We start from the raw sequence: 144,179 nt of genomic DNA on the forward strand, positions 1-144,179 counted from the left end.
GCAAGGAGGCCCAAAGTCAGAAGCATGCCCTCTATTGTCTCGAGACAGGACAAGATGTCAGCCATCTCCTTTTAAAAATTATAGCATCATGGTGTATTTGTCAGAGAGATAAGACAAAGCATTGGGCTTATCAAGGAGGTTACAATCCTTTGAGTAACTTTCCTGTCTCAATGCAGAGGAAGATGGCGGAGGTGCACTGTAGCTGTGCTTACATGCTCAAAAATAAAAGAACAGGGACTGGAAAGATGGCTCAGCGGGCCAGCTTCACATGCCTTTAATACTAGCACTTGGGAGGCAGAGGCAGGCGGATTTCTGAGTTCGAGGCCAACCTGGTCTACAAAGTGAGTTCCAGGACAGCCAGGGCTATACAGAGAAACCCGGTCAAAAAATGAAAAAAAAAAAAAAAAAAAGATGGCTCAGCGGTTATGAGTATTTATTGTTCCTGAAAAAGGACCTGGATCTGATTTCCAGAACCCATGTGGTGGTTCATTACCATCTGTTGTCCCGAGCTATCGTTCTCGCTGACAAGAACACACTCGGACAACCGGATTCTTCTGCAGCAAAAAGCTTTATTACTTCTTCAAGAGGGAAGACCCCGACCCCGGAAAATGGCGTTGCTTATATAGCCCTCAGCCATGGCGTTTCAGCACCTGATGTGGCATGTCAGCTCCTGATTTGTTGCTCGCCCATCACCCCATTACTACGCCCCGAGATGGGCAGTGACTAAGCGTGAGTTCACTCTTGCACTTGCACACAAGGCTTGTTTACTAGTTAGGCACAGCGGAGGCCAGCACCATCTTATAATGGTGATTGCTCACTGCACGGCTCTCCACAATCTGTAACTCTATTTCCAAGGGTTCCAGTGTCCTAATCCGGCCTCTGTGGGTACTCGGCATGAGTATGGTACACTTACATACTGATTTTGTTAACTATGGAGCATTACTTATGTGTTAAAAGTAACGGTATACTTTACAGTTTTAAATTTTATGGGACACATTATAGTAACTCAGTGCATGCAGAGTTGTTATATACCGTGTGTATGAATCCAATCGGGGCACTACATACATGTTTCTAGCTCTACTCGTTCATCATTTCATGTGATGGGAATTTTTAACTCTTCTAGCTATTTTGAAATACATCATGTAACTATTGAAAATAAGGATGTCCAGATGTTTTTAAAAAAATGCTTTTACAATATTTTTGAAAATGCAGGTTGGTTGGTAACTTTGCTACTTGGTTCTCAAGTAGTAAATTTCAAGTGGTATGATATTAGGTCTCATAAAAATGGCAGTCGACTTTGTTCTTCACTTCAGGGAAGTGGAGGGACTGGAGACTGAAAGCAGAGGTCATTGCTCTGCTACTATTTGAGACTCCTGTTTTATGTCCTTTCTCAAAGCCATGACTTCACAGGCAATAAGCATTATTGCTTATAGCAAAAAGGAATGCATTGTGTATTGATCCAATTGTGTTTCCTTCTTCAAATTTTATATTTTCAAGTCTTAACCTCTAGTCCTCAGAATGTGACTTTACTTAGAAATACGGTCATTGCAGAATTATTATAGACTCAAGGTGGGGTCATAATGTATGTTCCTAACACACTATGACTAGTGTCTTAATACAAAAAGGGATTTGGGACATATGCATTTATACAAGGGAAATACCACATGAGGAATGAAGTTATGCTTCCACTAAATCAAGGACTCACTAACAAGTCCATTCCTTCACTGGAATTAGAATCTCTTTCTTTTGGGATTCTGGTATATACTGAAGGGAAGCTGAGACATCTAAGCTAACAACAACTTGATTCTTGAACTCTCTATTAGTAGGTAGGCATTGTTAGTTTCTCTCTCTCTCTTTCTCTCTCTCTATCTCTCTCTCTCTGTATGTGTGTGTGTGTGTATGTGCACGTGCATTTTCATTTCATAAGTTTTGTTTCTTTAGAGAACCCTGACAAATACACTGGAGTTTATAGACTCAGAAGATTATATTATCTCCTACTTGGAGTCATTGATATCACTTATTTCAGCCTATCTCTTAACTATTAAGTTTTGACTTTTTTTTTTGACCTCTGAAGTTGACCTAACTTTATTAATCTTGATACCTGACTTGTGTCAGCAACAATTATCTAAAATCTTTTGACATATTGGGAGGTAAGCCCATTCACCTAAGACCTTGGAACCTGCCACAGCACAGAGAAGGTTTCCTTTACGTTCATAAGAGCAAGAGGAAAATGTAGACAGACCTTCTGTGGCTCTCATGCTCGCAGACCTGCTGGCCTACTTCCATAACTAATGTGTTGTGAAGCATCTTTTATTACCCTCAAATGAAAGTCACAGATAGTACAAATTATCTCCCCATATAATTCCAAAAACTAATATAACTCAAACCTAATAAAAAAAGAGAACCAAGAATGAAATAATATGTTATAAAATAATGAGTCTTTCAATGAGTAAGTGCCTAGGCATGTCCATACTGGAACACGTAATGATGGAGTCAGATGTGTCTCTGTTTTATACATGAAAAACTCAAATTTAAGGGAAGAAACTGCTTTGTATTAGAAGCACAAGAAAGTGAAAGAGAAGCATGGGTGGAAATAAAAACACCAGCTAGAACTGGGACGTGCAACAACTGATCATACTTATTTGAATGTGGTGAGAGAGAGGAAATGACTGTAATTGAAGCATGGATAATAGCTGAGAGAAATTACAGGGAGCTGAAAAGGGGAAATGAAGAAATACGGGATTTGTGCAAATGAACTTGGGCTTCTTAGTACAATGTAAACTAAGTCCCCTCACGATGAGACTGGAAAAATGAGACAAAAAAGCATTTGCGAAAGATACATCTAGCCTCTCAATATCCTACTACATCGAACATTTGGTCTCTGGAAATATTTTAGATATTAAATCCTTAGTTAGGCTAAGAAGAAGACAGATTGAAAAACAAAACTATCAGAAGAGGGCACCAAGAGGATTATTTGGCAGGTTTCTGAGGACAGAACTGAAATATGGTCTAAAAACTATAGGCCACTAAAATTATGTGATTATATTTCTATAATTTTCATCATAAGCCATTGAAGCATAAATATCATTAACAACATTAAAATACTTTAGTTAGAAATGACCAAATATTTTTAAATGACTCATTGTTAACATTCTCTGCTGCTGAGTCTGTTAGAAGGGAGTCTTGAATTCTCTCAGGGCTATATTTGCATGTCAGAGGAGCGAGAACAGACTGATAAAGAAAGCAAGCTGCAACAGTGATTCAATACCATGAGCCTATTCTGCCAGTCACTGCTGGTGTAATGTTTTTAAGGAACGAACAGTTCTTCCAAACAAAGCAAGGTATACCTGATCCTGTTCACATGGTAGCTCTATCCCTTGAATTCACTGTACATGTAGCCAGGCATACATCATTCTATGTAGGCTGGTGTTTGATGCTAGCCTTGGATAATGGCAAGGAATGTCTTTATCTGTAGGAAAGTTTAATGGTATATTGCAAAGTCAGGTAACTCTCCAAAGGATATATACAAAGTGAGGCTGAAAAGCGTCTTGCTGTGTCCTCTGAGGGCACAGTTCAGGGTCCTCAAACTGACGGGTGTAATGACCTACCTATAATTCCAGCACTTGGGAGTCAGGGACAGGGGTTCTCCAGGGCAAACTGGGCAGCTAGACTAGTTGAATGGGTGAGCTTTGAGTTCTGCAATAGTTATTGCCTCAACAAATAAAGTCCAGAGGGACCTGAAAGCAACCTTCCCCACCACCTCGCACATGCACACACTCCCACATATGAGAACATGCACATACATAAGCATGCACACCACCATTACTACCACCTCCACAGCATCCACAAAAAGATATACAAATGGCAAACAAATATGAAAAGATGCCCAATCTTATTAGCCATCATGGAAATGCAAATCAGACCACAACGGGTCTACTACATCATACCATGTATGATGGCTATCATAAAAAGACAACAATAGGTGCTGCAATGCTTTAAAAATGGAAACCTTCATATACTCCTGGCAGATAGGATAACTTTGAACAGTCACTTTCCCCAAAAATCTTAATTTTAGCATTACCATGTGACCCCAAAATTACATCCCTGGGTATATATCCAGGAAAACCAAGACTATTTGTCCACACAAAATTTCTATACTAATGCTCATCAGCAACCTGAATCAAAATATCCTAAAAATGTAAACAACTTAAGTATCTGTCAGTAGGTGCAAACTAGAGGTATACCAGTAAAATAGCATACTATTCAGACATAAAATGAAGCCCTTCTACGTGACACTACATAGATGAACAGCATTGTGTTAAGCACATATTGGATGATTCTTTTTATGTAAACTCCACATAAGAGACAAACCCATAGCTACAGAAAACAGATATTTGATTGCCTCAAGATAGAAGGAGTTGAAGAAAAGTAGGAATGGGTATGAAAAGGTTTGGGTTTCTCCTTAAATGTCCCAAGATTGGCTATTGTGATGGTTGCTTAACTTAGTATACTAAAAGCCTTTTTGTTAGGAAGGGATGGGGAAAGATTTATATATTGATATAGTTAGAGCTGGAAACAAAAAGTTATCATGTGTGGTGGTTTGAATATGCTTGGCCCATAGGAAGTGGTACTGATAGGAGGTGTGGCCTTGTTGGAGGAAGTGTGTCACTGTGGGATGGGCTTTGAAGTCTCTTCCTATGCTTGGGCTCTACCCATTTCAGAAGAGAGCTTCCTCCTAACTGCTTGAAGATACCAGTCTCTCTCCTGGTTGCCTTCGAATCAAGATGTAGAACTCTCAGCCCCTTCTCCAGCACCATGCCTGCTGGTTTGCTGCCAGGCTTCCTGCTATGATGACAATGAATTAAATCTCTGAACCTGTAAGCCAGCCCAAATTAAATGTTTGCCTTGTTCATGGTGTCTCTTTATAGCAATGGAAACCCTAACTAAGACAGAAGTTGGTACCAGGGATGGGGTATTGCTGTGATAGGCCTGACTATGTTTTTATTTGGAGGAATGTGGATTTGGGGATTTAGGATTTAGAAAGCCATGGAATGCTTTAAGTGGGACTTAACAGCCATCCTAGTAGGAATATGGAAGACATTGGTGCTGAGGGTGATAGGAACTCTGGAGATCATTTTTATGATCTTGGTGAAGAAAGAGATCATTTTTATGATCTTGGTAAAGAAAGTTGCCACTTTTTGCCCTTGTATGAAGAGTCTGCCTGAAGCTAAGGTAAAGAGATTTATATTAATTGCACTGATAAAAGAAGTCTCAAAAAAGTCCAGCATACACTTTGTCCTCTGGTCTACCCTCACGAAGAGTGTTTTTGATCAAGCATGGCAAGCTTAGAAAGGAAAAATACAAAATTTATGGTTCAAAGAGTGAAGGGGCCCCAGGAAGTACAATGGAGCTAAATTCTGTGTTCAAGGACATTAAATGGAATTAAGGGAGTGGTGACCTTGGGGCAAGATCCCACCCAGCTAAACTCAAGCATTTGCAGTTGTACGAGAGAGAATTGTATCATGTTAGGTGTTATTATGACCTGGTTATTGTCTTCATTTGCACATAAGGAGATGCAATCCCGTGTCAAATTGGCAAGGGCTAGATTGTGATGGCTATTCTCGGTTTTCAACTTAAGATCTTTAGTGAAAAGCTTAGGTCCAGGCATGGTGGTACACAGCTTTAATCCCAGGAGACAAAAGCAAGCAGATCTCTGAGTTCAAGGCTAGAGCAAGTTCTAGGTAAAGAAAACCTTAAGTCCAAGCAGAGTGGTGCACACCTTCAATCACAACATTCAAGAGACAGAGTTATGGACATCTCTGAGTTAAATGTGAGTGTACAGAGCAAGTTACAGGATATCTAAGCTTAGGCAGTGAAGGAGTTGGAAAACAGAAAGTTGATGATAATGTAGTAGAACAAGGAGGGCATGTTCCAGTCCTAGCAAGCAGCAGAATTCTGCAGCTTTGGTCACGTGACTCTGGCTTTAGAGTTAAAAACAGAAGGTACCACTGGGATAATTGATGCTGGTTAGTAGGAGCTAAGAAATTAGCAGTGATTAAGAAGAGACCAGCATCACTGAGGTGAAATCTTCTGGGAAACGCTTTTTAAGGTACAAAGAAGCTGTGTTCCAGAGATAGCCAAGGTTGTACCTCATGCTGCAGCCGGACTTAGTAATGTGTAAGAATTACCCAGGTGGTACTGGTTTTGAAAGCATGAAGGGGTCATGGAGAGCAGCTGAGGTTTGGCACTGTGAGAGGCCAGGAAGGCCATCGGTAAAGGTGCAGCCTCAGTTGCAGTTGATGAAGGGGTTATTCAAAGGATTTGAGACTTGCTAATGTGGAGGAAGCCTGTGAGAGGCTATTGGTGAAGCCTAGTTGCATCAAAAGATTCCAGCAAATTGGAGATGTTAGTATTATGGGATGATCACCAAGAAGGGCAGCAGCAGTGGAGTGGAGTCAACAAGAGCCTAGAGTGCTACAAGAGGGCAGAGCTGGAGAAGTGACTCAGTCCTTTGGAGGAGCCTGGAAGACCGTGTGTGATCCCAATCACTGGAACAAAAAGCTGTAAAGTTGGAGTTGACTTGGATACTCCAATATGTTAGAGATATCAGAGCTGTGGGATACCTGCTGAGGGAAGCTGCTAGCAGGGAGTGGAACCAACCCGAGAAAATGAAGTTTGTTATTGTTGAATACCAGATCTGCAACAGCAGTCAACAAGCATGAAAAGAGTTTGCTATCTGAAGAGCACTTTAACATCTGACATGGAGACAAGAAGTTTGGAGTTTGATCAGCTGGTTTTGGTTTTGTTTTGGTCCAGTATTTCCTCACAATCATGTTTTGGAATGGTAATGTGTATCTGGTGCCATGATATGTTGGAAGTATGTGATCTGCTTTTTGATTTTGATCTTATAGGGATTACAGTTAAGAGATTGCATGAAACTCAGAAGAGACTTTGAAGTTTGGACCTGTAAACATTGATGAGACTGTGGTAGACTATTGGAACTTTTTAATTTGGACTAAATGTATTTTGCATTATGCTAAGGTTAGGTGCAGTCCCCATAGACTCCTGTGCTTGAACAAGCCTATGGGGACCAGGGATTGGAAACTTCTGTCTTAGTTAGGGTTTCCATTTCTATGAAGAGACACCATGACCAAGGCAACTCTTTTAAAGACAAACATTTTTTTCCTGTCTTGAAATAATCAAAAAAAAAAAAAAAAAAAAAAAAAAGGAAAAAAAAAGGCCAACATTTAATTGGGGCAGGCTTACAGTTTCAGAGGTTTAGTCTATTATCATCATAGCAAGAAGCCTTGTAGCAAGCAGGCAGGCATGGTGCTGGAGAAGGAGCTGAGAGTTCTGCGTCTTTATTCGAAGGCAACCAGGAGAGAGACTGGTATCATCAGGCAGCTCAGAGGAAGCTCTCTTTTGCAATGGGTAGAGCCTAAGTATAGAAGGAGACCTCCAAAGCCCACCCCATAGTGACACACTTCCTCCAACAAGACCACTCCTCCTAACAGTACCACTTCCTAGGGGCCAAGCATATGCAAACCACCACATGGTGTCATATTGCATAGTGAGATGACTATTAATAATGCATTTTTAAAAAAAAACTGGAAGACAATTAGAGAGGTAAGGGCATTTGCTGCCCAGCCTGATGACCTGAGTTCGATCCCTAGGATCTACATGATGGAAGGAGAGGATCATCTCCCACAGGTTTTCTTCTGCCCTCCATGAGAATACCATGACATGTGTACACCACCAATAAAACAAACAAACAAACCAAATGTAATACTGTGGTGTTTGAGTGAAAATGGCCTCCACAGGCTCAGGGAGTGGCACTAATAGGAGGTGTGGCCTTGCTGGAGGACCTGAGTCACTTTGGGTAGGCTTTGAGGTTACAGATGCTCAGACCAGTCTCAGTGATTCTTTCTCTCACTGCTGCTTGCCAATCCAGACCTAGAATTCTTGGTTCCGTCTCCAGTGCCATGTTTGCCTGCTGGCTGCAGTGCTTCTCGCCCTGACTATAATGACTAACCCTCTGAAACTGTAAGCCAGCCCCAGTTAAATGTTTTCCTTAGTAAGAGTTGCCATGGTCATGGTGTCTCTTCACAACAATGAAACCCTAACTAAACAAATACTCAGTAAAATAGAACATCACAGGTAACAATGAGGGGAAAAAAAAGAAACTTTTTTTGGTTGTTGTTTGTTTTTGAGACAGGGTTTCATGATATATCCCTGGCTGTCCTGGAATGCATTATGTGACCAGGTTGACCTCAGACTCACAGAGATCTGCTTGCTTCTGCCTAGGATTAAAGCCACCATGCCTGGATATTCAACTTAATATTGAAAATCTATTGCCACATTTGGGAGAACTGTAATAGCTATATTAAAACAGCTTGAGGTCAGGCATAGTGATTCCCCCAGAGGTTCTTTTATTGTTGAGAATAGTTTTTGCTATCCTAGGTTTTTTGTTATTCCAGATGAATTTGCAAATTGCCCTTTCTAACTCTGTGAAGAATTGAGTTGGAATTCTGATGGGGATTGCATTGAATCTGTAGATTGCTTTTGGCAGGATAGCCATTTTTACTATATTAATCCTGCCAAATCATAAGCATGGGAGATCTTTCCATCTTCTGAGATCTTCCTTGATCATCAGGAAAATGCAAGTCAAAACAACCCTGAGATTCCACCTCACACCAGTCAGAATGGCTAAGATAAAAAATTCAGGTGACAGCAGATGCTGGCGAGAATGTGGAGAAAGGGGAACACTCCTCCATTGTTGGTGGGATTGCAAGCTTGTACAACCACTCTGGAAATCAGTCTGGTGGTTCCTCAGAAAATTGGACATAGTACCACTGTAGGATCCAGCAATACCTCTACTGGGTATATATCAAGAAGATGTTCCAACTGGTAATAAGAACACATACTACACTATGTTCATAGCAGCCTTATTTATAATAGCCAGAAGCTGGAAAGAACCCAGATGCCCCTCAACAGAGGAATGGATACAGAAAATGTGGTATATTTACACAATGGAGTACTACTCAGCTATCAAAAACAATGAATTTATGAAATTCTTAGGCAAATGGATGGATCTGGAGGGCATCATCTTGAGTGAGGTAACCCAATCACAAAAGAATTTACATGATATGTACTCACTGATAAGTGGATATTAGCCCAGAAACTTAGAATACACAAGATACAATTTGCAAAACACATGAGACTCAAGAAGAAAGAAGACAAAAGTGTGTACACTTTGTCCCTCCTTAGAATGGGGAACGAAATACCTATGTAAGGAGTTACAGAGACAAAGTTTGGAGCTGAGATGGAAGGACGGACCATGTAGATAATGTCCCATATGGGGATCCATACCACAATCAACCACCAAACGCAGACACTACCGCATATGCCGGAAAGATTTTGCTGACAGGACCCTGACATAGCTCTCTCTTGTGAGGCTATGCCAGTGCCTGGCAAATACAGAAGTGGATGCTCACAGTCAGCTATTGGATGGAACACAGGGCCCCCAATGGAGGAGCTAGAGAAAGTACCCAAGGAGCTGAAGGGGTCTCTAACCCTATAAGAGGAACAGCAATATGAACTAACCAGTACCCCCTGAGCTCATGTCTCTAGCTGCGTACGTAGCAGAGGATGGCCTAGTTGGCCATCACTGGGAGGAGAGGCCCTTGGTCTGTGAGGATCATGTGCTCCAGTACAGGGGAACGCCAGGGCCAGGAAGCTGGATTGATTGGTTTGGGGAGCTGGGCAGGGGCAGGGTATAGGGGACTTTCAGGATAGCATTTGAATTTGTAAATGAAGAAAATATCTAATAAAAAAATTGTTAAACAATATGAACTAACCAGTACCCCCAGATCTCGTGTCTCTAGCTGCATATGTATCAGAAGATGGCTTAGTTGGCCATCATTGGAAAGAGAGGCCCCTTGGTCTTGCAAACTTTACATGCCTCAGTACAGGCGAATGCCAGGGCCAAGAAGTGGGAGTGGGTGGGTAGGGGAGTGGGGGGGTATGGGGGACTTTTGGGATAGCATTTGAAATGTAAATGAAGAAAATACCTAATAAAAATTGGAAAAAAATTGTTAAAAAACCCAAAAGAATGGGTCCTTTAACAGTCAGACAAAGATGGAGGACTGATTCAGGGACCAACCCCTCCCAACTGAACTATTTCAAAGAAAGGGCAATTACTTTCAGTTGTGTAAAACAGATGATCTTACTAGGCTCTAATGGATAGTCTCAAAGCATGGCTCTGGGTCAACCAATGGCCACACAATAATACCGGAAGTCATGAATCTGGAAAATGGACTGGGGGTTGACTGGAACAGAACATAAGTGAAAATGTGTGGGAGAGAGTAACCGGAATACGCCATATACATGCACAGAACTGTCAAGAAACTAACATAGTTTAGAAAGAAAGAAAGAAAGAAAGAAAGAAAGAAAGAAAGAAAGAAAGAAAGAAAGAAAGAAAGGAAGGAAGGAAGAAAGAAAAGAAGAAAGAAAGGAAGGAAGAAAGAGAGATAAAAAGAAAGAAGGGAAGAAAGGAAGGGGAAAAGAAAGGAAAATGTAAGTAATAAAAAGAGAGAAAAGGTCATGTCTATGATTTTTATAAACTGTCCAGAGTAGGCAAATCCACAGAGGAAAGAAAGAACAGATTAATAATTTCCAGAGGCTGGAGGAGGAGAAGGGGAGTGACTGCTAGAGAGTATGGGTTTCTTTGGGGAGTAGTTAGCCGTTTCTGTAGTCACATACAATTTAGTAAATGGAGTCAAACTGACTAGATTGTTACCTCAAATGGTAAATTTAGCTGCCAATGATATTGCAATAAAAAGAGATATGAACACAATACACATAGCAAAATGATGCTATATCTAATGTACACTTTTGGATATATATATATATATATATATATATATATATATATATATATATATATATATATATCTTCCTTGCTACATACTCAATTGCTGCTATTTTGATCTTTGCTTGTTAGGTTTCAAACCCAGGACAAATGGCTGAGGCGTCTATTTAACTTATCAGAGTGGCACTAGCATAAGCTTCCTACCTGGTGGCATAATTTCCCCCTTCTCTAAACTTCTCTCCAGCCCAGATGCTGGGCGTCCACTTCCCTTCCCCCAGCCTGATCCCTATATAATCCAGCCATTGGGGCTAAGCCGGTTGCTTGGCCTCTTGGCCTGGGCGGCCTCCTGGGCAGCAGTTCCTCTCTTGCTCTCTCTCCTCAAGGTCTGGTTTAATCTGCTGGCCGCTTTTAGACTGTTCCCTCTGCCTGCTTTCTCCCTTATCTCTACAATAAAAATTTTCTCCACGCTTTAGGAGTAGCCATGTCCTCCTCCTTTTGTTCTTTAAAAAAATTCAGTTTTAAGATGAAAGACATCTTTGCGTGGCCTTCAGGGTTCCCCAGCCTCCTCTCACATCTTGGCTCCTTTGCAGCCGACCCACAGACCCACGGACCCACGGAGACCTTTGCTCCGCCAGAACTGCCTGCATCTCTTCCTGCTTCACTTTGTTTTTCTGTGCTTTTTTGTTCCTTCTTTAAGGACACCTCTCCTGTCTTCCTGGTCAAGGTCAAACCCTCCCTATAACTCTCATCGGTGGCATCTCTTATCACACCACTTAATATATTATGCACATTAAATTTGCATTTTAGTGGTACTGTTTGAACTAATCTCTTCCTTCAACTAGACTATAAACTCCTTGAAGGCTAGAATAACTGTGGTTCTGATGATCCCTGTATACATGACAATATCTGACATCCAGTCCTTAGCTGACACGCAGTAATTTATATTTGCTAAACGGTTAAGTAGTAGATTTTTTTTTTTCCTTTTGTCCCTGCCACATCGTGGTAGTTCAGTTCCAATAACGCCCATTCAGTTGTTCACAAAACGTTCACTGTTCCCTCGGTGCTGTGCCAAGCATGGAAAGATTGCTTGGGAAATGATTATGGGACAATCAGCAAGAAGAGAGAGAGAGAGAGAGAGAGAGAGAGAGAGAGAGAGAGAGAGAGAGAGAGAGAGAGAGAGAGATATCTTACCCTAAGGTCATTTTCACTCCCACCCACCAGCCCTACTCCTCCACCAACATTGTCTCTCTGCTGAAGATTGAATCCAGGACCTTAAGCATGCTGGACTAGATTTCTTCCCTTGATCAACAACATCCCAGCCCTTAGACCCTGGAGACTCTTCAGTATATTATTTTTGACAAGGTTAGTCAACCAATAACGTAGCATAATCTTGAAGCTTTTTTCTAGGTCTTAACCTAATCCTACCGCTAAAATTCCAGCTCAACTGCAAATTTAATTTTGCAGCAAGTCGGACTACTGGTGTACGTAAGGAGACATAATGCCAACAAGTGTTTCCATTTCTTGTCTAGATGTTCTCTGCCCTTCTGAAGCTGCCAAAAGACAGCTATTGCACTTTCGTGATGTTTAGTCTTTTAACAAATGAAGTTAAAGCAAATCAATGTTGATATATATATAAAACATAGAAAAGAGTGGCATATTCATTTAACTCCAAAAGTCTAAGTCGTAATATATTTTTGTTCTAAATAAACATGGTTTTTCAAATTATGTGAATTGGGTTCTTCCAAGCTGATTACTATCATTTTGGCTAAAAGTATCATGGAAGGATATTGCTTTTTCCTTAAAAAAAAAAAAAAAAAAAAAAAAGAAAAAAAAGTTTATGTTAAATCTCAAACACTGGGGCAAATGGATGACGTGCCTAATTAACATGTCAAAGTGAACCCTGCAGTCAGATCTTCCAGTAGTCTCAGCCCCTACCTTTTAAGTGGTCCTCCTGGCTGGCATTCCCTTCCCCCTACCCTGAACTCTCCAGCCAGTAGGCTGCTTTCCCCCCTCCCCCTGTATAATCCAACCCCTTTTTTGGTTACCTGCCCCTGTTTGTACCTGGGGCCTTCCTGGCTGCTGCTGCTCCTGGCTCCCCTCTCTCCCTGCTCCTTTCCTTTCCTTCAATCCTCACACAGCTCAGGGTCACGCCCACTCTGGGCTCTCCCAGATGTGTCTGCCTCTGGCTGTGTTCTCCCTTTTATCTGCCATAGTTTCTCCTCCACCACACCTAGGAGCAGATGTGTCCTTTCCTTTTCTTTCTTTTTCTCACTCAGTTTGGTGCTTTTAATCGGAAAGCAAGTTAACAAAAGCTTGAAAGCATGCATGAAAACAGCAGCTTTGATAAAATTTACAGAGAGACAGCAAGAATCAGAGTCTATAAATTCCGGGAGGTGGAGCTTCCTTCATTGTTTGGAATGTGTAGTCCTCTATGACTGGCATGTAACAGGTGCTCAATAAATATGCTACACAAGTAAATGAAGATGTTTTAATACCATGTCTGTTACATATAGAGGATACACTAACAATGCCCGATTCTACTGTAAGCATTAATAGGTGAAATCATTGGTTTGTGTCCAAGTTTACAGAAGAAACAGCAAATAAAAAAATATTAATTTTGACCTAAAAAGGAGTGTGGGGGGTGTAAATCTGTCCTCTTCGGGAATAGTTTGTGAGACAAGCTTGTTCGGATTTACTGCATTTTTACTTTTGAATTTAGAATCTTGAAAATTTGGATTAAGATTTGGTACCAGTCTGCCCCTTCTATTTTTTCAGAATTCCAGGGTTATAGATAATTCCAATGTCCCCTGGACACCTCCCACCCTTGCCATAACTGCCATCTAGTTTTTATAATAGCGTGTCCAAGATTTCAACTGGAGGGGGACCTCCTATAATAGTCCGCTCATTGGCTAAGCAATTATTTTATCCACGGTTTATCTTTCTAGGCTTCTCAGACCACATCGAGAATATATGCTTAAAATCAACCTGTTTTGTCTTACATTGAACACCCCTCATATGTATTTGAAGTTCTTACTGAATAGGCACTATTCCCCAGTTTTATGTTACAAGTAGAGAATGGTTTCTGGTCTTCCTTTTTCTGAGCTTCCTCTGGGGATTGTATTTCTGTTTATAGTTTTTTAAAAAAAGTGTGTGGCACCCAGCTGGATGTCATTTTGGGTACGGTTTGTATGGAGTCATTATGCATCTGACATACTGGCTTTGTAGAGCCATGGGTCTCCTACATACTTTTTCCCTGACTGTGTAGTAACAGTTTCTACTGACCTCTGCCCCTCTGTCTCTCATGGAAGTATGGGAGTGGCAGTAGTTCAGGTCTCAGAACAAACTACTGAAGAGAGTATAGTATGTATTTCCTTTGTCACGTGCTCAGAGGTCATGTGAAGGTTAAAATAAAGCCTGATAATGGTTTTCCTTTTGCTTATAAGTAGATTATGAACCTAACGTGGCCAGTCTGTAGTCTGGCATAAGAATGAGTCATTAAAGGGTAGTCAGTTTTCTTTGCCTCTTGTTACATCTTTGTATTTTTTTTTCCTGCCTCTTGTTAAGCAGGACAGTTATTCAGGGATGAATTAGTAGGCGATAGCTGATTTCCTGTTGGCGCTCTCTCACTTCCTAGAAAATGGGATATCTTTGTTTTCTTTAAATAAAATCCTGAGACAGCTAGATTAAATACAAAGCAAGATAGGCTTCGAGTATTTTCAGACAGAGCAATCCTGCTTACCAACCTCGACTCCTTTGTCTGCATGTCACTTACATCCTACAGACACACCATTGCGGAGTCATTCCTCTGGCCAGGCTGTGTATTTTAAATGAGGAAGAACAAGATGGGAAGGGTTTCAATGACGTCTTTTCTTACCCTGACTGCATTGTGAGATGATTCTTAGGTTAAGGAGAGATTAAGAAAAGAGAACTAATGTGGGGAATTTTTGAACATTCTTTTGTGTTTGTTTCACTTTTGAAAAGGAAAGAAAGCAACTTTGTTCCTGTTGTAGAAATGAAACCTGGTTACCCAGCGCTCTGACAGCTCTTCCAGCTGTAAGGTCATTAAAAATGCACTGAACATCAAAGCAGTTAGGGTCCAGGTGGAGGCATTAACTTTAGAAAACAGAGTAGCTCTACATATAGGTATCCCCAGCAAGGTGCCAAGAGTCTTTAAGCAGCATTGAAAATAGTGGCGCTGCCCCAACCCTCACAGCTAAGCGTTCCTGGGTGATTTAGTGCTGACTGACAGTGCTAGTTACTTTTGCCTTCAGAAGTTTGACCAAAACACCTGACAGAAACAACTTAATGGAGGAAGGGTTGGTTTTGGCTCCTGGTTTCCTAAGTTCCATTCTGTTCTGGCAAAGAAGGCATGGAAGAGTTTGCAGAGACAGGAACTCAGTGGAGACTTCTTACCGAAGGATGGACCAGGAGGCAGAGTGGCTGAGCCTGGGGCTATGATGTCAAAGGCCTTCACCTTCTGCCAGCCAGGCCCTGCCTTCTAAAGGTTCCAGTTTCTTAAAATATTTGCCACCTATTAGGATATAACACAAGCCTATTGGGGGCATTTCAAATCCAAGTAATATGAATGGCGTAAGACTTGCAAGGATCCGGACAATTGCTTTAAGGGGCTTTCTCCTACCTAGAAGTTACCACACTGCTGCTTCCCTGATCCCCTTATTCAAAACCCTTCACTGATCTCATCTATGACTCTGTAGATGACTTTCAGGTATAAGAACTGCCCTTCTAGCCTCCTGACTTCGTATAAAATATCTTTCTATGCTTTTATTCTAGACCTCTCTGAGATACATCTACATCCATACTTAATTTGAAAAAAGTGGAGCGTTTAATTGGGAAATATTAACTAAAAAAAAATAAAAGATAAAATTCTGGCCATTTTGTAAACCAGTGACAGGGTTTCTCTGTATAGCCCTGGCTGTCCTGGAACTTGCTTTGTAGACCAGGCTGGCCTCGAACTCAGCCCGCCTGCCTCTGCCTCTGCTGGGATTAAAGGTGTGTGCCACCACGCCCGGCTTATAATAGATTTTTAAGTCTTGACTTGACAAGACATACGGACATCTTTTCCAACTATTTGTCAAGGCAGAAAAGGCATCTTCACCACTTTCTAACAAAGATCTCAAATCTGGCAGGTGCATCAAGATGTTAAAAAAAACATTAGAGTGACATGCACGTAAGAGCCAACTGCCTTGTGTTCCACACCTGTGAACGTCAGCTTTGGGAAGAGATCTTGCCCACGAGAAGGGGCAACTGGGAGAATGACCGTTCAAAGCTCAAACACCCTGTGATGATATGGGATACAAACTCGTGCAGTGACTACCTATTCAGCTTGAATCACGGCATTTCTAACTTATGTTTTAGGATGAACTACCCCCTAATTTATAACAACAGCTAAGATTATTAGTCAGGTATCTACAAAACACATCTCGCTAACATAATATTTTCTTGGAAAAAAATAACACATTGTCTTCGTCACCTGTTATTATCTCTTTTCCGATGCAAGTGAGTTGATGACCAGTGCTGTACGTTTTCTTCTCTGCACCTCTCCTGCATGAACAACCTCTTAGGCTCCTTATGTCCCACGGCTTCAATCATCTCTCTTGTTCCCGTGCTATGTGATTATCATGAAAACGTGCTATTTTACTCACTCTCATTTTTAGGCTGGTAGCTTCACAACCATTATATTAGGATCTCTAAGAATAAAGAACCTCCTTGTTTATGGATATATTTATTGGTAGGCTCTAGCACACACACACACAGACACACAGACACAGACACACAGACACAGACACAGACACACAGACACACAGACACACACACACAGACACACAGACACACAAACACACAGACACACACACACAGACACACACACACAGACACACACACAGACACACACACATACAAACACAGACACACACACAGACACAGACACACATGCACAGACACACAGACACACACACAGACACACACACACATACAGACACAGACACACACACAGACACAGACACACAGACACACACACACACAGACACAGACACACAGACACACACACACAGACACACACACACAGACACACAGACACACACACACACAGACACACAGACACACACACACAGACACACACACACAGACACACAGACACACAGACACACACACAGACACACACACACAGACACACAGACACACACACAGACACACAGACACACACACACAGACACACACACACAGACACACACACAGACACACACACATACAGACACAGACACACACACAGACACACATGCACAGACACACAGACACAGACACACACACACAGACACACACACACAGACACACACACAGACACACACACACATACAGACACACACACAGACACAGACACACATGCACAGACACACAGACACACACACAGACACACACACACACACAGACACACAGACACACACACAGACACACACACAGACACACACACAGACACACACACAGACACACACACACAGACATACAGACACACACAGACACACAGACACAGACACACAGACATACACACACAGACACACACACACAGACACACACACACACACACACACAGACACACACACAGACACACACACAGACACACATGCACAGACACACAGACACACACAGACACACACACACATACAGACACAGACACACACACAGACACACACACAGACACACACACAGACACACACACAGACACACATGCACAGACACACAGACACACACAGACACACACACACATACAGACACAGACACACACACAGACACAGACACACATGCACAGACACACACACACACACAGACACACACACACACAGACACAGACACACCGACACAGACACACAGACACACACACACAGACACACAGACACACACACACACAGACACACAGACACACACACACAGACACACACACACACAGACACACAGACACAGACACACATACAGACACACACACACATACAGACACAGACACACACACAGACACAGACACACATGCACAGACACACAGACACACACACAGACACACACACACACACACGCACAGACACACAGACACACACAGACACACACACAGACACACACACACAGACATACAGACACACACAGACACACAGACACAGACACACAGACATACACACACAGACACACACACACAGACACACACACACACACACACGCCAAGTGAGTTTTCGTTTGCTGCAGAGTCTTTGTCTTATGCCTTCTTATATTCTCAGTCTGGCCACGGCATTTGGAATATGACACTTAGTAAGTGTTGATAAAAATGGATTTACTGATAATGACTTAATCCCCATGGTAGAAGTAAACTTTTATAACTTCATATTGTGTGAGTTAGCTGGAGAGCATTTTCGATTTAAGACTTAACAATGATTTCTCACAGTATTACACATTTAATGTAGTCACTGTTCACTCTTTTTTAACTTCTTTGACGTGTATACTTAAGAAAATCTAAGTAGCAACATTACAAGCACTTTAAAAAGAACTTTCTAATATAAAAGCATTATTCTTTCCCAAAAATTACTTAGAAATAACAAAAGTAAAAAAAATAATGATCATGTAGTCGAAAAGGCTGAACGATCCCTTAGAGTAGTGTCCATCAATCTTCGGGACGTTACCCCCACAGGGGTCACATATTAGCTCTCGGGCACATCAGCTATTTACATTACCATTCATAACAGTAGCAAAGTTACAGTTATGAAGTAGCCACTAAATAATTTTTGGTTCTGGGTCACCACACCATGAACAACTGTATTAACGGGTCACAGCATTAGGAAGGTTGAGAACTTCTGCCTGAGAACCAGTGATCAAGATTTACTTTCAAATAGATATCATATTACATCTGCATGTAACAACCTGAAGAAGATCTATCTTCCACTTTATTAAAAATGCTTGAACTCAATCTAGTTATGAAGAAAATCACATGGATCCAAAGTTGTAGCAGGCATGGCAGGGCAGCCTCTATGTAAACGCCAGGGGCTGCACAGCTGGAAAAAAAAAAAAATCTTTGGTAGTAGGACCTAGTTGAGGACTGCCAGAGGGACCAGGGATGGCTGGCTTAGACAATGCCAGCCAATCAGGAACTGAAGTTTAGAAGACGTGCTTTCTTGGGACCAATGGGGCTCGGGTGGGGGGTATTAAAGGAGCTGTAGCAGTGTTCAGAGAGCTTGCTTTTGGTGTTTCTCACCTGCTCCTGGAGTCTGTGTCCTTGACTGTGCTGCCTCACCCCCCACCCCTAAGGGCAGATAGGGTCAGGTGGCAAGTAGTGGGGGGGGGTTGGCAGCACCAAGTGACTTATCCTATAAAACTTCACTTCTTTCAAGTGTCATGAAGACCAAGAAAGGGCAAAGAACTGCTGTAGGTTAAAGGACAGCAGATGTAACAACAGCATGCCCGAGTCAGGCCCCATATTCCATCAAAAGAACAACAGGAATGACAGCAAACCCTGAAAATGACAAGAGACATTGTCGTGATTACCATACAGACTGTAGGTTAAGTAACAGCTCTACATCAATGGTAAGTTTCCTAAATTTGATGATAACGCTGTTACTTATGAGCAAATAACATCCCTTCTTTCAGTAAAGACCCAGGGAAATAAATGATAAGAATACAATCTACTTGACAGGGGTTAGGATGGGGTGGGTGAAAGCTATTGTATTTGAAGTCTCAGTGGGAGGTGTGTAGTGAGGGGTCTATTGTCACTGTGGGTCTAGGTTCTAGTAGACTCTAGATCTTATCTCCAGGGATTCTGGGTCTATGCTGAGGCATAACACTGGCAATGAGACCTTGTGGCAGAGAGTATTCATGGCAGGTTACAGTCCTCAAATGTATGCTTCCAACTGCCAGCATCCCCCAGGTAGGCCACACCTTCTAAAAGTTCTATTTTTCTTTTATTGAAAATCGATTTTTAAAAAAAGATTTATTTATTTATATTATGTATATGTGTACACTGTGGTTGTGAGCCATCATGTGGTTGCTGGGAACTGAACTCAGGAGCACGGCTTGCTCCGGCCCAAAGATGTTATATGTAACTACACCGTAGCTGTCTTCAGACACACCAGAAGAAGGCATCCGATCCCATTGCAGATGGTTGTGAGCTATCATGTGCTTGCTGGGATTTGAACTCAGGACCTTTGGAAGAGCAGTCAGTGCTCTTAACCGCTGAGCCATCTCTCCAGCCCGAAAATAGATTTTTTTTTCATAAAATTTATTCTGATTATGATTTCCCTTCCCCCAACTCTCCCAAGATTCTCTCCGCCTTCTCTTTCATCTGAATTCACCTTTCTTTCTCTTGTTAGAAAACAAACAGGTTATCTAAAGAATAATAATAAAATAAAATAAGAGAAAAAAAAACTGAACAAAGCCAAAACAACAATAACCCCCCAGAAAACAAAAACTCAAAACAAAACACTCTCTGTCCACACTCCCAATAACTAAAAAGCAAGTAAACCATTGAGAGACACAGACGTGGAGACACACATGTTCACAAGAGTCCCATAGAAATTCAAAGCCGGAAGTCATAATACATATGCAAAGAATCTGAATTGTAAAGGGAGGAAAAAGCCCTGACCAAAAATTATGAGATAAAGCTCATCAACAAATGCTATTGAGTTCCTTTTGTGTTGGTCATCTACTTCTGGGCATGGGGCCCGTCCTTAAAAGTTTTCTGTATATAGTGAGCCTGATTTGCCACTTGCAGGCAGTCATCATTTGGAGATAGCTTCTGAGTTAGGGATGTGGGCTTGTTTCCACTTCCCCTATTAGAGCTGGGATCCATCTGGCACAGACCTGTGCAAGCCACGTGCGTGAGTCTGTGTGAGCTCCTATGTGCATTGACCCCGTTGACTTAGAGGGCCTTGTTGGCTTGGTGTCCTTCATCTCTGCTGGCTCCTATACTCTTTCCACCTCCTCTTTGGTGGGGTTCCCTGAGATCTGAGGAGAGGGATTTGTTGGAGACATTTCATTTGGGACTGAGTGTTCCAAGGTCTCTTGCTCGCTGCACGTTGTTTGGCCATGGGTCTCTGTATTTGTTCCTGTCTACTGCAGGAGGACACTTTTTTGATGATGGCTGACCTAGGCGCTGGTCTACAGTGTGTGTCGTGGAATGTCATTAGGAGTCATTTTATGGCAATGTTCCTTTAGCAGAACGGTAGGATTTGGTTTTCCACTTGGTCTGTCTGGTCTCAGATGCTTGGCCATCTCAGCAATGTTAGCGATGGTTTTCACCTCATGGAATGGGCCTTAATTCGAATCAGATAGCGGTGGTTACTCCCATAAACCCTGTGTCGCTATTGTAGTAGTGTATCTTGAAAGTACGTCGTCGCTGTAGGTTGAATAGTTCGTAGCTGGGCTTGTGCTTACTTCAAAAGTAGCCTGTAGCGTACCTTCCAATAGCATGAACAGTGGTTTATCGAGGTGAAGGCTCTCCCCAATCACCAGCTTGACTTCTCTGCGTTCAATGAGTTGTGTAAGGTTAGTGTTCAGCGGTAAGACTTTACTGTCAGTTCTTCATGTGCAACCAATAGACTTGGCAATACTTTTGGTTGTTTTGGGGTTCCCAAGGCACCCCTTGGCCAACAACCTTAGTAGCTGTAACCCATTCCCAGCACTCAGGGCTTTATTTGGTGGCAAGATATTTCCAGATGGGGCTCTATCTTTCCTGTTATTTGACAGTTTCATTTAGGTTGTCTTCATACATGTATATATTTTAGGAAAATCCCACTATATTAGGTTTTCATATAACCCCACAAATGGCCCTTAGTTTTAGCTGTCCCTTCCTGTGTTACCATTCTTGCCCCCCTCTCCCTCAACTCCCTGTCTGATCCTCTTGTTCCCCTCCCAGTCTATCAATATCCCCTCCGTAGGGAGATCTACACCTCTCTCATATTCCCTTCCTTTATACCTATCCTATGTGGTTGTACAGACTGTAGCTTGTTTATTGAAGACATAACAGCTGATATCTACATATAAGCAAATACACACCATATTTGTGTTTTTATGTCTGGATTATCCTCACTCAGGCAAGACTAATTTTTCATTTGCTCTATCCATATCTGTGAATTTCATGATTTCATTTTTTAACAGCTGAGTTATATTCCATAGTGTAAATGTACCACCTTTTAAAAATTTATCTGCTGATGGATATCTAGGTTGTTTTCAGCTTCTGACTATTATGAATAGAGAAGCCATGAACAAGGTTGTGTAAGTGTCTTTGTGGTGGGATGAAGTGTTCTTTGGTCATCTGTCCAACAGTGGGATAGATGAACCTTTAGGTAGATCTATTCCTAGCATCATGTGGAACTGTGGATTTCCGCAGTGGCTGTACAAGTTTGCACTCCCAGTGGCAATGGATGAATGTTTGTTTGTCTTACTCCACATCCTTGCCAGCATGAGCTCATTTGTTGTATTGATCTTGGCTATTCTGACTGGCATCACATGAAGTCTCAGAGTAGTTTTGATTTGTATTTCCCTTATGACTAAGGAGGTGAGGCATTTAAGTGCTTATCATCCATTTTTCTTTCCTCTTTTGAGAATTTTGTTTATATCTGTACCCCATTTTCTAATTGAGTTATTTTCTTGATGTCCAGTTTTTTTGAGTTCTTTATATATTTTGGATATAGCCCTCTATCGTATATGAAATGAGTGAAAAATCTTTTCTTCATTCTGTAGCCTGCCACTTTGAATGATGGTGGGGTTTTTTTGGCCATACAGCTTTTCAACCTCATAATTTCCCATTTATTTATTACTTAAATGCACACACATTGAAAATTGTTAATGGTACAGTCTGGGCAGATACACTCACATAACTAATACCGCTAATCATTTTTTTTTGTCGTCTAAAATTCTCTGTATCCCACTTTAGTTTCCTACCCAGTTTGGCCTTTGCTTTGAGTTCTTCAAAGGCTAAGAAACCCAGTGCATTTGGAGGCTAGAGCATGTGAAGCCGAGGGAATACAAGGTCAGACATCATTTAGACATTGTACTGTAGTGTGTCCTATGGTCTAGCTCTTCTGGGGCTATAGTAACTGATTTCACACAACCCTAAAATTAGTGGAAGTCACTGGAACTCAAGAAAAGTTTCTCACCTGCTTAGAATAACAAACAAACAAATAAACAATCAAACCAACTCCACAAACACCCCAAAATCTTGTGATAGAGATAGAACATCCAAGTTTTACTGCCTCCAAAACAATCGCTGCTTTAAACTAATGCTTCCTGTCAGTATCTACCTTAAATATGTATGCAGTTGGCAGGCAAAAGGGGTTTTGAAGCCAGCCATAATTACAGCATTTGTGAGCCCAAGGCAAGAGGATTGTAAATGGAAGCTGGCCTGGGATACATTCTGAAATCCTGTCTCCCCGCCCCCCCCCCCCAATCGGGCAGTAATAGGCTGCTTTTGGACTGTAGTTGTGTATGTTACGTGGGAAAGTATTGGTGACTGGTGGTTAGCAGACCAGAGAGGTGATTATTTCAGTGGTCTAGAGATGAAGTTCGAGTAAAAAAAAATGATAGTGCATACCTGGATAGGAAACTTACTGTTATAACCAAAAGCTTATAATTCTTTCTAGGTTAGATGTCAGGGATTAGGAGAAGAGAGATCTTGTGTCAGGAATATTGATTGCTTTGCAGCCTTACATTGTTCCTTGGAGTCTGGACTCTGCCTTGGGTGGCTGACTGGATAACAACAGTGTTATTAAAATATGGAAGGGGAAGAACAGGTTTTGGTGAGAAGGTAAATTCAGCTTTGGTTGTGTTTATTCTGAGATGCTTGGGGAAGTCCACATAGTCTGTTTCATGAGCAGTTAGAAACACTGCTTTTTGGCTCCAAGGGCAAGTCTGAGCTGTAGCTAAAATTTTCGGAACCGACAGATTACAGGAAACTTGATGCACAGCCTCTGAACTTGGGATTTAATGCTGACATGGTGTTTATTTGTAAAATGGATAATATCTAACCCAGTATCTTTGTGGGTTCAGCAGGAAAAATGTGAAGTGCTTTGCATAGTGTCTGAATTTGGTGATGAATTTACCATTACATATTATGATGTGCTTGTAAAAAATTCCATTGTAACAATTTTCAATTTGTAAAAAAATTTTGTGAATTTCTTATAAGCATATGATGGATTTTGGTTAAATTTATTTCCCGTTCCCTTCTCTCCATCTCGCTGATAACCCACAACCACTATTTTCTCTCCCAATTTTATGTACATATTTTTAGAACTCCCCTACGTACACTTACTGCTTGCTACCAGTATGTACACAGATGCAGGGTCTGGAGTATGGGTAGTCTTTCAGATCAGGGATCATGCTGATTTAGAGGGTCTTGTCTTCTTGTTCTCCTCCACCCACTACTATTCTTACACTCTTTTCTGCCTCTTCTTCCACCGTGTTCCCTGATCCCTGAAGGGAGGAATTTGATGGAGACATCTATCTCATTTGGGGCTGAGTATTCCAAATCTCTTACTTTCCACATAATGTCTGGCTGTGAGCCTTGGTACTTGATCCCATCTTTTTTTTTTTAAATATTTATTTATTTATTTATTTATTTATTTATTTATTTATTTATTTATTTATTTAATGTAAGCACACTGTAGCTGTCTTCAGACGCACCAGAAGAGGGCATAAGATCTCATTACAGGTGGTTGTGAGCCACCATCTGGTTGCTGGGATTTGAACTTCGGACCTTCGGAAGAGCAGTCGGGTGCTCTTACCCACTGAGCCATCTCACCAGCCCTTGATCCCATCTTCTGCAGGAGGAAGATTCTCTGATGATGGCTGAGCAAGGCACTGATCTGTGAGTATAGGAAAATACCATTAAAAGTCATTTCATAGCTTTTCACTTTTAATTTTCAGAACAGTTGTATTTGGTCTTACCCTAGGTCCCTGGGCCATTTAGTCTCAGGTTCTTGGTCACCGAAGCAGTGTTGGGTATTTGTTTCATCTCATAGAATGGGACTTAAGTCAATTATATATTAGATGATTACTTCCATAAGCTTTCCACTCTTGGGCCAGATTATCACACAGGCAGGACGGCATTTTTGATCAAAGGGACTGTGGCTGAATTTGTGTTTACATTTCTCTTTAAGTAGCATGCAAAGGACTTCCCGTACCAAAGACTAAAACACAGGGGTGAGAGCTCTATGTGGGCACCATCTCTACTTCTCTGTGTTCAATGAGTTGTGTAGAGTTGTCTTCAGCAATGGAGTTTTGCTGTCAGATTGTGCAGAGCAACCAGTAGTCTTGGCAATAGTCTGGGTTGTTTGGTGGTTCCCATGGGAACCCTTTGGCCAACAACTATCACCATAACTGTCTCAATGTGCCAGCTGCCCAAGTAATGACATGAAAACCTTTTACTAATTATGAAAGCTTGGCTTTAGCTGCTTTCTTCCCAACTAGCTCATATAACTATAATCAATCCATTTATCCTAATCTGCATTTTGCCATCACCTGCCATCCTGACTCAGGACATGTTTCTTCCTTCATGGCTGGCTCTGACAAATCTCATCGAATCCTCCTGCCTCTGACTCCTTCCCAGATTTCCTATCTCTGCCTGGATGTCCTGACAATCCTGTCCTGCTTAGCTCTTCAGGTCTTTATTAAACCAACCATAAGGTACCTTAGGCAGGTGAGGAAGGACAGAGACACATCTTCAAACAGTGTACAAAAAGATTATCCCAACATCTCTTGCTAATAAAAGGCTCTTTCTCTAGATCAATAAATTATATACAGTAAGAACAATTATGAGAACTATCAGGTAAAAACTACATTCCCAACATACAGTCCATACAAGTTTGGCAACCTTGGAGAAAGTACTCTACTATCTATCTTTGTGAGTCCAAAGTTCTGTACCTAAATCATTTTCTATCGTATTTTGTGATATCAACCTTTAAAAATCTTTTTAGACCTTAAAACATTTTCTTAGAACCTAAACGACTTAAGCTTAACTGTGAGACTATAAATATCTAGCCAATCAGAGACCTGTGAAGGCTAAATATTACTTGAGTAAACAGGAAGTGTAGAGCAAGCAGCTTCCGAAAGTATAAAAACAACAAAGATCGCTGGCTACCTGGACAGTCACCCAAGATACTTCTGCAATGATGGAGCATCATTTTCAGCCGTTTGGCTCAAAATATCTGACAGACTTATGAAGCAGGAATTATGAAGGACTGCCTATTTTGTATTGGCAAAGTCAAGATGTTGACTTCCCTACATCTTGCTTGTCCATAGCTTGAACAGCATTCTATATGGAGGTTTTTTGATGTTCACCATCTTTGAAGTAATGTGGGGGTGCTACCAGGAAAGACACGTCTCACTGTCAAAAAAGGTCTTTTATTAATAAAATCTTTAAATGCCATATTCCGTAGATCTCTGAGGCTTTTGAAGACCATCTATCTATAGTATATATGAATAGGCAAATGTTCCTAGCTATTTACTATCTGATTAATCTTGAAAACATCTACAGGAGGCCAAATAAGGATTATTTCTGTTATTAACTAAACTAGTACCTAACATTTACCATACTACTAACTTGTATTTGCCTACTAACTTGAATTTTTTACTTATCCTAAACAATTTGTAATAGCAGCTTTCAAAAGGACTAGAATGTCGCATTGCATCTTTGAATGAGTTACATAGGTACAATACCTTATATGAAAACTGAAATATATATACATAGTATGTTGTAACAAAACATAATCCTAAATCTGTATCAATATACAATGTCCATACTGAATGTAAAATATTTTTTACATTTTGTTAATGCTCTTTAGTCTGAAAGTATATTCAATAATCTACCCTTTTATCCTGTTATTCCTATAACCCCCTTTTTTTCTTTTCAACCCCCACTTTCCTTTAGGGCATGTGGTACATTGCTACCAGACAGGCACAAGAACTGGTAAGGTTGAGTGAGCTCAAATCCCAGGAATCTCAGAGATTAGAGAATGGTAGGAGCGGAGCCGATTCCTACCTATATCTGGTCTAGAACTTGTAACCACAACACCCAACCAAAAGGATCACAGGCACTCAGTCATGTGATGTAATACCTGGAGTTCCTTTCTATGCTAATGAGGTGTCTAGATAGCTTTAGCCTTCAACTGATGACCTTCTCTTTCTGGGTATTCTCAGGCCCTTTCCCCAAGAGGTATATAATCCCAGGTTCACCTTGAATGACATATACATGCCCACATCCATTCCTAATAAAGCAATATGAACAAGAAAGAATTCTCTCAGAGAGCTGCTTCTTTAAAGATTACCACGAAAAAGGCCTTCATCTAAAAGAGGCATGCCTAAGACTCCTGAAGAAGGCTTTCTTTTCTCCTTCCTCTCCAGTACTTGGCACTCGCTCCCATTGCTCTCAATTGGACTTGGACCTTGCTCGTCTTGGGCTCTGTTTACCCTTTTCTACCTGGGATGTTCCTGACTTCTACCAGATGGTATACTAGCAGTGCCTGGGTACGCAGAGATGAGCCTGGGAACCACAGCATTCATCCTAGCCCCTGTTGTTTCCCTTCCAGTATGGTGTATAGCGACATCTGAGACTGTCATCTGAGACTGTGAGTCCTTGTTCTGGCCTTTGCTATGCCTCCTCCAGGCCAGTGTGCAGGCCGTGTCTGGATATCCCTGGCAGAGAGGCAGAATGCAGTATGACACTTTCTTCCTGATACTAGGTAGGACGGAGAGATGGATAGAGGAAAGAAAAAGACAAAAAAAAAAAATCTCGGAATCCAACCTCCCTTAAATGGTCCCAAGACCATTATTAACTTGTGACCAACCAACCCCTTAAATGACAACAAACATCTATCACCCACCTATGGACCAAAGCCCACCCACCCCATCTCTTGGGAGTGGAGCTTTGTTTTCTAAAATAGCTTCTGCTGTCTGGGGCTGATGTCTTTTTTGGAGGCCGTAAGAAGATTGTGACATTGGCCAGCCTTAAGAAGGCCAGCTGCAACACTTGCTGTCCAGTCTCTTTGCAATGTGAAAGCGCAAGGCACAACTGAAGTCCTAACTGTAACAGTCTGAGGCTGGAATAAATGGGTCAGCCATTTTGAAGCTGTCCTAGAAGCAAGTTTTGATGAAACAGCTATTGAGGCAGTCTAAGGTTAGATCAAGCACGATGATGGAATAAATACATCTCGTCATCTCAGCATCCTTCTTAGCATCCTTGAAGGTGAATCTTGCTGGGGCTGCTTTAACTTATTGGTATCTGGTTGTGTTTCTCTGTGAACATATAAACTTTCAAAGGTAATTTATGTTTCTGCATTAACACATGTATGGCATGTGTGATGTGCACAGTTCGGCAAAAGATAATTCTCTGTTCTTTGAACAGGTGAGGCATCTGTCTTTCTTCATAAGTTAGTTTGGACTATATAATCAAGCTGTAATATAAATTTTAATCCATGCCATAGGAAAGGATGGCATGATAAGTCCTGAGGACTCTGTAGCCAACAAGATTTCCTTCCTATGCTGAGCTGAAGTCCTGGCTGGAAACATTTATGTCTCATCCAATTTCAGAGCTAGTCCCATGTAAAGGGATCAGGGTATACTTTACCTGTTTTGTAATTCTTGGTTTCTCCCTTTATGTGTGCAACCTAGATCTTCAGTAGGGTTCCCTCAGTCAAATTTATTATTTTTGATGGAATCTATAACTTTTCTTCTTCTGTTGAAACAAAAAACAAAATCTCTTCCCCAACACATTTCCTGCCTTCCATTCTGAAGGTAAGACATCCTTAAAATAGGTAGGATAGGCCATTCTATTTCAGAAGTTTTTTTCTATAATCCAATGTCTCTCAGCAGCTGTTGGTTTTTGTTCATTAGCATTAAAAAAATTAAAAGTCAGTAAAACACTATGTAATCTATCTTTTGGGATTTCTGTAACCCCTTCTTGCTTTTTAAGTATCTCTTTTAATGTACAGTTAGATCTCTCTACAGCTGCTTGTCCTGTAGGACTGTGATTTATGCCAGGAACATGTTTCATGCCATAATGTCTAAAATATCATTGTATTCTAATGGATGCACATGTCAAAGCATCATCAGCTCAATCTGTAAAGGCATTTCCAAGCCACCCATCACCTCTAATAATGTGCGATCTCAGACTCATCCTTTGGAGAATCCAAGGCAGAAGTCCTTTGAGATTCTGACCATGTATATACTCTATGATGTTTTAAAACATGTACATATTTTAAAATTTCAAAATCCACAAAAGGAAACATATATGCCATTGTATAACATTGTTCTAAGGTGACTTCATTAAACAGAATCTGTATTTTTAATTCAGTATATTGCATCTCTATGGGTTGCCATTATAATTTTTCAAGCCTTTGTGAATTTTTCTCATCTGGAACTACTTTTTTGCTGTTGTTATAAGTTCCAGATTCAATTCTTCTGACAAATCTTTATTCTGATTTAAAGAGTAATCTCTGTTCTATGGTCTCCAATCTAGTAATCTATTTCCAGTCCTGTCCTTATCTCTCTTCTTTTGATCTCTCTTATAAACGATATATAAAATTGTAATCATTATTGAAAAAATACTTATTTGTATGATGATAAGAGAAACAAAATCAAATGGAATCCAGATGTGTTGAGTCATTGTTTCTCCCATTTTTAACATAGAAAATACTTTTCTTTTTAAAATCTCTATTCCTTTCCTTCCTCCAGAGACTTTCTCCCTATGATTTTTCTATATTCAGTTCTTTTCTTTAGCATTTAGCATGATTTCAAAGATCCTTATCTGTTCAGAGGCTTTCGTCTGGGCTTGTATTTTTCTGCATGTTGTCTCTGCTGCTCCTTCTGTGCTTCAGCTAAGCACCTGGTGCTGGCAGCTGGTTCTGCCCACTCTTCCTGATCTAGCAGGCTGTCTCACTGGTCCTACCTTCTGCTGGCTCTGGCCAAGCCTCTCCAAACTGTGGAGCTTCTGCTGGCTCCAGGCCTTAACCCTTGGGTACCCAGTGGTAGTCTCAGTTTCAGGTGTCCTGCCATGCTGGACTGGGCCTGCCAGCACCAGACTGGGGATGAAGTGGGAACACATTGGGCAGTGGTGTGAGCTTAGCCTCCTACTGGGCAGCATGCTAGTTTCCTAGAGCAGCTGGGACGTGCTTGCCTGTGGAACTATGCCCTGAGAATCTGGTTCCCACTTTACCTGCTGCTCACAGGCCCACAGGCCATGCTGCACCACGGGGTTGGGGGGTAAGGTGCCTGCACTTCTGCACTGGGCCTCTGTATGGTTTCCTTCCCTGGCCTTTTCTGGCTCCAGGAACCAGCCAGACTTCAGCTTCTCTGTGAGCAGAGCAGCCTGTCTGCCGGCACTGAGCAGCATGCTAAACCGTTTTCCCTGTGGCTTCTTAGGCTCTACCTGGATTCTAAGAGTCCGTATGTTGGGTGCCATTTAAACCTGTGGGCTTTTCCATCCATGTCCCGGATCCTGAATAACTCAGAGGCTTAGAATTATTAATAAATACCTAGGCCATAAGCTAGGTTGGTTCCCTGACTAACTCTAAACGTAACATCCCTTTGAGTCTAACCTGAATTCAGCTACATGGCCTGATTCATCCCCTCAACTTCTCACATCTGTTTCCTCCACATCCAGATTGGAAAAGGCCTCCTTCTGCCTCCCTTTTACCCAACTGGAAGTCCCACCTTCTAATCCTGCCTTGGTTTATTGGCCATTAGCTTTTTATTGACAGTTGATGCTTCCATACAGTACACAGGAGATTTTTCCTACAGAACAGCAATGAACAAGGATGAGCAAGTATCCTCTATAGTAGGATATAGAGTCCTTTGGGTATATACACCAACAGTTTTATACCTGGATCCTGTGGTAAATTTCTAGCATTTTGGGGAACACCCACACTGATTTCCATAATGGCTTCACCAATTTATGCTCCTACCTCTAATGCATAGCATTCCACTTTCTCCATATCAATGGAAGCTTTGTTGTCATTAAAAAAAATTAGACATTCTGGGCTTAGATGAAATCTCAAAGCATATTTATTTCTTCTTATTGTAAATAGTTTTTTTAAATCATGCATCCTGCTTACAGTCTCCCCCCACCCCACCTCCCAGTTCCTTCCTACATTCCCTCTCATCTTGAGTTACCTCTCCATTGTCTCTTATTAGAAAACAGGCAAGCTTCTAAGTGATAATAATAAAATAAAATAAGCTGGGCGTGGTGGTGCATGCCTTTAATCCCAGCACTCGGGAGGCAGAGGCAGGTGGATTTCTGAGTTCGAGGCCAGCCTGGTCTACAAAGTGAGTTCCAGGACAGCCAGAGCTATACAGAGAAACCCTGTCTCGAAAAAAACAAAATAATAGTAATAATAATAATATATAATAACATAAAGGAAAAACTAACACATTGGAATAAGGCAAAACCAAATAAATAAAAGAAAAAGAGCACAACAAAGGTCCAAGAAAAAGATACAGACTTAGAGACACATTCATTTGCACACTCAGAAATCCTAAAATATACTAAACAGGATATATATATATATACCCATACATACCTACTTACCTACCTATGGGGTACAAAAGGGAGAGAAAAATATAAATAAAATAAAAAATAAGGAAAAAGCAACCAAAACCCAAAAACTCCAAATACAACATTATGCGATTCCCTTGGATAAAACTAAATTTTCATTTGCAAGGGATGTCATTGGAGATTGGATCTGGGTTAGGGATAGGGCATGTATCCATTTCTTCCTGAAGCTCTAGGAACCCATCTTGTGCAAACCTGTGCAGACCCTGTGCATGCTGCCTCAGTCTGTGAGCTTATACGTGGATCGATCCTATTGGTTTATAGGGCCTAGTTTCCTTGGGGTTCTACATGCCCTCTGGCACTTTCATTCTTTCCAAGTTGTCCATGGGGTCCCTGACCCCTGAGGGGAAGGGTTTGGTAGAGACATACCCTTTAGTGGTGAGTGTTTCAAGTTCTCCAACTCTCTCGCCTGGCTATGGTCTCTGTGTTTGTTCCCATCTGCAGGAGAACGCTTCTTTGATGATAGGTGATCAAGGCAGTGATCTTGCCTTGTAAAAGTAACTTTTAATCCACTGATGTAATTGTTATCTCAGAGACTTACTGCTAAATAAGCTGATCCTTTGTAGCAGAATGCCATTAGGGGGCATTTCATTGCTATGTCTCTTTAGCAGAACAATAGTATTTAGTACCCAGCCCCCAGGTGTCTAGCTTATTTTGTCTCAGATTCTTGGTCATACAAGAAGTGTATGGGTTCAACCTCATGGAATGGGCCTTAAATCTAATGATATGTTTGTAACTTCTTCAAGTTTTGTGCCATCATTGCCCTAACATATCTTGCAGGCAGGATGCTATTTTAGATCAAAAGGTTTGTGGATGTTTGGTGTTCATGTTTTTCTTTTGGTAGTGTGTAGAATAACTTCCTGTACCAAAGACAGTAGAACATATAGTGAAGGCTCTGTATAGGTACCATCTTAACTTCTCCACACTCAATGAGTTATATAGGCTTATCTTCAACAATAGGACCTAGCTCTCAGTTTGTGTAGAGTAACCTATAGTCTTCACATTAGCCTGGGTTGTTTGTGAGTTCCCATGGGACCCATTTGGCTAACAACTCAATTAGATGTAACACATTCCCAGTTGTGGAAGCTTCATTTGGTGACAAGGATGTACAATTAGTAAATGTAGAGGAATTTTAATCCAGCAACTTGGCTGCTCTGGCAAGAGATCCCTTCCAGAAACCTTAAAGTGTGTGATCCAGCTGGAATGACACACCTTTAATCCCTCTCAATGGAATACCGACATGGCCTTAGTATATACCTTTAACCCCAAACGATGAAGGTAAAGTTAGTTTGTAGAAGGAAGCAGACAAGTTTGAAAGTGATGTCTAATTGAGGGGCAGAGAAAGTGATGAATCAGAGAAGGATTTGACAAAATGAGTCAAAGATAGGATACATTCAACTCTCATGAGACAGGAAAGAGATACTACTTAACAGTAGCACAGAGTAAATCAGAAATGGAGGACAGTTCAATAAGTGCAGTTGAGTTGAGTTCAGAGCCATTAAGAGCAGTTCAGTTCATGGCCTTCAGGTGCAGTTTTCCCAAGCAGAGCAAATTCAGTCAGAGGCTGAGAGAGACCAATTTGAACCAGTCAGCTTGGAGAAGGGATTTGATCCAGAACGGCTGAGTTGAACCAGCCAGCCAGAGTTCAGAAAGAACTAGAAAAGGTCAGCCTATTCGGCTGTAAGCCTCTGAAATGACAATTACATCTGGGGGATTAAAGTTACTTTTATAAGTAAGAAGTCTTTTCCCATTCTGTAGGGTGCAACTTTGTATGAATGACAGTACCCCTTTCCACACAGATGCTTTTCAGTTTCATGAGGTCTAATTTATTAATTGCTGATCTTAGTGCTTGTGTTAACAGTGTTCTGTTCGGTTTCCTGTGCCAATAAGTTCAAGGCTATTCCTTGATTTCTTTGCAATTAGATTCAGTGTATCTGATCTTCTGTTGAGGTCTTTGAACTATTCTTGGAGTTGAGTTTTGTGCACAGTCATTAGTGCCGATCCATTTGAATTCTTCTACATACACCATCCAGCTTGATCAACACCATTTGTTGAAGAATCTTTTTTCCAGTGTATATTTATGGCTTCTTTATTAAAAACCAGTTGTTCATAGGTGTGTGGATTTATGTCTGAGTCTTCTATTTGATTCTGTTGATCACCATGTCTGTTTCTTTACCAATATTATGTAGTCTGCATTTCTATAAATTGTACTGCAACTTAAAATTTGGAAAGGTGATACTTCCAGGAATTTATTATTCAATATTGTTTTAAACACCTGAATTTTTGGTGTTTGCATAGGAAGCTGAAAAATATATTTTCAAGATCTCTGAAGAATTGTGTTGTAATTTTGGTGATTGCATTGAATCTGTAGATTGCTTTTGGTAGGATCACCATTTTCACTATATTAATCCTACAGATCCATATACACGAGAGATCTTTCTGTCTTCTAATATCTTCTTTAGTTTCTTTCTTCAATGTACAAGTCTTTTGCTTGCTTGGTGAGAGTTACCTCAAAATATTTTGCATTACTCAGTCCATTTGTCATTTGTATATGGGTGAGCTACTGATTTTTTGTGAGTTAATTTTATATCCAGATACTTTGCTGAAAGTATTTATCAGCTGTAGGAGTTTCCTGGTGAAGATTTTAGGGTTACTTATGTAGACTATATCATCTGCAAACAACAATACTTTGACTGCTTCCATTTCCCCAACTTGTTTTCCTTCATTTGTCTTATTCCTCTAGCTGGACTTCAAGTTCTATAATGAATAGATATAGTGAGAGTGGACAACTTTTGTCTTATTCCTGATTTAAATGGAATTGCTTTGGGTTTCTCTCCATTTAATTTGGTGTTGGCGATAGGCTTGCTGTAAATTGGGGAAATTTTACAGGAAAATTGGTTTGTAAATCTCTTTGTTGGATCTTTATGTAGTTTGGGTACCAAGGTAACCATGGCCTTTAAAATGAGTTTGGAGATATTTCTACTGTTTCTGTTTTATGGAATAATTTGAGGAATATTGTAATTAATTTAGAATCCTGTGCTAAAGCCACATAGCCCTGTGCTTTTTTGGTTGGAAGAATTTTAATGACTACTCCTATTTCATTAAGTGCTATAGGTCTCTTTAAATTACTTATCTGATCTTGATTTAACTTTGGTAAATGTTATATATTGCAGCAGTTGTATTTCTTTTAGATTTTCTTTTTAGATTTTCCAAGTGGTGGAGTACAGGCTTTAAAGTATGGCCTTATGATTCTATGGATTTCCTCATTGTCTGTCGTTATGTCCTCCTTTTCATTTCTTTTTTTTTTTTCTTATAAAAAACAACATTTAATTGGGGCTGGCTTACAGGTTCAGAGGTTCAGTCCATTATCATCAAGGTGGGAGCATGGCAGTACCCAGGCAGGCATGGCGCAGGAGGAGCTGAGAGTTCTATGTCTTCACCCAAAGGCTGCTAGTGGAAGACTGACCTCCAGGCAACTAGGGTGAGGATCTTATACCCACACCCACAGTGACACACCCATTCCAACCAGGTCATACCTATTCCAACAAGGCCACACCTTCAGATGGTGCCACTCCCTGGTCCAAGGATATACAAACCATCACATTCCACTCCCTGGTCCCCATAGACTTGTTCAAAAACATGAGTCTATGGGGGTCATACTTAAACATAGCATAATGCAAAATGCATTTAGTCCAACTTTCAAAGTCCTCATAGTCTATAGCAGTTGCAACAATGTTAAAAGTCCAAAGTTCAAGGTCTCTTCTGAGATTCATTCAACTTAATTAACTGTAATCCCCAAAGCAAGGCAGGAAACCAGCTGGGCAAACTCCAAACTCTGCATCTCCATGGCTGATGTCAAAGTGGTCTTCAGATCTCCACTCCTTTTTCATCTTTGTTGACTGCAACAAACTGCTTTCTCCTCGGCTGGTTCCACTCCGTTAGCAGCTTTCCTCAGCATGTATCCCATGGCTCTAGCATCTTTAACATCTTTGAGTCTCCAAGGCAATTTCAATATTACAGCTTTTTCTTTCAGTGTCTGGGATTCCACTTGATCTTTTGGACTCCTCCTAAGGGCTGGCATCACTTCTCCATCTCTGTCCTCTGTAGCACTCTATGCTCAGGTTGATCCACTCCACTACGGCTGCTGTTCTTGGTAATCATCCCATGGTACTGACATCTCCAATACACTGGGGTGTTCCACTCCAACTAGGCTTCACCAATAGCCTCTCATAGGCTCTCTTCAGGGTGCCAAGCCTCAAATCCTTTGCATGACCCCTTCAGTCCTGGGCCATCAACTACAGCTGAGACTTCACCTTCTCCAATGGCCTTCCCTGGCCTCTCACAGTGCTAAGCCTCAGCTTCTCTCCATGATCCCTACATTCCTTCACAAGCAGTACCACCTGAGGACTCTTACACATTACCAAGTCCAGCCACAGCATGAGGTACAACCTTGGGTATCTCTGGAACACAGCTTCTTTGTGCTCCCAGAAAACAATTTCCAGAAGATTTCACCTCAGTGATGCTGGTCTCTTCTTAATCACTGCTAATTCCTTAGCTCCAGCTAACCAGCATCAATTTTCCCAGTAGTTCCTTCCATTCTTAACTCTAGAGCCAGAGCCACATGGCTGAAGCTGCCTAGTTCTGCTGCTTACAGGAACTAGAACATGATCCCCTTGTACTATTACATTATCGCTAGCTTTATGTTTTCTAAATCCTTCACTGCCTAAGCTTGGCTATCCTGGTCCTTGCTCTGTAGATTGACCTTGACTGCAGAGATCAGCATGCCTGTCTCATGGGATTAAAGGTGTGTACCACCATGCCTGGTTCTAAATTCAGCTGGGTAGGGTCTTGCCCCAAGGTCCCACTCCCTTAATCTATTATTTCCTAGAACACAGGATTTTGCTCCATTTCACTTCCTGGTATGCCTTTAATACTCGAACCATATATTTTATATTTTGCCTTTCTAAGCTTGCTATGCTTGTTCAAACTTCTCTTTGTGAGACTTAACCAGAGAACAAAGTCAATTAATGCAATTAATCCAAGTCTCTTCATCTTAGCCTCAGGCAGACTTTTCAGACAAGGGTAAAAAGTAGCCACAATACCACATTCTTCACCAAAATACCACAAAAACAGTCTTTATGCCACATACTGAAATTCTTCTCCTTTGAAATTTCTTGGGCCAGGTCAACACAGTTCAAATTACTCCCAGCAACAAAGTCTTCCATATTCCTACTAGGATGACCCATTAAGCCCCATTTAAAGCATTCCACTGAGTTCCAAATCCAAAGTCCAAAAATCTGCATTCTTTCAAATAAAAGCATGGTCAGGCCTCTCACAGCAATACCCCACTCCCTGGTACCAACTTCTGTCTTAGGGTTTTACTGCTGTGAACAGACACCATGACCAAGGCAAGTCTTATAAAAAACAACATTTAATTGGGGCTGGCTTACAGGTTCAGAGGTTCAGTCCATTATCATCAAGGTGGGAGCATGGCAGTATCCAGGCAGGCATGGTACAGGAGGAGCTGAGAGTTCTATGTCTTCATCCAAAGGCTGCTAGTGGAAGACTCTCCTTTTCATTTCTTATTTTATTAATTTGGGTATTCTCTCTATGCCTTTTAATTTGATGTTTGTCAATCTTATTTTCTTAAAGAATCAACTCTATTGATTCTTTGTGTTTTTGTTTGTTTCTATTTTATTGATTTCAGCTTTGAGTTTTGTTTTTGTTTTTTTGAAATTTATTCATTTTGGGTGTGATTTTTTTTTCTAGAGCTTTCAGATGTGTTAATCTCCTTTTTTTTTTTTTTAAATGTAGGCACTTAGTTCTATGAACTTGACTCTTAGAATTGCCTTCACTGTATCCTGTAAGTTTGAATACGTTGGATATTCATTTTCATTTAATTCTAGGAAGTCTTCTTAATTTTTGTCTTGATCCATTTTTTTTTTATTCAGTAGAGAGTTGTTCAGTTCCCATGAGTTTGTAAGCTTTTTTTTTTTTTTTTTGCTTATATTTAGCTTTAATCCTAGGAGGAGGGGAGACTGAAGCAGGTGGTCTGCTACATAGTTAGGGATGAGGCTGGGGAGTTAGAGTTGGAGAAGGGAGAGGTGATGATCGGCAGTTAGCCTACAGTTCTGCTTTCTTGGCAGAAGTGTCAAAGTGGTTTTAATTTGTGTTTTCTAATGGTTAAGGATGTTGAACATTCAAAATACTCCTCAGTCGTTTGTTTTTGAGAGCCCTGTTTAGTTCCATGCCTCATTTCTTTTGTTCCTCCATAGTCTAGATAGTAACATTTTTTTTCAACTGTGTAGCTGGTAAAGAACTTTTACATTCTTTATGTTGTATCTTCACTTAAGTAATAGTGTCTTTTGTTATAAAGTCTTAGTTTCATGGGTCTCATTTATCAATTGTTGGTCTCAATGCCTATACTATTGGGTCCTGTTCAGGAAGTCATTTCTTAATGCCAGTCAGTTGACGTGTATTCCTTACTCTCTCATTTATCAGATTTATGATATGCCTTATGTTGAGGTCCTTATCTATTTGGAACCGAGTTTCAAGGTGAGAGGTAAGGATATAGTTTCATTCTTCTCTATGTTGCTATATAGTTTGATCAGACAGTTTCTTTTTGAAGTTCTTTTCTTTTTAGTGTGTATTTGGGGCCTTTTCTTAAAAAAAAAAATCAGATGGCCTTAGGTATGTGGTTTTATATTTGTGTCCTTAATTCTACTGATCAATTGGTGGGATCAATTCTATTGATCAACATGTCTATTTTTATGACAGTATTATGTCTTCATTACCATTGCTCTGTGGTATAATTTGAAATAGGGCTTGCAATCCCACCAGCAATGGAGGAGTGTTCCTCTTTCTCCACATCCTCACCAGCATCTGCTGTCACCTGAATTTTTGATATTAGCCATTCTGACTGGTTTGAGGTGGAATCACATGGTTGCTTTGATTTGCATTTCCCTGATGATTAAGGATGTTGAACATTTTTTCAGGTGTTTTTCAGCCATTTGGTATTCCTCAGTTGAGAATTCTTTGTTTAGCTTTGTACCCCATTTTTAATGGGGTTATTTGATTTTGTGGAGTCCACCTTCTTGAGTTCTTTATATATATTGGATATTATTCCTCTATCAGATTTAGGATTGGTAAAGATCCTTTCCCCATCAATCAAAGAAAACACATGCTGGAACTTGTGGCTCTAGCTATATTTGTAACAGAGTATCTTAGTCAGGGTTTCTATTCCTGCACAAACATCATGACCAAGAAGCAAGTTGGGGAGGAAAGGGTTTATTCGGCTTACACTTCCATGCTGCTGTTCATCACCAAAGGAAGTCAGGACTGGAACTCAAACAGGTCAGGGAGCAGGAGCTGATGCAGAGGCCATGGAGGGATGTTCTTTACTGGCTTGCCTCCCCTGGCTTGCTCAGCCTACTCTTATAGAACCCAAGACTACCAGCCCAGGGATGGTCCCACCCACAGGGGCCTTTCCCCCTTGATCACTAATTGAGAAAATGCCTTACAGTTGGATCTCATGGAGGTATTTCCTCAACTGAAGCTCCTTTCTCTGTGATAACTCCAGCTGTGTCAAGTTGACACAAAAATAGCCAGTACACAGAGGATGGCCTAGTTGGTCATCAATGGGAGGAGAGGCCCTTGGTCCTGTGAAGGCTCTATGCTCCAGTATAGGGGACTGCCAGGGCCAGGAATGGGAATGGGTGGGTTGGGGAGCAGGGGGAAGGGGAGGGATAGGGGGATTTTGGAGGGGAAACTAGGAAAGGGGATAACATTTGAAATGTAAATAAAGAAAATATCTAAAATAAATAAATAAATAAATACAGAACAGCAGTGCTTCTAGGAAAGGGGATAACATTTGAAATGTAAATAAAGAAAATATCTAAAATAAATAAATAAATACAGAATAGCCATGCTTCTAGGAAAGGGGATAGCATTTGAAATGTAAATAAAGAAAATATCTAAAAATAAATAAATAAATAAATAAATAAATAAATACAGAATAGCAGTGCTTCTAGGAAAGGGGATAGCATTTGAAATGTAAATAAAGAAAATATCTAAGATAAATAAATAAATAAATACATACATACATACATACATACATACAGAATAGCAGTGCTTCCACCTTTACTGTTCAGAATTGATTTAGCCAGCATGGATTTTTTTGGATTTCAATATAAAATTTCAAAAAATGTTATTTTTTCAATTTCTGTGAAGAGCTGCATTGAAATTTTGATGGGGCTTGTGTAGATTCCACTTTTCCAGGTTAATCTTACCAATCCGTGAGCTTGGGAGATCTTTCCATCACCTGGTGCTTTAACTTTTTTCATCAATGCCTTAAAATTTCTATTATACAAATAACTTACTTCCTTGGCAAGGTTTTTTCCAAGACATTTTTTTTGAAGTCTGTTGGGCATGGAATTGTTTTCTTGATTTCTTTCTTGATATGTTTTTTTGTTTGTATGTAGAAAGCCTATTGACTTTTGTTTAGTAACTTTTATACAGCTACTTTGCTGAATATGTATATTGGATGTAGAAGTTTTCTGGTAGTCTTTAATGTATAGAATAATATCACAAAAATAAAAAAAAAAACCATTGACTTACTTCCCTATCTGTATCCCCTTTATTTTTCCTTCACTTGGCTTTACTGCTTTAGCCAAGACTTCAAGCACTACACAGAACTGGGGTGGGCAGAATGGACATCCTTGTCTGGTTCTGAGTTTTAGTGGAAATATTTTATGTTTTTCTCCATTTAGTAGGATGTTTGTTGTGGGTTTGTTATATATTGCCTTTTTATATTGATATGTACTCCTATATTTTGGATTGTCTAGAATCTTTATCATGAAAGGATGCTTGATTTCGATCTAGACTTCTCTGGATCAGATGAGATGATCAGGTGGCTTGTGCCCATGTATCATTTTATGTGATTTATTGCATTACATATGTTGAAACAACATTGCGTCTGCGTGATGAGGCTCAGTTGTGGTAGATGATCTTTTTTTTTTTTTTTCTTATTGAGAATTTTTGTTACTATGATCATGAAAGAGGTTTGACCTGTTTGAGGGAGTCTTTATCTAGTGTGGCTATACTTGCTTCATGAAATTAATTTAGAATTGTTTCTTTTTACTGTATGGAACAACTGGAGGATTACTGGTGTAAATTCACCTATGAAAATCTGGTAGAATTCTGTTCTGACTCCATCTGGTCTTTTTTTTTTTTTCTGGGAATTTATACTTGTTTTTTCATACATCCCAACTGCATCTTCCCCTCCCCCCACTACTTCCAATCTTTCCCTTCTCCCCCCCTTAGATCCACTCCTCCATTTCCCTTCAGAAAAGAGCAGGGCTCTCAAGGATATCAACCAAACATGGCATAACAAGACACACAAAAAAGCGTAAACTCTTATATCAGGCCTAGATGAGGCAATCTAGTAGGAGGACCAGGGAATGCTGTTTCCATCTTGTTGGTTGTGTCTGTTCAAATTATTTCTTAATCTTTATTTAATGTTGGTAGGTCATATACATCTATAAACCTATCCATTTCTTTTAGATTTTTCTAGTTCAGTAGAATAATTTTTTAAAAAAGAATATCCTAAAAAAAGAATCACAAAAAATATATCCCTATGATTCTCTGTATTTCTCAGGGTCTGTTGTAATGTGTCCCTTTTATGTAAGATTTTCATAGGTCAGGAGTTTGAGAAATACTTTTGTAAGCTCTCCCTCTTCTAATTTTATTAATTTGGGTATTTTCTTTCTTTTACTTAATTTGACTAAAGTTTAGTTAACTTTTTCTTAGAACAAAGATACAATTTGTTCCATTGATTCCTTGCATTGTTTTTTTTAAATTTCAATAATTTCAGCCCTATTTTGATTTCTTCCCATCTTCATTTCTTTGCTACTTGTTTTTACTTTTAACAAGGTCTTTACATATGCATCATTATTAATTTTAGATATAGGCAGCTACCCCTACAGAGTTTCTTCTTAGGATTACCTTTTGTATCTCACAGATTTTGGTATGTTGTGCTTTCATTTTCATTCAATTTTAGAAATTAAAAAAAAATCCTAATAACACATATCTCATTGAACACAGAGAAACTGAGCTGGTGCCTAACTAGAGGCCTCACCCTATGGACTCCAGTATCAGGATACTGGAATTTAGTTTGCACACTACAAGAGGAGGAAGGTAGCCATCAATCAAAGTACACCTCTATCTACAATGGTGACTTGTCTACAAGACATGCCGGTGCAATAGTGACACAAAGGTGTGGAGGTAAACAACCACTCTGAATTTAAGGCCCACTCTGGGATGAAACCCCATGTCTGACGCTGCTTGTGTGACTGGGAACCTTAGACTGGATAGGCCATGGGCCTAGTGGAAAACCAAATACTATTGCTCTGTTAAAGGAACACAGCAAAAAATGATATTCTGCTCTACCCATAGATCAGTGCCTAACTCAGCAACCCTAAGAAAAGCATCCTCTTGCATAGATGGAATTGATACACATAGCTGGACAATGTGCATAGAGTAAGGGACTTTGGAATACTTAGTCCTAAATGGAATGTCTTTATCAAATCCTTCGTCTCTGGGATCAGGGAGCTATGCAGGAGAGGATGCAGAAAGTGTAAGAGTCAGAGGAAATGGGTAACTCCAAGGGAGTGGTGTCCTTCAGATCCAACAGGAATGATGCATATATCAACTAACAGAACCTGACAGCATGTACAGGACATGCACAGGTTCAAGCCAGATGGGGTCCAGCTCTGAGAGGGGGGAAGTGGACATGGGCTGCCATCCATAACCAAGAATTGATATCTGCTTACAAAAAACCAAAAAACATTAGTTTTCTCTAATGGAGTCTTACTGGATATATTAACCACACTTAAGGTTAGGTTCCAGGCCCAGGAGAGATTCATTCAAAACCAAAATGAATTCAATTGTATTTTTGTGGGCTTTTTTAGTCTCATATTGCTTTGTTTGGGTATTCCTTGTTTTAATGGTCTATTGCTTGTATATTACAGAGTTCAATTTATTTTCATCTGTGTTTCGTTTTTGTGTATATGTGTATGTATGTCTGAGTGTGCGTGTATTTGTGTTTTTTTTTTTAATCTGTTATTTTTTTTTTCCTGAGGAGGGAGAGGAGTGCAGATGGGTGGTTGGGTGGGGATGGTGTGGGGGGAGTTCGTGGAGGGGAAACTGTGATTAAATATATTGTACAGATGGTTTTTTCAGTGAGGAATTCTTGATGTTTTACTTGATCCAATTTCCATTCGGCAGAATCTTGTTTAATCTCCGTGAGGTTGGGTGCTTTTGATTGCTGTTGTGATTGAGTTTTATTCTTTTGTGATCAGATAGAATGCAAGTTGTTCTTTAAACTTTTCTGGATTTGTTGAGACTTGTTTTGTATCCTAACACTGTCAATTTTTGAGTAAGTACCATGGACAATGAGAATTCATTTTTAGCATTTGGGTGGAATATTCTGTTAATCCATTTCACTTATGATGTCATTTCACATCAATATTTTCCCCCATGACTTATTAGTGAGAAGGAGTTATTGAAATCACCCACTATAATCTATGATTTTATATCTAATAGAATTTTTAAATAAAACTTGGTACTTGTGTTTGGCCCATCCTTTAATCAGTATAAACTGACCCTCCTTATTTCTTCTTAGTTTGATTTGAAGTCTGTCTTGTCAGATACTAAAATAGCTAGACCTGCTTATTTTTAATCCCATTTCCTTGGGATACTCCTTTCTTCCATCATTTCACCCTAAGGTGGTGTCTAGTCTGTAATGATGGTGAGATGTGTTTCTTGGGAACAAAAAGATGAGTTTTACATTCCAATCCAATCTGTTAGTCGTCCCTCCACAAGCCCTTGCTGTGGGACTCATAACTGGGTCTCAACAACTGAGACCATTAGTGTTAAGAGTTATTACTAAACAATGTGTTAATTTTTGACATTCTGTTGCTTTGTGTTATTTTTTAGACCTCTGATTAATGGCTCTAGGACTGTTTTTTAACTCCAATACTCTTGGGTCTATTTATCTTTCTCTTCAGACCAAACTAGTCTTTCCAGTATCCTTTGTAGATCTGGCTTAGTGGGCATAAAGATCTCTAATGTGTTTTAATCATGCGAAGTTTTATTTCTCCATTATGACTGATAATTTTGCTGGGTATAGTAGTTTGGATGGCATCTGTGGTCTTTCAGCGTATGTAAAATACTCTTGCTTTAAAATTCTATTTGTCATGGTGATGCTAAAAAATTCTATTAGCTATGCATTGAAAAAAATCATGTATTATATATTTTTTAAATTTTAAATATTTTTTATTACGTATTTTCCTCAATTACATTTCCAATGTTATCCCAAAAGTCCCCCATATCCCCCCCCCCGACTTCCCTACCCACCCATTCCCATTCTTTTGGCCCTGGCATTCCCCTGTATTGGGGCATATAAAGTTTGCAAGTCCAATGGGCCTCTCTTTCCAGTGATGGTCGACTAGGCCATCTTTCGATACATATGCAGCTAGAGACAAGAGCTCCGGGGTACTGGTTAGTTCATCATGTTGTTCCCCCTATAGGGTTGCAGATCCCTTTAACTCCTTGGGTACTTTCTCTAGCTTCTCCATTGGGAGCTCTGTGATCCATCCAATAGCTGACTGTGAGCATCCACTTCTGTGTTTGCTAGGCCCCAGCATAGTCTCACAAGAGACAGCTATATCAGGGTCCTTTCAGCAAAATCTTGCTAGTGTATGCAATGGTGTCAGCGTTTAGAAGCTGATTATGGGATGGATCCCTGGATACGGCAGTCTCTAGATGGTCCATCCTTTCATCACAGCTCCAAACTTTGTCTCTGTAACTCCTTCCATGGGTGTTTTGTTCCCAATTCTAAGAAGGGGCACAGTGTCCACATTTTGGTCTTCATTCTTCTTGAGTTTCATGCGTTTAGCAAATTGTATCTTATATCTTGGGTATCCTAAGTTTTGGGCTAATATCCACTTATCAGTGAATACATATTGTGTGAGTTCCTTTGTGATTGTGTTACCTCACTCAAGATGATGCCCTCCAGGTCCATCCATTTGGCTAGGAATTTCATAAATTCATTCTTTTTAATAGCTGAGTAGTACTCCATTATGTAAATGTTCCATAATTTCTGTATCCATTCCTCTGTTGAGGGGCATCTGGGTTCTTTCCAGCTTCTGGCTATTATAAATAAGGCTGCTATGAACATAGTGGAGCATGTGTCCTTCTTACCTGTTGGAACATCTTCTGGATATATGCCCAGGAGAGGTATTGCTGGATCCTCCGGTAGTACTATGTCCAATTTTCTGAGGAATGGCCAGACTGATTTCCAGAGTGGTTGTACAAGCTTGCAATCCCACCAACAATGGAGGAGTGTTCCTCTTTCTCCACATCCTCGCCAGCATCTGCTGTCACCTGAATTTTTGATCTTAGCCATTCTGACTGGTGTGAGGTGGAATCTCAGGGTTGTTTTGATTTGCATTTCCCTGATGATTAAGGATGTTGAACATTTTTTCAGGTGCTTCTCTGCCATTCGGTATTCCTCAGGTGAGAATTCTTTGTTCAGTTCTGAGCCCCATTTTTTAATGGGGTTATTTGATTTTCTGGAGTCCACCTTCTTGAGTTCTTTATATATATTGGATATTAGTCCCTTATCTGATTTAGGATAGGTAAAGATCCTTTCCCAATCTGTTGGTGGTTTTTTTGTCTTATTGATGGTGTCTTTTGCCTTGCAGAAGCTTTGCAGTTTCATGAGGTCCCACTTGTCAATTCTCGATCTTACAGCACAAGCCATTGCTGTTCTATTCAAGAATTTTTCCCCTGTGCCCATATCTTCAAGGCTTTTCCCCACTTTCTCCTCTATAAGTTTCAGTGTCTCTGGTTTTATGTGAAGTTCCTTGATCCACTTAGACTTGACCTTAGTACAGGGAGATAGGAATGGATCGATTCGAATTCTTCTACATGATAACAACCAGTTGTGCCAGCACCATTTGTTGAAAATGCTGTCTTTCTTCCACTGGATGTTTAGCTCCCTTGTCGAAGATCAAGTGACCATAGGTGTGTGGGTTCATTTCTGGGTCTTCAATTCTATTCCATTGGTCTACTTGTCTGTCACTATACCAGTACCACACAGTTTTTATTGCAATTGCTCTGTAGTAAAGCTTTTTAGGTCCGGCATGGTGATTCCACCAGAGGTTCTTTTATCTTCGAGAAGAGTTTTTGCTATCCTAGGTTTTTTGTTATTCCAGATGAATTTGCAGATTGCACTTTCTAATTCGTTGAAGAATTGATTTGGAATTTTGATGGGGATTGCATTGAATCTGTAGATTGCTTTTGGCAAGATAGCCATTTTTACAATGTTGATCCTGCCAATCCATGAGCATGGGAGATCTTTCCATCTTCTGAGATCTTCTATAATTTCTTTCTTCAGAGACTTGAAGTTTTTATTATACAGATCTTTCACTTCCTTAGTTAGAGTCACGCCAAGATATTTTATATTATTTGTGACTATTGAGAAGGGTGTTGTTTCCCTAATTTCTCAGTCTGTTTATTCTTTGTGTAGAGAAAGGCCATTGATTTGTTTGAGTTAATTTTATATCCAGCTACTTCACTGAAGCTGTTTATCAGGTTTAGGAGTTCTCTGGTGGAATTTTTAGGGTCACTTATATATACTATCATATCATCTGCAAAAAGTGATATTTTTACTTCATCGAAAAAATCATCTATTATATTGATGATTCTCCTTTACTTGTGACTTGGTCTTTAGGTCTTGCAACTTTCAATACCCACTTTTGTTCTGTACATTTCATGTATTGGCTATTATACGTGTGAAGTTTCTATTTGGTGTCCTGTATACATTTTAAATCTTGACATGTATATCTTTAGAGATTTGAGAACTTTTCTATGATTTTGTTGAAAATATTTTCTGTGTCTTTCTGTGTCTTTGACCTAATCTGGGTTCCAATCTTCATTAATTCTTCTCTAAAGTCTCCCAGAGTTTCTGCACACTCCATTTTTTTCAATTTATTATTTTTTTTGAATGAGTGATCCGATTCCTCTGCCTTTTCTTCAAGTCCTGATAATCTGTCGACCACTTGGATCATTCTGTTGGTGAATTTCCCCACTGAGCTTTTTGACTTATTGAACTTTTTGGTTTTAGTTTTTCCATCAAAAATCTTTTATTAAATTTTATTTTCATATCATTGTGTTCACTCCAGCACTTACCATATCCTCTTTGAGTTTCTTGAATATATTGATATTGGCTACTTGGAAACCATTGACTAATGAATCATCTAATTTGATTTTCTTTGGGTCATTACTATGGGAGTACTATTTTCTTTAGGAGGATACATTGTTTTAGTTATTTTTAGTTATTTATCTTATGTTTTTGTGATGAGAGGTAGGCTTCTGGAGTTATGTCACTGGTTCATTTGTCCTATCTTTGTTTGAATCTTTTTCCTGTTATGAAGTGTCAGATTATGGACCAGCAGAATGGTGCTTAGGATTCAGTCTTGGGGCCACTCAATGCTGATGTGCATATAGGGTATGAGAAGCGGTCTCAACTCAGCTAGAACTAGGTGTAGTTCGTGAGCACAAGAGCAAACTTTCTGTAGAGTTAGAAGATTCTTGTTGCAGATCCTCACAAGTTTGTAGAAGCTCACAGTGTTTTTATAGGTGGTATTTAGGTCAGTGCCTGGAGTCCAAGCAGGAGTGGATACTGCATACCTGGGGGAGATATGCAGGGGTGGAATTGCAGCACGGGTCAGGGTTCCTATTTGGAGAAGCTGAGAAGGATGTACAATACTCAGGCACAGGGGTGGGGACGACGACCTGGGGGTGGTGCTCAGGACCAGTGGTCCTCAGGTGGCAGAGGAGGATGGCAGTGGGTGCTCAGGACCAGTGATCCTCAGGTGGCAGAGAAGGATGGCAGTGGTGTGAGAGTGGAGAATGTGCATTTATTCTTCTGTAAATTGTTATCATATGAAAGCAATGTTCCACTATGGCATCTTCATAAATATATATTCAACTCTATCCTTGCTCATCCTTATTGCCTTCCCATCCTCTTTCACTCTTCTGCTTTTGTCACATATACCATTATCCTCTCATTTCCCCAGTCCCCTTTCCTTCAGACTTCAGATAGATAGACTGTTCTATCTATCTATCTATCTATCTATCTATCTATCTATCTATCTATCTATCTATCTATCACATACCTATCTGTGTGTGTGTATATATTTAAATCTAGATTATACACCTGAGAAAATGTGTGCTATTTGTATAAATCTGGCTTATTTCATATAACAATCTCCAGTTTCACTCTAGTCTTCAACTGTCATGTCTTCTTTAAAGGTAAATAACATTTCCAGTGTATCTATGCACCACAGTTTCTTCATCCATCAGTTGATGGACATCTAGGCTGATTTCATAACTTAGCTATCATGAACAGCATCATGAGAAACAGGTGTCTCTGTAATATGTTGGTTTATGTTTCCTTTGTATTCCTTTATATTTCTAGGATTGGTATATAGGTGGATCACATGATAAATTTTTAGTTTTTGTGGAACTTCCATAGTTTTAATTTCATTTTAATACATGGTCCCTGGAAAACTGGATTACCCACGTGTAGAAGAATGAAACTAAATCCTTATTTCTCACTATATAAAAAAATAAACTCAAGTGTAAGAAAGATTTTTAGTTGAGAGATCTGAAGATATCAAATTGCCCGAGGAAAACACTTCAAGATGCAGGCATAGACAAAACCTTTCTGAGAAAAGTTCCAAATGCTGAAGAAATAATTCCAATAGGATTGCATGAATAAACCAAACCAAAAAAGCTCTGTACAACAAAGGAAACAATTAACAAAGTGGAGATGGCTGTGGCATTGAAGTAAAAAAAAAAAAGCTTTTGCAGCTATATATCTGATGGGGGACTAGTATTTAGAATATATAAACAATAATCCCTCCTAAAGCCCAAAGCCAAATAATCCAGTTAATGAATGGAAAAAAAAAACATAATGAATACACGTCTAAAACCAGAAATAAGATGGCCAATCCCTACATGAAGAACATCCACAGTCACCATGGCAATACAAATAAAATACTGAGGCTTCATCTCACCAATTGGAATGAGCATCATTTAAAAAAAAAAAAAAACAGTAAATGCTGTTGAGGATGTGGTAAACAGGAATGTCTTACACATTGCTTGTGGGAATTTAGCATAGTATGCTGGACTCTTGACTTGTTTTGACTAAAGGCAGGCGGTGGATATGATATAACTTGGAGGTCCTACTGCTCTCACTAGACTGGCTTGGCATGCTTCTACTGCGTGAGGAACTCCAAGCTACTCCTGTAAGGATGAAAAGCTATACTGAGGGGATTCCAGTCATTACACAGCACTAGCTGCCAGCTATGTGATGCATTCGGTCAAGCTTCCAGATGAGCAGCAACTTGGTGACTCAGACAAGACTAACCCAATTACTGATCTACAAATTGAGAGCATCTACAATGGCTTGACGCTCCAGTGGTGGCTTGGTATGCAATAATTATAGGTGTGAAATATATGTTAGTCTCTAATACTGACAATAAGAAAGAGTAACTTTTAATCATAAAATAAAATTTGGGCTTCTCAATAGGATGTTCTTTTAGATTTTTAAGAAAGAATACCAGTTTGAGCCAGTGAAATTCTATCTCAGAAAAGGTAAGGCTGTAACTATTGGCCAGACCATTCATTGCTGTGACCAAATATCTGATATAACTCCAAACAGTAGAAGGCCTGTGGCTCATGGTTTCAGAGGTCCCAGTTCACACATCTTGGCTTGGTTGGCTCTGGGACCCGAAGTGAATCAGAACAACACAGTAGCAAAATAGTATGACAGAACTGTTCATTTCATGGTAGCTAGGAAGAACAAAAAAAAGAAAGGGACCCGAGATCAGATATAACCTTCAGTGTCTTGTCCCCAGTGATCTTCTTCCAGACAGGCCTTGAATGCCAAATTTCCATACCTTCCAAAATAGTGTCACCAGCTTGGAAAAAAAAGAGTTCAATGTATGGTATATTTCACAGTCAAACCTCAGCAAACATTAACCTGTTGCCTAGGTTACCTGGAATGGTTTGGGAACATTGTTTATGAAAATAGGGTGATAATTCCAGATATCCAAACTTTCTTTAAGTTCTGGAGCACCATAACATTTCAGGTCTTGTGATTTAGCAACTCCATTTTGACTTCGTGTTCAGACATGCTAGTTTTGTTTTGCTGAGACAGTGTCTCATGTAGCTCAGGCTGGCATCAAATTGCTGTGTAGACAAGAATGGCCTTGAACTCCTGAACTTCTCCTTCTACCTTTGCCTCCTGACATTGCCATGCTCACTCTATACACAGTATCTTGACACACCATTCATAGCTGACAGGTTTTACTGGTTCATCTTTTACATCCCATGTCATTGTTCCCCAACAGATATGGTGAGGGCCAACACAGAAGTGTCAATTTAGCCCTAATGGCTAAATTCATGAGTTTTTTAGTTAAAATGCTTCAGATGTTGGCTCATCTTTTCACCTGCAAATTCAATTTCTTACTTCAGTTTCACCACCTATACAATGGAAGAGAGAAACATCATTGTGTAGCTGATGGGGTTGAAATTAAAACACTTTTTAAGGACTAAAGGCATCTTAGGTATTAGTACTGTCATTATAGTATGAAGCTACCTAGGTCTGGAAAGCAGTTATTACTAGCCACTTGATATTTCTGGGTCTCTGTTTTCTTGGGTATAAAGTAAGGCTTACTAGATAATTTTCATGGTTTATTTTCATCTTTAAAACTCTTACGACTCAGTGTTTAGTATGTGTTCTACTCATATCTCAATTTTGTCTGTGCTTTTCAGATTGTTTACAGTTTAATGTTAGCAACTCTGAGGCCCCTCTGGTAAGGATCCCTTATTTATAACGCTGCACTTTCAAAGCAATTCTATTTACTTAAAACATTTATATGCATATGAGTGTTTTGCTCGCAAGTTTGTAAGTGCACCACTTGTACCTAGAGCCTCTGGGAATCTGAAGGGGGATTGGAGGCTCATGAATTGGAGTTGCAGCAGTGAGCTGCCATGTGGGTGCTGGAAACCAAACCCAGATCCCCTGCAAGAGCATTAAGTGCTCTTAACTATTGAGCCATATCTCCACCCTCCATAAAACAAGTTTTAACACTAACACCTGGTAAGAAAACATTTAAATTCTCACAAATAATACTTCCCTGGCTTATAAAATTTTAGTATTTTTTAATACATGTATTACACTCATTGTGTTAAATTAAGGTAAATATCCCTTGAAACAAAAATGCTTTACTTAAAAATTTACCACTCAGCTATCACCAACGTTGATCGTTTTCACTCCTTTCAGTTTCTCACTGCAGTTTTGAGTGGTTTGAATTTTTGTATCATATTTTTTGTGCATCATTATTTTATACCATTTCAGATAATATAGTCATTTTTAAAGAGTGGAATTTTAATTTTATTTATAGAACACTTAAATTATAGACTGTTAATTCTTTTTATTAAAATCACATATGCTTCATTCAGACAAAAGCACATATAATTCCAAGTACAGCATCTCTCACATTTCAAAAATATATCTTTTTGGTTTAAGATATTCCACATAGTTAATATTACACGTGATAGTTTTGTTTGTTGGATAGGCTAAAGGTCCATGCTGTATGTCTTCTTCAATTGCTCAATTTACTTTGCGACAGGGTCTCTCACTGAGCCTGGACCTCATCCGTTTGGTTGTACCAGCTGGCAGGCAAGGCTCAGGGATTCTTCTCTCTTGGTCTCCCTAGCACTGGAATTGCAGGTGAACGTTCACCTCCAACGTTTTTGTCACCTGTGCTCTGGGATCACACTCAGGTTTTCTTGACCAGACTTAACTGACAATGTCATCTTTCCAACCCCCAAATATGATTTCTATTGGCTGCATAATACCACCACAGAGAAGTGGCAATTTATAGCATATTGACCTATAATCTGCATTTGCTTCACGTGGGTAGTGATTCTTGACAATGGAACAGAAAATGAGATCATAATATAGTATCCTATGTAGCTGCAGAACATTTATTCTATTCTGCTCCAACCGTACAAGACGTATGTAAGTATTCCATTTAGTCCTATAGTAACAACTGCATTTGCTTACAAACTTCCTTTGGAATTTTGAAAATCGATTTTGGTGATTTTTCTCTTCACAAACACAGAGCCTAGTGTGGTGTCAGCCTGTAACCCCGGCTTTGAGAAGGAAAGTACATAGTGGCAGGAGGAGAATCCTGATTTCAAGGTCATCCTGGGCTACTCAGCTAGTTTCAGGCAAGCCTGAGCTACACAGCAAGACCATTTCAAAAACAAACAAACAAACAAACAAACAAACAAAAAATACAAACACATAGTGCCTTCCTTCCTAAACTTTTCTTTTTTCAGAAGCTCCAAAACTGGAACTTGAAAACTGGAAGTTAGTTAATTGTGGTTTTCATTCATCTTGAGAAGATAAAAAAGGTCAAATGGGCTCTCTTACAAAACCCTGACCATTAGCTGACACCTATTTGAGTGAAGTTAGCAAGGGCAAGAATTCCATCTCAGAGTTGGGAAGAAGGTGGCGGCAGCAGCTACTGGATATGAAAAGCAGCTCAAGGTTTGTAGATTTGACAGAAGATGGCCATCTTCGATCTGATCTTCGGGGATTTTTCCAAGCAGGATGCTGGTGCCCAAGAAGGAAAGTGCGTGCTAGCCATGTGACCCAACTTCACTTCCAGGTTTGCACCCTCAGATCGCTGCCAATCGCGTTCCTCCCCAGAGCCCAACGTAGACTCTCCTGTCCCAAGTTCCAGGAGGTTCCAGCACCTGACAGCTCTCCCGATCCAGTCCACTTCGGGCTCCCAGTCCCTCCTTTTCTCCTCCGCTTCCCCAACCCTCCTCGGGTCGGATCCGCCGAAGCGCAGCAACCCGAGCAACAGTTTGGTGCCCGAGCGAGCGGCGCGTGCCCGGGGAAGGGAGGACGCGCCCGCGGTTCTGGTTCTCACACCTCCGGGCGCACGCAGCCTCCGGCCGTCGCTCCGCAGCCGCCGGCGGGAGGACGCACGGGCGCGCGCCGGCGAGGCCCGCCAGCTACCCCGCCGCCCTCGGCGCCCGCCAGCCCCGCAGTCTTCCCCCCCTCCGCCCGAGGCCGGCCCCGCGCGTCGCCTCCCCACCGGGGCTGCCCGCCCAGCGCATGCGCGCCGCGCTGCCGGGCGTGCCGGCCACACTCCCCCCACCCACTCCGTGAGCTTGTCACTTCCTGCCCTCGCCCCATCTCCGTCCGGGGTCAGTCAGTCGCTCCCTGTCGCAGCCGGAGACTTCTCTGCTTCCCCCTTCCTACCCTCTCTGCACGGCGGTCGCTCGGGCTGTCCGGGGAAGGGGCGGCCACGAGAGAACGGGACTGACTTCCATAAAGTTTCCCGAAGCATCTGCTACCCGCAAGGCCCCAGGTGGGGGACCCGCGCGGCTCCCCGCCCCTCTCCAAAGCCCGGGGGACCGTTGCAGGTGGAGCGGCGCTGAGGGGAGCCCGGCTCGGCGCGGCCGTTGCCCTGGCGAGGGGCGCCTCAGTCCTGCCTGCTCCGGTTCCAGCTCCTTCGGCTGCTGCGCCCGGCGGTTCGTCCTGTCAACTGCCTGCGCCCGCGCGCCGCCAGCTCGCCGGCCCGGAGCGCGGAGGGCTGCCGTGAGCCGCCGCCACCGCCACAGCCGCCACCGCAGCCGCGGCCCGAGGACGTGGTGAGCTGTGGCGCTTCCGCGTCGGCGCCGCCCGGGACTCTTTGGGAGCGCGCCGGGGCCGAAGCCCGCTCGGCTTCACGCGCTGCGCCGGGGCTGCGCCAGGTGGGGCCCTCGGCCGCGTCGTGCGCCCGGCTGGTGCCGCGGCCCGCTCGCCCGCCGGCCGGCCGGCCGCTCCGGGAGTTGAGTAAGTTGGGCGCACTTGGCGGCGCGGACCGGACCCGACCTGCTCCGGGGAGACCCCCCGACGCACGTGCGTGGCGGGAGGGCGCGCGAGCCGCTCCTCAGCCGCGCAGGGGCCCCGTCGCACCCCGCGTCCCGCGCCCGGCTCTCCGCGCGCCCGCCCGCCCGCTCGCTGGGTCGCTCGCTCGTCCGCCCAGCACGGCGAGGCCGCAGCCGCCTGCGCAGCCCGCCAGGCCTTCGCCGTGCGCTGCGCTGCCCTGCGCGCCGGACGCTTGCGTTTCCGGGTAGGGCGGTGAACCTGTGCGGGGACGTGGGGCTGGAGGCCGGGCGAGCGGCGGTTTCTTTTCCGAGCGGAAGGTGCGGGCCCGGGGTGAGAGCAGAGAGCGCATGGTGGGATGGTCTGTGGAAATTGCAGCCACAGCCTCCCTAGAAGTTCAGGGATAGTGATGGTTTGTGCTTCTGTCCACAGCCAAGCCGCAATGAAGAGCTTCTCACAGTGAAAGGAAAATAGGTCGCACCCATTAAAAATGCCTTTGAGGGACAAATACTGTCAAACGGACCACCACCATCACGGATGCTGCGAACCAGGTAAGTCCGTTTTTCCCCCCCAGTGTCTTTGCTCTCCTTCACCAGAGCTACTCTGCTCTCTGCGTTGTCTCTAAGAAGTCTTTCCTAAGTAACTGGGTTTCTCCTGCGTAAAACTACTCGCGGAATGCCAACAGCCTGTACAAACGAGATCTCCCTTGCTTGATCCCCCAGAGAAAGTGCCACAAGTGTCACCGTCAATCATTTCCACAAGATCGGTCAGCCCCTTTCCCTTCTTTTTCAAGGCAGCTTTGTTATTGGTTCACTCCATGCTCTGAATGTTTAAAATGGAAGAAGGTAAAGATAAGATAGGTGATTACTACCATTCATCTTCTTGAAAATTGCTTATCGTTAAAATAACTTCCCCTTGAAGTGTTTTAATCCATAGTATAAAGTTTACCACTCCCCCAAACAAACAAACAAACAAAGCCAAAAGTTTAATTTGGGTCAAGAAGGTTGATTGAACCTGTAGGGACAAGTGGACTTTTTGAATTTAAAAAACATCTTAAATGTTTTGGATAGAATTTATTGTATTGTAGATCTCTTAGAATATGTAGAGTAAGGTATTTTATTATGTTGAGCAGATTCTGTTAAATTTATGATATTAAAACCTTTTTGAGTCTCATAAAGAATTTATTAGTGAGTTTTAATTTGATAGGCATTGTGCTTGTAAGCTGTTGAGGGCCTTATCTTAAAAGGGACTCATAGTGTCAACTACGAATAAAGGTCTTTCTATTCTAATTCAAAGACATGCATTTATCAGTTTTTACTTTAAAGTTACCAGGGTTGGTAACTCCCCCCCCCCCCACTTTGGATTGCTTTTAATTGAAATATTTTAATTACGCTCATGTATTTAGATTTTTTTAGCAGAGTATTTGAAGATACTTTTTTTGAGTAAGAGAAACGTGGTAACAGTAAAGGGGACACACTCCTTTGCTCTACAGGACATTACCACTGGACTCCAGCCTGTGTCTGTTGTGTTCGCTTAGATCAGTTCTAATCTAGTAAAACAGGGACTTCTAGGAGGGGACCTCGTTTTCATTCATCTTCTGACCCATCTAACTTAAGCACCCTTTATACCTTACCTTTTATATATTTGAAGTGAAGATGTATTTCTTGGTTTTTACTAGTTTGCTTATTCATTTTTTTTCTTTAACAAATCATTATTGAGCATGTCTTAGGTGCTAGGTCTTGCCCAAGGCACTAGCAATATAGATGGTGAAAAAGAGTTTTCCTCCTTATGTGTATATGTGTGTATGTGTGTGTGTGTATGTGTATGTATATGTGTATATGGCTTTTGAGTGGGAAGAGATAGATTTAAACAATGTAATTGGTGAACATGATTTACGGTACATGTTGGTAATTAAGTATTTAAGAGAAAGATGCTTTGTGGATTTTAATTTTTAAATGTGGATTAAATTTTTTATTTCCCATTAACAAGAAATCTATAAGTATCATTAATTAAAAATTAAAAGTTGCTGCTTATTAAAATGTGCTTTTTTTTTTTTTTTTTAAGAATGAAATGCTTTGGGATGTTTATTTCATGGAAAGCTAGGCTCTTGATGACTTTTAGGTTAGGTGGTTGTCATCACTGCAGGAAAGGTGTGTGCTGAGTTGAGGGCATTTCCGGGTCTGGAAGAAGTGTGGTATGATAGCCATGAAGCTGTCCTCAGATGCACGCAGGAGGGTGCGATGCTTGAGAAACGCTCTAATGGGCTTTCAGGAGAGGTATCCATCATTTGGATTATAGACACAGGGTGAGGCCTGAGATGAGACCATTCTGTCTCCATGGAATTGGTCAATTTATACTGAGGAGTGTTATTAGAAGTGTTATCAGTATGTGCATATTCTTAATTTAACAGATTTTTTAAAATAGAAGTTTTCAGAAATTCAGAAAGCAAGGATGTAACCATCATGCAGAGCCATCATTTATCATTCCATGTAAATCTGTTTTCCATTATTTTCTCCTTTCCGCAGCATTTCCCTGGTCTGCTCTCCAACTTGTCCTCCAACTTCTCTTTTTCAGTAAGCAAGTCCTAGACATCATGGTTAGAAAGATCTTTAAGGAACTTGTTTTAAGGCAGGAGAGACTTGCAAAAATAGATAAGTGCTCCTGGAAGAGAGTAGGTTGTTCTGAGGGCTTGAGTGTTTTTAGTTGGGGAGATAATTGTTTAAAACATTTTGTAACCTGGATGGATCTGGGCTGTGTAAGAGAACAGTTTAGAAAGTTACAGATATGTGTGTTTGTATATATAAGTGTGTGTGTGTGCGTGTGTGTATACAAGTACATTTCAAATGAAAAAGTGTATTTTAATAATGGGAGCTACGTAGATAGTTTACTAAGTAAATGTGCCCATGTAAAGCTGACTCGGTATGTATGTTTTCTAGTGGGAGGTTCTGAGGCTGGTGGGTAAGAAACTGTTCTCCTGCTGAGGCTGGGTATTCTCATGTGCATGTTGAAGTTGCTATATTAAAGAAAGGTTTTGGAGGATATATCTGAAGGAGGAACTCTTGGACAAAAAGTCTGTTTCTCCCCATAGCTCTCTCTTATTGTTGCATTTTCTTCTTTTTATTTTCTACTTGCCCCCCGTAAAGCTGGTCCCTTAGTTCTTTACAGTTAGTAGATTTTTCTAGTCTTCGTAGCTAATTATATGTTATAGTTATCAATTGCTATCATTTATAGCTACTGAAAAGAGATCTTTCTGATTCACCATGAACAGACTGCTAATAAACCTCTGCTGTTGTTTCTCTTACAGGTTAAATTTGCCTTACATTTTGTACAAGACTGTTTTTGGTGTCAGGAAAGCAGTTGTTTGCTCGTGATACTGATACTGATACTGACACTGCCAGGATGCTTACTGAGCACTTGCTATATCCCAGGGGCTTTGATTGGTTTTTATCATAGCTTATTTAATAATCACACAGTTTTTGTGTTTGTTTTTTGAAACTTTGTTAGCTCCATGATAAGAGAAGAGGAAGAGATCTGAGCACTTAATTGTCTTAGTTATACCTTAGTGAAGAGCCACACAGTTGACGTTCAGGGAGAGTCCATCTGGAGTCTTACATTCTTTATTACTGCAGTTTTTGTCAATTCTCAAACTGAGTTAATTGTCTGTGTATTCTATTTATGTGCCTAGAGTGTTTCTTAAGCTTTTGTTTGATGAAATGATAAGGTGCTGAGATATGGTTCCTCCTATTTGTGTGCAGCGAGCACTTGGTAGGAAGGAGACTCTTAAGGCTGCATCTGTATGCACAGCATAAAAACAGCCTGGGCTGTTCTGTCCAAAATGGAATTGCTATCCAGGTCTAAGGTGCAGAGCAGTAGTCGCACCTCCAGTTGAAGGAAACTTGCTCTCCCAAACCCCATACCAAGAGAATGGACCCTGGCTTATGTGGCCATTAATTAGGTGGGACATTATGTTCTTTAAGAAAGGATTAAATGGCTAGTTCTTCTTTACTACAACTTGCTGTTTGAGAGAGACACATAGAAACACAGTCGTCCTTTTCAGCTACCTTGTGTCATGTGATCTAATTACTTTTCTACTCATCGGAGGATTCTGTAAAGGGGAGGAGGTGATAATGACTACTGGATATGAAAGTGAAAATTTTTGTTTTTAAAAATTGATAACCTACTCTGACAGAATCTTTCAATTCTGTTAGTATCTTGCCAAGATAATTTTCTCTTGTTATCTATACACATAGTCATATCAACTAAATTTATGTATTTCTGTATCTGCGTAATGTGTACTAATGTAAATAGGTCATTGTCTATACCCTGTTTGGTCCCTATAAAGAGACTTTGAAATTTGAAATTTTTCTCAGTTGAGTATAGTCCTACAGCGTACTTCAGTGAAAGTTTTGTATGCCTTGAATACTTGTCTGTTTTCTTTCTTCAGAAGCTGGGTTTGGGTTATTCTCATGATTGGCCAGGGTGCTTGATCAGATTATTTTTAAAGCTTTTGGAAGGGTTTACTGAGTATAGCTAAGAGTTTTTGTTAAATGTAGTTCTCACTTAAGAGAAACAAAAGAGGCTAGCAATACATAATGAATGATGCCAAAGCAGTAAGTATTTGCTGTTAGACCTACTAACGAGCCTTGATTGAGTCTTTAATATGGGGAATGATTGAGGGTTTCCCTCCATTGCTTCATTTGTCTTATAAAGATAAATTTTACATATATGAATATATATGGGGGTATTCTCATTATTAACATAATTGTAGCAGTTACTGTTTGATCCAAGAGTCAGTGATGTCAATAACCGTGTTTTTGTGTGTGGGTCGGGTGTGTGTTTGTCTTCCATGTAGTTTATATCCTGGAGCCTGGAGATCCTCCCTTGTTACAGCAACCAGTGCAGACATCCAAATCTGGTATTCAGCAAATAATTGAGTGCTTTCGATCAGGTATGGACAATTTCACTGTATTTTTCAGATGTGACAGTAATTAAAAACTTTCTAGAAGGCTTGTATATTGGTTTTCTTTATAGAATACTTTGAGTTATCATATTTTTAATACAAATGAATAAACATTGACTTGATCTAGAAATTCTTTTTCAATACTATCTACTAAATGTTAATTTAAATTTTTTTGTAGTTTAGAGAAATCTGGTATATTTAAGATAAAATGCTGTTACTTCTTCAGATTAGTTATTCTAGTTCTTCATAAACTTTGCTGCCAGTTATATTAAAATATGTGAACTCTCACTCTCTATTCGTTTCTTTATCCTTTCTGTTTTGGAGACTTGTCTCCTGCCACACTTTGGAGTTTTCAATATCTCCAGTAGAGTACAGGGTAAAAGACATGTCTAACCCTGAGATCTTCAGATATCTTGATTAAGCTTCTGTTGCTTTTTTAAAAATTAATTTTATTTTATTTTACATGTCTGAATGTTTTGACTGCCTGTCTGTATACCACATGCATGTCTGGTGCTCAGAGAAGCTGGAAGAGGGCATTGGATATCTTAGGGTGCAGTTATAGCCAGTTATGGCCCTCCATGTTGGTGTTTTAGAATTGAACTTGGGTCCTCTGGAAGAGCAACCAGGCTCTTAACCTCTGAGCCACCTGTTCAAACCCAACCTTCTATTTCTTGTAGATTATTATAGGAATTGGCTCTATATTATATTTGTGCAGTTACAGTTCACTCCTTTGAAATAGTGTTAGTCATTACATATAAGCAATGAGAAGTTAGGGCTCCTGTGTTAATAGTAAGATCATAGATTGCTATGGCCCTTACAACTCCTTTATCCATTTTTTAATAGATTTATGTTGTGACATTACTGTTCAGTCATGAATCCAATGAATGGGCACCTGATTATTGGATAGTAGGATCTTGTCATTATTTTAAAGCTACTATCTTCATGAAAAATTTCTGTGTTTTAAAGGAAAGCATGATTATATAAAACTGTGGATAAAGTTTTTTGAAGCATTTGTTTTAAAATTTTACAGAGGAGGGACTGGAGAGTTGGTTCAGTGGTTAGGAATGCCTTTACCCTTGCAGAAGACCCGAGGTTTGTTCTCTGTATCTACATCACCGCTTATAGTTGCCTTAACTCCAGTTCCAAGGGATCCAACACCCTTTTCTCATGTCCTCGGTGACTGCATGCATGCGATGTGTGTGTATGTATGAATGTATGTATGTATACATGCATATATGTGCATATATATATGTATATGCACACACAGTCATACATATAAAATAAATGAATAAATTGTTTTTTAAAGAAAAATGTAGAGGGGGAACTAGAAATTTGCTTTATAGTTCAAGGAAATAGGCTATCCTCAGAGAATTTGTTTCTCTGACCTCCAAGAACCGTTTTGTAGCCTTAGACATGCCTTTTATGTCTGTTGTCTTTACTACAATAGCTGTTTCAGTGCCTGTCATATGCCTATCTTTATGCTAGGTGTCTACCTAACTTTTAATATTTGTTTTTACTTTTGATACTCAACTTTGATTAACAGAAAAATCTGCAAGTTAAAGTCTCCTAGTGAGACTTGTTCGGGGCAGTTTATATTTCTTGCATAAGAGAATAGTAGTTTATTTTTGTTTTAGCAATTTTAAAACACAAATTTTTTTTCATTCTTTGGAATGAAAATGAGAAACAGTTTGTTTTTTCTTTTTTAAGAATTCATAATTTAGAGTTAAAGTTATTTTATACTGCCTTAGTTTTTTTTTTTTTTTTTTTTAGAATCGATTACTTCATAAATGATTTATCTTATAAGGTGCTTTGCAGAATGTTATGTATACAAAGTTTGTGTGTTTTTTAAATTTTGAAGTGTTCTCTTGCTATAGAGACACCACAACAACTCTTACAAAAGAAAGATTTTATTGGGGTTGCTTCCAGTTTCAAAGGCTTAGTCCATTATGATGGCAGGGAGCACTGTGGTATGCATAACACTGGGACAGTAGTTAAGAACTACATCCTGGTCCACAGGCAGAAAGTGAAAGGGGTTGGGAGGGGATTGATGGATGGTCAGACAAAGAGACAAAGTGAGACACACAGACAACTGGGCCTGGGTTGTGATTTTGAAACCGCAGTGCCCTACCTCAGGGCACTCAGTTACAAATTTTCTCCAACAAGGCCAAACCTCCTCCAACAAGGCTATACCTCCTAATCTTTTTAATCCTTCCCAATAGTGCCACTCCATGGTGACTAAGTGTCCAAGTATGTGAGCCTATAGGGCCATTCTCATTCAACCTCTACAGAAGGAAAATATTTAATGATGAGTCCTCTTCTGCGCTTAGTCATTGATTATCTGGGTTTGGCAGTTCTTACTATGCAAACTAAAGAATGAGGCAGTGGGATAGGTAATCTGAATGGGGGTCATTCTACAGTGGTTTGTTTATCTTTTGAAATGTGGTTGTTTTAGTTAGGGATTTTATTATTGTGATAAAACACTATAATCAAAAGTGACTTGGTCAGGAAAGAGTTCATTTCATCTTGTATCTTCATATTATAGTCCATCATTGAAGGAAGTCAGGGCAGGAACCTGGAGGCAGGAGGTGATACAAAGAACATGGAGGGTGCTGCTTACTGGCTTGCTTCCCAGGGCTCACTCACATGCCCAGAAGTGGCCCATCCACAATAGACTGGGCCCTTTCATATCAATCATCAATCAAAACAATGTTCACAGAGATGTCTACAGACCATTCTAGTAGGGGCAGTTTCTCAGTTGAAGTTCTCTTTCTCTCAAATGACTAACTTGTGTCAAGTTGATATAAAACTAGCCAGAAGTATTCTTTTAAAAATTCTCCCCAGCACATTACCCTTGAGGTATATATGTATATGTTCTGGAATTACTATAATTTAAAGGTGATGTAGAAATGTGCAAAGTTTGGATTAAAATAGAATCACTTCATCATTGTGTCCTATAAATAATCAGAAACTTTAATTTCCTTAAGACAGTAATTTCTCACATTTCTAGTAAATCTAAAGTCTACTGAAGTAGATCTTTGTCGTACAAAGGTATTTCAGGCTAAGATAAACTTTAGGAGAATGGGCCACATGACTTCGGGGTTTAATGTTCATTCTAACCTGGGGGGGGGGGGGGACTCAGGTCCTCCCTGACCCAGTCTTCCATAAGCACACCCTCAGTGATTCATCTCTTTCCAACCTCTTTCCACTGTAACTAGGCCACACACTTTGCATTGAAAAACCTATCCTGGTAGCAGTGTGTATCTGATAGGTACTTGGCAGTGCCACTGTGAAGTCCATGAGTCTGCTTAGCAAGAGCCAGAGGGGAGTCAGGTTGGATAGTAGTGCTTGCTGTAGGGTCTGCTTTCATCTTCAAGCACAGATAGTTGTCTTCAACTACTATGTCATCTTTGAGATCTGACTTTCTTCCTCCCACACTGGCTGTCTGTGAGCTGATACTAATTCCTACCCAAGCTGGCTCCTCTGTCTGGGGAAGGATTGACTCATTTCACCAGCTCATGTGTGCTACACTGACTGCTTGATGGTTTTAACCCATTCTTATTGTCTTAGATTTCAGTGTTTGTGTCAGGTTTGCACTACTTTCTTGGCTTAAATTAAAATTTCTTTCTTATCTCTGCTATCTACTTCTAACTGCTTGATGTGTAAAACAGTTTAAGTAAGAATTTTTGGCGGGAGGAGGAAATGCTATTATGGATACATTACCCCTTTTACACAGTGACTACTGCTGCATAGTTGTGTCCTTTTTATGGGGATCTTTTATCCATGCATAAACATAGCCTTGGTTTCCTCCCAGTAGAAATGGTAGCAGACGGACATTCTTCTGCACCTTTACTTTGTGGATAAATTTGGTTGTTCTGATTTGGCTGTAGATTTTTCTATTCTGAACTATGATGGTTGGATGACTTGAAACCTGCTGTTTGCTACAAATACAAGCTTTTGGTACTACCTCCACCATGCCCTTTGCTGTCCTGGAGTCTTTCCTGCCTGAGCAAATACGTCTAGGATTAATACCTGTGATGTGATGTCTTTGGACTTCCCTCCTTTCTCTTAACATGACTTCCTTCAGAACAGAATTTTGAAGAAAAAACCCCACAATATCTTTTAGGTAGTTATATTGATTTAGTTGAGATTAATCTGTGTTAGTCTCTAAGTTACCTTACAGAGGCAAAGAAATTGTAGAATGTACTAAAAGTTAGAAACAGGAAAATGAGGGAAGGTGCGCCACCACTGCCCAGCCAATTTTTTTGATTGTTATATAGCAATTATAGGAGATTTAAAATGGTACTAGATATATTTTGGGTTGATTTATTATTTTTAGCATTCATCTTCCAAGCATGTCTTATAGGATCTTGTTCTTGAGAGCAGGTAGTTATACAAGTTTGAAGTTTTCAGTGTTACAGAACCGTCTCCTTTACGTACATGTTTCCAGGGAATTGAATAGTATTGTATGTGACATTTAATAGGCGCTACATTAAGTGTTTGTTTGGGGAAAGTGACAGATTCATCAAGTAGGCACAGTCTTAAAGTAATTTATCCTATTTAAAAGTCATTATTGTATATAGCAGTGTTACCCTTGGGTGGAGGGTTTTTTTGTTATTATTGATGTTAAGGTCCTGATTGATGATCTATTAAGTAGCAAGTTCTAAGGTAATTTAAGAAGCTAAACAAGAGAGAGAGAGAGAGAGAGAGAGAGAGAGAGAGAGAGAGAGAGAGAGAGATTGTTTTTTAAAAAACTAATTTGGATGAAATCAGCATGATTATTTCTTGGGATTCCCGGTGTGGGTGAACCTTATGCTGTTGTCTAGATTACCATGCCTGTGTCTCAGGAGAAGAGGAGTTTTAGTACGACAGAGGCTGTGTCTGTTTGTGACAAAGCAGTCAGAAAAGTGGTAGCTATTTTTTGAATAAATCCATTCTATTATGATGGAAAAAATATAGCATCTTAAATGGTGGCTGAAACCTTTTAATATCTGTTTGTTCAATAAGACACATGTTAGTTTTCTCATTTGTAAGTCTGTAGCATTAGAAAATCATGTATAGAGAGTTGTTAATAAAGTCATCCAGCCATTGTCCTGAAGATAGGAACACCGTGGTGAGCATCGTCTCATAGATATCATAGCAGAGTTGGTACACAGAACACTGACTAAATGCAGGAGAGTGAGACAGCTGGGGAGATGAGAAGGGACGTTGAGAATGCAGGTGATAGGTTATTAATAGGAAGCTCAGAGAAGGCTTCCTAGTGGAAGCGACATCTGACCTGGGATCTGAAAGTATTATAAGTCAGAACAGGAAGGAGGGGTTATAGTACGAGTCACACGAAGGAACGAGGAGCAAGAAAACGTTCGCTGTATCTGACCTGAAAGAAATTGGTATACCTGAGTCAACAGTAACTGGCAGGCACGCACGTGTGTGTGTGTGTGTGTGTGTGTGTGTGTGTGTGCGCGTGTGCGTGCGTGTGTATGTGTGTGTTTGCATTTTGAGGAAAGTGTTTATAACTGATAGGATAGAGAAGGTACTTTTTATGCTTATTAGGAATAAGTAATATGCTCACTACTAAATAGAACAAACTAGGAATAATTAAGAAATTGATGTTTTTCTTTTTTTTAAGATCAAGAAATCCTAGTGGACAAAGTGACCTAATTTAAGGAAATAAATACTTTTACTTTTATATCTTATTGTTTATTAATTATAACCTCATGTTTATGTAAGATTGATAATGCTTTGCTATGCTATTTGCTTATTTAAACTTAAAGTTAAATGTAAAAGTTAATTTTAAATTATTTTTAATTACATTTGTGTATGTGTGTGTGAATTTAGTAGTGAACATGTACTCTGTAGGTACCCGCAGAGGCCAGAGATGCTGGATCCTTCTGGACCTGAAGTTGAAGGCAGTTATGAGCTTCCAGAGGAGGGCAGAAAAACAAACTTGCCTCCTGTGCAAGAGCAGAACATCCTCTTACCCATATAGCCATCTTTCTAACCCCTTTAGCTGCAGTTTTTAGTTAGATTTATTTTTCTTCAGTCGTTTTTCCTCAGTGTCAACAATTTTTAAGAAAGATTTATTTTTATTTTATGTGTGCAAGTCTTTTGCTTGCATGTACATTTGTACACCGTATGCATACTGGGTATCTGCTGAGGCCAAAGAGGTTGTTGGATCCCCTGGAACTGGATCTATGGGTGGTTGTGAGTCTTTATATGGGTAGTGGGAACTGAATCCAGGTCTTCTGCAAGTGCAGTAAGTGATTTTAACTGCAGAGCCGAAGATATAGCCCAGGCTGGCCTCACTCATGATCTCTTGCATCTGTCTCTTTGCTATATCCTGCAGGTATATTTGCCACAATAGGCTCTGTTCACATTTTTTAGAGACATGATTCAGTTTCTATTTTGAGACTAGTGGTTCTTTTAATTTAGAACCAGTAAATAAAATTTTCCTTTTTTCCCCTCCCTATATTCAGCTACATTTTATGAAACTAAATGTTTATCTGTTACAGAGGCTTAGCTGAAGTATTTCAGTCCTTGGTTTACCTCACATAGTTTGGTAATCACTTTGGGAAACCAAATATATTAGCTATCATCAACTCCTTTGTAATATGAAATGATCAGTTTTGTTTTGTTCTATGATACAAGATGGATAAGCTAAAAAAAACAAAACAAACCAAAAACCCGCAGATATTATATATAACTAACCAGGTGGTAGTACCTTTAATCCCAGCAGAGGCAGGCAGACCTCTGATTTTGAGGCCATTGTAGTATACAGAGCTACTTCCGGGATAGCCAGGACTACACAGAGAAACTTTGTCTTGAAAAACAAAACAAAACAACAACAAAAACAGAAAAAAATACAGCTAGACAAGATCAGATTAACAAATCCTTTTCTTTTTAATTATTATTTTTTTCAGTTTTTTTATTTTTTTTAATTAGGTATTTTCTTCATTTACATTTCCAGTGCTATCCCAAAAGTCCCCCATACCCTCCCACCCCTCTCCCCTCCCCATCCACTCCCACTTCTTGGCCCTGGCATTCCCCTATACTGAGGCATATAAAGTTTGCAAGACCAATGGGCCTCTCTTTCCAATGATGGCTGACTAAGCCATCTTCTGATACATATGCAGCTAGAGAAATGAGTCCCCGGGGGGTACTGGTTAGTTCATAATGTTGTTCTACCTATAGGGTTGCAGATCCCTTCAGCTCCTTGGGTACTTTCTCTAGCTTCTCCATTGGGGGCCCTGTGATCCATCCAATAGCTGACTCTGAGCATCCACTTCTGTGTTTGCTAGGCCCCAGCATAGTCTCACAAGAGACAGCTATATCAGGGTCTTTTCAGCAAAATCTTGCTAGTGTATGCCATGGTGTCAGTGTTTGGAGGCTGATTATGGGATGGATCCCCGGATATGGCAGTCTGTAGATGGTCTGTCCTTTCGTTTCAGCTCCAAACTTTGTCTCTGTAACTCCTTCCATGGGTGTTTTGTTCCCAATTCTAAGAAGGGGCAGAGTGTCCACACTTTGGTCTTCGTTCTTCTTGAGTTTCATGAGTTTCCCAAATTATATCTTATATCTTGGGTATTCTAAGTATCTGGGCTAATATCCACTTACCAGTGAGTACATATCATGTGAGTTCTTTTGTGATTGGGTTACCTCACTCAGGATGATGCCCTCCAGGCCCATCCATTTGCCTAGGAATTTCATAAATTCATTCTTTTTGATAGCTGAGTAGTACTCCATTGTGTAAATGTACCACATTTTCTGTATCCATTCCTTTGTTGAGGGACATCTGGGTTCTTTCCAGCTTCTGGCTATTATAAATAAGGCTGCTATGAACATAGTGGAGCATGTGTCCTTCTTACTGGTTGGAACATCTTCTGGATATATGCCCAGGAGAGGTATTGTGGGATCCAACAAAGATAGAGAACTTCAGACCAATTTCCCTTATGAATATTGATGCAAAAATACTCAATAAAATTCTCGCTAACCGAATCCAAGAACACATCAAAATAATCATCCATTCTGACCAAGTAGGTTTCATTCCAGGGATGCAGGGATGGTTTAATATATGGAAATCCATCAACGTAATCCACTATATAAACAAACTCAAAGACAAACCCACATGACCATCTTGTTAGATGCGGAGAAAGCATTTGACAAAATCCAACACCCATTCATGATAAAAGTCTTGGAAAGATCAGGAATTCAGAATAACAAATCTTATCTGTAGTGAGAATTCTGGGAATTTGGTTTCTTTAAAAAACACATAAATATTATAAGAATCTGGTTTAATCCAGGTATGGGGATACAGCTTCGAAGCAGCTTTCTATGATTTGCCATGTGCATTAGCAGCGGCATGGTTTTGCTGGTAGTTTCTGCGATTGTGTGGTGTTTGGAAATCTGGGGACTTTTCAGAGGACATATAAATGCTAGTCCCCAAGAGGCTGGTCATTAGAGGGGTTGGTTGTAGTTTGTTAGTAGTTGTGCTCAAAGAAGAAACAAGAAGAAAATAGATTCAAGGATCCCCTCCCCTCCCCTCTTCTTTTTCTTCCCCTTCCCTCTCCCCCCTTCTTTTTCCTTCCCTCTCCTCCTTTCTCTCCTATCTAGTGATCTAGTAAAAAGGAGTGAAACTAGGGGTGGAATGGTGGGCTAAAGAGTGCGAAAAAGAACACACAAAATAGAAAAGTCTGGCTACTCTTATCAAGTTGTATTATCTTTTTACAATAGAATTTTGAGGTCTGGCCTATTTTTAACATAATGATAAAATACAGTCTTAAAAGTTAAAGGTAAATGTAAATTGCTAAAGATTGGGTTAGAAGCATTGAACTTTTATAGACCCTACATTTTTATTTTCCTCTTGGATGGTGCATCTTAACTGTAAGCTCCTCTCTTTCCTCTCCTCCCAGTCCCCCCCACCCCCCACCTCTTCTCTCCCAGATCCACTGCTCCTCTTTCCCTTCAGAAAAGAGCAGGCTTTCAAGTGATACCAACAGAACATAGCATATAACAAGATGGAATAAGACTAGGCTCAAACCCTTATCAAGTAGGAGGTAAAGCATCCCAAGAGCAGGCAAAAGAGTCAGAGACACCCCCTCCCCATACTGTTAGGAGTACCACAGACATGCCAAGCTGAACAGCCATAGCATGTAGACATAAGACCTAGCACAGACCCATACAGGGTTGTGATTAACCTTTAAGTCTCCGTGGTGTCTTTGACTCCTCTGGCTCCCACAATACTTCCTTCTCCCTTTCTGGAGTTCCACCTAATGTCTGGGTGTGGTAGACCCTACAATTTTAATTACACTATGTTAAGATAGTTTATATTCTTCAGTAGTACCAGAGCTTCAAGACAGGCAAAAATGCTTGTTAAATGACAGAACATTAAGTATTTAAATAATGCTAAGGGTATTACTATTCAGGATACCTTATCAATGAAAGTAGCAATATTAAGCTATTGATATTGATTAGTAAGTTACTATAGCAAAGACCTGTAGGAAGTAAAAACAAAGTTTTGATAACTTTTTTTGTTGCCAATTATTCTGTGTCTTTTGATCCCCATCACCGTGCATAGATTCCCTAGCTCAGTAGCACTTTTCTATTATTAGAACCGAACATTTGTGGTTATAAATGTGGTAGGCTTGGTCTTGGATGCTTTGAGGGTTTATAATATAATGGATAAGCTATATTAGACCACAGTAATTATATTGATAAGTAATTGGAATTGGGGCAAGATTTCTCATGGATAAGGACTTGAGATATATAAATTGATAGTGCTATCAGAAGCCTGAGCAAAATTCAGAATTCCCTCACTAGGGGAAAAGGCTCTTTGCTTTATCACCAAATAGCATAACTTCATGTTGGCCCAGAGCCTGAGGTAATGGAAACTGAATTTTAAAAGGATACTCATATATAATCTTGTGGTAAAAACTGGACCTTTAATGAATTGAGAAATGTGTTAAAACATAAAAAAAACCAAAATCTTATTTTTCACTTCCATGTTTAGAAAAGAGCTGGCAGAACCAGCAGAAATGGAAAGAAATGATGAGAAACATTTCTTATGTTTTCCAGACCTACCAAATCACAATCCCTATGGAAGGCTTATATATGTTTTTATTTTCAGTGCTCAATCATGTCAAAACCACTGCCTTGGAATACCAGTGAATTGATTGACTACTGAAGTGGAAGAAGGACATCACAGTTTGGCTCTCTAAATTGCCAAACCATAATATTTGCTTGGAATTAATCAGTTAATAATGTTCTGTGGTAGGAAATAGCATTGGCCTTACCTGTGTTTTGTTTTCAGAGTAAATGTGCTTTTGGATTATCAGATTAATACCTTTTTAAAAGGCGCAGGTCAGAATTAATTTTTATATATTTCTTTTCCCTCCAGGAACCAAACAACTTAAACATATTTTATTAAAAGATGTGGACACTATTTTTGAATGTAAATTATGCCGTAGTCTCTTTAGAGGATTACCAAATTTAATTACCCATAAAAAATTTTACTGCCCACCAAGTCTCCAAATGGATGACAGTAAGTTTTATTCATATGTTCACATATTCAGTTATATATTTTAGAGCTAAGTATTTTTACTGCTTCAGTGTATTTTTTGCATTAAAGTAGAATTGATATCTAGTTATAGATAATTTAGTGTTGAAGATATGAAACACTTGATATTGTTATATTCAGTTTCTTAGATATACTTTATATCAGTGTTTTTCATTTGTTTTTTCCTAATCTATGAGTTTAAATCTGTGAGTATATTTATTTGTATTGAAGTATTGAGAATTGTTTTTGAATGTCTATATGGGCTGTATATAGTTTAGTTAATATTTGAAAGTTAGAATATTAATGCTGTCTTTAAGGGAGCAATTTAATAGTATATTATTTTAATTTAACAACTTGTTGCTAAGTATGATTGACTACATACTTGGACTCTCCTTAAGTAAATGAGAATGCTTCCAGTAAGTAGCAAAAAGTGAGTAGATTACTTGATACTTTGAGAATGGCAGAGAGCATTAAAAATATTTATTAACCTTTTATTGTTTTCTGGATCTTAATATAAAGGTTATATTTGTTCTTAGTGAAATTTATTTAGAGATAACATAGCCAGTACTAGATTGAATCTAGACAAGCAAGATTATTATTTTTTTGTGAATAAAAGCAAGTAGCATGCTCATAGTCGTTGTGGAACCAATTGTTTTTAATGTAATGTTGTTTGTATTAATAAATAATGTGTGTAGTGTTATTTTTTCTTAAGAGTTAATAAATTCTTTACAACAGTAATACTAGGTAACTTCATTGTTTCTTGTTCAGGAATTTAAACTTTGTGGATTTACAAAATGAGATACTTACTTTAGTAGCATGATACCATAGAGACATTGTGGATCTTTTGCATTTTTCAGCTTAAACTCATCCTTTTTTTGTTTTAAAGTTTTTTGGTAGGGAGATATAATGCAAAAACTGAATAATAAGGCATTTATTTAATTATTGTTAAATTATGTTAAAATGTATTATAGGGTATAAATATTTCCTATTTGTAAGAAATTTTAATATAAAGAATTTGGTCATATTTTATGGGAACTTAAGATAATATTCTTTATGGTGCTCTATCCATCCTGGGTTATAGAAACTTTGGGTTGGTTTTGCTGATCTAAAACTTTGAGACTAAAAGTAATAACATTTTTAGTGTTTAAGATATTCCATGTGCTTATATTTGATCGTATTGAGCTTTTTATTATTGAGCTGTAAATTAAAAGGTAGTCTAGAGAAAATAGTTTAAAAATCTAACAATTTAATTAAAGTAGTTTTTGATTTCTTGGTGTTCTTCACTATATTAAGTTATAGAAGTAATTTCCATAGTGCATTTGATAAATGGAGTTGCCAGATTTTTGTGCATTCTTCTTGGTGGTTCTACATATACTTTCATGAATGTACTGTCACACTGCATGACTATTTACAAAAAGAACTGAGGGCTGGGAAGATGGCTCGTCACAAAAGCTTGAGGGTCAGAGTCTTTGTTTCTAGACCCACATACATGCAGAGTGGATGGTAGCCTGTCTGGAGCGTCCCGTCAGCCTCAGACTGTGGAGACCCGGGAATCCCTAAAGCAAGCTGACTAGCGACCAGCCACAGTGAATAAGGATTGATGTGATGGAGGATGACTGAATATCAACCTTGGGTTTCCACACACACACACACACACACACATATGTAAACATATACACACCAATCACACTCATGAAAAATGAGAAGGAGAGAGTATTAGAAGAATTACAGTGGTTATTAGATTTAGTAGTATAACTAAATTTTAGAATTGTATGTGGAACCATAACTGATGCCAGCCAGCCTTGATGCTATTTGGCTATTGAAAGGGTTGCTATTGAATAAATAAGCAAAACCAGACTAATGGATAGTTTTTAACCAATTGTTTTATTAAGATATTATGTTGAGAAAATTGCATAAGACTGGGTTTTTATACCTCATGTCATTTATGTTGATATGCAAATATTTTATTTCTGTGAGATGTTCAGCTGTCCCAGTGGAAATAATCTGCATTGTTTATTAAGGCTTACATTAACTTGAATGCTACTATATTGTATTAAAAATCATATGTATAGTAACATCCTTCATCATATCCTTCAAGTAACATCAGAATTTTATCCATTCTGGGTTGTAACTTCTTGAGTTGGCTTTGGTATTCTAAAATTTCCAGACTAAAAAATAAGTGATCGTATTTTTATTGTTTAGAGTAATCCATGTGCTTGTGTATTTTATAATAAGGGAACTTAGAAGCAGAAGTACCATTTTAGATTATACCTTTTTCATTTGGTAAATTAAAGCAAAGTTTTAATTTAGTTAATAACTAGGTTTATATTCACAAAATGCTGAAAGTAGATAATGCTATAAAAAGATACATGTATGACTAAAAGATGTTTCATTCTATATTTAAAATATTAGAGGGTGAGAACAAGTTAATTCTTTCAGGTTAAAAACAATTTTTATTTTCTTAACAGATCTTCCTGATGTAAACGATAAACAAAGCCAAGCCATAAGTGATCTCCTAGAAGCCATATATCCAAGAGTGGACAAGAGAGAATATATTATTAAGCTAGAACCCATAGAAACCAACCAAAATGCAGTGTTTCAATATATTTCAAGGACTGATAACCCTGCTGAAGTGACCGAGTCAAGCAGTACACCTGAACAAACTGAAGTTCAAATACCGGAGACAAGCTCGGAACAGCTGAAAGCAGTCCCCGACGCAGATACAGAGGTGGTGGAGGCCATAGAGCCTCCTCCTATAGAGACTGTTGTAGATGAAGCTGCAGCTCCCACTGAGGAGCAACCTCAGGAATCACAGGCTGACTTGGAGACGTCTGACAGTTCTGACCTTGGTCACCAGTTGATATGTTGTCTTTGTAGAAAAGAATTCAATTCTAGACGAGGTGTCCGTCGTCACATTCGAAAAGTACACAAAAAAAAGATGGAAGAACTAAAAAAATACATTGAAACACGGAAGACTCCAAACCAGTCTTCAAAAGGACGCAGTAAGAGTGTTCTAGTTTCATTAAGTAGGAGCTGTCCAGTTTGTTGTAAATCATTTGCTACAAAAGCGAATGTAAGGAGGCATTTTGATGAAGTTCACAGAGGACTAAGGAGGGATTCAATTACTCCTGATATAGCGACAAAGCCTGGGCAGCCTTTGTTCCTGGATTCTGCTTCTCCTAAAAAATCTTTTAAGACTCGCAAACAAAAGTCTTCAAAGGCTGAATACAATTTAACTGCATGCAAATGCCTCCTTTGCAAGAGGAAATACAGTTCACAAATAATGCTTAAGAGACATATGCAAATTGTCCACAAGATAACTCTTTCTGGAGCAAACTCTAAAAGAGAGAAAGGCCCTAATAACACTGCCAACAGTTCAGAAGTAAAAGTTGAGCTAGCAGATTCTGTAGAGTCTTCACCCGCTTCCATTACCCATTCTCCACAGAATGAACTCAAGGGAACAAATCATTCAAATGAAAAAAAGAACACACCAGCAACACAGAAAAATAAAGTTAAACCGGACTCTGAAAGCCCTAAATCAGCCAGCCCTTCGGCTGCAGGTGGCCAGCAAAAGACCAGGAAACCAAAACTTTCAGCTGGCTTTGACTTTAAGCAACTTTACTGTAAACTCTGTAAACGCCAGTTTACTTCCAAGCAGAACTTGACTAAACACATTGAGTTGCACACAGATGGAAATAACATTTATGTTAAGTTCTACAAGTGTCCTCTCTGCACTTACGAAACCCGTCGGAAACGTGATGTGATAAGACATATAACTGTGGTTCATAAAAAGTCATCTCGTTACCTTGGGAAAATAACAGCCAGTTTAGAGATCAGAGCTATAAAAAAGCCTATTGATTTTGTTCTAAACAAAGTGGCAAAAAGAGGCCCTTCAAGGGATGAGGCAAAACATAATGACTCAAAACAGGATGGCACTTCCAATTCTCCAAGTAAAAAGTATGAAGTAGCCGACGTTGGTATTGAAGTGAAAGTCACAAAAAACTTTTCTCTTCACAGATGCAATAAATGTGGAAAGGCATTTGCCAAAAAGACTTACCTTGAACATCATAAGAAAACTCATAAGGCAAATGCTACCAATTCACCTGAAGGAAACAAAACCAAAGGCCGAAGTACAAGATCTAAGGCTCTTGTCTGGTGAGGAACACTTAAGAGTTTTGCTCCCTTTCCCCTCATCGAACTAAACAAAATCATTTGGCCATAATTTATAGCTGGTTCCATTTTAACATTTTTTCTTCCATAAATCATATGGCAGTAGGAACTGTAAGAGGGATGGTTCTTGCTTTTATCTCTCAGCAACCTTTATTCCAGTAGTTTGGGAACAAAAGTTGATTTTAGAACTTGCCTTCCACAGAACAATGCAATGTAGCTGTAGGTAGATGATACAGGGTCAGCGCTTTTGTTTTTGTTTTATACATTTATTTTGGTCTATGTTTACATAGAAATCTCATGTTTAACTAACTTGCACAAGTTTAATTTGACTCAGTCTACTAATTTTATTTAGTCTACTAATCCTAATGCATTGTAGGAAAGTTATATATATTAGAATGAACTTATGAAGGAGATAATTACAGGAAAAACATTTTAAGGCATTGTAATTATTGTAAAAATTTTTTAATGGTAAGTAAGGTGTAGCATTAGAAAAAAAGTCCCCAGATGGAATTTAGAAAAATTAACATTATATACTTTTAGCACATTACTTCCAGGGAAAGAGGGAAGTTAGTAAACATAAGTTTGTTAGTTTGTTTTCTTTTTGGGATTATATGTTAGTGAGTTTTTAAGTTTTGATCTACAGGGAAGACTTTTTTAGGTACATATATTCTTGTTTCCCTTTCTGTTTAATAAACTTATAAGTGATCATTTCAACGTAGTTAATATTATTCAGTAGTGGTGTGTGTGTGTGTGTGTGTGTGTGTGTGTGTGTGTGTGTGTGTGTGTGTGAGAGAGAGAGAGGTGACCAAAAGGAAAGCAAAAGAGAGAGAGAGAGAGAGAGAGAGAGAGAGAGAGAGAGAGAGAGAGAGAGAGAGAGAGAGAGAGAGGTGACCAAAAGGAAAGCAAAACCCCTTTGGAAGAGAGAACGATTCTACTTTTTAAAAGAAATTTTGGAACAAATTAAATATTATAAAATGTGATGTCAAATAGAGAGTGGACCGTCTATACTTGTTTTTGTAAGTCTTTATCTTTAAAGTTTGCCTGCAGCATCTACGCCCCTTGCACTTAGACATGTAATGTCCCTAGTAGTAGATGAGTCTGCGATACAGCCTCTAACGTAAAGTGCTTAGTCTGAGTGCTTAGGTGTAGTGTGCTCATGCTAATGTGCTTTGATTGTCACACTGTTTTTACTTGTGTGGAAAACTTAAGATGAAACCATCCTTTAGAAGTCATTTCTGTTGTGTAATTTGAAGACAAGGTTTTATTGGTAAACTCAAAAGTGTTCATTTATTCCTATTTCTCCTCAGATAACTTCAAGTGATGTACGAAAAGGTTTGGAGTTCATTTTTGTGGAAAGACTTTAAGTTGTTAGAACCACTAAACGTCTTCACGTGGTACTATGAGGAAAAAAAAGAACATTTTCATAGAATTTCAACTGTAACTGCTGATACTGACTAAAACAATAACCATCTAACCAGTTTCTAAGGCAATGCCCATTCCAGCACTTTCGAGTCGCTGTAATATCATATATTGTCTCCATAGACCTTGAATATATGGCCTACAATTTCTACAAAAATGTTGGGAATTTCACTTTCCAAATAATTTGTTGATTAAAATGATCAACATCCTGAAGGAAATAATAGTTTTCAATTGATATAAACTTTGTATTTTTAGTGGTTTAAGTTTATTTTGCTTTACATGCAAAATTTTATCTAGATTGTATAGATAAATATGATTTTTGTAGAGAGTATGTTAGTAGGATCAAAAGACAAATTAGTATCAATACATTATGAATATTTAGTAGCCTACTGAATATTTATAATTATTTTGAATCCATTTAAAATTTTTTCTTTAGCACTTAAATGTTTGAAAGTTTTATTCTAAAATATATACTACAAAAAGTTCCAGTTCATTTTATGCATAGATCATTATTACATTTATCATTTGTAAACATTAGACGTTTTTATGAAAATTAAACATTCCCCTATTTTTCTTTAAATTTTATATAAAGCACTTTAATGATAGATGCAATCTTACTTCTCAGTTCCTATTTTTTTAAAGAACACACATTTACTACTGTTTATATGAAGGTAATAAATAGCTTACTGATATTTTATAGATGCAGACAATCCATGTGCAACCACTTCTTATGTTTCTATTTTATTTCTTTAAATGTTGCTGGAAAAGGAAGATAGGGGTGTCCATCTTAATTTTTTCTCCCAAGCAAAAATTTTAAATGACCCCTTTAGATAATATTTGATTCCTACTGTAAAATTGAAAATAATGAATTCTTGTCCATCTTTTGTAATCAAGATTTTAGGAAAAAAAGAAATACATCTATCTTTATGAAATTTTGGACAGGTTTTGTGTATCAATATTTTGTACTTTTAGGGAATATTTTATTTTTTAGTAATTTGTGTCAAATTATTTTAAAAGGTACTGCAGAAAATATACCATGTTTTTATATAGGTTCACAGCTGTACTTAGAATGGACCCTGTCCATCTGTATCCTTTTTGTATAAATTTTTAAATGTTGAAGATCTAGAAAGTCATAATAAAATGCTTCTATAGGTAGAAAATCATTTATCCTTCTCAGTGCTTTGCACTAAAATATACTGTGAAAGGAATTTAGACTGTAATTGTTGCTGGAAATGTTCTATATTGAATGTACATGTTTATGTTGGAAAAATGTACTATATGTGATGAAATAAACCAGACTAAAAGTTATTTCAGCTAAATGTGCTTCAACATAGGTACATTGGTTGAAACTTAAATGTTTTATTATCAAACTTACTCAGTGACTATGAGCAGCTACACTTGAATTATATCCTGATAGTTTTATTTTTAAGAAGTAATGATTTCTCTTTAATTTAAAAACAGATTACTTTTCCACAGATGGAAAATTTGTACTTATAGGTCTAACGTTAATGACTAATAGCCTAATATATTTAGGGACCAAATGTGTAGTAGGTGGCATTTAATTTATAAACCATCTTTATTAGTTGCACATTATTAAACCTGTATTTTTGACATTTTCAAGGTGTTATCTTTTTGTGCATTCCTACACACAATACATCTTCTTTTGACCTTTTCCAGTCTGTTTTGCTTGTTAATTATTGTAGGAAAGTCAGAAAAATAGCTTGATGTTGGAGGAGGGAAGAGAACCACCTATGAGCTTTACAGGACTATTCACAGTACATTTCCTCTTTAATAATTCCTGTGCTAGAACAGGACCTTATAAGAAGAAAGCACAGGTTCCTGTGTCTTCAAAAGATTTCTTTCTAATAGAAAAGAGAATGCTGTATCAGAACTTGCCTGAATTAGAAGCACCTAGGTGGTGGCATTTTGTCATAGTAGACAGAAGAGAGGCTAAAGTGGGACCATTTTGGGTCAAACAAGGGTATTTGAAAGTATTGACTTTTCTTGTTCCTTTCTGACCTGTGTCCCTACGTTTTGGATTTATTGTGCTGAAACCTTTCTGCACGCAGTCTATATGAATAACCGTTCCTATGACTTTCTCTTACTGTAATGTAAAGTGAGGTAGTAGTCATCCCAAACTGTTCATTTATATTTAGACCTGTCCTTGATTATAAAAGGTATATCTACTTTAGGTACTATTTGATCAAGAGTTTTTGTTTTTTGTTTTTTTTTTCTCAGCCAGATATGATAGCACATGTCTATAACCCAGCACTTAGGAAGCAGAGGCAGGAGAATTTAAATGACCACTGTAGGTAACATTGATCCCTAATGTAAAACTGAAAGCAGTGAGTTCCTGCCCCTCTTTTGTAGTCAAGATTTCAGAAAAAAGAGATACATCTTTATGAAATTTTAAAATAACAATTTTCAATAATTTATCTTCCTAAAGATACCGTCTCTTTCTAAGTGCGGTGTAAGAACAGAAACAGATTTATAAACAGTTTATACTTAGAGCTTGTTTGGATAGGATAATACACGTGGGAAGTGGATGAGGAGGTCTGACTGAGAGCAGACGAGTGCTCATGAGAATGCACAGGCTGACAGTGGAATACACACACGGGGGTTTGGTGTTCATCCTTTGCTTTAAGAAGAACCTCTTGGAGTTATTAAGTTTTAACATAGTTTTGTTTGTATGAAACTAAGGTTTTCGTTTGCACAGGCTGCTTTACTGTTGAAAAGTGCCTTCACATTTTTAAAAAGTACTATATTGATTTCTAGGTAATAAATTCTTCTACTATGCTTTAAAAGTATGGATGCAGCAGTGGAAACCTGTGTGGTTTGGTATGACTTTATATTGTGAAAGCAGAGACTTACTATATAGATACATGAACACACACACACACTGATTCCCTGTTGTGACATAACAAAATATCTTCAAATAGCATGATGTAGAAATGTCCCTTTGACTTAGGAATTGGGTTAATAGGCTTCCTGCAGTGGCCCACAAGAATATTTTAGATTCTTATTTTGGAGTTGTAAAAATTACATCTCTAATAGAATTCATAGTCCATTATGAGGATTATGATTTAGCCGTAGTTATTAGAGTTGATCTGAAGCCAACTCTACAGAGGATACATAGTATAATGTTGGCTCTGCTCTTAGACAAAAATACTCCTGTGGTTCTCTTTGTACCCCATGGTTTTATGAGCTAAAATATAAAGATAGGCAATCTTAGAAGCAGCCCATTGATTGCTTCTCAGGCACTAGGCACATGGTAAAATGCAGAATAAGACCTCTTTCCTTAAACTTACTAATGAGTAATTTCCCTTTCTAATTCATCCATCCTTTCTAATTTATGTCTATCATCTTTTTTCCTAGCTTCTAGCTCTCACCTTGCCGTTTCTCTTCAGTTTGATTAAAAGAGATCATTAGTCCCAGATAGTTAAAATATTTGGAGCGACAAGAGCATGTGGCCCATTTTCTTTTGTATCTTCATGGTTTTCACACTGGATTTGGGAGGAGGAGTGCTTTCAGGCTTCTTTGACTACTTTTGATACCATACATTCAGAAGCATAAAGGAAAACTTAAAAACCATACATGCATCTTGTTAGGAAGAAAGCTCAAAGATAAGTTTTGGTGTTTGTGTTTATTCTGCAATCAGTTGGTTTGATTGTATATTTTTGATGTCAGGGGACTGATTGTGTCTTGAGTTCATACAGTACTTAACACATTTTCCTATATATCTAAGCCCCCAAGGGGTTTCCCTTGTAGCTCATGCTGGCCTCACCTTCACAATCCTCCTAACTTAGCCTCCCTAGTGTTGGGAGTGCAGGTGTGTGTTACCGTCCTTGCCCCCCTCATTATGTTAATATTGCTGAGTTTTGCTTACTACCTCTAAGAAGAGTTTATGAAAACAAACATAAGTCCTAGTTATAGCTAATAATATTTATACAGCACTTGTATACCAGGCACTCTGCTAACACTGCATGCATAATACCTGAAAACCCTACTGATAGACTTATGAAGTAAGTCCTGTTTCTTCATTATTATTACGGTACAGAAAGAAAACTGAAGTTTGGAGAAGTTCAGTAATGTATTCAAACCAAAGTGTACATCCTTAGTCAACCCAACCTTAATGTTCACACATTTCATTATATGCAGTGCAACTCACTACATAGTTATCTCACTGGTAGCATATGATATTTCATCATATGCAGTGCAGTTCACTACATAGTTATCTCACTGGCAGCATGTAATGAGCTGAAGCTAGACTAACTGTTAAAATTTTGGATCAACAAATAATTCCCCACGTGAGCTCTGCAAATCCACTCTGGCATTTTCTGCTTTAGTTATTGCACCTATGAAATTGGACCAGTGTATTTTACATCATGGGTTTTTTTTTCCCCTGAGGAGAAGATGAAAACTACATGCAAAACTCAGAGAACAGTGTCTGCTATCAATTATCCTCTAATCAGATGTTAGTAGCTTATCTTTCCTAGTTATTTGTTTCATTGCTCTTAAAAAGATACACGGGAGTTTCTTTAATTTTTTTCTTTTTTTTTTTTTTTTTTGACATTATCTTAATACTTTTCTGGATTTTTTTATTAGATATTTTCTTTATTTACATTTCAAATGTTATCCCCTTTCCTATTTTCCTCTCTGAAAATCCCCTATCCCCTCCCCTCCTTGCCCTGCTCCCCAACCCACCCACTCCTGCTTCTTGGCCCTGGCATTCCCCTATACTGGAGCATAGAACCTTCACAAGACCAAGAGCCTCTCCTCCCATAGAATGTTCGTTGTAAATTAAGCTTTGTTTTTATGGCCCTCTCCCATAACCATTCATCTGTTTCAAAAATCTTGTTGGCATCTGTTCTGACACATAAATATTTTTGGTCATGTGCAAAATACTGACATGGAACAAATACTAATTGAAGAATATTGTTGGATTTTTAAAAATAAAACAAGCTTTATAGATAGGTAGTACTATTTGAAGGCATTCTCTTATATGGACGGAATAGATTTTTTAGGAGCACTCTACCTGAATTGGGAATGTCTGAATGTGTTATGAAGAGATAAAGAAACAGCACTCATCAGAAGCCAGTCCAGTGGTAGTAAAGGCAGTACTCCAAATTTCAGCTAAGGTCCTGCTGTTAAAATTACTGACTAGGAGAGTTTATTCACAAACCTGACCATTCTTGATCTTGTTTTTTGGTCTTGGCACTTTTGTTGTTGCACTTTGCATCTCTGTGGGCCTGGGGGAGGGGGGGCGGGGATTGAAATTTTAAAGAAATGTGGCTGCTTTTGTTGCTTTTTTGTAGTGGTGCTGAGAATTGAGTCCAGGAACCTTATGAATGGCAGGCCACTGAATGGCATTTTTAGCCCCTTCTATTTTGATAGGGTCTCACGGTGTACCTTAGAGTGGCCTGAAACTTGCTATATAGTCCAGGATGAACTTGGACTCAAGATTGTTCTGCCACTCAGTGTTCTGGGTGCTGAGATTACAGGCTTAAGCCTCTCATGATGATCTGGTACTCAAATGCTCGTGTCTAGTATCTGAGGCATATTTCTGGCAAGTGAAATAATCCTTAAGTGATAGAATGATATGGTTAAATTATCTACCTCTCAGAAAAACCAAAAACCCTATTTGGATGCTTGAGCAATAATAATTAGCCTTCTGCCTTTACTGTTCCACGTAGTCTGGCAACACATTTAGAGTATCTCATAATGTGTTTGGATGAGATATTACTATTTAAGAATTAACTTTAAAAGACTGTAGTTTTCCTTATAATTAGGATTTTGAATATGGAACATTGATCTCTTTTATTTGAGAATATACTGAAAATAAATTAGCTGTGAGAAACAGAACCATATCTTTCAGTTGGACATTCTCAGTTCCGCAAATGTTTTTAAGAAATACTTGAGATTCTTATTGGGTAGTAAGGTGTCTTGGCAACTCTGAACTCAAAAGTATGTGCTAATTTTGACTGGTAGCTTTCATTTTGAATGGGACTAGAAAAGGAAGGAATACCTGTAAGAGAAAAAGGAATGATGCACTAGAGAAAAGGAAATGAAGCAGTAGGCACAGGAAATTGAATTACAGGGTGAGGTGAAGTTTGGGAGTTTAGGGAAAGAGCTTCCTCTAGCTTTTTACATAGAGGTACTTAGAGAAATAGGACTTTCTGGAGGAGAGTAGTTTTCATGTCTTTTTGCTTACTAAATATATGTAGTTCCATGGTCTGCTGCCCACTGGGCATCTGTGAGTTTCACGTTGAGAATATCTGGTCATTATCTTTTGTGTGGACAGGGTTCAGGGTGTGAGACAGGCCAGCGGGTCTCTGCTTTTTCATAAGAGATCTTCATATTTTCCAGTTGTCATTTCTGTGCTTGACCACTTTGACTAATCAACATTTATTCAATGTGATTCTGAGAAAATCAGTTCATATACCACAAAAATCCTCACGCAAACATTATGTGCACACAGATGAAGGAGCTTTTAAATGAGATAGTTTTGTTTCTTAAAACTGTTCTGGAGCTCTTGTTAATACTAATTGTTAATATTGACTTTATAATGAAGAGTTACTTTTTTGTGTGTGCATATGTGTACACACAGATGTGTGTGTATCTGTTTGTGTAAAATACATATGCAGGCCAGAGGTTGACACCAGGTGTCTTCCATGATTGCGTTCTACTTTGATGTTTGGAGACAGGTCTTTCACTGAAGCTGGCTCTTACTGCTTAGTTAGACTGAAGCGAGCTTGGAAGAATCTACCTGCTTTCCCCAAATCTCCATCCCTGTACTAGAGTTGCATACACAGGCTTCCATGCCTAACTTTTCATGTAGCTGCTGGGCATCTGAATCTCAGTCCTCATGGTTGCACAACAGGCGCTTTACTCATTTCCCAAGACCTAAGTTGCTAGTCTTTAAGGTTTATCATTCTTTTTGAGCTTCTCTCTCTAGACTAGGTAACTAGGGTTCATTAACACAGTATCTAAACCACAGGAACCTTAAAATAGATGGGAGAATCAGAAGGCTTGAATTGCCAGCTACCACCCAGCTTGTCTAGTATCTAAAAGTGGGTGTGTGAGTGTGTGTGCACTCAAAAAACAGCTGTTAGGATCTTTCATTCTTCTTTTTGGTTGCAAGCATGTAATTTTGTTTGGCTTGTAGCTGGTAAGGGGAGGAGGTGTTTCTGAAAGTTTTATGTGAAGAACATAAGGGAGACATAAGTGGCCAGGCCTTGTGGAAATCCAGACAAGTTGGCTTCACTAGATTTTCACTAGGTAGGCGATATGAAATCTAGTGGGGAAATCGAGGTGAGACAACTCTAGTGTATTGCAGTCTTGGCAGCAAGAAGTATGTGTCTCTTCTCCTAGCTCTTCTAAGACTACTTTAAAAAGATTTCTCACTCTGTCTTTTCAATATATTTGTAGGCACTTCTCACCTTTCTGGCACCCTTTATCTGCTTTCTTTCCCTGTGTAGCTTGGGCTCAGACTCTTAATGGAAAATATGATTACTTGAATTAGGTATATTTGAGCAAATTTCTCTTTGATGCTAGGCTTCATAGGTTGCTGGCTTGTCTGTAGTGTGGTCTTTGAGTAGGCTTTCTCTGCTGGTCCTACCATGCGATCATTATGGGAAAGTCAGGAGCATAAAACATGGTCCAGAGCCCAGCACAAGGAATCTTGATGGAAATATTTAAAGGATATTGCTACAATAAGGGTTTGAATATACATGAAAACATTAGAATTGGAGGCAGCAGGTGTTTGTGACTGTTACATTAATGCAGCGTTAATGGTCCTTTTCATTCTATGTGGGGGAGTTTTGATCAGTGTTTGTAGTTCTTCTGAACTGTCTGGTGCATTACCATCCCCGGCTGTGTAGAGTCATAGAAATCCTGTTATTTTCATGGAGAAAGAGCCCTTGTGTTTCCTATGGCAGCATTTAGGTCATTCTGTCACAAGTTGTTACAGACATCCCATTACACTGTATAGTTTCAGCTAGCAATTTAATTCTAAAATTCGATCCTAAAATTTTAAGGTATTGTTCTTGCTTTTCTGTCTTATGTTTTTGGAATTTGACTTACTATGATAGCTGATTTCTGTTCTGTTAGTCTTGATGTACCTGACCCCATTCTGTACTTTTGGTGAAAAGAGTCTGTGAACTTAGGTTGAAGTCTTGGCTCATTTATTTACAGCTTTGAAGTGTGGCCAAGTTACCTATCAACTTCAAATTTCTTGTCTATAAAACAAAAAAATAATATTAGAAACTATCTTCTATGTAGGTTTGTTGTGGGAATTTTATAAATTAACTATATAGTATATATAAAGAGTTTATATTATATTTAATATACTTGGTCTTCTTTCCCTCTTTTAAGAGTCCAAAAACACTAGTGACTCTTGTAGTGATGAGTGAAGTTGCTATCAAGTTACTGCTGAAAGACTTTCTAGCACCTAGTTTCTGGTTATCTTGCTTGGCCATATGTTGTTCGTTGCCTTTTGAGGGGGCATTACTCTAACTGTTTAGTGTAAAGTCAGATGTAACATCGACGATAAAGCCAAGATACACAGTAGTTTATTAAGTTAGAGCAAACCGTTATTTTATGGGCCTTAAATTTGGACTGGAGTTTGATGCCGTTTTTGGCAGAACCACTTAGTAGTTTGCTTCTTAACTGTTAGTACCTTATTCAACAATGTATAGTTCTAAGTCATGAAATTCAGGGAAGCACTCCCTCACTCCATTCCTCTCTCTCTCTTTTTCCCTATTTCCCTCTTTCTCTACTCATCTTCTCCACTCCTCTTTCCTGGTAAGCATTAGGCTGTGGGTGTAAGAACATATTTACAGGCAAGTATTGCCAGTGCTTTGTGCTATGCCTGGCACATAACAGGTATTAAGAGATTGTTAAAAGAAGGGAAGAAAAGGACCAGGACATCAGTTCCGGGTTTACCAGTACTCCACAGTCTGTCTTGGCTTTGGGTTCATCATCTAATAAGCATAGCCTTTAACCATGAGCTGCTTTTTAAGTCTGTTACTGTGGTTTCCACCTACTTGTGTTACTCTCGTTGTGTTACTCTCACAGTTGTGGCACTGCTATTAAGTAGTGCTTGCAAGTTCAAACTTACAGAAGTGCTATATTGACTAATGCTCTGTAATTGCACACTGTATGAGTATGCTTTTAATAACTTTGGTAAATTTTATTTTACCTTTCATGCATACCTATTGAATTTTACAAAATGCAACTCACTTTTGCATTTGTTGTCCTTTCCAGCACATCCCTCTTTTATGAGTTCCCTGCTGAATAGTTCTCATATCTGCCCTTCCGGTTCCCTGGCTAATCAGAATCCTGGAAATGATCTTGATGCTTTCCCCTCCGTCTTGCTGGCATCACTGATCAGTGTGCATCATGATTCTGAAGCTTCTTGTTTAGCTCCTGCTATCTCTCCCACTCGTAGTTTAGTATAGATCTTGTCTCTAACATTCCGTTTAGTAAGTCTTTTAACCAACCCTGTTTCCTCTCTTTCCTCCATGCTGTCGCCAGAGCTGATTTCCTAAACACAGGTGTGTGCTGTGTGTTCATTACTTAACTGATTGACTTACCCTTCAAGTAGCAGCTTAAATGCTGCTTCTCAATAAAATGTGTCTCCCTGAATTTCAATATCATCTTTTCCTAGTGTCCTCTAATGGTTTTTGTAATCATGCTTATATTGTCAATTGATTTGTTTAATGTGTGTGTCTTTCTACTGAAAATATTTATGACTTCCATGTTTAGCACATAGTTGGAACATGGTGGTAGTTAAAACCTGTTGAAAAAGTAGGTGGATGAGAACTTAAGGATATTACAGGATCCTAAACTCTTTACACTCGTACAGACATTAGTTTGTAGTGCTAGCCTCTCTGATATAATAATGGGCCTCTTTCTTTTGTCTTTTACATTTATCCCTGCAAAGATAGGTGTTACACTGCCCCACACTCCACTACAGTGAAAGAAATGTGGACCCTTTCCTAACCTCAGGATCTTGACTCAGTTAAAGAGCGCTAGAGTCACTCTTGTCTCATTGGGGTAATCTCACTTTTGAGGAAACTCTGCCAGGTAACAGTCTTTATTAGGTAATCTTCCTGTGCATTTTCCTCAGAAATCCTTTTGGGAGAGATGGCTTGGAATAATTGTGTCTATATAGCAGTTCTGCACTCCTTGAGGTCAGATACCTTGCACAGACTTTCAGTGTGTACCTTCTGTTTATTTAGCATCTTAGGAGATAATCCATTTAGATAGTTATTTCTGGTGACAGCAGCTTTTCCTCAAGTTCTAAGGCTTAAAAACAAAATGACTGAATGGTGACCTTTTCGAAAGGTACACTTCCTTTACAAGCCATGGTTGTTCCTCCAGGATCATGCTGAGTAAGGGAAACTTGGAACACACAGAATGAGTCAGTGCGGATGAATGAATTCATTGGTTAAATCTACATGGCCTTTTACCTGGTTAAAAATTCTTCTTTTTAGAGTTGTTTACTTTTATAAAATATATATGGATGGTCTTTCTGCAGGTGTGTCTGTGTATCATGTGTATGCCTGCTGTCTGCAGAGGCCAGAAGAGGTGGTTGAATCCCCTGGAGCTGGAGTTACAGATTGTTGTTAGCTACATGTGGGTGCTGGGAATCAAACCTGGTCCCCTGGAAGAGCAAAAAGTGCTCCTAACCATTGAGCCATCTCTTCAACTCCTCCTCTGTTATTTTAAGTACACTTGAGCCACTACTTTGTGCCAAAAGGACAGTGCCAAGCATTCTAGGGATTGAAAAAAGTAGTATTACTTTCTTATTCTCAAGAAGTTTAAATGTTGACTTTAAAATTTTAAACTCTTTAATTTGAGCTATGTGTTCTAAAGTATATTTTCATATTTCTTTTTTTTTGATTTTTAATATTTTTATTACATATTTTCCTCAATTACATTTCCAATGCTATCCCAAAAGTCCCCCATAGCGCCCCCCACTTCCCTACCCACCCATTCCCATTCTTTTGGCCCTGGCATTCCCCTATATTGGGGCATATAAAGTTTGCAAGTCCAATGGGCCTCTCTTTCCATTGATGGCCGACTAGGCCATCTTTCGATACATATGCAGCTAGAGACAAGAGCTCCGGGGTTCTGGTTAGTACATCATGTTGTTCCAACAATAGGGTTGCAGATCCCTTTAGCTCCTTGGGTACTTTCTCTAGCTTCTCCATTGGGAGCCCTGTGATACATCCAATAGCTGACTGTGAACATCCACTCCTGTGTTTGCTAGGCCCCGGCATCGTCTCACAAGAGACAGCTATATTTGGGTCCTTTCAGCAAAATCTTGCTAGTGTATGCAATGGTGTCAGCGTTTAGAAGCTGATTATGGGATGGATCCCTGGATACGGCAGTCTCTAAATGGTCCATCCTTTCATCACAGCTATGAACTTTGTCTCTGTAACTCCTTCCCTGGGTGTTTTGTTCCCAATTCTAAGAAGGTGCACAGTGTCCACACTTTGGTCTTCATTCTTCTTGAGTTTCATGCGTTTATCAAATTGTATCTTATATCTTGGGTATCCTAAGTTTTGGGCTAATATCCACTTATCAGTGAATACATATTGTGTGAGTTCTTTTGGGATTGTGTTACTTCACTCAAGATGATGCCCTCCAGGTCCATCCATTTGGCTAGGAATTTCATAAATTCATTCTTTTTAATAGCTGAGTAGTACTCCATTGTGTAAATGTACCATAATTTCTGTATCCATTCCTCTGTTGAGGGACATCTGGGTTCTTTCCAGCTTCTGGCTATTATAAATAGGGCTGCTATGAACATAGTGGAGCATGTGTCCTTTTTACCGGTTGGGACATCTTCTGGATATATGCCCAGGAGAGGTATTGCTGGATCCTCCGGTAGTACTATGTCCAATTTTCTGAGGAACCGCCAGACTGATTTCTAGAGTGGTTGTACAAGCTTGCAATCCCACCAACAATGGAGGAGTGTTCCTCTTTCTCCACATCCTCGCCAGCATCTGCTGTCACCTGAATTTTTGATCTTAGCCATTCTGACTGGTGTGAGGTGGAATCTCAGGGTTGTTTTGATTTGCATTTCCCTGATGATTAAGGATGTTGAACATTTTTTCAGGTGTTTCTCTGCCATTCGGTATTCCTCAGGTGAGAATTCTTTGTTCAGTTCTGAGCCCCATTTTTTAATGGGGTTATTTGACTTTCTGGAGTCCACCTTCTTGAGTTCTTTATATATATTGGATATTAGTCCCTTATCTGATTTAGGATAGGTGAAGATCCTTTCCCAATCTGTTGGTGGTTTTTTTGTCTTATTGATGGTGTCTTTATTTTCATATTTCTTAATCATTACAAAAGTTTTGAATTATCTTCCCTTTAAAACATTATTTAGTTTTATATTCTCTTTCTTACAAAGATATTCTTCCTGATTTTTCACCTTAGAAATGAGAGTTGCCTGTCTTCTTCCTGCCTGCAAACCAGCATCTCATTCATTCTTCTCTTAGCCTCTGCCCTCGTCTCTCAGCCCTTTCCATCTCAGTTCTGCCCTTCCTTTCCTGAGCTCTGTCCTCTCTTGACTTAGATCACCTGTGTCATGTCTGAAGCAGCTTAATGACTAAGTTGATAACCATCCTAACCAGCCATTTTGTACTTACATGGTAGCCACCTCAGTCTGGAGGCAGAGGTTTCCTGGAGTGGAAAGCCCAAACCACACTCCTACAAGAACTGTAGACTCTTTGAAGTTTCCCTCCCATCTCTTCTCTGAGGACTTGCTTTCCTTGTCTACAGGCCAGTCGGCGATGTCCCTTCAGTATATCAGTTCCACTTTACATCTTCTCCTCTTTAGCAGTTACTGCAGTGAGGTTTTTATGGTGGGGTCTCCCTAACTAGGAACACCATTTAAGGGGGGAGGGTGTATCCATTTGTCCTGTGTCTTCAGTGCCCAGCACAGAATCTGCTACACAACATGTAACCAGTAAATAGTATCTGTGCAGGAAATGAGTTTTGAGTGGTGTCTGCCAGTTTAGGGTCCTCTAAAACCTCTTGAGAAATATTCCATGGCCATTTCTTTATTATTGAGAGAGGCACTGTTAATGTGTATCTTTATTTATGACTTAATTTAGACTACACACATTTGTATCCTTGGATTACATGACTCTAATGACAATCTGTGAAATTATTTTTTTCATACTTTGGTTGAGTAGTACGAATAATATTTTCCTCTTGGATGATTCTTACCATGTTGCTTAAAAAATCCCCCCAAGGTTGTTGTTTAGAATGTATTTTGTTCCAACAAAGAGCCAGAGTGGATGGATCTCTTTAGAACAGTGGTTCTCAACCTTCCTATTGCTGTGACCCTTTAATATAGTTCTCATGGTGTGGTGATGCCAACCATAAAATTTTCTTCATTACTCTTTTATAACTGTAATTTTGCCACAGTCATGAACGTAATGTAAATATGTCTTTATATCCAGTGGTCTTAGCTGACCTCTGTGGAAGAGTCCCCCTTACCCTGCACCCCCAGGAGTTGCAACCCACATGTTGAGAACTACTGCCTTAGAGTCAGGCATCCTTCCTGGTTGACCTCAACTTGTCTGTAGAGACAGGTGAGTGTAAAGGAGTTTACATAAAGACACAAATCACCATTTGTCATAGGTTACAATATAGAGGGCCTATAATATCTTGAATACATAAATTCTTACTTTCAAAGTACAAGAGGAGTTTGGTTTTTAAAGGAATTCTGTGAGGCCAGTTTCTTGTGTTATGTTAGTAGGTGGTTGTTTTACCAGAGTATGAATTTGAATTGACTGTGTAAAACTAAAACTCTAACAGGTATGTGGGCTTGCTTTGTCCTTGTCTATATACTGTGGTTTCTGGTGGTGGCAGCTGACCCTATGGACAAGTGATGTCTTGTCTGAAATGCTTGAGACCTGAACTACCTCAGATTTGGGATGGCTTTGGACTTTGGATGTTTCCATATGACCTGATGGGATCTAGCATCAAAACTGAAGTTCATTTTTGTTTTGTAGACACTCTACCTGTGCTCTGAAGGTGATAGTTACTTAGTATCTTTAATGCGGTTGCATTTTGATTATCCGCCACCATATGAGGTCAGGTTTGGAATTTTCTATTTGTGTTGTCATTGGCATTCAAAAAGTTTCTGACTTTGGATTTCTGGATCTGTATTCCTGTTACATGTTTAAAAATGTTGTGAACTTCCTACCATGTAGCCTCCTATCATCAACTCTAGTGAAATTGAGTTCTTTTCAGTTCTTACTAGCAAAGGTAATTGAGTTATTTCAAGACTATGAAACTGTCTACTTCTGTACTGAATACCTAAAGGACCTGAAGCAAGACCAAGCACTCGTTTTGTTTGGGGCTGTGGTGCATGAGAGGAAGTTTGCCATTCTGACTGCTGTACAGTGGGAGTTGAAGGGTGGCGCGGAGTTGTTTCCCTGTTCCTGGTGCATGAGTGGGTGGTAGCCTAGGCATGTAGTCGGGCAGGTGTTTGCTAGCTCCAGTTAGCCCAGATTCCTGACTGAGTCACACTGTTGTATCACATGTTAGTGAAAGAGTTTATTACTTGTGGGACAAGTTGTGTCTGAAGTTTGGTATTTATTTCAATTTAAAGATTACAAGTTTATTTAAACTTTAATGAGTAGGAGATGAAATAAACATTAAAATAACAGTGGAGAAGTTAGTATTACAGTAATAAGTGAATTAAACATTTTTGTGTGGATATTTAGACAGGGACTTGTAATATAGCTCAGACTAGTATGGAACTTATCATGTAGCTTAGGCAGGGCTTGAACACAAATCCTCCTGCCTCAGTCTTTCACATGCTGATATCATAGTTATATGCCTTGATTAAATAACCCCCAAACCCCACAGAGCACTTATTCAGCTATCAAAAGCCAAAGAATTTCTTGGGCTACGTATTCTACAGCTGTTGCTGTTGTGTGTTGTTCATCTGTATACAGTTCTATTTCATTCATTCTATAGACATTTGAGCTCAGCTGTGTGTGTGTGTGTGTGTGTGTGTGTGTGTTGGGTGCTAGGAAACAGAGGTTTGCTGTAGCTCCTTTCAACTGTTGTGAGAGGAGTGCACTGTAAGGACACAGAGGTGTGATCTTAAGGCACACTGGGGTTGGGCAAGCCACTTCTAATTCCTACGTTCATCCTTGAGTTTTGAAAGAGGCACAAGAAATTCCGAGATAGAGACTAGAAACATTAGATTAAGAAAAGGAGTGTGAGATTACGCAATGGCTAAATTTAAGATGTTATGGACCCAATAAGTACTTTGAATTATATTTTCAAGATTAGGAGTAACCACTGAAGAACTTTAAATGGGATTTTCTCATAGCACCGAGGAGATATGTGTGTGTGTGTGTGTGTGTGTATGGAGTGAAAAGATGTGTATGGTCAGAAAATTAATTAGGAACCAACAACAGCCTGTAAGAGTGACATAGCTTAAATTCATGTAAATGGCAGAATTTACATAATATCAATAAGACTAGAGAGAAGGCTGCCAACACAATTTCAGGAGTGGAATTTTCTGGATGATGGAGATTAGAAATGAACTGGGATGTCTTCTTGTTTCAGGCATTCTAGTTGGGCAGAGTTGTCCAAGGTAGGGAGGGTACCGAGGAGAAGGAGAGTGAGTGGATTAACTTTTAGATGTGCTGAGTTTGAGGTGCTCTCTACATCTAAGTAGAACTACTCAATAGGAGAAGAACACTCAGGTTAGTGGTCAGGAGAAAGATTGCCCATGGTAGACATTTAGGAATTATTAGCATTGATGCAGATGTGGAAGCCACAGGTTTTGAAGAAATTACCAGATAAGTGGTAGAGTCATTGGTTTATTTGGTAATTTAGGGTGATACCTAGGTTTTATGTTTGTATTTCAGTGGTCCATTTGGGAAATGGTGTCTGGCTAGCACTGGCTCTGTCTCTCCTTATCTAACAGTGCATTTGATATTACCTCAGAAGTAGTGCATGAATTGTAATAGCATGAGGAAATATGAGTTCATCGATGTGTTGTACTTACTCAGAGGGCTTCTGAGATAAATCTGTGATACTTACTTTAAAAGACCAACTTTTTCTTTTTGCTTTTTTGTTTTTTAAAGAATTATTTATTTTATGTCTATGAGTACACTATAGCTATTTCCAGACACACCAGCAGAGAGCATCAGATCCCATTACAGATGGCTGTGAGTTACATGGTAATTACATGGTAATGTTATTGCTGAGAATTGAACTCAGGAACTATAGAAGAACAATCAGGGCTCTTAATCACTGAGCCATCTCTCTAGTCCCAAAATACCAATCTTTTTTTTTTTTTTTTTTGATGTTCAAAATCTTTTTTTTAATTAGGTATTTTCCTCATTTACATTTCCAATGCTATCCTAAAAGTCCCCCATACCCTACCCCCCACTCCCCTACCCCCCCCACCACCACCACTCCCACTTTTTGGCCCTGGTGTTCCCCTGTACTGGGGCATATAAAGTTTGTAAGTCCAATGGGCCTCTCTTTCTAGTGATGGCCGACTAGGCCATCTTTTGATACATAAGCAGCTAGAGTCAAGAGCTCCAGGGTACTGGTTAGTTCATAATGTTGTTCCACCTATAGGGTTGCAGATCCCTTTAGCTCCTTGGGCCAAAATACCAATCTTTTAAAGATAAATATTTTATTTTGGGGGGGATAAAACAATTTTTAGTGTTTTTGGAGGGTACAAGAATTTCTTTTGTTGAATCCCATAATTTTGGAGTATAGGTGTTCTTGAACAGTCGCTATGCCTCTGACCAGACAGCAATGGCCTGTGTTTCAACTCAGGCAGCATGAAGTAGGAGCAAGGCATAGAGACCTAAATTTGAATCTAAAGCACCCAGGCAGACAAAGCTAGGAGCTGCTGGATGTACCTCTAACCCCATTATCGTGGCGATAGCTAGATTGCTTGCAGAAGCTGCCAGCCAGGCTAGCTGAAATAGAAACTGAGGGGGATCCCGGATGTCCTCCTCTGGACACTTGCATGTGCATAATGGGCACATGGTCCCGTACACTCACGTTCATGTACGACATACACCATACATAAAGACTTTATTAAAAAGTAGGGTATAATCCATGTGATTAACTTAATTCAGAATCCATAGCTAGATTATAAGGGAGAAAAGATGCTATAAGTGATTTAAGTATGTCGTTTTATGTTAGAACATTGTTGTATACATTGCTCTGAACCTCACTGTCCTTTCATTGTCTTACCTGTTTGAAGGAAGAACCTAGCAATAGGACTTGCTTTGAGTTTGGGTCTGAACAGTCACCCGAGTTGAGATGAATGTCCTGAGACATGGACATGCTTGCTTACTGTACACCAAGGTGTCCTTAGGATGGTTCACCAGGTGGCTTTTCAGAAGTCAGCACTACTTATCATTGGGCCCAGGCATTCAGTACACAAAGTGTAAGTCCGCAACCCTTTGAGCTATCCTCTTTTGGGGACTGTCTTTAAAAATATGATTTTAAGGGGAAGAATTCCTAGGAGACTGTGTGTGATGTTTCAGTAAAGTTTTATGGACAAGTCAGGACCCTAAAACTTAAGCTCAACAATAGAATGCTGACAGACATGAATTAGAAGATAGAGTAAAGCTATTCTTTTGTTCTTTCATGCTCTATAAACGGATGGAGTGGGGCTTATAATTTCTCATTCAGATTCTTTGGAAGTCGTTTTTTTCCCTTTGTGTTTTAACTTTGAATAAATCACTAAATATTAGAACAAAGGCCTGATATTTCCATCACATAACACAAAGCATACTGTTGTATCATAGAACTGTATTATAACTATAACCCTTTACTAGTGTTTTAAACATTTATTTTTAATTTTGTGAACACTGATCCTGTCCCAGCCAGCAGTCTTCCATATGCCAACGTATGCTCCCACAAAGCACTAGGACATGGTTATATGTGTAATAGTGCACTTAAGTGTTTGAAGAATAACAAAAAAACAGTAGAGTTCTAGAATATGTTCTCTGACTTGAAGACCTCACGTGTTTAATGGAATTTTCATACATGTGGTTCTTTCTTGCCTGTATGCCAACATTCAAGAGAGATTTTGTTTGGCAAAGTTTTGCAAGGTCTATCAGTATGCTATCAGTGATAGTACACCCATTCTCTGTCCCTCTAACATCCATCAACATGTATCATGGATTTTTGCCCATACTTGTTTATACATTGTCTCTTTCTTTACCTTTTTAAGTTGATTACAAAGATTAATCAGTAGATTACAAAGATAGAAGTTTTTTTTTCTCTTATTTTTACTTAGATGACTTTATTTTTTCATCAGGCCCAATGCATACTTTTAATGGAACACTGGCACCTCTTGATTTCCTGGTTTTGTGATTTTTGGGTGGAGCTGATTTCTGAGTGTGAAGGTTGTGACAGGAAATAATATGAGGTACCTGCAAGACAACACTGGGAACAGTTGCCAAAGGTTCTGCCTAACTATAATTTTTCTCATCCCTAGGACCCTGCCTACAGAAAGGTTGTGTCTAGGCGCATGCTGGTCTTGCAGTGAGCCTACTCACTCAGGTCTTTTAAAAAAGTAGTTTATTTGCATTTAGGTGTATGTGCTTATATGCACACATGCTGCTCCTATCCACAGAGGCTGCATAGGGTTGGATCCTCTGGAGCTGGGGTTGCAGGTGGTTGAGCTGTTCAGTGTGTGCAACACTGGGGCCCAAACGCTGCTCCTCTGGAAGAGCAGCAAGTGCCCTTAGCCACTGAGCCATTGCTTCAGCCAGTCAGTCTGTGTATCATTCTCTAAAGAAAGTTGGGCAACTCAGTGTTGAAAAAAATAATTTTGAACATTTCTAATGAACTTACAACTTAGAAGCAAGCCATGATAAGCTGAACTCACCATCTAACTACCTTCTTACATTGCCACCTTCTAATTTGAAGAGATTCCTGTTGTTGATCACTTTGTCCATGGTGTCACTGTCCCTTTGCTGGTCATACAGACTTCAGAGCCTACCCTCTGTAAATCTGTTCCTGGTGGTTCTAGCCTACAGAGACTTCTTCTCCCAATGAGGTTTGAACATCTGCCTTTCTACTCATTTTCACTTTCATTCTTTGTAATATTGCATCCATATTAATTTTCCTGTCCCCGTGAATTAGATCTAGCCCTTGGAGACCAAGGCTATTTATTATCAATGAGTTTAACACAATGGCATATACGGCTGTCACTGAATGAGTCGCCAGGCTATTCCCATTTACCTTGCCCCGCAAGGAACCAGCTGAGCTTTGGTTTCTTCAGATGCTCTTCCTCCTGGCGCTGTCTGTGTGTTTTCCAACTCCGGCTGCTTCTCTGTTACTGTTATCTAACCTTTAAAGAAGATTAGAAATGGTTTTAGGAAATTCTTGGGCTATGAAAATCAAAGGGTTCATTTCAGCATTTTTTAATTTTAGGATTTACTTTTAAACTGTCATAGAAGTCTGCCTTCTTTGTATGTCCGTCTAATATTTGTTCATGTCTTGGGATGTGCATGTTGGAGGCAATAGTTTGGATGTACACTTAACCAGAATTGTACTTGATACAGAACAGAAAGAAGAGAAACACTGTCAAGCTTGGAAACCTGAATTTTCTTCCAATTCTTGATTACTGTGCTCTTCTACCAGCCTTCATGGGACCTGCAGGCAGAAGTGTAAATAATGACACGATGTAAGATGCCGCAGAGGAAGGCTTATGGTTTTCTGCTGCCAGCTGGCATTGTATGTACACCTGTTAGGCCGTATTCTGCTGAAGTGTAGATGGAGATGTAGAGCCTTAGTGTAACTTCGTTTTAGAATGGAGAAAACTGATTGGCCAGGCCACGGGTAATCACAGAAGAACAGAACGAGGCTGTCTCATAAGGACTGTTTTGATAGGTAACATGCATGTCTGAAAAAGCAGACTGCAAAAAGTGGTGTTGTGGAAAATAGTTGTCTCTCCACTACATCCCATTCTCTTTTGGACTTCTCTAGAGGTGGGCAGTTACCAGTGTTGTGGGCTTTTAAGACATTTGGGCTGTTTTATGTATCTGCAATCATATACATTTACATGTTACCCTAATGCAAATTGCAACATATCATTCATAGTTTTGGTATCTTTTAAAAAGCCTCTTCAATAATATATCAGAAAATTATAGAGTCCAGGTATTTTTATGTTTTGGTCCATGAACTTTCTGCCTATGTATCATTTGGGCAACTGGTGTTTGCTAAGCCAAATGACCAGATTTCTAAATAATCCCTGACTCCCAGTGTGTCATGTGGAATAATCTCCTGTTTAATGTAGTACATGTACCATGTACATTTCCTTTAGAGAGAAACAAGCCAGGGACATGGATTGATTTTGTAATGAATCATGCTGATGTTAAAAATATTTAGAGAAATTTATACAGCAGTGATTACTGCTAGTTACCAAAAATAGAAATCAGAATATTTGCTTTTTTGTTAACAAAGAAAAGGCAGAAGGCTGGGAATATAGCTTAGTGGTAGTGCACTTGCGTAATGTAAGTCAGGCCCTGGGTTCAGTTCCCCTGAACAGAACAAAATAACAATAGAACAAAAAACTAAGAACAAAATGACAGGAATTCTCAGGAAATTAATTTCCTTTCAGATTTTTATAAAAATCTAAATGGTAATGTGCAAATAGTCAGTCTTAGGCCAGCGAGAAGCAACCCCACTATAAATATTAAGCTGTGTGTGTGGATGGTGTAAGCAAGCATCTGCGTGGTTATGTTCTGTGGAAGTGCATATGTGGAGGATAGAGGCTAACACTGCTTGTTTTCCCAAACTGCTCTTCACTTTGTGTTTTGTGAGGGTTTCTCCTTCCGTTTGGAGTTCATCATTGGCTGGGCTGGTTGGCTGAGCTGGCTGGCGGGCTAGCTAGTGAGCTCCAGAGAGCCTCTTGTTCCCAGCCCGCTATGGCTGCTGGGGACCCTAACTCAGTCTTCAGAGTCATCGGGTTGGGGCTTCTCTAAAGTGACTGGGTGCTAGGGGACAGGGACTGTATCTAGCCTCACAAGTACTGGAGTGTGAATGCCACAGAGCCACTTCTTCAGTTTACACTGGGAAGTAGCAGCTACAGCGGCTTCTCATAGTCACAAGTTGCCCCTGGTAGGCAAATTTGGGAGAACAAATTACAATTAGTTTTCTTTTCTTTTTCCTTTTAAAATATTTTTCTTTTTATTGAAAAAAGATATTTTTTTGTTGATATAATATATTCTGATTATGGTTTCGCTTCTCTCCTCCTCCCAGTTCCTCTTCTATCTGTCCACCTCCTTTCTGTCTTTCATTGGAAAACAAAAAGTTTTATAAGGGATAATAATAAAACAAGATATAATAAAATTAGATAAAATAAACAAATACATTGGAATCGGACAGAAGAAACAAAGAAAAGAGCCCAAGAAAAGGCGCAAAAACCAGGTACATATGCACACCCAAGAGTCCAATGAAAACACAAAACTGGAAGCCATAATACATGTGCAAAAGATCAGCAGGGTAAAAGAGGAGGAAAAAAAAAGAGTAAAATAAAAGAAAAAGCCCTGACATGACATTGAGACAAAGATGCCTCTGAGTTTGTTTTCTATTGGCTAACACTGCTTGTTTTCCCAAACTGCTCTTCACTTTGTGTTTTGTGAGGGTTTCTCCTTCCGTTTGGAGTTCATCATTGGCTGGGCTGGTTGGCTGAGCTGGCTGGCGGGCTAGCTAGTGAGCTAGCTATATATAAAAATAGTTCATTTCCCAAGTGAGACGCCCTTGGCAAGAACTACATTTTCATTTGCAAATAATTATCAATTGGAGATATCTTCTGGATTAGGCATGTGCCTACTTCTCCTTTCAGCTCTACGACTCCCATCTGATTAGACCCATGTAGGCCCTGTGTGTGCTGCCTTACTTAGTCTGTGAGCTTAGATAGTGTTGATCCTGTTGACTTAGAGGGCCTCTTTCCCTTGGTGTCTCCATCCCCTCCAGCTCTTACAGGGTCCAGTTCTTCACTCTGCACAGTGCCCTGAGCCTTGGGGGGGGGGGGGACTTGAGAGTCATCCCATTTAGGGTTGAGTGTTCCAAGGTCTCTCACTCTCTGTTTAATGTCTGTCTGTGGGTCTCTGTATTTGCTCCCACCTGCTGCAGGAGGAAGCATTTCTGACAGTGGCTGAGCAAGCACTGATGTGAGTATAGCAGAAGGTCACGAGGAGTCATTTTATTGCTACATTGTTTTGCTTTGTTTTGTTTGTTTTAGGACAGAGAATTTCATTTTCCCAGAGGTTCCTGGGCTGTGGCTTCTTAGGTTTTTGGTTACACAGTGTCGGGTATGGGCTCCATCCCACGGAGTGGGCCTTCATCAAATAATATCGTGGTTACTCTCATAAGCTTTGTGCTCCCATTGCACTCAGCACACCTGGTTGGCAGCACAGCATTGTAGGTAGTGTAAGCTGAGTGTCTTGATAATCATTGAGTCAGCATAGTGATACAACTTTCTCATAGGAACATGACTGTTACTCAGGCATTCTACCTCTTAGACCAGGCCACACACATTGAATACATTCCTTAACTCTTGATTTTTTTTTTTTTTTTTTTTTTTACTTATGGAGGTACAGATTATCTCACTGGGCATGTTTTTTTTTTTGGTTTGTTTGTTTGTTTTTTGACAAAACTTACTTTAATTTTAAAAAATGGAGGTAATGCATATCAAAACACTTAGTGCCTGTCACCATGAGAGTAACTGCTAATGTCACAAGTACCGTCGGGGCTACCTCACTTTGTTACCCCCAGATCAAAGAGTGCCTTTTGGGCCACTTTTGTAGATAACTGTTCTATTTTATCTTATATATATTGAATAATTTTCATTCTTCTAATTCTTTCGCATTTGCTTTCTTAATTTATCCTTAATGTTGACTGTCTGAATTAGGGCAATATCATTTCATTCTGCAGTATTTTACGTTTTCTATTTAAGATATTTATTATTTTAAAATTTTAGTTCCTGTACCCTTCCCCAGTTTCTCCCATCTATAATAGTAATTTTTTGGGATACATGATCTAATGTTATGCTTGGCTTCATAATGTATTTGATTTTGTGTTGTATTTAAGTAGACGGTACTTGTGACTTTCCCCAGATTAACCGTGCTCTTTTTCATCTCAGGCCTTGCTTGAATCCTCTCTTATATGGTGAAAAGTTATTTTTAAAATGGTAGTAGTGTGTTCTAGTAGCGAGTTGGCCATAGCATTGGGAGATTATGGTTGAAAATTAAGAGTAGAGGCAGAATGTTGCTTAATTCAGCAGGCAGCAGTGGCACTGCTGATGTGACAAACACAATGAGCAAATGAGAACTTTCTGGCTGAATGTGAATACAGAGAAGATGATTCAGAAGAGTGAGCCCGTCACCCTGTCAGTAACAAATGCTGTAGTGTTCTCCCCACCCTTCTGGAGGATGGGCTTATTAGAGGGGGAAATGGTGGAGAAGTCACTATAGACAGACCCAGTGCTTGCAAAACTACACACCAGTGTGAAAATGGTCTCAGAGGGAGAATTAAGAAGCAGAGAGCAGGGAGAAAGGACCCAAGGGGCTGAAGTGGTTGGCAGCCCCATAGGAGGAACAATATGAACTAACCAGTACCCCCAGAACTCCCATGGACTAAACCACCAACCAAAGCATACACATGGAGGGACTCGTGGCTCCAGCTGCATATATCGCAGAGGATGCCTTGTCAGTCATCAATGAGAGGAGAGGCCCTTGGTCCTGTGAAGGTTCTATGCCTCAGTGTAGGGGGATTCGAGGACAGGGAAGCAGGAGTTGGGTGGATTGGGGAGCAGGGAGAGGGGGGAGGGGATAGGGGGTTTTCAGAGGGGAAACCAGGAAAGGGGACAACATTTGAAATGTAAATAAAGTAAATATCTTTAAAAAAGAAGAAGAAGAAGAAGCAGAGAGCAGAAGAGGAGCAGGTCATTTTAGACCCTAGCAATGTGTTTGTGTGTGTGTGTGTGTGTGTGTGTGAGAGAGAGAGAGAGAGAGAGAGAGAGAGAGAGAGAGAGAGAGAGAGAGAATATGAATATGTGGAATATGTGTGTGTGTATGTGTGTGTAATGCAGTGGTTGGAGGGAGAAACCTTTTTAATGAGTTAAGTGGCAAGAAGAGCACACATGGGAAACACTTGTTTCTATTTGTTTTTTTCTTTCTTTCTTTCTTTCTTTCTTTCTTTCTTTCTTTCTTTCTTTCTTTCTTTCTTTTTTTAAAGGAAATTAGAGTTAAATATTTTGGCTCAACTTTCTAAAATATGGTCCAGGAAAGAAAAATGATGTAGGTTGTTCAAGTACCTCGGGAAAAGCAGACAGTGGTGCTGTTTTTCTTTAGCATGCAACTGATAAAACGTTCTGATACCTGTTTCCATGTCTGTTTAGTATCAGCAGATAAACCCATTTCAGACCTGTGGAAGTCGGAAAGACTGTCGGCATTTTCATACGCTTACCACTGCTCTAGCTTTCAGTCCCACTTACATAAATTTTCCAACGGAAGGGAAAGAGGCTGGGGGAGGCCAGATGGTACACCTGTGATATCGGGCACATAGCATGGGGTTCCGGTTTGGTAAGCAAAGGACTTTGCACATTATTGGATCTCATGATTTTGCATATCAGCAGCAGCCACTGTCTTTCCCAGAGGAGTTGCCAAAAAGCAGGGCAGAATATATTTTCTCTGTACCACACAGAAAATTTCTGACTTAGCAGCGTGATAATTTGAACTTGATGGGAGAGGATATACTGTGTAGGTATTCTAATACAAGTCTTGGAGGAGTTTGGTGTCCCATTATACAGGCTAACTTAAACTGGCGAAAACCACAACATTGTATAGACTTGTTGCCTCAGGGACAGTGGCCCAAATGGCTGTAAAGATGAAGGCCATTTTGCTGTGATAAAGGTCAGATCACAGATTTAATAAGTTAATCAAGTATCATCAAGAGTTACTTCTAAGCAGTTGAAACTTACTCCATTCCAGGCGACCCCCAGCCCCGGCCCCAGGCAGCATCAGTTTCCACGTATGAAAAGGAGCAATGCAGGGGAAGCCACTGTATGGTCTTACACATTTATAAACGTCCAGGAAGTCAGTTTCTAGTGTGGTCTGTACAAGCTTCTGGAAGGTGACCACATCTTTAGACAGAATCTCAGACCCATGGTCTTTGGCTCTCCTCAAAGGTTAACAACTATTTATTCATCTAGTGTGGGGACAGTGGAATGCTTTTATGATTCTGAGCAGAGGAATGACAGGAAATGAGAAGGCTCCTTTGAAGACTGAAAAGCAAAGCCTTGGCTTGTGTATAGTGACAGGGAGTAGTCAGGTGAGCCTTGAGCTCTGACTCATCCTAATAACAGGAAAGTAATTTTCTAGATGCTCCTTCTCAGAGATAGGAACCTTATTTATGTTTGCTGTTACTGTCTGAGAAAGGCCCCTAAGACACAATGTACATTCCAAAATATTAAATTGAAACCAGGCCTGGCAAGATGGCTCAGTGGATAAAGGTGCTTGGTACCAAGCCTGACAACCTGAGTTCAATCTTTGGAGCCCAATGGTGGCAGGAGAGAAGCGACTCCTAAGCTGTTATCCGACCTTCACATGCCCTGGGATACAAACATAAGTAAATACTCCTTAAAAATAGTAAAAAATAATAACTAACTTGAAATCACTTAGTGATGCTTCAGACTTTTAAAAAAGATTTTATCATACATATATATATACATGTATATATGTATATACATGTATTACACTGTAGCTGTCTTTAGACACACACACTAGAAGATGGCATCAGATAGATACTTTTACAGCTGAGCCAATCCCCAGCCCCAATGGATAGACTTTTTAAGAGCTAATGCTTTTAACAAAAGCTCCTGCCGCCTTCATTTTGCTCAAGAAATAAATTAACAACAAATGTTTGGTTTCTTGGGATTTGTTCTCTTCATAAATTTTATTTCTGACATGTGATATGTTTGTTTGTTTGTTTGTTTTCTAAAGTTATACCTCTGGGTATGATGATTCTATCTAAAACTTTCAGAAGGCAGGAAACTTGCAGGGCAGTATGACTAATTATGTCATCAACTTAAGCAACAAAGCGCATTCCCACAAACACCTAACCCTAGATTTGCTTATCACTGAATAGAATCCACCTGACAACTGAGGTTGCTTTAATTTAGAATATTTTTGAAGCTTATATTACAATGGATTTTCTATCTGATAACAAAGCCCTGGGCACTTGTGTATGTTATTATCCCATGTGCAGATTCCTGGAATAATTTAGCAAAATTATTCCATTTAGTCATTTGGTCATTTAGTTATAACTAAAAGACCCATATTTAGCTAATAGTTCCTTTATTCTTTCTCAGTTTGAGTGCTTTCAGGTAGAAACCATTACAGAAACTGAAACACTGGCATTCACTAAAATGTCTGCTCCAAAAGCATGGGAGGTTTTTCTGGTTTTTAGTATACCATGTTCCCAAGTCCATATTAATTATAAGTTGAAATCAACTTTGCAAAAAGACCAAAAAACTTTTATTTTCCTCAAGTAAAAATGAATTGAATAAAATGAAGTATAATTTTATAAAAGACAGTGCTTTTGATTCACTGTTAAAAGTTTACGGGACAAAATACTCTGAAATATTGTGATTTATACAGCGCTTAGAGTAAAGACAAGCCATGTCGGCGAACCCATTCCTTAAAAGCTCTTTATGCCTACCCCTCTGCTACCCTAGAAAACATTAGCTTTATAAATTCATAAGTGGGATGAAAGTAAAAAGTCATTAACTTTTTATCCTAATAGTAAAATTCATTTATTGTGTAAATTTGGAAGTTACAAATAAAATGAAAATAAAGACTATCTGAAGTGCCGAAAGGTAACAACACACTGTTGTGGTTTTTCTCCATCACGTTTAAATTTGTGTTCTCTGAATACTGAAGTATATACCCTCATACCCTACAAATGCTGGTAAAATGGAATTTTTCCTCGACTGCTTTTTCATATTGTTGGACTGTATTTCACAACATCTTATTAGCAAGTTAGTTTTTGCTATAAGATTATGATACTTTATGTTTGGAGATGAACATTTTCCAATTTTTCTTCCTCATCTTTCCCCATTTTCTATTATGTTGCACTGAACACTCTTTGAAATTTTATCGTTATGCTTTAAGGGAACATTTTTAAGAAGACTTTCTGGGTCAGGGGCTATCAGCTACCTGGGGTTGATGCCTGCAACCCTGCCTGTTGTGGAGTGCCGCGGGGTGCCTGGCTCCTGGGCGCAGCTTTACCTGAAGGGTGCGGGGTGGGGACGCGGCGCCTCGGCCCCGGGCTGCGCGGTTCCCGCCCGTTGCTAACCGGCGTGTCTTTGTCTTTCTCCCCTGGGGTCCGCTGCGCCCGTGCGGGCCGAAGCCTGGCGAAGCCGTCGCCCCGCAGCGCCGCCATCCTGCGTCCGCCCGCGGGCGCCGTCACCACGCGCCAGGCCGCCTCCAGCTGCCGCGCCAAGCTCCGCGGCGCCGCCAGGGAGCGCCAGCACGCGGCGCGCGCCCTCGGCAGGTCAGCCGCCCCGTGACGCCGCCGCGCGCTCCCGCGGCCGCGCGCACCGCCGTACCCCGGGCGCCCTGGTCGTCGGCAGACCCTGCATCCACGGCCGCCTCGGCGTCGTCGTCGCTGGTCGGAGCGCCTCAGCCCGCCCCACGCTGCTGCCGCAGCCTGCCCTGCCTCGCGGGACGCCGGGCCACTCCTTGCTCCGTGCGACGCGTTTCTTCAGCCCGCCTGCAAAATCCCCGGCTTCTTTAAAAACCTCACCGCACATGATTCCGTTTCCCTATTTGTTGTAACTACTCTCTTGTTTCCTTTCAGATTCTTTCCATTATTAGTTCTTCAGATTCTTTCCGTTATTAGTTCTTCAAAGCCAGCATCGTTTTCTTCATTAAGCTCTCATCAAGCTCCACCTCCCACTCCCATCTGCCAGAAGATTCTAATGGTCCAAATTCATGCTACAACCCAGAGTTGTATCATGCACATCTATAATTGAACTCAAGCGTCAGGCTTTCCCCTTCCTGTAACTTTATTGCCAATAGCCCTTGCTCCCTGTGGAATCAGTCCTTGTTTCCAAGGACTCATCATCCTAAACTCACCATCCTTAGAAACGGGATCCTTTCTAGAATATTGTCGCTGGGATCCTTTCTAGAATATTGTCGCTGGTGACCACAGGACAGAGCCTTTCCATATCTGCTCCGGGAAGGCTTGTTGGCTTAGCCCCTCTTGTTTTCCCAGGCCCTCTGCCCCAGGCTTTTTACATGGATATCTTACTTCTCTTGGGCTATTCCCAGTGACTGGTCACAGCTAAAGTAGTCGTGATGGCCCAATCATGTGACATACATGGTCCCTCAGTGAACTATTGGGGACCCTTCAACTCCTGGCCACAGCTTTCTTAGGACTCCCGGCTTCAGTCTGTAGCCCCTCTAGCCTTTCCTAGGTATGTCAGACCTGCGTTACGGCTTCTTCTTCTTCTTTTTTTTTTTTTTTGCGTGTGAGCTATTATGCTTTTTTTTTTAATTTTTAATATTTTTATTACATATTTTCCTCAATTACATTTCCAATGTTATCCCAAAAGTCCCCCATAGCGCCCCCCACTTCCCTACCCACCCATTCCCATTCTTTTGGCCCTGGCATTCCCCTATATTGGGGCATATAAAGTTTGCAAGTCCAATGGGCCTCTCTTTCCATTGATGGCCGACTAGACCATCTTTCGATACATATGCAGCTAGAGACAAGAGCTCCGGGGTTCTGGTTAGTACATCATGTTGTTCCAACAATAGGGTTGCAGATCCCTTTAGCTCCTTGGGTACTTTCTCTAGCTTCTCCATTGGGAGCCCTGTGATACATCCAATAGCTGACTGTGAACATCCACTCCTGTGTTTGCTAGGCCCCGGCATCGAAGATGTCCCAACCGGTAAAACGGCTTCTTCAAGATCTCTGCTCTCCTCTTGCTTTCTTTTGTCTTTCTCAGGTGTCCCTTCAACACAACTGCTGCACAGTGACCTTTGTCTTGGTGTCTGCTGCTAGGATCTGAACTGACACATGAGACATTCCAGTCTCTGACCACCACCTTCCTATCCTGAGTTGTTTGCTGACCTCATTTTTCTACTGTTGAGTAGGCCATGTCTTGAATCTACTTCCTTGACTAGCCCAGATTACACAGTCTGTTATCGTAATCATGCCTCGAAATGCAATTCTCTCAGCATTTTCAAACCTCAGTTTCTTCGAAATTATTTTTCTAGCAAAAAAAAAAAAAAAAAAAAAAAAATCCAACCCTGGGTGTAGGTAACTTCTGTCTTGCTCTAGCCAGACTGTAACAACGGATTTCGCTTAAGAAAAATCATGAAACCAACCAACATGTTCAATTTCCAAGACATTATTGCAAATCCTAGATTGGTGTTTTTTCCTATGGTCGTCTCAGTCCTCCACTTTTAGACCTACTGTTTCTATGCATTTATCTCTCCAGAATGTGCCGTTTGTTTTGATATTTCCCTGAGAACTAAAGAGTTATAGCCAGAGCTCCTCAACTCTCTACTACAGTGCGTGGAACTGATCTTCTATTTTGTGACTGTGAAAGGAGCCCCTTCTTCTCTCAGTGCCCTGAGTCTCACTCCCTCTTGCTTTTTGAAAAACTTGAGGTTCTCCACTTTCTCTCTTCTGCACCATCATCCCCCCCCCCCCACCGCTTAATTATCAGTTGCAGTAAAGGGGTCACCATTGAGCCAGTTTCTATAGTCAACAGTTTGGGGGGCATCTTTGCTACTTTTATGACTAGTTCCTTATAAAGTAACCCATCTTAATCGATCAGTTAGTTTTATTGCTCAAATATGCCTTTTTGTTTTTTTGTTTTTTGTTTTTGTTTGTTTTGAGAAAGGAGCTCTTGTAGACATAGTACTGATTCGCCTGGAACTCACTATGTAACAGGTTAGCTTTGAATTTGTAACAATCTCTTTGCTTCTGCCTCCTAAACCCTGGATTACAGGTGTGTACAATCATGCCTGACTTAAAATTGTCTTTAATTTGTCTCCTTCCAAACTCAGTGCTATGACCAACATATTTTCTCATGCCTGGTCTCTTGAGTACTGCTTTTGACATACTTTAGTACCTTTTTGATAACCTGGTAATAGTGACCTTTCTCATCCATTAAATCAAATCATCTATTGCTTGTGGAATCAAATCGAACCCCCTTACCATGGCTCACAAAGACCTGTACCATCTGACCCTTTTCTAGTTCTCTAACAGCCTCTGGACCCTTCTCTCACTGTTTACCATGCGTGCCCACGCAACACACCAAGCAAGTTTTTTTCTGTACCTCAGGGGGTTAGTAAATGCTACTATTTCTAAGCTGCTTTTCATGGCCACCCTCTCTCTCCTCCATTACAATTTATCCTCTAGATGGGTGCAGAGTTTTGAGAGAGGCCTCCCTGGAGTACCATGTTGAAGTAGTCATGACCTCCCAACCATTTCCTCTCCCAGTTCTTTATTTGTAATCTTATTTATTTGTTGACTCTGTCTTATCTCCACTTCCCCATTCCAGAATGTATGAAGGAAGAAATAGTGTGTGGATGTCTGGATTCCTCAACACTGCATTCTCTGTCCATAGCCGATTTAGTGCATATTAGGTGCACAATCAATGTCTGTTGAAAGAATACATGAATACATATGCAAATTTCTCTGTTGGGGATTCACTTTCTATTGATGTAGTAAAAGTTGTTTATATATTAAAACCACTAATCATTTGTTTATTCTGTTTGTTGCAGACATTTCTTCCCCAATTTGTGCCAGTTTAATTCTTAATGTCTATGATGTACAGAAATACTGTATTTTCACAACAATAAATACCCTTTATGAATCCTGCACCCCGTGATATGTTTAAAAAGATCTCCATGTCAGTGTTACATGCATGTTTGTTTCCTTTCATTTTAATTTTTTTAGATTTAAATATTTTCTCTAAATGGATTTTATTTTTGGTATAGATGTGTAAGGGCCTAAGTATTTATTTAGTTGTTACATCATCATTTATTGAAAGTTCTCTCTTTTTTTTCTACTGTTTTGAATATTTCACATTTATCAGATATTAAATTTCTTATACCTAGAGCGGCTTCTGGATTTATTACTTCTTTGTTGTTCCTGATGCTGTTATTTTAACTATTGTCCTGCCGTTGGTTGCTTTGCTGTGTGTTTACAATGAAATAACATTACTCTTATTTTTTAAAAACTTATTTTTGGGTTTTGGCTGTTTTTGCATTTATTCTCCTCAATAAGCTTTAGTTATATTTTGGTAAAGTCCAAAAGAAAGTCTCTTGTTGTTTTGTTTAGGATTGCTTTAAGATTATGATTATTTGAAAAATAGTTGTGAAGTTTGTACTCTTTACAACTCTTAAGGAACTTGTCACATGTCCAGGTCACGGAAGACACCGTGTATGTCCTTCAGGTCTTCTGTCTTTAATGTGGCACAAACTTATTGGCTATATTTTACCTTTTGTTGCTGTTTGACTGTGATCAGGTTTTCATTTTTAAGAGCTTTTATAAAAGCTGTTCCTTGTAGGGTCACTTGATTTTTTTTTTTTTTTTTTTGATAACTTTCAGATCGCTCACTAATCTTTACTGGTTCATTTCTACATAGCCAGTCATTTTAAAGATAATTCATGATAATTTCTTGTTTGTTTTTTTTTCTTTTTTTTTTTTTTTTTGCTGTGCTTACACCTCATCAAATATGTGATGATAATAGCTTTGCTCTTATTCCTGACGTTTTAGGAATGCCTCCATCAGTATTTTATCAGATTTTAACATTAACTACTGAACTGAAATACAGGCCTTCAGGCAAAGGACATGGCTTTCTGGTTCAAGTATACCAAACATTTTTTTATAAGTTCATGTTGAATAATATTAAACATTCTAGACAGCTAGAGATTATCACAGAGTTTTATTTTGTTGTCTATCACCACAATGTCTAATGTCACAAAAAAATAATTATTATTAAAAGATTTCCTAATTCTAGGCTCTTTCTGCATAAGATACAGTCTGTAATCATGGTGAATTTTCCCTTCATTTTAAAGTACATGAGTACATTTCCCCCATTTATATATATGAGGACAGTGCCACGGTCTTCAGAACCCCAGAAGAGGACATCGGATCCCATTAGAGAGGGTCATGTGTCACCATGTGGTTGCTGGGAACCAACCAGCATTTTAAAGTATAATGTCAAATTCAACGCCTACATTTTAAGTGGGGTTATTACCCTTATATTCATAAAAAGACTAGATTGTAATCTCATATTTTTGTATTCTCTCTTGGTTTCAGAAGGGGGATCTCTCTCGTTTTTATGATATAAAGTAGCACTGTAGGAGCCGTCTGTTCCTTGATGGCTGGGAGAATCACCCCCCCCCCCCCACACACACACAACACTGTTTTTAAGGTAAAAGGTAATTCTCTGAAAATTTTGAAAAGTTCTATGGTTTTGTCCTATACAGGCAACCATACTTCTTGAATAGCAACTTTAAAATTATATTTTTAAAAGAAAGTCATGCATTTTCATAGAATTTAAAACTGTTAGATTTCTGCATATATTTATCTTAAAATTAAAAATATTTTTCTCTGCATCTGTGATTGTAGTGTTTTTCTTATTTCTGAACTTTTTAGTATTTAGTATTTAGTTAAATTTTTTATTTTATTAGTCTTGCCAGTCTCTTTAAGGAATCAACACTTAAATACTTGATTAACTCTAGCTTTTCTCTTTATATCAATATAATTATTTATCTCTAATTCCTCCTCATTTTTAATGCTTAGTTGTTTTACAAATGTTTCTTTGTAATTGATGTCTTAGACAATTTTTTAATTTCTTATTTAATAATAGGACATTAGACTATAAGCTTAAATCTGGGCACAGCTTTGTTATGTAGCTAGCCTCTTACTGTTACAGTAGCTGTCTCTATTTCATTTTTAACTGGTGTAATTTACAATAGTGTTTTGAGTTTTTCCTCCCTGTTAATCCTGCTTTCTTTAATAAAAAGTAAGTTTATTAATATTTACGTTGCTATTTTTAATAAAGAGCTAATTTTATTTGTAAGAAGTAAGATTAACTGTGAAATGATTTATTCTGGAATAGCATACAAGCCCCTTGGAAGACACCATCAATTGCACAGGCCACTGTCAACTCTAGTTAATGACAGCAGAATTTTGAAACATCACTACTACCTGTAATTTAATGAAATAACTTTCTTCATGGTCCAAGTTACTCATATAAAAGTCAAGAAAGATCTTGAAAATGTGTATGGTATCAGCAACCTTCAAGTAATATGAAATTTAAAAGGTCATCTAATAATTAGAAAATTTCCATTCAAATTTATGAAATCAGGAAGAATTGCGATTTTAATATAGATGTTGTCTGAAACCTTGTTATTAGAAAAATTTTCTCTTCAACTTAGAAAGAGCAGTTTTAAAGTGCTTATTTTAAAAAATATATATATTAATGTACATAAAATAAAAACTGCCCATAATGCCATTATCTAAAGAAAAGCTCTGTTAAAATTTTGTTTGATTCCCTTTTGAGACAATCGTGGTCATGTCTTTTTCTTTGGGGCAGAGCTAGGCTGGTATGCCTCTGCAGCAGCTTCTGTTTATTTGTGTGACATTTATATTTCCTCAAATCGTAAGGAAGAGGAGATGTGGGGAAGTATTCATCTCAGTAGCAGCAGAATAAGGAGGGGGCCCTCTGAGCTCTGGTTGCTGGTGTCTATGCTGCTCCAGCCGCAGATGGTGTCCTGGGCTGCATGATACTCAGGCATGGTCCTTGACACCAGCCATGCCCCTTGCCCTCAGGGCCCCGGGAGAGTCTTCCTCCTGCTCCTGTAACTCTGCTGCTCCTTAAACTGCTCAGAAGTATGTTGTCATATTCCAGAACTACTGTCACCGAGAACAGTGATTTTGGTTCCATTGATAGTATTCTCAGAAGTCTAGGAACAATAAATATATTGATATACACACATATATTGATATACACACATACCAGTTAAACTTGGAAAATATCAACTTACTTGCAGAGCTGGAGGTTCACAGACCGCTTTTTTTATAGACAAGTTCTTTTAGAAGTTCTGCGTTACAGGAGGAAAGTTTGTTTTAAAATATGTATTTGAAACTTTTTCCTATGCAACACTTTCTTTTAGTAAGACTTGTTAGTAGTTTTTAAGTTTTTATTTTTATTTGTGATTATGTGTGTGTCTGTTTCAGTGTGTCACCTGTGTGTAGGTGCCTGTAAGGGCTGGAAGGAAGCATGGGATGCCCTGGAGGTGGAATGACAGGTGGATGTGAGCTGCCTGATGTGGGTATTGGGAACTCAGGTCCTTTGGGAGAATGGAAGCATCCTTCAGCCACAGAACTGTCATTTCTCTGCCATGTTTGGAATTTTTGTATAGTTTGGAAAAGCGATGGTTTGCTTTATCAACTAAGTAACTCATACGGTAGTTAACTCTCAGTGGTTTAAAACATGCAGAAAGAATTTATTTGGGGTGCCTATTGTACACTGAGGAGTTAGTTCCAGGATTGCCTCCAGACTAAGACAAAGGAGGTCCCTGCTTCGATCCCAAGCGGATAAGGCATTATTGAGGTCCATTGGTGACAGTGTGAAGATGTAGTTGACCAAGAGGAATTTTTCCACCTGGAACGTGAACCTTCTTTAGACTACATTTTGGGTTCCTGGGACCTAGGGAAGTGTCACCTAATAACACTGCCTTCCAGTCTATCCAGAAGAAGTCATTAACCCAGTGTAGGGCTTTCTGTTGGGACTGAAGAGATAGCTCAGTGGTTAAGAGCTTTGCCTGCTCCTCCTCCTCCTCAGCCCACACACAGTGCCATAAAACTAACTCCAGGTCTCTGCTTTTTGCAGGCACCAGATCCCAGGCACACATGTCATGTACAGGCATATATGCAGGTGAAATTATATACATGCATGCATACATGCATACATACTACATAATGCATACATGCATGCATACTTCATACGTGCGCGTGTGTGTGTTAAAAAGAGCTATCTGCTGAGCTTGGTCATGTTTTGATTTTGCAGGTTGGAGCCTTGTTCTTGGTTCTGCTCATGAGACCTCTCAAGGGGAATATGCATATGAGGCCAAGAGTTAGGGACTAAACCACTGTATTACAGCACAAGACTCTGAGAAGTTCAGGAATTCTAAGTTTAAATGTGACTTGCTAGTTAATTATGAAGGTGTAGTTGTTGACATAGATAAATAGGACTTTTTTTTTTTTTTTTTTTTGAGACAGGGTCTTTATAGCTCTGCTTCCTGGAAATCACTCAATAGACTGGGCTTGCTTTGAACTCACAGAGATCCACCTGCCTCTGCCTCCTGAGTGCTGATATCCACCTCCTGCCTAGTAGGACATATTTTATCTACTTATATAGTTTTTATTCTTGTATATTTGTGGCATATGCACGCATGTGGGTGTAACTGTCCATGCAGGTGTGTTTGGAGGACAGAGGTTGAGGTAAGGGTGTCTTCCTCAACCTCTTTTCATATGTGTGTGTGTATGTGTGTGTGTATGTGTGTGTATGTGTGTGTGTATGTGTGTGTATGTGTGTGTGTATGTGTGTGTGTGTGTGTGTGTATGTGTGTGTGAAGAACTCATTTGAAAATGTCACACATCATATTGTAGTTTGATCACACCCGTCGCCTACTCCTGTATTGGTTGGTTTCTAACTGAGAGCATTTGGACATGGGGCATTTAAGTCTGTGTTTCACTCTAGAGCCAAACTCTGTAGATGTAGATGTTTGGAGTGAGCCTACAATCCTAAAGGATACTGGGAAGCCTGAAAGTATCCGAGGAAGGTTGCCACTGGGTGTCACTTGCAGGAGGATCACTACCTGATGGGCTCCAAAAGCTTAGAGTTGAAGCACCTGAGCCTTTGGTTTGAGATAGCCCATGAATTGGACAATAAATGCTTTTGCAGGGACTCTGGACCATAATGAGTTGAAGCTCAGAGGCCCTTACTTCCAATTGCAGGACTGCAGGAGCTTCCAGGATTGTTTGGTATTCTAACAGGTTTAACAGGGTTCTCAGAACATGACTGATTTTAGTCCCCCCCCCCCTTTTTTTTAAACTATAACAGCAAATGGAAAGTTCAGAATTAGGTTTTGTTTAGAAAATTATGTGAGGATAATTATGTGAGGATGTAGAGAGATGGCTCAGTGGTTAAGAGCACTGGCTGTTCTTCCAGAGGTCCTGAGTTCAATTCCCAGCAACCACAGATGGTTGTGGTGGCTCACAACCGTCTGTAATGGGATTCGATGCCCTGTTCTGGTGTGTCTGAAGAGAGCAATGGTGTATTTGTATACATACATAAATAAATAAATAAATAAATAAATAAATAAATCTTAGAAAAAGAAAATTAAGTGAATAATACATCTTTTATAGCCATGTAAAGTGATATAAGGCCCTCAACAACAATGAAATGGCACAAAAAAGAGGTTCATAGTGCCTTGAAAAAGTGAGACAGAGGGAGGGGCTGCTCTGGGTCTGCAGGCCAGGGGATGTTTCAGAAAAATGTATTATATGTTTACCTAAATTATATATATGATATACATTGGTGTGTGTATATACACACAGTTTAAATGAGATTATACCACTTGAGGTGGCACTACCCCCTCTAAGAGTCACAGACTATCTAAACAAAGCCAACTAATGAAAACCCTGCTACTAACTCTGTTGTCGGTCAGGGGCACCCAAAAGATCCCCCACACAGTATAGGCCATTGCCCTTGGTTTACCTCCCAATGGCGCTTTTATCATGGGACTAACTAGTAGCCATCTAATTGATCTTATGGTCAGCTCAATAGGAGAGAATTCATTCTTGATACTGTAAATCTGTCCAACTATCTATGGCTGGTGAGGTCATGAATCCTAGAGGAGAGTCTAGTACTGCCATTTTCCTAAACCAGCATACCATCTAACTGCATTCTACATGCTTAGGCTTATACCCACAGAGGAGTGTAGCTCCTGTTTCTCATCAGTGAAGCTTCCTTTTGCAGCATTATAGAAAAAAAATACAACTGGTCAAAATGCAGAGAACAGTCAGTTATGGAGTGACCAACGCCAGCTGATAAATCTACAATCCAATCTCAACACTGAAGACCTAGGTAACATTGTAGAAGAGGGGGTGGAAAATTGTAAGAGCCAGGGCACCAGGAAGTCTGCTCAAGATACAAATGACAGGAAAGCTACACTCATGAAATCTCAACAGTATGGTTGCCTAGATAAGACCTACACAGTGGCAACATCAAGTGACCTACCAAGATGGATGGAGAAAATCTCATACGGTCCTGTCCCTAGATGAAGACTACAGGCGATTAATGGTTACTGAAAAGGGGAAATCCATCGTCTCTAGAATTAGACCCATTGGTTATCCAATCCAAAGTGTTCCATCCTAAACATACATACTTTTTCACAACACTATTGGACTCAGCAGGTTGTATTTTTACGTGCATATATGTGTGCATATGTATGTATGTATATATATACATGTATATGCATGTATATATGCATATATTAAAGAAGAAAAGGTCATGAACTTGAGAGGGAGATGGGTCTCAATGAAGGCTTTAGAGTGGAGAGAGAAGAGTGAAAATGATGTAAATATGATACTCATTTGAAATTATGAAAGATATGAAAAAGAGAAAAGAATCCTTTATTTGAAGGAGAAGATGAGAAGAATTTACAGGGACAGAGTTCCAGGAAGAAAAAGGAAAAATGTTACAAACATCAGAGAAGACCTCACAAGAGGCTGGAAGTAGAAGATAACATGAATATGAGTTAGAGTTTGATGGACACCTGCGTGACCAGGGGGCTGGATAAGGCAGGCAGGGATGCAGGAGCCGAGTACCTTAGCCCTGTGCACCAGTCCTAAGCTTTCTAGGAAAGCAACAAAAACATCATGTTTACCTTCTATGGATCCATGGGCTTGTGGATACAAAAACAGTAAGAAAATGATTCCAGAAACCTCAGACGTAAATGCTAGCGTAAGGATGTGTTCTGCTGTCAGGAGAATGTAAATATTGCTGAGTGACCCACAGAGGAGCTTTCAAGGGCTGGAGTGTTTGAGTTTTCACTGCAAGTTGAATGGGGTCTCTGCTAGTAAATGAAAGGGTGGGACTAAGAGAAAGGGGTAGTGAGTCTGGGCACAGAAATGTCTCAGAATAGACGGCGTGTAGGGCCTAAGTATGGTGCAGAATTTGGGTTATTTTATTTTAAGTGATGGATCTTGTAAGACTTTAGGAAAACGATAACTCTAAAATAATGTGGAGGATGGGCTTGTGAGGCATAAAACAGACACAGGAAGACAGTGAACCACTTAATGCCACACTGAAAGAGAACTGGCTGGCATTGGGGACCAGAGAGGAGATGGGCTCAAAATATGTTTTGGTAATGAAGGAACCAACAGGCTTCCCTAAGATCTTTGTTTCTTTGATGACCTTTGGCCTCTGATGACCCGTGAATTAATAACTGAGATTCTGTAAGAAACCGACAAGCCTGTAAACTCTTCTTGTTGATTCTTAAGTATCAATGACTAGTGATGGCCGGATTCTCTTCCCTCAGAAAAGTATCAAATTAAAGAATGATAAATGAATGTATTGAAAAGTGGAGTTTCCTGCGGTTTGGATCTTCATAAGAATGCTTCAGGATTAGGCATCATGAAGCAGGGACTGCTTCCCTTATAAGAGTGATTTCCAACTCTGGGCTTGTGTGTCGAGCAGTGTCCAGAGACCATTTGGACTGGTTGTTGGGCTGGAGTGGGATGGATTGTAGATGAAGGGTCCCATCAACTGTTCTGTTCTGTAATCGGAGGACAGGAAAAGAAAGCTCTGCTAGCTAGTCCACTGCACCAATAGCCGTAAGGTTGGGAAAGCCTGCCTCAAATCTTGCTGGTGTCTTTTCTAAGAAGCCTTGCTTCATCTCCCAGTGCCAGATAGTGTAATCATAACCCGAGGTATGATTTAAGTAATTTCTACTGTGATATTCAACTATTCTTTTTAAATGGCTCAATGGAGGCTTGTTCCTTCCCTGTTCTTGTGTGAAAACTTGGGCAGACCCTATGAAATGTTGCTTATTGTTATACAATGGTAAAAACAACAACAACAACAAAAACCCTCTCTATTCAGTTAAAACCACATAGTACATTCCCAAGTAAATGTCTTGTTTTTATTGTCATAATGAAAACTCCAATCTCAACTTGAAGTTGAGTCTCCTCTGGGCTGCAGAAGGGTGTGCCAGGGTTTTCCTTCCAAAGCTGTGGGTTGAAGCATGAGCAGAAAGGGACCACAAAGGTTCTTAGTGGACAGGCAGTGTAATGAATTGGTTTGGCGATCACTGGGGCTGGTAGATATTTAGAGTTTAATTTCTCTTCTTGATTATCTTTAGATCTTCCATCAAACTGTTCTTTAGGAGTCCAGTGCGCTCTCCTGTAGCTCAGGGCTGCCTGGGGTCAGCTAAGAAACCACAATATTAGTTTTATTTTAGTTTCCAAGATGCCACAAACTAATACGTTTGAAAACACATATTAAAAAAAGGAACTATTAGGAAGACAAACAAAAAAAGAAAAATAAACAAATAGAATCCCACATTTGAAATGTTGACACTCAACAGGCAAAAGTTAATCCATCAAACAAATTTCCTAAACTTTAAGGAATTTTTGTACTTGTCCATTTCAAACTAGTAGCAGTTTATGGATCAATGTCATCTTTCGGGCCCCATGTACAGAGTAAGGGTCTAGTAGCATCTTGCTTGTTTATTCTCTGGAGAACAGCAACATTTGAACAACAGTGTTCTTTTTCTCTGAAGCTCGCTTTCTCCTGATAGAAACTCCCTCCCACCCGCTATCCCCCTTTTCCTGACTGCCTCCCCTCCCCCTTTTCCTGACTGCCCCCCTCCCTTTCTCTCCAGGACAAGCAAGGCAACCTTCACCTTGGCAGAGTCTTGGAGCTAGGATTACCCAAATGAGGCTCATCTCTGGCTCACCTACCAGCCACAAGCCAGTAGGTGCTCTCAGCAGAATAATTTCCCCGTTTCATGAAAGATGTTCCTATCTTATCCCTGAAACCTATGGATATGGTGCTTTACTTGAAAAAGAGGACTGTGCAAAAGAGATTTGGCCCACTAAGGCTCTTCTTAATAATAAAATAAAATATAAAGACTAAACAAGATCAACACATCAGAATTGGTCAAAACAAGTAGAAGGACAAGGGCTCAAGAAAGCACAAGAAACAGAGACCCACTCATTTGCTTACTCAGGCGTCCCATAAAAACACTAAACTGGAAGCCATACTGCATATGCAAAGGACTCTCTTTCCTCCTTCCTTTTCTCCAGGGTTCCCTGGGTGGAGGGGTTTGAAGGAGACATTCTGTCAAGGCGAAGTGTTCCAAGACTCTCATCCTCTGTGTAACGTCTGGCTGGGGGTCTCTGCATTTGTTCCCATCTGCTGCAGGAGGAAGCTTCTGATGATGGCTGAGCAAGGATTCTGATCTGAGTATAGCAGAATGTCATTAGGAGTCAAAAAAGGTTCTTAAGATGGGAGAGCATGCTGGGTTATCCAGGTGGATTCAATGTAATCATAAGGGTGCCCGGAACCAAAGAGACAGGAGAATCAGAGGTTTCTGTACTGCCCTACTTGGTGTGGACAGCCTGCAGAAGCTGGGGAAATAAGGAAGAGAAAGAAAGAGGGAGGAGGGAACACACAGAGAGAGTAGGGGGAGAGAGAGGGGAGGGATGGGGGCGGGGGAGACTCTAGAGACTCTTGGAGGAGCAGCCCTACTCACATCTTGATTTTTGCCTAATGAACCTTCAGATTTCCTGAGTGTGCCGTAGGAATTTGTGCTGTTCTGAGTCACTAGCTTTGTGGTAATTAGTTATAGCAGCAGTAGGAACCAAATGTTAGTGAAGTCAGTGCCAAACTGAATGCAGCCGCAAACTTGAAGCCCCAGATATCACAATTAGTCTAGGTGGCCTTTTAAAAGGACGTGCAAGTCGGATTTCAGTTTTCATTCAGCGTGGAGCTTGCCTCCTCCTCAGTAGTTCCTCTATGAGCAGCTTTAGTGCTTGTTTGTGAGGTTAAAAAAAAAAAAAGAGCCCAGATTTTCAGCCCGTGCTTAATGACCAGTTTACCAATTTCTAGCTAAATTACAAAGATCCCTTAAATTAGAAACCTTAAATTTGCAGTTCTACTTTGATGCCATTCCTGAACATCATTGTTTCTAACCAAAAGGAATAAACAGCAACTTCACACGTGTGATGGCTTTCATCATTACCTCTGTGTAGAAATTATATTTTTGGCAAATAACATGATGAGTGCTCTATGCAGGGTTTTGTTAGTAATGTTAGCAGGGGTCTGAAGGTGATATATTCACACCCAAGTTTAAAATAAAACAGCGGGCTGAAAGGAGCTTTGGTATTGACTTACTCATCTCAAGCCCCCTACAGCCATCAGCCCAGGGGTGACCCCGCCCACAGCTGGCTGGGTCCTCCCTCATCAGTCACTAATTAAGAAAATGCCCTACAGGCTTGCCTACAGCTTGATTTCATGAAGGGATTTTCTCAATTGAAGTTACTTCCTCTCTGATGACAGCAGCTTTTGACAAAATGACAAAAGACTTTGGTCCCTCAGTTTCTAGCACCCATGTCAGGTGTCTCACAACTGTAACTCCAGCTCTGGAGCAACTGATGGCCCTTTCTGGCTTCTGTGGGCATTTGCCAACATACACACGCACACACACACAAACACCATTTTGTGTGGCTTGGAATAATGTATGTAAGGTTTACAAAATAGGAGTCAGCCACAGGGCAGGTCTGGCGTGAGCCAAGTCCAAGGCGGGGTCTGATATGCTAGTGAATAAACCCCAAGGTTGGCATTGCTCTGTCAGTGAACCCTGATAGCACAGCACAAAACTAATGCCCGTTGGAATAATACAGAAACCGGAACTTTGGAGATGGCCCTTAGACTTGCACTGTCATGTTCCCAAGATGTCTGTGCTGAAGCCAATCGGCACAGGGACTGTGAGACTGGCATTGTGTGGCTCTGGCTTCAGTGGGGTTTCTGGTACCATTGCTGAGTTCACACATACTTCCTGTAGGTCCAACAAAAGTTACATCCGGTAGGGCTGACACATATGAAGGACCTCACAGTGGATGCAGATTGAGTTTGTAAACTCTGGAAGGTTCTCGCTGGAGAGGATTACTCAGTGGAACCCTGCAGCAGTTAATCCAGGCTAGCGAGATGAAGATGTCTACTGATGTGAGATTACCGTAACGTTTATAATAGCACGGCATATAAGGAATGTTTGTGTGGATAACGGAGCATATTCAAAATGCAAATCTCAGGTGGACATCCTAATTTCTCGCAGCCTCACAGCCCACTGGCTGTACTCGCTGCAAAAGTATAGTAATAACTTTGAAAACTTTTCTAAACATTACCTTATAAAGTTAAAAATTAATTTAATATATAAATTTATATTATATCTGTGATGGTTTGTATATCCTTGGACCAGGGAGTGGCACCATCTGGAGGTGTGGCCTTGTTGGAATAGGTGTGACCTGGTTGGAATGGGTGTGTCACTGTGGGTGTGGGCATAAGATCCTCACCCTAGTTGCCTGGAAGTCAGTCTTCCAGTAGCAGCCTTTGGATGAAGATGTAGAACTCTCAGCTCTGCCTGCGCCATGCCTGCCTGGATGCTGCCATGCTCCCGCCTTGATGATAATGGACTGAACCTCTGAAACTGTAAACCAGCCCCAATTAAATGTTTTTATAAGACTTGCCTTGGTCATAGTGTCTGTTCACAGCAGTAAAATCCTAACTAAGACAATATCAATATATTAATTTTATAAATATCAAAATACTGATGTCTTATAAATTTTACTACCCGGTAATTACCTAAAGGAAGTCAAGGCATTTGCCTACTTTAAGACTTTAACAAGTATATTCACACTGGCTTTATTCATAATGGCTATCTAGTGGAAACCACCCAGGTATGGAGAGGAGAATGGGCAACTGTGGTACACACATATAGTAGAGCACCACTGACAATATAAAGAAATAAGACTCAGATATAGTACTCACAAGCCATGGATCAATCTCAAAAAACTACATGATATAAAATCAACCTCACATAAAAAGTTTTGTAATGTGTGACTCCATTTCAGAAAAATTTTTGTTAGGTAAAATTAATGGATGGTGAAAAACTCCGAACAGCAGTTTCCTCACATAGGGGGGCATGAGGCTGGCTGATGAGCAATGGTTCTCAACTTTTCTAATACTGTGGCCCTTTAATCAGTTCCTCATGTTGTGGTGACACTCCCCCACAACCATAAAATCATTTTTGTTGCTACTTCATAACTGTAGTTTTGCTAATGTTAGGAATTGTAATTAAATAATTTGGGAGGTAGAGTTTTACCAGAGAGGTAAATCCAGAGGTTGAGAAACACTGCTGTAGAGGGACCTAAAGGAAATTTCTGAAATGAGGGTATTCCATAACTTTTTAAAAAAAGATTTATTTATTTATTATATATAAGCACACTGTAGCTATCTTCAGACACTCCAGGAGATGGCGTCAGATCTCCTTACGGATGGTTATGAGCCACCATGTGGTTGCTGGGATTTGACCTCAGGACCTCTGGAAGAGCAGTCAGTACTCTTAACCACTGAGCCACCTCTCAGCCTCCTGGGTGTTCCATAACTTGTTTGGGGTTTGAATTAGACAAGTATATGCATTTGTCTATATGTAATAATGTCTTAGTTTATACCTTACTGTATATAAAGTTATTATCAAAAAGATTAAAGGGTTAGAAATAAACATTGAACTCTACTTGATGGTATGTACCCTATTTGGGGTGAGTAGGTGTATGTGTGTGTGTGTGTGTGTGTGTGTGTGTGTGTTGCACCATCTCAGGACGTCTTGTCACAGAGCACCTTGGTCTTGGGTTTGTCATGAGAAAGATGCTGCTTCAGAGAACAGAGAGGAGACAACATTTTGGATTTTAATTGCCTGAGTCCTGTCTGTCCTCATTTCTCTATGCCCATTTCTTGGGGTGTACTTTGTATGAATCTTATTCCTGAATCAAGGACTATTAATGATGCGCTACTTGACCTGAATTTTGCCTCAACATGAATGTAGTGGAAACCATGGAAGAAAAGCAAATTGAAGTTAATACTCACTGAAAAGAGAGGAAAAGAATAAATGTTGTAAGGTGTGTACACACCTGTGAGATAAGGAATGAGAGACCTGGGAGATTTCAGGGGCACACTGCAGTATTTCCCAACTTCTCTGTAGTTTTAAGGTTCTATAACACAATGTTGGAGAGCACTCGAGCACTGTGTATTTCATGTGTCTAGGGACACATGTTGAGCCCTGACCCTCCCTCTCTCTTCCTCCCACATAGTTGCATTTCCCTTTTGATGTTTGCTTGAGGTGTTTGACTTCTGGACATACAGTGTACTCTGCAGCACTTTTGAGTTCTAGCTGTCTCTAGTCTCAGCTTCTTGGCTGTTCCTCAAACCATTTAATTCCTGTTTTCAGTGGACCTTAGCCACAATAACTCAATTGTCCTTCATTTAAATTACAGTTTTTTGGTCTTATGAAGTTAAGCCATCTAGCTCTAAAGTTTGATATCTCTCTGAGCTACCAGTATGTGTTGTGACATGCTCTGGTTGTCCCAGGCAGTGACAAGCAAGCTGCTGTTCCCAGGCAGTTGCAAAGATAAGCAACTGTCTTCTGCAGTGTCCTGTGTCGCCAAGTCTAGATATTCAGGAGGGTAGCCATATTTAGTGGCTCTTCAAATTACACTGTCTTCACCTTACAATGGGTTATTGGGATGCATCCCCATCACAAGTGGAGAAGCATTGTATTTATCTCAGTTTCCTAAGGAACAAAGGTCACGTGAAGACCTCATACATGTCCCGGCATAGGGTGAGGGAGCAACCGAATGAGAGCTGCCACCGTCACCGTCCCCACCCTTGTTTTATTATGCTGTATTCATTGTTGTCCTTCCTGCACTGGGATAAGCTGCAAAGTCATCATGAGTATATTTAGCAGCAGAGGTCCCCCAAGGGTTCCATGTTTCTTTCTCTCCCTTCGAAATACCTTTATTATTATTCGTTTTTCAATTTGAATAGGGCTAACTTAGATATATTTCTCCATGACTTAGAATTGTGGGATGCATTTGCAATAACAGTAAGGGGTGTGTGCTCTACTTTCTAAGCCATATTGATTTTTTTCAGAAAGGATATCATATTAAAAGTGAGGATCCATTTTAATTCCACATACGACTCGTGATCTTTCATCTTCTAAAGGGAACAATCTTCATATTCTTTCTTCTGTGGATCATAAGGGCTAAACTGAAAAATCAATTCTTCCTGAGAGAGGAGAAAAGGACTGTTATTAAGAAGTAAAGAATAATCTAAGGATAGTGTGAGCAGAAGATCAATGGAACCATTGGAGCTGCCGTTAGTTGCCTACTAAAAACCAAACCGTCACCTCGGGCTGTGGATGACAAACATGCCTATCCCCAGCTGAATCAGTCTGTGGGAACACAGGCACATTCTTGTCTGCCTCAGCGCTCAGGATCCTAGCCTTTTACTTTTCCCTCAAACCTCACCACACAACTACTTGAACTACATAAATGCAGCATACTTAAAACATAATTTTAGCATAACATATTGAATATTTTAAAGCTATCCAGTAGTCTATATTAATTAGAAACATCCAATTAGAAGCTTTAAAAGCCAAGAAATACAACTTTCATTCCAACTGTTACATTATGTTTGTAATGTGATAATGATAAATTTACAGAGTTCCTGGGCTCGAGAATCTTAAGTTGAGATATGGTAATAATAGTATTTGATCAGAAATATTGTGTGGGAAGCAGCTTGCCAAGTGTGTCAAGGAATATACCGTGGAGATACAGGTACAGAGGGGAGAAGCCTATGAAATGACCACTTGTGAATCTTTGGCTCCAGCTGTTATATAAAAGCTGAGCAGGATATCAGGACAAGAGTCAGCTGAGAAGCACGAAGACCAACAGATGGAGGGACTACTTCCTTTATGTTCTTTTCCAACTCTCAAGTCCCACGACCAATGGAAAAGAAAGAAACCTTATACAGGGTCTCTCTTTGCAGCCCAGCCTGGCTATACATCCATAGTCCCTTTGCCTCAGCCTCCCAACTGCCCATCAACCATGCCTGGATAGGAAGGTCTCAAGCTCCTAGGCTATTTCTAAGGTCTCTTTGGGCTGGCATTTGAGTTTCTTGGCTGGGAGTGTGGTGGTGTTTTAACTTGGGGGATCCCAATAATATCTCCAGCTCACCATCACCATACGACACTCAACTAGACATAAAGGAGGCATGGGAGTGGGAGGAGACAACAATGGTAGCTAAAACACAGCAGCGGGAGCTGGATAAGTGCACCATGAGTGAAACTCCATTCCATGTGCCAGCGGATGAAAAGGGTGACTGTTAATACTACTATTAATGTACTTGCTTCAAATTCCTTTTTGTATAGGTGAAGGCCATCAGTCAATAAGCTGGGGTGGTGTCTTCTAGTGTTTTACAGCTGTGAACAGACACCATGACCAAAGCAACTCTTTTTTTTTTTTTGGTCTTTCTATATTTTCTTTTTTTATTATTAGATATTTTCTTCATTTACATTTCAAATGCTATCCTGAAAATCCCCTATACCCTCCCCCCACCCTGCTCCCCAACCCACCCACTCCTGCCTCCTGGTCCTGGCATTCCCCTGTACTGGAGCATATAATCTTTGCAAGACCAAGGGCCTCTCCTCCCATTGATGGCTGACTACATATACAACTAGAGACACAAGCTCTGGGGGAGGGGGAGAGTACTGGTTAGTTCATATTGTTGTTCCTCCTATAGGTTGCAGACCCCTTTAGCTCCTTGGGTACTTTCTCTAGCTCCTTCATTAGGGACCTTGTCTTCCATCCAATAGATGACTGTGAGCATCCACTTCTGTATTTGCCAGGCACTGGCATAGCTTCACAAGAGACAGCTATATCAGGGTCCTGTCATCAAAATCTTGCTGGCATATGCAATAGTGTCTGTGTTTGGTGGTTGTTTATGGGATGGATCCCTGGGTGGGGCAGTCTTTGGATGGTCCTTCCTTCCATCTCAGCTCCGAACTTTGTGTCTGTAACTCCTTCCATGGGGTATTTTGTTCCCCATTCTAAGAAGGAATGAAGTGTCCACACTTCGGTCTTCCTTCTTCTTGAGTATCATATGTTTTGCAAATTGTATCTTAGGTATTCTAAGTTTCTGGGCTAATATCCACTTATCAGTGAGTGCATATCATGTGTGTTCTTTTGTGATTGGATTACCTCACTCAGGATGATATTCTCCAGATCCATCCACTTGCCAAGGCAACTCTTATAAGGACAACATATAATTGGGGCTGGCTTACAGGTTCAGAGGTTCAGTCCATTATCATCAAGACAAGAAGCATGGCAGCATTCAGGCAGGCATGACGCAGGAGAAACTGAGAGTTCTACATCATCATCTGAAGGCTGATAGCAGAATACTGGCTTCCAGGCAGTTAGGACTAGGGTCTTAAAGCCCACACCCACAGTGACACACCTACTCCAACAAGGCCACACCTCCTAATAGTGCTACTCCCTGGCCCATGCATATATAAATCATCATAGGTGGGGAAGCAGGGATGAGTCCATTTTAAGGTTTACCCAGGAAGCCAGGTGATGATGGCTGTATTTTTTAGAAACCCCTCATACAAGAAGAAGGAGAACATCCTTGATAACCAGGTGGGGGCATGTTGTTGTTGTTGTTTTATTTTGAGACATTGTCTTGTTATGTAGCCTTGACTAGCCTGGGACTCAATATGTAGACAAGACTGGCCTTGGACTCATGATGAACTGCCTGCCTTTGTCTTCTGAGTGCTGGGGTTAAAGGTATGCACTACGAGGTCCAGTTCTGAGGAAGCATTCTTAAGGTAGCCAAGTATCTAACTGACTTTAGATTAGTCATCTTACCTGGAACCATGGTTTTTGCTGACTTCCAATGTTTAGTTGCTTTCAAAGCTTCCCTAGATATCTTAGAGATACCAAGAATTGATATTTTTTATCTATTTCTGATCTAGCTGTGATTTGAGGGTCAATTAGTACCTTCTATACTTTTTTAGCATCTATAATGGTGGGAGGAATGTTAAGGCAGCCTCCCTATAGCTGGTGCCTGTAGTGGCAACCAAGACCCAGTTTTCCTCTTCCCCCAGATCTCCAGCCTCCTGAAGAACTTCAGCTCCTTCCCTTCCTATGGCTTTTACCCATGGAGGGCGGTGGGGGGAGTCAGCAGAAGTCATGTGTTCCCCAGGGCCTACTGCACAATAGTGTGTCCCACCGAAGAGGTCACTTACTACTTAAATCACGGTCACTATTGACTTGTACATCTACTGTCATGGTGTCCTTGTGTGCTCTATCTCACCAGAGTCACAGTGGGATAGACCTGCACAAAGTACCCTGATAATCTCCTCTAGTCCACATTTTCTTTACGTTCACCAAGTCCTACAGTTTGACCATTGGCTTAGAAAACATTGCTCTGCAAGGACGGCTATGGCCAGAAGAAGCCGGCTATCTTTAATCACAGGACTGAGCAGTGTGAGGTTCACAGAGGAATAGGCATCAGCAGAAATAGACAGGGCTTATTACAGTGTCCACAGCTCACTAAGGCACACATTAAGTATAAACTAGGACTGCACAGGCAGCGGGATGCTTGGGACCTTTGTTTTTCTTCTTTCCCATCAGAAGCCACACTGCCCACTGATCTTTGGAAAGGAGGACAATGCTATTTAATAGCTTCCTTACCATATCCTTGCAGAAGGACCAAAGCCTGAATGTTGCCTCATTGTTAGCTTCTGTTTGTGGAAACTTTATTCTGCTTCCGTCCTATACGATTTCTGTCCTTTGTTCATTCTCTCCCACCTCTCCTCCAACTCACACAGCTAAGTGGCATCCCCTGCCATGCCACCTCCACACCAGCCTAGGAACCTCATTATTACCTATAATTCCAGAGAAGGACAGGAAATCCTGCTGTGCGGCAACCAAGGGCTGCTGTGTGTCCACATTAATCTTTCTAAAAAGATGGAGATTAAGAACAAGCTAGTGGAAAGCCTACAATACTTTAACTATGATTTCTACAAGTTTTCTTTCTGTTAATTTATGGAAATAAACCACCCACGCATAATGGCTTATAACACACACACACACACACACAGAGAGAGAGAGAGAGAGAGAGAGAGAGAGAGAGAACGAGAACATTAACCTTTTCTTGCATATAGGAATGCCAGTTGTATAACAAGTCTTCCATATAGTGGTAACATCTAAATTTTTGCGACAAACCCAAGAGTGTTCATTGTTCTGAGACTGCTTTGAATGCTCTCATTCTAGAATAGAGTGGTGATCAGGCCACACTGGGGACTCATCACTAATTGAGACCATAACTCAACTACCACTTGGGTGCTTTGGGAGGTTGTTTTGATTTTGTTAAAGACTGTAGGAGAGACAAAAAGTGGGACTGTGAGGGTGAAAGCCCTTCTACTGAGTTAGCTGACAGTCATTCCCCAAGTCTATTATCTGGGCATAACTAAGACACATTAAGTTCCTATGTAAGAGCAGATTCTGCGAGGAGACTCTTGTAATGGAATGTGGTTTCAAAACACCCTGAAGAAGTATGCTTTATCTTTTGACCTTTTAAAGGTTTCTTGTGTTCATTCCATAAATAGCTTCTGGATTTTTTCATCGTTCTCTTTGGAGGAATGGGGAAAAGTATGCCTATCTCATATTTCCAGAAACAGAATTCTTAAATTTTAAAAAGAAAAGTAATATATGTTTAATGCATTAATTGGACAGCATCCTTCTTAAACCATGTGCTGGGGGGTCGGGGTGGGGGGTGGGGCAAAGAACCCTGCTTTGTGAGAGTGAGGCCAGCACAGCTTTGCAAAAACCAGTGGGATACCCTAATAAAGCAGTTCATGAACAAAAATTCTAGATGCTTATACTGCCTCCTGCTTGATTGAAATAAGCAACATATGGCTTTAGCCAGTCTTGAGCACACTGATGGTAGCTAATTTTAACATTGTTTTTCATGCACTTCTTACAACAGAAGGAAGGACTGTTGCTTTTAGAGTACGAATGTAAAGAATTGAGCAGAGCAGAGCCCCACACAGATCCATCTCACTCCTGCATACAGTGCCTGCCACACGTGCATACAGTGCCTGCCACACGTGGATACAGTGCCTGCCACATGTGCGTACAGTGCCTGCCACACGTGGATACAGTGCCTGCCACACGTGGATACAGTGCCTGCCACACGTGGATACAGTGCCTGCCACACGTGCATACAGTGCCTGCCACACGTGGATACAGTGCCTGCCACACGTGGCACGGAGGCTGACCTCCTTATCTCAGTATCTGGAAACAAGAACTTAGAAGAAACCCACTGCTTGTCAACCTATACGGCCACGGGCTTACAGAATCTGTAGGTTCTGAATTTGCAACGTTCTAGCCAGAAACAACTTCTATGCCCTTATTTACTTGTGTCTCCATCTCCTTCTCTCTCCTCCTCAAGAAAATCAAAGTTAGATGGTTACTAACTTTTTTTTAATGAAAGCTTCTTTGAGACCTTGTAAAACATTTTTTAAATATTTGAAATATTTCTTTCTCTATATTAGCAAGTAAGCTGCTTGTTATATTGGTTTGTTGGGGGTTTACCTCAAATTGTATATGTATAATTCAGGAAATTCATCCCATGAATGAGCTTTTTAAGACTGTAAGGCCCTTGAGTCATGTACTTTATTCTAAAGCAATCAGATTTATCTAATGTCTCAAAGATATTACCAGCTGGAAAGGATGAGAAGTGACCAGGGCACACCCGTGCCTGCTACAGGCCCATAGTCTGGCGAGAGAGATGTGAGAGTACTAGGAGAATTCTGATTTGAAGAAAGCTTCAGTTGAACACCATAATGCAGGCAAGAATCCACTCTAAGTCAAAGTTATGTGTGGTTTACTATTAAAAAAAACAAATTGCTGAGTTATTCAAGATGCCATAATATCTGAACTGTGCTGCTAAAAAGATATTTGGAAGTCATCTACGTACTAAGATGTGGAACTTGAGGTCCAATGACTACTTTGCAACTGTCACAGGTGGAACAAGGGCAGTCGTGTGATCTGCAGTGCTGTTCAGTGGAACCCTTGGGAGTGACTACCTTGGTTTAACTTGGGTTTGGATTGGCTAGGTACTATGCAATTACCAAAGTCAATACCAAAATATTAACATCTGTGGATTTATTTGGGTAAAATATCACTTATTTATAAAATGAAACAAGATGGGGAATATGGGCAATAAACTCTTTATATTCACATGATAGAGGCATTGTAGTAATGTCATCCTTTGAGAAAGACAAAGAAATGGTTGTGAATGCACGACATGAGGACTCGGGTTATTCTCAGAATAACACACAAGAATGAGGGGGAAAATATGGCCTAAGAATTGTTTGCTCATTTCTGAAAAAAAAGCAGATGGCTGGCTCCTGCTCACAGGATGATATATGTGAGGAGGATTATGGTTAAGAGGGTATAAAGGACTTTTGGGATAGAATTTGAATTGTAAATGAAGAAAATATCTAATAAAAAAAATTGAAAAACAAAAAAGAGGCTCTTGGGTTGAGTTGCTAGTGATCTCAGGTCACATTTAGGAAAGTATTTTCTAGGCTAGTGGAGTCAGTGGGATGGGACTATGAGATATAGCTCAAGTCTGTAAGAAGGGGGACATTAAGAAATAGAAGAGTCAGTGATGTCATGAGCATCTGTGAGTCTGGATGGGCTGCTGCCCCGATGGAGCTATTGTCAGAAACACTTAAAGATGAAAGGACACTGCACTCAGCGGTGACAGGAATCCATGTCCCCTCCCCCCCCCCTTTTTTTTTTTTTATTTTGTAAGTGTATATAAAGTAAGCTCAAATTTAGAATTGCTTTGAGAGTAAAATTAAAGAACTTTATTATTGAGGTAAATACATGATTATAAAAACTGGTATTTTCTAAAATATTATGAAAAAGGGAGATATTTAAAAACTAAGATTATGGAGGTAAATGTACAATTGTGAAAATTGATATTTTCCTAATTTCTAATGAGAAAAGGGATATTTAGGTACTAAAATTTCTTCTAAATTTTCTAGGATCTAACAATGATTGCTATACCTTAAAAACTCATCATTTAAAACAACTATACACTTTCAAAATTTTCTTTTTAAAATATAAACTACACCTGCAAGTCCTTCTTCTACACTTCCTGTATTCTGGCATTTTTTTTAAACCTAGGCCAGGTCTTCCTTCTCATTTCACTCTTCTGGCTTCATTGGCTTTGGCATGTTTGAAGAGTATTGATCGGGTCTCATAAAGAACAACATTCAGTTTGTGCTCTGATCTTTGTTCATAGTTCACTTTAGGTTATACAGTGTTTTGGGCAAGAATATCACAAAAAATGAAAATCCATGCATCATACTGACAGGCATGTGGTTAAATTTATTCCATTTCGCTGCTGGTGTTAAATCTCAGCCACGTCTTAGGGAGGTATTGGAAAGTTACTCTCTTCTCTTTTGTAATTAATATGCATCTTATGGGATTCTGAAGTTGTCTTGTCTCTTATCAAACTTTCACCCACAAATGTAAGGCTTTAGCAGAGAATCTTGTCTAAAACACTGTATTTTGTACCCTTTGCTAAACTGAGTCTCTGTCTCAATCATCCCTTTATCCCTCACACGTATCCCTTTGGAGACCTACTATAAGGAAGGTTCGTGTGTTTGGTTGTTGTAAGTATGATTCATTCCGTCCCCTTTTCCTTGTTATTTACATTGTCTTAGCTATGACCACCGGGAACCCCTCCAAGTTGGTGCCTGTGCCCTTTTCCATACATTTGAAGTTGTTTCTCTTTGAAACAAGGACAAGCTAAAAATATTGGCCGACACCCCAGAGAGATCCAAATCCAGGGACTTTTATAAGCTCATTTCTTCCTTCTGTGGAAGGCTTGGAAAGCAGTTTCTCTATGGAAAAGTCGCTATCCCAGTGACTGAGTGGGACAGTTTCCCTAGCTCACATTAACAAAGCCATTACATATACACATAAGTCCCCAATGTCTCCTAAGTGTCTAGATCTCTCCTGGCCCCTCTCACTCGTGCCTTGGCTATCTGACGTGGCCCTGGCATTTTTTCCAGCACCTGTAAGAGAGCAGGAGGATGGCGTTCCTCCCTCATGCTGCTTGCTTCTTTGCTTCCCTACTCTGAAGAAAAGAATCTTACCTTGTCTTTTTTGTGGTATTCTTGACCAGTTTTCATGACAGTTTATGTCATGGCACCCCATCATTTTAAATTATAGTTAAGTGATCATTTTCAAGAACTCCAGAGCTTGCTCCATGATTAAATTAATATTTAAATATCTAATTAGATTCAAATATCCATTTATATGTCAAAATGAGCTGTGCACATTTTAACAATGAGGTATGTAGCATTTCATGTGGGTTTACAGTATGCCTACATTTTGATTGCATAACAACAAACTGCTACTAAAACAGTACTATGAATGAGTGGGAAGTGCAGGAAGGAACGTAGAGGTAAAGTCAGTCTGATTATCACACATAGCAACATAGAGTGATACATAGTAACAATTCGCCACTTCTAGCTGTAGTTTTAGGGGACTTGACACTAGGCATTATTTCAAACATGGAGTATTAAGAAGCAAACATCAACACAAAATGGATTTTATGGTATACTATTTTGTTCAGTTTCATTGAGTTTAATTTATTATTTCTATAATATTATTTTGAGTACCAGAAATCAGGGTCATTTCGATCTACACAGTTCCAGGCTAGTCTGGAGTACAGTGTAAGACACTGTCTCACAAGACAAAGGGTCATATTAAGGGTAACTTGGTTTTCCAAGTGACTTACAGCCCTCAATGGTGTGTTACATATTGCAGAGGGGTTGTTTTTGTGATGGAAGGCTCTGAGATGCTAGGCATTTCAGAGGGACTAGGGTTTTGTCCCTGTTTCTTTAGATGAAACAAGGCAAATGCATACTCGGAGAAGGCAATGAAAACAAAAGCTAATTCAAGGAGGTAAATGAAATAAAAACATACCTGGTTTGGATTGGCACCTGTGCAGGGTAGGCAGCGATATAGGCTGGTAGGTCAAGCGTTAAAGACTTGGAGACTCGGCAAACCTGGGATTAGTTCCTATTTTAGCATCCTTTCCCATTGGCCTTGGCAAAATATCTTGACAAAAGCAAGAAAGGGTTGATTCAGCTCAGTTACGGTATGAGAAACTGGAAGCAGCCAGTAAAGTTCACGGTCAGAGCAGAGAATGAATTATGCAGTCTGGTGCTCACTCAGCCTGCCTAATAGTTCATAATGCCTCGTCAAAGGGACCAGTGTTACCTGCGGGCCACAGAGGACAGCTCTTCCCGACTCAACTTCCAGCTTCCCCCACAAGAATGCCCACAGCCCAAGCTCATCTACAGGGCTCCTCACCGAGACTCCCTTCAAAGGTGCATCAAACCTACCTTAAAACCTCAGAGTCCTGGTGCCTCCAGTCGAGAACTGCACCATCTCAGACACGTTCCTGAATCTTTCTGAGGCTCACATAGAAAAAAAAATGGTCATGTTTGAATACTAAATCAAATAATATTCATAAATAGCCTAATACACTGAGCAAACTGTAAGAAACCTTCTACTGCATGTGAGCCATTATCATTATCTGAGACAAAACAGTGGGGCAGTGATTTAATTACACATTTAGCATCAGTCGGAGACTGTTAGAACGAAGGCAGTGCCAAGGAAAGTGATCAATAGTTTGTGCTTTTATAGAAACACCGAACTGGCTCCATTTACATACCTAAATGAATTTCAGATTTTTAAAAGCTCCCTGCCTGGGGCATTCTTAAGGATCAGGCCTCTCATATATCATAATTAACTTCGCTGTAACCACTGAGCTGAGGCTGTGGATTTATTAGTGTCTGAAAAAGCTGACATGCACAACCCGTGTTTGGAGCCGATCCGAGGGTGAAAGGCCGTTGAACTCAGGACCACTGAGAAAAAGCGGCTCCCTTTTCTTTACGTAAAGCTTGTCCACCTCACGCTCAAGCGGACGTGGGTCGATTGGAAATGCCTGGCGGTATTAAATAGCTGTTTCTTAAAAAGGCTTTTGAAGACTTTAAGCTGTAAAGTTGGAGCCGCGGAGCTAAGCATGCTTTCGGGGACTCTGTGAGTAATGTCCTTCCATAGCTGGAGCCATAACTCATCAGATCTTGCCCTAATGGCCTGGATGAGTCGATATGTCTCAGAGGATGCTTAAAGGGTAGACTCCTGTGTCAGAGGAGCTGATCCAGTAACCAAAAACATATTTCAAACTTAAAACAAAAAAATGCCACCTGAAAATCCATTATGTAAATAAAATTAACCGACTAGGTGTCTACTCTCATGGTGTTGATGGCATTTGTGCTCAGAACAGATCAAAGCTCTTGTGGGGCTATCACCATGGCTTACCTTTAACTTCTCGGCACAGTGCCAGCATCTATGCTCCCATGGCAGTAGCCGTAGCGGAGTCCTGGTGGTAGCAGCTGCTTTTGTGCTGTTACAGGTGGCAATGCCAAGGCCGTTTCAGGTTTTGTTGTTGTTGTTGTTGTTTTGTTTTTGTTTTTTTTTTCAGTTTTCTGTGAGTTGTTTCAAGTTGGTAAGTGGGACATTGCTCTGGCTGGTGTCTTGCTGCTGTTAAGAGTTTCTTCAGCCATTTAAAGTGCGGGGCAGGTATAGCTGGCCTAGTCACTCGATTATTTTTTAAAAAACCTTATTTCCTTTTCTTTCTTTTTCTTTGTTCTTTGTTCTTTTTCTCATATATTACATCCCAACCTCAGCTTCCCCCCCTCCTGTCCTCCAAGCCCCTCCTCCACACCCCCACCCACCCCCACCCCCCGCCCTTGAGACCAAATTCTCCATTTCCCTTCATAAAAAGGCAGGCCTCCCAGGAATATCAACCAAACATGGAATAACAAGTTATCAAAAGAATGTGGAGGATACAAATAAATACAAATAACAAGGCTGCATGAGGCAACCCAGGAAGAGGAAAAGAGTCCCCCAAACAGGCAGAAAGCCAGAGACAGCTCTCGCTCCCATTGTTAGAAGTCCCACAAGAACGCCAAGCTATACAACCATAGCATATACGCAGAGGTCCTAGGTTAGACACACGCAGGGCCCCTGATTGTTGGTTCAGTCTCTGTGAGCCCCCTCGAGCCCTGGCTAGTTGATTTTGTGGGTTTTCTTGTGGTGTCCTTTACCCTTCTGGTTTCTACAAGCCTTCCTTCTCCCCAAGCTCCCCAATGTTTGGCTGTGGGTCTGCATCTGCTTCCATCAGTCGTTGGATGAAACCTCTCTGATGACGACTATGTTAGGTTTCGGTCTACGAGTATAGCAGAATATCATTAAGAACCCCACCTGGGGATCCATCCCATACACAGTCACCAAACGCAGGCACTATTGTGGATGCCAAGAAGTGCATGCTGACAGGAACCTGATATGACTGTCTCCTGAGAGACTCTGACAGAGCCTGACATATACAGAGGCAGATGCTCACAGCCAACCGTTGGACTGATCATGAAGTCCCCAGTGGAGGAGTTAGAGAAAGGACTGAAGGAACTGAAGGGGTTTGCAACCCCATAGGAAGAACAACAATATCAACCAACCAGAGCTCCCAGGGTCTAAACCATCAGTCAAGGAGTACACATGGAGGGACCCATGGTTCCAGCCAAATATGTAGCAGAGGATAGCCTTCAATGGAGAAGAGGCCCTTGGTCCCATGAAGGCTCGATGCCCCAATGTAGGGGAAAGCAAGGGTGGGGAGGTGGGAGTGGGTGGATGGGTGGGGCACACCCTCATAGAAGCAGGGAGAGGGGGAGGGGATGGGGGCTCTGGGGGGAATCGGAAAAGGGGATAACACATTGAAATGTAAATAAAGAAGATATCTAATAAAAATTAAAAAAGAAAAAGAATCATATCATTGACTTTTTAATTAATTTATTTTTTGCACCAGTTGTGTTTGGTTCTGTCCTAGAGTTCTTGTTCCTCACTAGGCTGTGTCAAGTGTCAGCTCCCTCTTGTGATATGGCTCTAATTGGGCCAGGCATTGGTTGACCCTTCCTCAATTTCTGCACCATTTTAACCCCACACATCTTGCAAGCAAGACAGATCATAGGCTGAAGGTTTTGCGGCTAGGTTGGTGTCCCAATCCCTTCACTTAAAGTCTTGCCTGGCTACAGAAGATGGTTGGTTCAGGCTTTGTATTCCTCATTACTAGGAGTCTTATTTAGGGTCACTCTGGTAGATTCCATGAAGTTACTATTATACTAGGTTTCTATCTCACCCCACAAATGTCCCCCCAATTGTAGTCATCTCTCCCAGTACTCAACCTCCATCCAATCCCTCCTGTTCCTGTGCCCACTTTTTTCTTTACAAATGATCATACTAGCAGTTTTACAAAGACTGGCTGCTTCCTGATATTACAGCTTCGTGGTTCTGCATGGGATCCTATGCCATGGAAGGTAGGATGAGGTCACTGGAGTATTTTAGGTGAATTCACTTGCCTAATATACACCAAAATGTTCACAGTTCATAAAAAGAGAAAAGTAGGTGTTTATTTAATCAACATTATATTGAAAAGAAAAATGAGAAGCAAGCTAATTCTGTTCAATGGCTTAGAGAGTAGATACTGCCCCAGCCCCAGTCTTCACTGTAGATCAGAAGCAATGATATTGTAACTCCTGAACCCAGTGCTTATTAGATGTCGAATCTTATTCTATGTGCTTTACATATTTTAATCCACATTGCTCTTGACAACTTTCTGAGATCTCGTTTTGTTGTTGGAACAAGTGAGGGACATGAAGTTCAAGTGACCAAATCAAAGTGACACATATAGTAAGTGACAAAGTCAGTGACTGCAACCCCGATGCCAGACTTGAGTCTTTGTTGTGAGTCCAAGACTTGAATGTGAATGAGCAAGAGTGTAGATTGGTTTGGGGTAGGGGTTCTCAACATTCGGTCACAACGCCTTTGGGGATGGGGTCATATATCAGATATCCTGCATATCGTATATTTACATTATAATTAATAACCATAGAAAATTACAGTTATGAAGCAGCAAGGAAGTAATTTATGGTTGCGGGGGTAGGGGGGGTCACCACAACATGAGGAATTGTATTAAAGGGTCTCAGTATTAGGAAGGTGAGAACCACTGGTTTGGAGGATTTCAAGAGCAGGAAAGACTTTTGCATTGCTTTGTGGGTGGAATGTGAGAATATAATAAACCTTGTGAGCACATCAACACAGTAGTAAAAAGAGAAGAGCAAGTCTGTGTGTGGTCAGCCTAAGTGTCTGGCATCTCAGAAGAAAGCTCACATGAATCTTCAATATCCCTGAGCGGATTGTGCATTTGGCTGAGTAGCATGAACAGGATTCACACTGAAAAGCCAGAGACCAGGGAGGACACACACACCAGGCAGGTGTTCTAGACTATTTTCTGTTTGTTGTGACTGAATACCAAGACTAGTCATATGTAAAGAATAGAGATTTATTGGGCTCATGGTTTTAGAGGCTGGCAAGTCTAAGAGGATGATGCTGGCTACATCCGAGGGCTTTCCTGTTGTACTGCAGCACAATGGAGGATATCACATGGTGAGAAAGAATGCACATGCTCTTTGGGGCTCTCCCATTCTTATATGGCCATCAACAGAATCATGAGACCTCTACCCTGATGATATATATATATATATATATATATATATATATATATATATATATCACTATCTACATAGGACTTTAGGAAGGAAGTTCCTAATACCTGAATTCTGAGGTTCACAATCAAACCTTGCAGCAATGGATGCTGTGGAGATAGCGGCAGATGACCTCTATCAGGTAAGTGGATGTGTCCCTGTTGGATGTAAATAGAGGCTGCCTTACTCTCCAGCACTGTGATACATGTAAACTTAGAGTTCTGACACCATCCAAAGAGACTGAAGGGAAAGCATGAAACTCCGAGTTTATGTAAATTGACCTTGACATGATTAAAGAAGCACTTATTAAAAGATAATTACCCCCTCCCCCCAGGGCTCAGAGAGCTTTGTAGAAGAGGAGACAGAATGATTGTAAGAGCCAGAGGGAATGAATGACTCCAAGAAAGCAGTGTTTTCTAGACACAACAGGATTGATGCACATACAAACTCATACAGATTGTGGCAGCATGCACAGCCTGTACAGGCTCAAGACAGACTGAATCCCAGTGCTGGGGCGTGAGCCTGGACTCCCACTCTAGCCAAGAAGCTATCTTCAAAGGACATCCACTTGCAAAGGAGAACATAGTTTTCTCTAATGGAGTCTCACTGGGTCTATTAACCACATTTAAGGGTAGGTCCCATGAACAAGATGACTGAATGGTACTTTTGTAAATTTTTTTCTTGGTCTTACTGATCCTTTCTTGTATATTATGTTTTCTGATTTTGTCTTTATGTTTTTTTGTGGGTGTTGTGTTTCATATGTTTTCTTCTTTTTATTTATTTATTTTTTGTTTTGTTTTTTGTTTTTTGGTTTTTCGAGACAGGGTTTCTCTGTGTAGCCCTTGCTGTCCTGGAACTCACTTTGTAGACCAGGTTGGCCTCGAACTCAGAAATCCGCCTGCCTCTGCCTCCCAAGTGCTGGGATTAAAGGCGTGTGCCATCATGCCCAGCTATGTTGTCTTCTTTTTAAATTTATTTATTTTGTTTTTCCATTTTTTTCTAAAGCAAAAAAGAAACAAAAGGGCATAGAGTTGTGTGTGTTGGGAGGTGGGGAAGATCTGGGAGGAGTTTGGGGGAGGGGAAAATGATCAGAATACATTGTATGAAAAATTCTTTCAATAAAAGTTGCATCTATTTTTATATGTAAGAGTGTATGTATGTTTGTGCATTACATGCATACCTGGTGTCCACAGAGGCCAAAAGATGGCTTTGCATCCTCTGATAGAGGAGTTATTGGTAGATTCTGGTAACCAAATCTGGGTTCACAATATCCATTTGTGCAAGGTTTGGGTGTGAACCCCAACATTCATGAATTAGAAAGTTAATTCCTAAAGTTATATGTTGGTAGTACTTTGAGAGGCCTTTTGGATCAGTATTATATAAAATCATCAGGGTAGAGCTCCCATGATATTTTTGGTGACTTTATAAGCAGAGGAGAGCCCTAAAGAGCACATACTTTCTCACCATTTGAGCCCCATCATGTGGGTACTGGAAACCAAACCTGGATCTTTGCAAAGACAGCAAATACACATAATTGCTGAACCACCTCCCCAGCCCGAGAACCACCAATTTTTAGCATGTTTAAACAGGAGATATCAGCTCTGCCGAGGAGATCACCAGAGCCTGAACTAGAACTCACGCTCAGTTAGGAGAATAGTCAAGGTTGAATTTTTATACCTTTGATTATTGACTTGTAATAACTGTATATAACACATCGCCTACCGGAACAATATAAAACTAGTTTAAGACGCTGTTATAGGAACTTCCTATTATGTTTTCAAATGGACAGCTCTGAGAGTTGGGCCCAGGGAGATGCAATGGGGACATTTACTCTTTCTCCTCACATTTCTACCACAGATGCAGCTCCTTGGAAAGCAACTCCCATTCAGTTACACTCACTTTTCCATTGGTCAGAAGCAGGTAGAAGAAACCAAGGAAACCAAGGAAAACTTGGTACTGTGGCTCTATATCACTAACACTAAATGATTTCAGGACTACGAACAGCGTGGCCCGTATACTGCCAGTAAAAGTTCATACCTCATCTGTGAGCAAGGGGGGTGCATCAGTTGACAGACTTTGCACTTCCCAGAGGGCCTCAGTTTATAGACCTTGCATTCCCCAGAGGGCCTTCTAAGTCTGTGGGTTGTTCTCAAGTGCACTATTTTGCATTCGGATCCCTGAGAGAGTCGGAAAATCAAAGGAATAAACACACACAGCAAAGGAGGACCTGGCTACTTATGTGTCACGGGAACTAGAGGTGCTCTATTTCTTTTTTCCTATTTCTTTCACAAACCTTCCCCAAAAGTTTGTTAGATAAACACTTCATGATATAAAAAGTGGCTTGTATATCATATACTACCACATTCAAAATACCTTAATTTTATATATATATATATATATATATATATATATATATATATATATATATATATATATACATTTTTTTTAAAGCTTAAATGGCCAAACTGGGCACCAAGGATGATATGATTATCATTGCTACTGTCATTCAGTAGTTATTGAGAATCGTGACCACAGAGAGCTCTGCTTGGGACTCACTGTATGGGTTTTTAAGTTTTATTCCTGATAAATATGCAGGTTTCAATTCTTTTTCATAAAAATGTTTCCTGCTGTCTACATGTGTGAGACTTTGCTAAATGATCTGCTGGCTGGAGCCAGCGAAGGCTCCAAGTTCTGCGACTCAGTGTTTCAATTTCTAACTGTTGCTAAGGTGGAGATAATATTTACCATCAACATCCATCACAGAGAAGAGAGGGTAATTTACGAGTCATTATCTGGAGTACCTTAGGAGGGAAAAATTGTAAAATGGAGGCAAGTAGTACTTTCCCATAGAGAACAAGGAGAGATGTCACCACCTAACAGAGCTTCCCAGGAGCATATTTATGGAGTCCACAGATCTCTAAAATGTATCTGACAGTTTCCAACATCTCCTCCTCCCAGCACATGGAGCTGCAGGACTCAATCGCTGCAGGTCTTCAGCATATGGTGTGATCTTAGCGTTGGAGCTCCTTTGGCTATTACCTCAGAAAATGCCATCCACAAACTTACCATATGGAGTCAGTACCCAGAGCAATTGCAAAGCCTGCTGCAGCTAAGAAGTGCTATGTCTAAATGAAGATGCATTGTCAGTGTAGAGATACGGGCTCAACCCTCTATTTGCAGGAAGTGAGTATGCTCGCCCAACTAAAGCTGTCTATAGTTTTTTTAGGTGACAGCTGTGAGACACTAAAAAACATATGCTGCCTCACATTTTGTCGGCTTGACACCACCAGATTGAAGAATTAAAAATGAGTTTCAAAGAATTTCCATGGCATCGCGTATTCTGAAACCCTTTTCAATAAGAGACATGGTTATTAACAGACATATATCAAGCCACTTGGTGACATGTTTGCCATGGGAATTCCTATCCAAAGAACAGTATGTCTAATGGGAAACCAGGATTGCTGTGGATATGGAGGACTCTGCTCTATGGTGGAGGTCATTGCTAGTGGCTCACAAAAGCAGCACATGTCTGAACACTGTCGGTTTGGCAGCACATGGCTTATTTTCTTTTGTGTCATTATTATCATGTGTTCAGTGATAGTCTCTATTATGCTTCCTAAAAATGGGGGCACACCTTTGTCTACATACTGAATCGCAAGTATATGCATGCATACAACAACCTCATAGGAAATCCTGAAGGTCAGGCTACTACTATTGATCAAGAGCAGAGCCAATCAGATATTTCGTCTCATTTGCATTTCAACTTCCCCTGAAGTATATCTCAATGCTGGTATGAAGACATATCTTTGTTTCCCTGTTGTGTCTAGCATGGCTTCAGGGATAGACCTGACTGGGAGAGCAAGGGAATAAAGAAAAGACTGGCTGACAGACAGACAGACAGACACTTAGGGATGCTGGTAATCTGGGGGACTGAGTTCCAGGATGCAGAAACTTCAGCATCCCAAAAGCTCGGCTTGTTTATTAGAGAGTTGACCAGAGAAGTGGGATTATTGATTTCAGATAAATATGGAGAGAGGCTTAATGAATCTTGGTAGGAGTAGCCTCTTCAGTCTTCAGCCATAAACATGCAGGAGGGGTAGGGGACACAGACATTTTCTGCACGTGCTATTAATATCTACACACAGACCATAAAGGAAGGCTTTAGTATTTTTCTCTGGGAAAAATATGTCACAAACACACATTCACTCTGGACCTTGTACACTTAGGGCTTCTTTTGCTTTCCACATTTCCCTGCCTTGAATCAGACACATCATTATCAGACTTCACAGGCAGTATGCTTTGGATGTGTTATATGGAACATCCCTGACAGCAGGACACTGTCAGGCCCAGGACATTCTTGTTGGGTTATCCTGAGTTCTCCATCCCTGAGCTTAGGAGGAGGTTACTAGTCAGTGACTCATGATTATATCAATGTATCAGGGAATAGGATGAGTAGCAGGGGGCCAAGTAGCTGAGGTGTCAAAGGGGTCATCGGGTCATCGGGTCATCAGGTCATCAGGCCATTAGGTCATCAGATCATCAGGGGGTGAACACATGTGAGGAACGGAACAAGCCTCTGTCAACGGGAAGCTGATAGGAGGAGGAGGAGGCTTGAAGATAGAGTAAGGGCTGTCCAATTAAAGAAAAACACATTAAACATTTTAAAAATTTTGCCAGTGAGATAAAAAGGAGATTAAAAGACAGGAAGGGAATAGCAGATAGAGACCAATTCAAAGGCAAAATAAAAGAAAGGCTTTCCTAGGCTGAGCGAAACAATCTGCCATGAAGTATGGAGTGTAATCACTCCTGTACCCTGCTCCTGCACAAAGACTGGCACCAGCATCCAGCAGATGGATGCTGGGCGCTGGCCACTGCCGCCTCTGTGGAGCTGACTGGTCCCCACGAATGGGACTTGAACATTCTAGAGAAGCCTGGGTAGGTGAGCCGGAAGTAGCCTGCCTTACAGAGTCTTACATGCTGCTTCTAAAACAAGGTGGCTGAAAACAATCGCTTGTATCCATTAAATGTTTTAAATCTACCATCCACGGAAGCACGAGGACAGCTTCCTAGAGTAGCTCCGTGAGACAGCAGAATTTACATTATCTACTTGACTAAACTAATCATTCTATGAGGTTTTGCATCCGACCATTTTTGGAGCTACATTAGATTCAGGGACTGAGATGTCAACCTCCGCCAAGTCTGGTGAGATGGCTCAGCAGGCAAAGGTGCCTGCTTCCAATCCTGATGAACTAAGTTCAGTTCCTGGGATCCACACAGTGGCAGGAGAGGACTGACTCGACTAGGTTGTCCTCTGACCTCTCCATGTGTACTGTGACACAGGCAGTTCCTCCCACACAAGCAAACACAAATTAAAAAATTAAAAATATGCATATAAGAGCAGAAAAACACTGGTAAAGTGATTCAAAATGGCCGATGAAGGGATGAGAATTAGTACCGTATGTTAATGTAACCAAAAGACAGAATTCATGCCTGATTTGTACGGGACACACGACCCCTTCCTGTCAGGTCATTTGGGGTTCTTGGAAGGTCAGTTTTCCCCTTGCTCTCTTCCTGGCACTCCTCAGAGTAGTTTGTGTCTTTCTCAGAGTGGATCAGTCTTGGAGTTAGAATAAGACAGAGTCTCTCCCTCCCTCCCTCCCTCCCTCCCTCCCTCCCTCCCTCCCTCCCTCCCTCCCTCCCTCCCTCCCTCCCTCCCCCTCTCTCTTTCAATCCTGGATTAAGCATGCTTTGTTATTTCATTCCACTTTAAAAAAAAAGACTTTTTTATTAGTCATTTTCTTTATTTACATTTCAAATGCTATCACCTTTCCTCCTTGTTTCCTCTCCAAACCCCCCATTCCCTCCCCCTTCCCCCCCTCCTCCCCGCTCACCCACTCTCACTTCCTGGTCCTGGCATTCCCCTACACTGGGGCATCGATCCTTCACAGGACCAAGGACCTCTCCTCCCATTGATACCCAACAAGGCCATCCTCTGCTACATATGCGGCTGGAGCCATGAGTTCCTCCATGTGTGCTCTTTGGTTGGTGGTTTAGTCCCTGGGAGCTCTGGAGGTACTGATTAGTTTATATTGTTGTTCCTCCTATGGGGCTACAAACCACTTCAGCTCCTTGGGTCCTTTCTCTAGCTCCTCCATTTTTTCATTTCATCCCACTTAAAAAAAAGAAATTTATGACATTCACGTAGGTGAAACAAGGACATTGCTATGATTACTTATTGTCTTAGTATTTTTAAATTATTAATTATTTGGTTTATTTACATTTCAAATGTTGCCTTCTTTCCCAGTCTCTCCTCTGCAAGTTCCCACCCTCTCCCCCTCCCCTCTGCTTCCAAGAGCGTGCTCCCTCACCCACCCACCCACTCCTGCCTCACCCCTCTTGCATCTCCCTTCTCTGGGGCATCAAGCCTTCACAGGGCCAAACGGCTCCCCTCCCACTGATGCCAGATGAGGCCGTCCTCTGCTATATATGTAGCAGACCACAGTTTGACCAACTCATGTATACTCTTTGGTTGGTGATTTAGTCTCTGGGAGTTCTGCGGGGCCTGGTTAGTTGATATTGCTGTTCTTCTTATGGGGTTGCAATCTCCTTCAGCTCCTTCAGTCCTTTCCCTAGCTCTTCCATTGGGGTCCTCAGGCGCAGGTCAATGGTTGGCTACAAGTCTCTGCATCTGTCTTAGTCAGATGCTGGCAGAGTCTCTCAGTGGACAGCTATACCAGGCTCCTGTCTGCAAGCAGTTCTTGGCATCAGCAATAGTGTTTGGGTTTGGTGTCTGTAGATGGGATGGATCCCTAGGTGGGGCAGTCTCTGGATGACCTTTCCTTCAGTCTCTGTTCCATTTTTTTTTTTTTTTTGTCCCTGCATTTCCTTTAGACAGGAACAATTCTGGGTTAAAGATTTTGAGATAGGTGGATGACCCCATCTCTCAACTGGGGGTCATGTCTATCTACTAGCGGTGGCCTCTTCAGCTTCTGTCTCCCCTCTGTTGGGTATTTTGGCTAATGTCACCCCCATTGGGCCCTGGGAGCCTCTCCTATCCCTGGTGTCTGGGACTTTCTAGTGGTTCCTCCAACCCCCGTTATATATTTCTGTTCATTCTCCTGGTTCTTTGCACTTCTCTCATTTCTCTTTCCACACATGATCCCGCCCCCCTTTTCCTTCTCCCTCCCCACTTTCACCCAGGTCCCTCCTGCTTTCTGTCTCCCATGATTATTTTCTTCCCCCTTCTAAGTGGGATTGAGCATCCAGACTTTGGCCTCCCCTCTTGTTAAGCTTCATATGGTCTGTGTGTTGTATTATGGAAGTTCTGAGCTTTTGGGCTAATATCCACTTATTAGTGAGTACATACCATGTGTGTCATTTTGGGTTTGGGTTACCTCAGGATGATATTTTCTAGGTCCATTCATTTGCCTGCAAAATTTGTGAAGTCCTCATTTTTAATAGCTGGGTAGTATTACATTGTGTAAGTGTACCACACTTTCTGTATTCATTCTTCCATTGAGGGATATCTGGGTTATTTCCAGCTTTTGGCTATTATATATAAGGCTGATATGAACATAGTGGAGCATGTGTCCTTGTTATATGTTGGAGCACCTTTTGGGTATATGCCCAGTAGTGGTATAGCTAGGTCTTCAGGTAGAACTATTTCCAATTTTCTAAGGAACCACCAGATTGATTTCCAGAGTTGTACCATCTTGCAATCCCATCAACAATGGAGGAGTTTCTAGCTCTTCACAGAGATAGAAAGAGCAGTTCTCAACTTCATCTGGAATAACAAAAACACAAGAAAGTAAAAGGAGTTCTCAACAATAAAAGAACTTCTAGAGAAATCACCATTCTTGACCTCCACATCCTTGCCAGCACCTGCTGTCTCCCAAGTTCTTGATCTTAGCCATTCTGATTGGTGTGAGGTGGAATTTCAGGGTTGTTTTGATTTGCAATTCCTTGATGACTAAGGATTTTGAACATTTCTTTGGGTGCTTCTTGACCATTCCTCAGTTGAAAATTCTCTATTTAGCTCTGTATTCCATTTTAAAATTGGGTTATTTGGTTTTTTTGGCGTCTAGCTTCTTGAGTTCTTTGTATATTTTGGATATTATTACCCTCTATCAGATGTAGGCTTGGTAAAGATCTTTCCCCAGTCTGTAGGTTGCACATTTGACCTATTGACAGTGTTCTTTGCCTTACAGAAGCTTTTCAGTTTCATGAGGTTCCATTTGTCAATTATTGTTCTCAGAGCCTGAGCCATTGGTGTTCTGTTCAGGAAATTTCTCTGTTTGCCAAAGTGTACAAGGTTCTTTCCCACTTTCTCTTCTACTAGTTTCAGTATATCTGGTTTTATGTGAAGGTCCTTAATCCAGTTAGACTTGAGCTTTGTACAAGGAGATAAGAATGGATCAATTTGTATTCTACATGCAGACCTCCAGTTAGACCAGCACCATTTGTTGAACTTGCTTTCTTTTTTCCACTGTGTGGTTTTTGTTTCTTTGTTAAAGATGAAGTGAATATAATGTTTAATCCTTGGCCTTCAATTCTATTCCGTTGATCTGCCTGCCTGTCTCTGTACCAATACTATGTGTGCTTAATCACTATTGCTCTGAAGTACCGCTTGAGGTCAGGGATGGTGATTTCCCTAGAAGTTCTTTTATTGTTTAGAACTCCTTTACTTTCTTTGTTATTCCAGATGAAGTTGAGAACTGCTCTTTCTATCTCTGTGAAGTATAGGGTTGGGATTTTGATGGGGTTTGCATTGAATCTGTAGATTGCTTTTGGTAAGATGGCCACTTTTTTTTACTATGTTTATCCTACTTATCCATGAGCATGGGAGATCTTTCCATCTTTGGAGTATTTTATTTCTTTCTTCAGGGACTTGAAATTCTTGTCATACAGATATTTCACTTAGTTAGAGTCACACCAAGATATTTTATATTATTTGTGACTATTGTGAAGGGTGTTATTTCCCTAATTTCTTTCTCAGCCCATTTATCTTTTGTGTAGAGGAAGGCTACTGAGTTGTCTGTTAATTTTATAACCAGTCACTTTGCTGAAGTGGTTTATCAGGTGTAGGAATTCTCTGGTAGAAATTTGGGGGCCACCTATTTATACTATCTATTAGACCTTCAAAGAAGACCTAATACCAATACTTACCAAACTATTCCCCAAAATATAAACAGAAGCAACACTACCTAATTTGTTTTATGAAGCTACAGTTACGCTGATACCTAAACCACACAAAGTCCCAACAAAGAAAGAGAACTTCAGACCAATTTCCCTTATGAATATTGATGCAAAAATACTCAATAAAATTCTTGCAAATCAAATCCAAGAACACATCAAAATGATCATTCATCATGATCAGGTAGGCTTCATCCCAGGGATGCAGGGATGGTTCAATATATGGAAATCTATCAATGTAATCCACTATATAAACAAACTCAAAGAAAAAAAAATCACAAGATCATCTCATTAGATGCCGAAAAAGCCTCTTACAAAATACAACACCCCTTCATGCTAAAAGTCTTGGAAAGATCAGGAATTCAAGACCCATACCTAAACATAATGAAACGATTATACAGCAAACCAATAGCCAATATTAAATTAAATGGAAAGAAATTTGATGCAATCCCACTAAAATCAGGGACAAGACAAGGCTGCTTACTCTCTCCCTATTTATTTAATATAGTACTGGAGGTTCTAGCTAGAGCATTTGGACAACAAAAGGAGGTCAAAGGGATACAAATTGGGAAGGAAGAATCAAGGTATGACTATTTGTGGATGATATGATAGTATACACTATACAGTATTCTATTGCTGTGAAGAGATGCCATGACCAAGGCAACACTCATTAAAAACTAAGCATTTAATTGGGACTTGCTTTCTGTTTCAGAGGTTTGGTCCATTATCATCATGGCAGGCAGCATGGGAAGGCAGACAACATTCTAGAGAAGCAGACAAGAATTCTACATTCAGTTTGGAAAGCAGTAAGAAGAGAGAAACCATTGGGCCTGGCTTGGATTTTGAAACCTCAAAGCCCACCCCCGAAGTGACACACTTCCTCCAGCAAAGCCAAACCCACTCCTCAAGCATTGTCACACCCTCATAATTAAATATTCAAATATTTGAGTCTATGGGAGCCATTTTTATTTAAACCACTCTACTTACTGTGTTATGGCCTTCCCATTTTCAGACTTTGTTCTACACAACCATGACAGTTTAATACCAAGTGATATTTCCTCCTCCTCCTCCTCCTCTTCCTCCTCCTCCTGCTCCTCCTCCTCCTGCTCCTCCTCCTCCTTGCCATACAACTGAAAAAAGAAAGTTAGTGTTTTGCAAATAGTTTGGTGTACAAGATTTTGAGAAAGGATATTGCATCTGAGAGAGCCACAGATGGTACGCATGTCTCTCTGTTCTCTACATGTGTGAAACCAAAAGCTCTAACATTTAGTTTGGAAAAATCACAAGACTCTGGTCATTTGAATATATAAATAGTGATTTATAATAATTCCAGTCTAAGACAGAAAAAAAAATGCTTCAAGTTTGAGGAGACCATCAGCACAGACACAGTAACCTCCCTTTATCTACAGAGGGTGGGTTCTAAGCTCTACAGTGTGTGTTTGAAACTGAAGTTTACACTAATAAC

The 144,179-nt window shown here is 40.2% G+C and overlaps 1 protein-coding gene and 1 long non-coding RNA gene across 6 annotated transcripts; one reads left to right on the top strand and one right to left on the bottom strand.

Moving 5' to 3' along the window:
* Positions 1 to 23,821: 23,821 nt before the first annotated feature.
* Positions 23,822 to 102,091, bottom strand: LOC147004022 (uncharacterized). The gene is made up of 3 exons (XR_015047692.1): positions 101,900 to 102,091; positions 93,846 to 93,954; positions 23,822 to 24,717 (listed from the first exon to the last, which is right to left on the bottom strand). It is a non-coding gene; the product is annotated as an uncharacterized LOC147004022 (long non-coding RNA).
* Positions 52,806 to 103,076, top strand: Znf800 (zinc finger protein 800). Of its 5 annotated transcripts, none has more exons than XM_021165602.3 (6): positions 52,806 to 53,264; positions 53,914 to 54,032; positions 58,334 to 58,429; positions 68,832 to 68,975; positions 71,459 to 73,145; positions 102,021 to 103,076. In XM_021165602.3, exons 2-6 carry the CDS (start codon positions 53,972 to 53,974, stop codon positions 102,178 to 102,180), a joined length of 2,148 nt encoding a protein of 715 aa, XP_021021261.2. In that variant the 5' UTR covers positions 52,806 to 53,264; positions 53,914 to 53,971; the 3' UTR covers positions 102,181 to 103,076. The 5 variants fall into 5 exon arrangements, with proteins under 5 accessions (XP_021021261.2, XP_021021263.1, XP_021021260.1 ...); XM_021165604.3 differs by lacking the exon at positions 102,021 to 103,076 and adding an exon at positions 74,468 to 76,192; XM_021165601.3 differs by lacking the exon at positions 102,021 to 103,076 and having other exon boundaries at positions 52,806 to 52,981; positions 71,459 to 73,149.
* The last annotated feature ends 41,103 nt before the right edge of the window (positions 103,077 to 144,179 follow it).

This window comes from Mus caroli, unplaced genomic scaffold (assembly GCF_978045245.1).
Source record: "Mus caroli unplaced genomic scaffold, Mus_caroli_1 scaffold_7, whole genome shotgun sequence".
NCBI lineage: Eukaryota > Metazoa > Chordata > Mammalia > Rodentia > Muridae > Mus > Mus caroli.

Coding starts and splice junctions, on each gene's coding strand:
- Znf800 (XM_021165602.3), top strand. CDS start 53,972: ATGCCTTTGAGGGACAAATACTGTCAAACGGACCACCACCATCACGGA. Junction 68,976..71,458: donor AAGTCTCCAAATGGATGACA/GTAAGTTTTATT, acceptor TTTTCTTAACAG/ATCTTCCTGATGTAAACGAT. Junction 73,146..102,020: donor AGATCTAAGGCTCTTGTCTG/GTGAGGAACACT, acceptor TGCGGGCCGAAG/CCTGGCGAAGCCGTCGCCCC.